Here is a 101,092-nt window from a genome sequence, read left to right as displayed (position 1 = left end):
ACTAATTTATGTTAATTTGTTATTAATGAAATTGAATATACTGGTCAAGATTATATTGAACTAGAGATGATAAAAAAGAGGGGAAAGGATCCTATGTGCAAAAATGTTTGTGGCAGCCCTTTTTGTAGTGGCAAGAAACTGGAAACTGAGTGGATGCCCATCAGAATGGCTGAATGTGATATGGTGTATGAATGTTAGGGAATATTATTGTTCTGTAAGAAATGACCAGCAGGATGATTTCAGAAAGGTCTGGAGAGACTTACATGAACTGATGGTAAGTGAAATGAGCAAAACCAGGAGATCATTGTGCACGGCAACAATAAGATTATACAATAATCAATTCTAATGGACTTAGCTCTTTCCAGCAATAAGGCGATTTAGACCAGTTCCAATGATCTTGTGATGATGAGAGCCATCTACACCCAGAGAGGATTGTGGGAACTGAGTGTGGTTAACATATCATTTTAACTGTTTTGTTGTTTGCTTAAATTTTATAAATATTTTATATTTAAATAAATTATTTATTTAAAAGCTTGTTTGCTTTCTCATTTTATTTCCTTTTTTTGATCTGATTCTTCTTGCGCAGCAAGATAATTGTATAAACACATATGCCTATATTGGATTTACATGTATTTTTACCATGTTTAACATATATTAGATTACTTGCCATCTAGGAGAGGGGTAGGGGGAACGGGAAAAATTGAAACACAAGGTTTTGCAAGAATCAATAGTGAAAAATTATCCTTGCATATGTTTTGAAAATAAAAAGCTATTTAAAAAAAAAAGATTATATTGAGCACTCAGGAGGGCTAAATGATATTGGGAAAATGTCAAATAGTAATAGGGAGGAATACACTGGATCTGGTGTGAAAGTAATACCATTAGAGGAATGCCCACCAGATTTCTTGGGGTGTTATTCTCTCCAGCCTCAAATCCCAAAGAGTTCATCCTCACAGAAAAGCAGCCAGGGAGGGGTGGGGCATTGAGTTCCTCTTTTGTTGCTTTTTCTATGCACTCTAAGTTCCGGCTCATTAATAATTAAAAGGAGCATAAGGGAGACAGAACAGAAGCCTTACTCTAAGAGAACAGGCCTAGTAGTGTGAGAGTGGATTGGGAAAGTAAACACAGAGTCTATGTGTGCTGAATATATAATAAATTCAAAATGTTACTTTCAAAGCTGACCTCCTCATCTGTGTTTTTCTCTGAATTTCTTCATGTTCCCTTCTGTGCATTTTTAAAGATGCTTCAGTTATTCTCATTTCTTTTCTCATGTGGGAGGGTCATTACTATTGCTAGGTTCTTCTTCATTACCAAATTCCTTCCTCAATAAACGGGGAAAACATACTACAATAATATTCCTTAACATTTTAAGGTTTATAAAACCCTTTCAAATATTCTCTCATTTAATCCTCACATCACAACCCTGGGAAGTAGGTGCTATTATTGTGCCTATGTTACAAATGAGAAAATTGAGTCAGGCAGAGACTAAGAGTCTTGCTTAGGGCCAAAGCTCCCAAGTGTCAAAAGCAGGATGCAAAATCAGATTTTCCTAACTCCAGGTCAATTCTAGTACTCTATCCACTAAGGTTAATCAAGGAAAGCCAATCCATGCATTTGACATGTATGAAACTTTATATCTCCTTCTATATCACTTAGTAGGAGGTGAATAACATGCTTCATCTTGTTTCTTTGGAGTTCTAGTTGATTATTGCATTGATAATCATTCCAATCTTTAAAAGCTGTTTTTCTTTACACTGTTGCTCTCCTCATATAAATAGTTCTGGTTCTCTTCACTTCAATCTGTATCAGTTCATAGTATCCATAATTCTCTGAAATTTACTCCATTGGTTTCCAGCTCTTCACTACAACAAAAAGACTACTTTAATATTTTTGTCCATATGGATGTTTTCCTCCTTGTTTTTGATCTTTTGGGGGTATAGACATAGTCATGGGATCACTGTGTCAAAAAAAATTTAGTGTATTTGGACTCTATTTCCAAATTACTTTCCAGGATTGCTAGAACATTTTATCATTCTACTAAAATTAGTATATTTGTCTTTCACTAGTTTCTCCAACAATTGTCATCTTCCCTTTGTTATCCTCTCTGCCAATCTGATAGGTTTCAATACTGTTTCAATTTGAATTCTTTAATTATGATTTTCTTATTGCTCTTGATCATTTGGATTTATACTTCTGAGAACTGCCTATTTCTATCCTGCTATTCTTATATATATGGTCCAGTGAGTAGAATAGTGGGTCTGGAATCAAGAAGATCTAAGTTTAAACTCAGGCTGAAACACTCAAAAACTGTGTGACCTTGGGTAAAACACATACCCTTTGCCTCAGTTTCCTCAACTGTAAAATAGGCATAATAATAGTACCCACCTTACAGCATTGTTGTGAGGATCAACTGAGATAACATTTATAAAGACTTAGACTAGTATCTGGCACAAAGTGAGCACTATATAAATACTATCATCATCCATCATCTGACAATTTTGCTGCAAAATTTTTTTTCCCCTCATTAACTTTTCCCTTCTAATTTTAGGTATATAGATTTTGTTTGTGCAAAACCTTTAAAATCTTATATATTCATTCTCTAAGTTTTTTCTGCCCATGAACACTCTTTTCCTGGGATCTGACTTCCAATCAAGATGGTTGCCTAAATTTGGGGGTACTTTAGCAAAATCCTAAAGTTTGCACCAGATCAAACAATGGTCACAAAATCCAATGGGAAATTATAATAAGTGACTTCTATTTCATAACTGCATGAGATGCTAGCCAGGAGTTCAAGGACAATAAAAAGGAAGGCATACCAGCAAAACCAGCTTCACTTCAGAGTAGCCTCCTAGTTCAACCAGAAATCCAGAGACACGTTTATGCTACAAAAGTACATGTCCAGAGGCAGAAAGTGAAGGGCAACTCCTAAGAAAGCATCAAGTGTTCTGAAAGTTCCAGGGTGGGAACCTTGGAAGCCTCAGTCTAGTAGCAACAGCGGAATAGATTCATCATAGAAGGCAATGTTTAGTGCAATGGGGTGGTACTCAGGACAGGACATCGCAGGTCCTAGGGTCCCTTGGATCCTTAATACTCTGTCCTGAATGATGAGCAGAACGCTCTCAGAAAAACCTGGAAAGTCCTCATGAGTTTAAGCACAGTGAAATGTACTATGTGCAAAGCACATAGCAATGTTGTATAATAGCAATGTTGTATAATAGCAATGAAAAATTTAGGATGAAAAATCTTGTCCATATCAAGAGAAGAAGCTGATTGTGTCCAAATACAGATTGAAGCATCCTCATTCTCTCCCCTTCTCTCCCTCCCTCCCTCTTTCCCTCCCCTTTCCCCTCTCCCCTCCCCTTTCTCTCCTCCTTCTTCCTCCCCATCTCCCTCCTCCTCCTACTTCTCCTTTTCCCTCTCTCCCTTTCCCTTTTCCTCTCCTCTCTCCTTCTCCCTCTCCCTCTTTCCCTCTCCCTCTCTCCCTCTTCCCCCTCCTCTCTCTTTCTCTCTTTCTTTCTAATTTTTTTGAGTTTTTTTGGGTAGGAGATATGTTTTCTTTCACAACATGACTTTTATGGAAATGTTTTGCAAAACTTCATGTTTTTTAATGGGGAAATAAGGGTTGGAGATAAGGGAGAGAATCTAGAATTTAAAGTTTTCAAAACAAATGTAAAAACTGTTTTAAATGTAATGAGCAAAAACAAATTTTATATATATATATACATATATACACACACATACACACACTATATAGAGACTCCTGAAGACCCAGTCTTCTAAATACTAACATGCAGGTAAAGGAGAAGGAGCACTTGGCTATAGCACAGAGCCCCAGTGCAGTATCCAAAGTTGGAGAGATGAGCAAATCAAAAACACCAAATAGTCTCAAAACTAGTAAATTTTTGAGATCAAGGATATCAAAAATTAGCAAATTTAGAGGTCACAAGCAAGGAACATGCAAATCTTAGGAGCAGAGACTCAAATGCAAAAGTAGATTTCCATAAGTTATATAGTACCTAAAAACAACAATAGAATTTGTAGGAATGGCCAACATTTACATAAGGCTTTAAGTTTTGAAAAAAAAAATTTACAGACAATATCTCCTTTGATTCTCACAGCAGCACTATAATATGGATGCTATCATTGTCTCCAAGTTACAGAGGAGAAATTTAAGACTGAAGGAGATTAAGTAACTTGCTCAGAATCACACAAGTGTCTGAAGCAAGATTTGAACTCAGGTCTTTATGATTTCATGTCCAGCAGTCTATCTGGCACAGTATCTATTGATCTAGACGGACATATGAATATCATGAAGAATGAAGCAAGAGATTTTTAAAAAATGAAATCAAAATACTGGAAGAAAGAATTAGAATATGTAGCTTTAAAGAGAAAGAAATAATCTTTATTCAAGAAATGGGATCCCTGAAAACTAGATTAGACCAAACAAAAATCAATGACTCCATGAGATAATAGAGAATATTGACATAAAGTTAAAATATTGAAAATTAAAAATTGCAAATTATTTGAACAGCAAAAACAACTGACCTGGAAAACAAATCAAGGAGAAATAATGTATAAATCACTGGCTTCCTAAAAATCATATTTTTAAAAACAAGATAGCATATTTTAAAAAAACATAAATTAAAATTTCCCAAATCTTAGAACTAGAGTACAAAATAAAGGTAGAAATAACCTACTAATCAACTCCTAAAAGAAATTCCAAAAATAAAAGTGAGGAATTTCACAAGCAAAATCTAGAGTTCCAACATCAAGAAAAAAAAGTGCTGCAAATGAATGGAAAAAAAAGTATTCTAGTATCAAGGAACTACATAGTCAGGATCACACAGAGGAAGACAGCTTCTACTATGAACAAGAGAAAATCTTGAAATAAAATATTACAAAATGCAAAGGACTTAGATTTACAATCAAGAATAGTATATCCCATAAGCAGAGTATAACTCTTGAGGATGAAAAAACTTTTGAAGGGATCTTACTGTCTTCAAGAAAAATAAGAAAAAAGAAAAACCAAGGCCGTTGGAGCAAATGAATTCTGTAATGAAAGTTTAAAGAAGAGGAAGGGTAAAAATAAACACTAGGAGGAGGAAGATGGAGGTAAGATGATTTGGTACCATATAAATGTTTCATTAGTACATTAAGTTATATTCCCCATAAGTGCCAGATTGTCTTTTTTTATTGTATTTGATGCCAATCTGATCAACAAAATGCTAGCTTTGGACTGTCTCCATTTTCTAACCCTTCAAGATTCTGAGGTAATTTACTTTTAGTAGGGATAGAGATGAGAAAGAAAAACTATTAAATCAGCCTAGATTTCTCAAGGTAAAATATTAATCATTCAAGTGCCAATTATTGAAATTAAAATTATTCAAAAGGTAAAGCCAGAAATCAAATAAGCATTACCTCAGATTAATTTAGCTAAATTTAATGTTGTTTTTCTCCTACCTTTAGTACAATGTAACCTCCTGAATGGCAGACTATTTCATATATATATTTCTTTGTAATGCCTGTATTATATGTGGTGTTTTTGGACATAGTTGCATAACAATCGTTTGTTTACTTGAATTTATTGAGAAACTACTATGTGCCCCATCATTATGTGCTGCATACTCTTGAATATATAAAAGAAAACAATTTTTATCTTTAAGGAACTTATAGATCATTTGAGAGAAGTTTTGAAGCTGAAGACCACTTAGAGAATAAGATATGAATTGAATTGTGCTATTTTTAAAAAGTTTAAAACAAAATTTCAAAAAAGAGAAATTTGGGGAGTAGTTGAGGTGGGGTTCATGGAAGAGGAAGAATTTGATGGGTAAGATTTGGATAAAGGAAGAGAAGAAGGGGACAATACTTTGTTTAGAGAAAAGTGAGTGATTACCTGAATATAGTCAAGATGACTATGTTGTATGCAAAGCACCTTACACTGAGGAGTCAGATAATAGTGGGACATAAAGATGAATAACTCTAGTTGAACTAAATTATAAATTCTTTTCCAGTTGTTAGACATTTTTAAAGTTTTGACTTCCAAATTCCTTTATCCCTCCCTCCTATAGAAACAATTTAAAATCACACAGAAGAATTAGTTTGATATAATTAGTAGTGAGTGAGGGGGGAAAGAGGAGAGGAGAGTTATTGTGGATTTTTGACAAAGGAATGATATGATTATAGGAACTATTTGGGAAGATGAGTCTTACAGAACTCCATAGAAGATGCATTGGAGGGGGAGAAAACGGAAATTAGCAAGAAAAAGACTTCATCATCAGTGGAAAACTAAAAGTCTAATTTCAGTTCCATCTTCCAATTCAGGCCTTTCACATTTTCTATTCAAATGTATGGATTTTGCCAGAGTTAATAGTTACACAATAGTTGTGTGTAACACTCTGCTTTTCCTTTACCATCACTCAAGAGTCTACTCAGAATTCATTTCTTCCCAAAGTCTCCTGATACTTCTAGTTTTCAGTAATATCTTCCATCTCTGTTTTTTTATTATACTTCATATCCCATTAGCATTTCCTTACATTTTCTCCCCTAGCAGTTTTAAGTGTGAGAATCTTCCCCAGATGAACTCTAAACTCCCAAGATGGACACCCTTATATTACCTTCTCTCAAAACTATACACACAGTAGGCACTTAATTGTCTGAACTTACCTGAAATAGAGATGGTAAGCTTATTGTCTTTGACGCTGACACACAAGATAAGGGAATCTCCTGTAGAATCGTGAACAACCTGGTATTTCAAATGCCCCCATTCATCACCTCGTTTCTGTTGTATTATTTCATATTATAATCCAAGAACCTTGTTAATTTATAATATCAGGTTTAGTAGTGAAAACCTCTTATTTAAGGGGTTTCATATAGATTCTAAGGGCAAGCTGTGAAGTTGAAAAGAATGCCGAAGAAACATATCATTGAAACTACTATATGCCTTGGAAATTTTGACCAATTGATGAAAATGTATCTCCCATAGGAAATCTGGTAATATTGGAGTCTAATTTTCCTTTTTTAAATGTCAAACATGTAGAATTCTTTTATGCATATTTCCACATTTATCATGCTGCACAAAAATAATCAACAGTCCTTTCTCTGAGTGCAGATGACTCTCCATCACAAGACCATTGGAATTGATCTGAATCATCTCATTGTTGAAATTGATCAGAATTGATCGTCCCATAATCTTGTTGCTGTGTACAATGTTCTCCTGGTTCTACTCACTTCACTTAGCATCAGTGCATCTAAATCTTTGCAGGCCTTTCTATAATCAACTTGTTTATCTTTTTTTGTAGAATAATAATATTCCATTACCTTCATATACCACAACTCATTCAGCCATTCGCCAAATGATGCGCATCCACTCAGTTACCAGTTCCTAGCTACCACAAATATTCTTGCATATGTGAATCCCTTTCCTTCAAGATTTCTTTAGGTTATAGACCCACTAGAGACACTGCTGGATCAAAGGGTATGCACAGTTTGATAGCCCTTTGGGTATAGTTCCAAATTGCTCTCCAGTATAGTTTGCATCAATTCAAATGGAGTCTAACTTTTCAGACTCATTTTCACTATCAAAATTATATTTGTGATAGTGCAGCAGCTAATATTTCTGAGTCCTAAAGTTGAATCTGAATTATATTGCTAATTGTCTTTTTAAAAAAAACTTTATTCAAGTCATTTCACCTCTATGACCCTATTTCTTCATCTGTAAAATGAAATTGTTGGACTAGATTGCATTTAAGATTCTTGCCAGATCTATGATTCTAAATTGCAGATGACACTAAGATTTTGTTCCCTTTCATAAGTGTTTAGCTTCTCAGTAAATTAATATAAACTACAGAAGATTTTATTTATAACATTTGTCCTCCCAAAGTATCTCTCTAAAAGCCTCATATAATTTTTCATTCTCCAAAGATCTTACCAGAAGAATCATCAGATGATTTAAAGTAAATTTTTTCAAATTAAATGATAATTTTCATCTTAAATTAATAGCCCTGTTAATAGCTACATTTCAGCTATTAATCATTAATTAATCAATCATTCTTTTACATTAGAAACTTCAGTAATGGCTCAAAAACATTATATACATATATATATGTATATATATATATATTAAAAGAATTACTTTATAGATTTGTAAGTGATATACAATAAAGGCATTATGAAAGGATGTTTTGACTACCAAAAACAGTAGTGAAAATTGGGTATGAACAGGGTTATACATTTTCAATTATTCAATTCAATATACAATTTCAATTTTCAAATAGTTCAATAGCAAAAGTAAAGCAGAAGCAATTGAAAAACATTCCACATTTTTAAAGCATCACTTTCTGATTTCCTTTCCTGAGAGGATTAAGTGTTGGCATGTTTTCTCAAAGGGTAGAAAACCAAAGGACAAACTATTGTAACAGCAAAATATCTGCTGTTAAATCAAAATATTTGATGTGGTTTGATGTAAGCCATAATAGATTTTATCAACCCAGTCTCAAAATTCATGTAGAGAAAATTTTTTGCTAATTCATGGATATAAACTGACCAAGATTTTACCTTAAAAACTCTCAGACTATGCAAACATTATGTATGGCTAGTCACTTACAGGTTTATTATCTCAACAAATATGAAGATATAATCCCTTAATATTTTGCAAGATAAATACCATTATTTTATACCATTCATTTAAAAAATATTTTTATTGAACTAAATACAAAATAAGAAAAAACAGAGGAGAAAAAGAAAGGAAAATTAAAAAACAAAACAAAACATTGTCATGTATCCAGTAGAACATCAAGGAAGATTCAAAATATATAATAATAAATTTCCATTTCAAGAAAGCATATATGATAGAAGAGATTATTATTCATGAGTATGCATATTTTCTTGGCTTCTTTGTAGGTTATTCTTTTGTTCTCTGTTGCATACTTTACACCATTTGTTTTTGCTCAAAGATGTACAGTTCCATATTCTAGAGTCTATATAGAGTCATTAAGTCCTGATCATGTTTCCATTTATAGATTAGTATCTTAATGTGGTTAACAACAATTACAGGACCTTGATTTATAAAAAAAAAACTTTTTCTTATGACATTTATCTATCAAATATTGCTCATTTTTTATAAACATATGATTTGCCTTGAATTGCCCAAAGATCACACTGGTTAAAAATTTGAAGTTGTTGACTTCATTTGTCCAAGATCTGGTCTTGTAAAACAATTGGATAGTTCTTTTTGGGGAAAAAAATTTTCAGGATAGGAATAAAATTCTTTAGAAATTCTTTCATTATCTGAAATGAATGTAATCAGAGCTACATAATTGTTATAGGCAAGGGTTCTAATTTTATTTATTTTTTAATTTTTTAAAGCTTTTGAACTTACATAGTACCAAATGAAATAGCCTCTGCCATATTTGGAGAAGATTTTTATAATAAAAAATTAATAAATAAAAATTTCAACATTCAATCTTCAAATTTGTTCAATTTATCTGGAATTCATTCTGTCCTCTTCTCTTTTTTCTGTTTAGTAGCAATCCCTCTTCTTTTCATCTTATTCCCAAAAATTAAGGGATGAGGTGGGGGAAGTCTTTGTAATTAATACACATAATTAAGTGAAATAAATTCCCAAGTTGCTCATATCTAAAAATGTATATCATTCTGAATCCTGAATTCATCACCACTGTCATGAAGTGGATAGAAATACTTCATCATCAGTATACTGGAATAGTAATTGGTCATTTCACTGATCAAAATTTTTGTTACTGTATGAATTGTTCTCCTGCCAACCCCACCCATCCTACATTTTATAAAGAAAAGAAAAACGAAATCACAGGGAAAAAGTGATTAATCTAGGTCACATGGCTATTTAGCAACAGAACTGGAAATTAGAATCAGTGCTATTGAATTAGGTCTTCAGTGCTCTCAGTACCTATTTCTGATAGCAAGAAAAGGGTAGATCAATTCAGTCATGGCATGTGGCTAAAAAAGTGTCCTCAGTTCTTGGGAGAACTCAACTCCTCTCAGAAACCAGAATAAACCTCAATATTTTGTCCTAGAAGCAATAGTCACTGAGGGTTTGGGGGAAGAAGAAGGATGTGGTCATTCTTGTATCTTAGTAAGATTATTTTTACAATTACATAGAAGATGGATTGGAAAGAGAAAATAAGCAAAAACAATAGAGGCTGTTATTATAGTTCAGAAGAGAAGTAATTAGGGCCTAATCTAGTGGTAGCCATAAGAATGGAATAGAGAACTATTGTGGGACATATATAAAATGAATAAGACATGGCAAACTAGGTATGAAGGAGGTGATGGAGAAGGAATAGTCAAGGATAATTTCATGGTTCCAAATTTGTATATAAGGAGAATAGCAAAGCAGGGGAAAAATAAATTCCATTCTGAGACTCTGCTGGGACATTCACAGACAGATGTCTACTATTTAATCGATAATGCATAATTGATATTTTAGAGAAACCATGTATATGTTTGAAGTCTTCTGTGTAGAGATAATTGAATCTATAAAAGCTCATAAAATAGCTTAGGGAGTATAGATAAAGGATGGATCCTTGAGGGACACTCATACTAAAGAAGTGGAAGATAGAGGATGAATCAAAAAAGAAGAGTGAAAAGGAACCATCATCATATAGGTGGAGGAAAACCATGACAGCTTATATCATGAAAATCAAGAGAAAAGTGTAGTCAGAAAGAAGAGGTGGGTAAAAAATCAAAAATTGTAGAAAGATCAATGGGTTTTTATAGCTGAGAATAAAATCACTTTATTTAGCATTAAAGAGAGCATTAAAAACACTTAGAGGAACTGCAAAAGGCTAGTACAGTTGGAAGTCTGATTATAAGCAGTTGAGAGGAAAGTGGATGATTGGGGGCGGGCTAACAGAACAAGGTGAAGTTTAAGGATGAGCAAAAACCTCTGTGGGCAGCAAAGGAGAAACCAAAGTTTTTGGAGGAGATGAAATGACATGGGAGCAATGGTAGAAAGTAGGATGGACTTTGACAAGAATGGTCATCTTTTCAGAAACTTGGGCAAACTAAGAAGTCATAGTTAAATTTATTGAGAGATTCTGAAGTATAGAACAATAAGATGGTAGAGCACATAGTGGATGAACCCAGTTTTGTCTTGTGAAGGAGAAAAAGACATCTGCTGAGAAAGTTGGAATAAAAGAGACATAGCGTGTCCAAGAAGACAGATGAAAGCTTGGAATGTTACTGAGAAAAAATGTGATAGAGAAAAATAGGACTCCCTTGTAACACAGAGAGTCCAGGTAAGACTAGATCATAAGAATTTGGAGTAGATCCAATTGAAATGACTCCATTAACTCCCCCAACAAATCAGCAATATTTCCCAGCATCGAAGATTGGGTATAGGCAAGGATAGGTTAAGGGAGATCAAAGATGGAGGACAGTATAGTTGATCAATCAAGACTGTCCAAAGAAGGTCATGGTAAGAGAAAATAAAAGGTTAAGAAAGAACAAAATAAAATGAAAAATAGATGACCAGAAGGAGGATTTCTAAATTCTAGATTATTTATACCACAACCTTTCTCAGCCTCAGTTTGCTAATCTGTCAAATGATGATCAGATTAGACTAGATCAAGAATCATACATCTGGACCTCAAAAGGAGCTCAGAAGCCATCTAGTCCAAACCATTCATTTTAGAGATGAGGAAATTGAAACTTTGGGAGGGGAAAGGGAGAAGCTAAGGCGAAGTAGTCAAAGTCACACAGAAAGTATTAATAGGAGCACAATTGGCTCTAGTCCTATGACTCCAAAACTAAAATAATCTGATAATATCTAAGATTTCTTCCCATTCTAAATATTATAATTTTTCTAATACACTTTGTCATTTCTTTCTATATTAGGTGAAACCCAGAATACATCAAAACAAACTTTATGTAGTTTCTTACATTTATTTATATAATAAATATAGTCTCACTTAAATCTAATTCATGCACAAGTCAAAACATCATCCTATATTGTCACTGGTCCTCTTCAAAAACAAAGAACAAACAACAATATATCTGTGTCTACATGAAAATGTTGATTCAACTATATTGATTCCAACAACTAGTTTGATTTTTCAATGAATTGATTGGTCCAATTTAACAAACATTTATCAAGCATTCATGTACTAGGACTTGGAGACACAAAAACAAGAATGAAATAATTTTTGACCTGAAGGAATTTCCTTTCCAAACATATCCCTCCCTTGTAACAAAGACAAAAAACAAGCTAGGAAAAACTGAACTGCACATCAAAGAGTCTGTTGGTATATTCAATGTTCCATACCCAGGATCCCAAAGAAGAGAGAGAGGAGATTTTTTCCCTCTTTTCTTTGGAGTCAGCCTTGATGAATAAGAGTTCAGTTTCACACTGGGTATTGTCTTTTCTTCTTATATTGTTAGAATCATCTTACATGGATTTCTAATGATGTCTGGCCCTCTCTAAAAATACCAGTCTTTTATTAAATTCACCACCACTGAAGAGGAAATTAAAACAATTATTAGGACTTATTTTGCCCAATTATATGTCAACAAATCTGACAATCTAAATGAAAGGGATGAATACTAACAAAAATATAAATTGCCTAGATTAAGAAGAGAGGAAATAGAATACTCAATATTTCAATTTTAGAAAAAGAAACTGAGCAAACCATTAATCAACTCCCTAAGGAAAATCCCCAGGATCAAATGGATTCACAAACAAATTCTACCAAAGATTAATCCCAATACTATATATGTAAACTCTTTGAAAAACTAAATTAAGAAGGTGTCATACCAAATTCTTTTTACAACACAAATATGATGCTGATACCTAAACTGGGAAGAGAAGAAATAGAAAAATAAAACTATAGATCAATTTTTCCAATGAATATTGATGCACAAATTTTAAATAAAATATTGTCAAGTATATCACAAGGATCATACACTATCACCAGGTAAGATTTACCAGATATTCAGGACTGATTCAAAATTATAAAAATTATTAGCATAATTGATCACATCAGTAGCAAAAGCAACAGAAATCAAATGGCTATCTCAACAGATAAAAAAAAAATCTGATGAAATCTAACACCTATCTTTCCTATTTAAAACACTAGGGAGCATAGGTAATTAATGGAAATTCTTTTAAAATAAGTAATGTTTATCTAAAATCATCAGCAAGCATTTTCTGTAATAAGGAAGCAAGCTAAATGCTTTCCCAATATAATCATAGGTGAAGCAAAGATAATGGGTATTATCACCATTGTTATTCAATACTTTGCTAGAAATGATAGCAATAGCAATGAGAAGAAAAAGAAATTGAAGTTATTAGAATATGCAATGAGAAAATAAAAGAAAATGATAAATGTTGAAGGGGATTTGGGAAAACTGGAACACTCCACTGTTGTTGGAGTTGTAAAGTGACCTAACTATTCTAGGCAGTAATTTGGAACCATACCCAAAGGGCTATAAAACTGCAAATACCATTTGATTTATTAATATCACTACTAGGTTTGTATCTCAAAGAGATTTAAAAAGGAGAAAGAGGGATAAGAACATATCTGTACAAAAATATGTATAGCAGCTCTTTTTGTGGTGTCTAAGAATTGGAGATTGAAGGGAGGCCTATCAATTGAGGAATGGCTGAAAAAGTTGTGGCATGTTATTGTAATAGCATATCATTGTGCTATAAGAAATTACAAAGAGGATGATTTCAGAAAAACTTGAAAAGACTTATATGAACTGTTAGAAAGTGAAGTGGGCAGACCCAGAACACTGTATATAATAAAAGCAATAATGTACAGTGAAGAACTATAAATAACTTGGCTATTTTCACAAATACAATGATCCATGACAATCCCTAAGAACTCAGAATGAAAAACTCTATCCACCTCTAGAGAAAAAACTGATGTTGTCTGAATTCAGACTGAAACATATAATTTCCCACTTTTTTTTCTTTTTCTTTCCTTTTTGGTTCAAGTCTTCTTGCAGGAAATGTTTAATATGGAATTTTTTCACATGATTATATACATATAAACTATATCAAATTGTTTATTATCTCAGGGAGGGAGGGAAGGGAAAGAAAAAGGGATAGAATTTAAAACTCAAAACTTTAAAACAATGTTAAAATTGTTTTTACATGTAATAGGGAGAAATAAATATTTTTAAAAGAATGCAAATGTAAAGCTTGTCAAAGACAAATTTATGTAGGAAATATAAACCATAATGTATACATTAAAAAATTACAAAGGTTTCCAATAAAAATAAAAATACCAATATTAAGTATAGTGCCTTTACATATCGTTTGTGTTTGTGTTTACCAGATTTAAGTTAAAGATATCCCAATTTATCTGGCTTACTACTGTCAGAACCCCACCCACCCACTCATGACAAGATCACCCCTCTCTTTTTTGCTTTTCTTCTCTTTTGCCATGTTTTCCAGAGGTAAAACCCAGCAATCGAACTGTGCCCTGAGCTTGGCAGAACAACCACCCTTTGCGACTCACTCTTTGGATGATCTCAATCACAACAAAAGCCCAGAATTGTTTCACACCAGCACCAGCTGATCCCTCAGCTTGGGCAAGCACCTGGAGTACCCATGTTCTGGTCAAGAAGTCCTGTTCTGGTCAAGAAGTCCTGCTATGAATCAAACTTGTCGTATTGTTGCTGTTGCCCCTCATTGTAAGGGTTACAGCTCACTGCGTAGCCATGGATCTAAACATTGAGATTTTTTCACATTTTTTCTGTGGGGAAAGGGGAGAGTACATGTGTTTAGTTTCCCTCCTCCAACAGAATAAAGAAAGCTTTTTGTTTATAGTCACTGTTATGTTTTTTTCCTTTCTTTTTCAATTTTTCAATTTTCAATTTTAGAGTTAACTGTGTTTGATAAGCTGTGTGATCTCTGCTATGGATCTCTGTTCATTTATTATCAGGGTTAATATCATTTAATTTCAAAAAAATTATTTGTTGTCCCCTAACAAGTTGTAAAATGAATGTATTTCCTAAAGAAAGTATAAGATCATAGATTTAGAGCTGAAAGGGACCACAGTGGTCATAGAATCTAAGTCCTCCATTTTGCAGATGAGAAAATGGAGGTCCAGAAATGCTAAATGATTTTCTCAGTCACACAGTAAATACCTATAGGTAACATTCAAATTCAGATGTTCCTAACTCCAATTCCAGCCCTCTACTAGCCCTCCATCACTAAGCTTCAAAGATTTCTTCAAATGCCTAGGACAAAGAGCATCTCTGATGATGAAGTCATCAAATAGATTAGACTTTCAACAAGACAGAAAAGGAACTTAAGTTTTGGAGCTCTTGGATCCTAATGCTAAGATCAGCCAGCATAGAAGCTTATCCTGGTTTATTATTTCAAATTTACTTTTCTCTAGTGATTTTCTACCAAACAAGTTGATCTTTCATTAAAGCAAATAAAGGGCCCTAATACTGCTGGGGATTTAAGAGTGGACAAAATTTCCCACACGATAACAACTATCACAAAATTAACATGCCCATTGCTAACAGGCCAAGTAATTATTTGAGGTGTTGAAAGAGAACATTTTTTTGTTGTAAACAATTTCATGTCTATCTCTGTCACAGGAACTGTTGAATTCACTAATCTAAAAACTGAATTCAAGTCCCTTCCTTTCATCACCAGTCAGCTCTGAGGAGTTGTGTTGAATGCACTATATCCAATTCCTCATTCAAAATAAATGTGGCTGCTTTGAGAAAATAGTCTGGTTTATTTAACATTCCAGCTACGTGCTAGGCAACAGAAAAATTTTGTTCCTAAATTTTATTGATTGGGCAATTTAAAAAAATTATCTGATTTATTTTAAATTTTAATTAATTTTGTATCAATTAAAGAATAACTTTAAAAAATAAATTACAAAAATTAAAAATTACATTTTAAATAAGTTTGTTGGGGGAAGTGTCAAATAATTTATTGCAAATTGACCTAACATTATAAAACTAGAATTGCCATATGACCAGAAGGTGGTGCTATTATCATAGGAGTGTTACAGTATTATGGGAACTGGCGTCTCAGTTTATGGAAAAATCTGCTCTCCATTCATCTTATTGGTAATTAATTGATAAACTAGATATAATAATCAAAATCCTAAAGGTTATTTCAATCTGATAATATTATAATAAATAATTTTGTCCTATTTAATGTTCAGATGAGTAATTTTTTATGTTATGCTGAAATCAGAAAATATAAACAAATTAGATAATGCACATATGAAAAAAGTGACAAAGAAATAAAATAATTTATACACATTTTGTATCACATCTGTATATTTATAGGCATTTGGAAAATTAACCAATTCTTTCAAAGACACAGGGGACATCTTTATCAAATCTGCTGTTACATGAATTTGATACAAATGATCATCCACTTCAATTACTTGAATAGAAGGGGGGAAATTTATATACTTGATATCAATGTATCACATAAAGTAAAATATTAAGAATGAAAATATCTGGACTCCATATAGAAGAGAATGAAACAATAATAATTTTTTTTTTAATTTTAAACATCCAAGTTGAAGATTCCACATTTCATTTCACTTTTGTAAATTTGTGGTTTTAAAGTCCTTTTTAGGTAGTTAAAAATCAAAGTTGTACTAATTAACATATAACAAAGCTAATTGAGATTTATTGGATTATTAAGGAGATGTCACACAATAATAAAGTCACACTATGTTTACATTGGAAACTATCTGGGATGTCATCTGATTTAATCACATTCTACAACTTTGGGACTATGACCCAGAGAGAACTGTTTTACCAAGAGCAAATTAGAAGAACAAGAGTTGGATCACCCTCCCCCAGCCTGCTGCCTTCTTTTAATTAATTTAGCAAATATTATTTCATAAAATACATCAGTTTATTTTTTTAAACTTTGAGAAAAATAGCCACTCATAAGGAGAACATGGCCTCTCAGACCCTAAGTAAGTGGGGTAAAATAAATATTAACAGACATGAAGAAATAAATTCTAGGAGAATATACTCCATTACTAGCACTAGAATTTTCTTGGGATTAACATCTATATAAATGTGAAGGTAGAAGACCTAGATCCAGCTTCTATCTCAGGAAGTTAATAGATTTCTGACCGTGGGCCACTTAAGTCTCTCTAGTTCTGTTTTCTCATCTGTAAAATGAGGGGATTAAATTGTTTTAGTTTTGTACAACTCTGAAGTAGTCAGCTTTTTTTTTCCTGGCAAAGACACTGCAGCAGCTTGCCATTTTCTTCTCCTGCTCATTTTGCAGATGAGGAAACTGAGGCAAATAGAGTTAGGTGACTTGCCCTGGGTCACACAGCAAGTATCTGAGGTCAGATTCAAATTCAGGAGCTGAGGCTTTTTGATTCCACCCTCAGTGTTCTATCTCTGTTCTATCACCTAATTTAGCTGCCAGAGATTGGACTAAGGGTCTTTAAGGCACATACACACAGAGGAACATCAGTAGGACCCTGATTCATGGAAGGCTCTGAAAATAACAATCAAAGAAATGGAAGGAAGGAGACACTGGTAAAGGTGATCAGGACCTCTGCTAATGTCTACAAAGTGCTAAATGATAGTAGACTGTAAACTGCACCCAAAGTACCATAGAAAACCAAAATGGCACTTCCTTCTTGAGATAAAAAGATAAACATATTATGTGTAGGAAACTCTCTCTACACGTTAGCAGGCTGAAGCTTCCCAGAAGAAAAAAAAAAAAAAAAACTTAGGATTTTAGAAATTATTTGAATGATACAGGAAAGAAACAGAGGTCATTCCAGAAAGGTAAGACTTGGAAGAAAAGGTAATCATCAGACAGATACACCAAATAATCATGCCTAGGACACAAGAAAAGTGCAGGGGAAAAGGAAATGATTTAGTCTAAAACACTCCTGAATAAAAATCTAAGAATAAGGATGGACACATATATTCCTGTTTTATGATTTTCTAAATATTTCCACATATATCTTGGTTCTGCTCCAAACTGCGACAGAGTCAAAGAGAAATTCCAAAGAGAATTCTGCATCCTCAAAGCAACAGCCAGCAGGGCACCCGATCTGAGGCCTGGAATAAGATCTTCCAACCCTACTAGAGGCACAAAGAACAGGATGTTGAGAGAACTCTGCTAACATTAGTCCAATAAAGAAATAATTATCATCTGGAATAAAGCATGAGGAAAAGATGTAGCAATATAGACTATTAATTCATCTCACAAACATTACACATCTACTCCATACTGAGCAATGAAAATTGAAGAGTGTAATTTCCAGGAGCAAAATAATATAATTAATATATCATGCTACTTAAGTGCATTGAGTGGTAAATTCTGAAATAAGGTCTGAGAAGCTTTAAGATAGTTCCTTATCCTCGAAGAGCTGATTGCTTTTTATATTGCCAGTCTTGATGTCAGATCAAGATGAGCATCTTCCATCAAAAACATTTCATACCATCTAATCCTCGAGTCTTAGGAGCACAGGAGTGCTATACAGTGATGAATACAGATTTTTCCCTTTCACCCATTTCCAAAATTCCCTTCTTTCCTTTATACTTTCATCCCTTTTTTGTGTTTTTCTCTTGATGTGTGGGATGACTTTAAAGAAATACTATATGATACTGGCAAAGGAATAACCTACATCTGTATCATTTCTAAAAATAAAGACATAAAGGGATATAAGTATACTGAAAAAAGAAATGTGTAAAAAGCAAACAGCAAAATGAAGTTTTCATGAATCAGTTATCAGCCATTACCTTATGCATCAAACTGACATTTAAAATGTATTCAGATGATGAACTACAATACAGTTTTTAGCAATAAATGCAGTGATCCAAGACAATTCCAAAAGACTTGTGATAAAAAAAGCCATTCATAACCAGAGAAAGATCTATGGAGACTAAATGTGATCAAAGTATACTATTTTCAGTTTTTTAAATTTGTTTGTTTGCCTTTTCCTTCTCATAGTTTTTCTCTTTTGTGCTGATTCTTCTTTCAGTGATATAAAATGTTTAATATAATTGTACACCTATAATCTATAATAGATTTCTTGCTGTCCTGGGGAGGAGGGAGAAAAAATGGAATTCAAAATTCCACAAAAATGAATGAAAATTATTTTTACATGTAATTGAGGAAAAAAAAATACTGTAAAATAAAAAAAAAAAAATCAAATCAAATCAAATCTATCCAAACCCATAGCAAACACCATTCCCCATACTCATCTTTAATAAGGTTTAAGGCATCAAACAGATATTGCAATATTGGTCCCATTCTACAAATGAGGAAATTACATCAGGGATGTTAAAAAAAAAAAAAAAAAAAACTTGCCAGGATCACACATAATGTAAATGTCAAGAGAAGGCTTTGATTTTTAAAAATTTTCTTTACATATTCTGAAAAACACCAAAAAAAGAATATTTTCATATTACCAGCAGAACACAAAAATAGGGTTGTGAGAATATTAATTTCCATTTTGTACCTTTTAAAAGTGTAATAAGCTCCACTTTACTTTCAAAACTGTCCTGCTTTCTTGTCTTATTACTTTGAACATCCAAGTTGCCTTTTTTTTTTTAGTACCACTATTGCTAATCTCTCTTTTTCCCCAATTAAAAACCTAAAGAAAATTAAAAATCCAAACTTATAACAGGCATAGTAAAGTAAAACAAATCCATTCAGTAGCCATGTCCAAAAAATGTCTCTCTCATCTGTCTAGAGGTAAGGAACATGCTTCAGCATAGGTACTTGGGAATTGTGGGTAGTCATTGTTTAAGCATCTTTAAAAAGGTTTTTTGTTTTGTTTTGCTTTGAGCTTATTTTGCTGTCTGTGTACAAATTGTTCTTCTTCTGGTTCTACTTATTTTATTCTGCATCAATTCATACTACCTAGGATTCTCTTAGACTATTTCTTTTGCTACAATATTCCTTCCACTCATCTACAATTTGTGCAGCCATTCCCCAAATAATGGAACACCTTTGAAATCCTAGTTTTTAGCCTTTATTCCTATCTTTCTCTTTAATTTCTTCAGGATCAGGAAGTGTTTTGCTAATTTCCTGACCTGTGTTGTGCTCCCTCAAACTCCTCCTCCCTCAGTTTCCTATTGATTTTGGTGCATTTCGTCACCTATTTTCATGTTATATGTAGATGAAAAGCTTGAAAAGGAGGGCTTTGAATCCAGATATTGATGAATGTTAACTATTATGCCACACTGACTGTTAAGTATAAAGTTCCTTCACTGTGTTTATCATATTGTAAAATAGATGCTATTAACTTTTTTCATATTAGATTTTACTTTGCTTAAGCATCAGCGAGTCTAGCTTGCACCAGTTCATATTACCTTTTATTCAATTTCCCTCTCCATCAATGGAGTGTTTGTAAGTTAATGAGCCAACACTCAACAAGGATATATATATATATATATATATAGATGGATAGTCTATGTTACCTCAAATAGGTTTTTTCTTTTTTGCTAAATGACTCATAGGACTTAAATGCTTAATTTGATCTTTACCTATATTAGGTGTTATAATCAGCTATGCTAACCAGCCCATATTATTCAAAATATACTGTGTGATGAAACATAATGATAAATTTTATTCAGGAAACTAATTCTACATGTTAACAAGATAATCAGCAGGCTAATTTTTTTCAAAATCATTAACTTTCTTTACATTGGGAGAGGGCCCAACAATCCTAGCTTAAGCTGAAGTTTATCTTTATCACGCAAAATACTTTATCAAAGGTCTCAATACTACTTCAATTTGAAATTAAGTCAATGAATTGAACATAACTTTTATTTCTTTATCATTTTCATTCTGATTATAGAAGAGCTAAGGAAACCAAAATGAACAACAAAGAACAGAAAGTCAACCTGACCAATTTATTAGATAGTCATTAGTGTTCAACGAGTCTGGGAGGAAAAACAAACGAACCCTTAATTAAATAGGTCAGAGAAGATACTAGGAAAGAAGGAAGAACAATAGATAAACATATCTTCCCAATTAAAAAAAAAAAGCATGCAACATAATGAAAAAATGCAGCAACTATTAAGTTATCCAAACTAATTTATTGACAATTCAAAATGTGACATATTTACAAGAAACAGCACAAGTTCTAAAATAATTTAACAATTTTCATAGATTTATAAAAGTATTGATAAATATTAGGAGACCCTGACAATTATCAACCACAAGAACATTTTCCTATGCTAATGAACTACCATAGTAGTTCTATAAAAAGTCCCAAAATGGAGCTAAACTTCTGCCTCCACCAAATATGTCAAATTGCCAATACCGAAATACTAAAATGAACATGCAAGGTAAAAGTTGTACCAAAGAAAGTTAAATTCAGGTTTAGAATGAAAACTGTTCTTCACAGGTATGCTTTCAGAAATTTTAAAAATAATTACTATTTTTAATACATTAAACAATTTTAACTCGCTTTAAAGCAGTTTAATTCTGTAATTAACTCTCATAGGTTTTTGCCAAGAGAGATATAGTACGGTACATAAAGATGGCCTGAGTGCTAGGAAGACCCTGGGTTCAAATCTCACTTCTCACACATTCTGACAGGTGACCAAAAGCAGTCCCACTTAACATTTCAAGGCCCAAAAGGCTATAAATTGGAGAACAGTTATTGATCTGCATTGGTAGAGAGACTGGGAACTCTCTATACCAATGAAATCACAGGTCTGAACCAAAATCCAAAATTTCAAAAAATCTGACAAAAAAAATGAAAACAGTTTACAAGTACAACTTTAATAAGTGTTAGCTTATGAATAAAAATAAAAACCCTCAACAATGGTATCCTTTATCCATTTTGTTTTTTAAATTGTTATACTTAATTCTGGCATTATGCAGATTATGTGACCCTTAGATATCACTATTTTAGTAGAAAATTTCAGTATCTCATAGATAAGAAGTCAGTTTGGAAAATGAAAAGAGATCCACATGACATGTTATCTATTAATTTGCAGAAAACAAGCTACTGCAAAATGGCAAATTTTAATCACAAAAATAGCAGCACATAAAATTCAAGATTGTTTGGTTAAAGCAAATGTTTTCAAAACTGAATCACAAAATGGTACATGCTCAATTTAGTTCTACTATTAAATATCTGAAATTTAAAGATTCCTCAGAATTATTGTTCATATTTATGACATTGTATAATATAATGTATATCCAGAATTCAGTTTTAGAAATGTACATATTGCACAGCTAGGAGATGTAACATCAGTATTCTGACATCCCTAGCATAAGACATTATCTTAAATAGTTTAATACAAATTATACTACTCAAATACAATCTCATCCCAAAGTTTTAAACCAGTTAAGGTAGGGTCATGAACACATTGATCTCAACATGTTTAGAAATAAAATGAGAACACAGGCACTTTAATATAGATCATCAGTGACAAAAGTTACAAGCCACAACTGAATGACTAAGAGAGGTCATCAATTGTGTCTTTACATATAAAATAAACTTGAGATCTTTCACTGATCCAAATATAGAAACAATAAGTATTCACAAAATGTTGATAAGAAAAATCAAATCTCTCAAAAAACTCATACCAAACAATGTAATTTTCAACATTGAACAAAGCAAGGCCTGATATAATACAATATAAAATGTATTTAGTTCAAATGTCTAGGATATAGTAGTTTGAGTTCCCATTTTTTCCCTTAACCCAATCCAACCAAAACCCTTATAAAGATGGTCCAATAATACCTGATGTGCAAAAGTTACCACTCACCTTAAGAACCAGTGCATTTTTTAAAAAGAAGGGGGAAAAAAGGCCTAATTTTCAAAATTATCAACATTCTAAAGAAAATTTTGCAGCACCACAGACATAAGATGCACATGATATCTCAGTCTGGTAACTTCAATAGATAATGCTGATTAATTAAAAGGTATGGGTATTGAAATACTTAAAAAGAGGCCTTCACATCCACCTTTTTAAAAGAAGACTCAATATAATAAGATCAATATAACTCCTCTACCCATCAAAACAATGAATGTTTTTAATTTGGTACATATGAAATTGCCAAATTTTCTAAGAGTGATTTAAACAAATGTTTAATCACTCAGTAGACAACATAAAATATTTTTATTTCTTAGTAGGTGCTTACATCAGTATTTATTGAACTGAATTTAGATCCTTGGTACTGAAACACAGTCTTAATATTTTAAGAGCTTGGTTCTAGTCTGGCATTCTCTAGATTATCTGGGATTACCAGTTTATAAGAAAAACAAGTCAGAGGCAGCACATTTTATGTAAATCTTTCCCAAATCTATTTTACCCTCTCCCTTTCTTTCTCATCTTTGGCTAGAAGCCCCTATAAAAGGAAATCAAGCATTTAATTAGCGGATCCTTCTCTCTAAATGTTTCCCTTCTTACACATCACTAACTGGAAGGCTTGCATCATCCAGATCCACTAGGTCATTCTCTCTTTCCTGAGGGCCATTGTGATGCTGAGGTTTCGGCATGGCTTGGACAGTCACTTTGGAAGCTGGTTCTCTTGGAGTGAGAGTCTGGACCTTGAAGTTCCCTGGCTTGGCCTTGGCAAAAGATTCGTAAAATCCTCGCTTCTCCATGGTAAAGCTTGAGCCCAGAGAGTTGTGGCGAGAGGCTGTGGAATGTGAGGTGGCTGCTGTTGCACTGGCAGAACGGAGAGCATAGCTGGATTCTGAAGAACAGTTGGAATGCTCCTACAAAGAACAGTATCAGGCAAATACATCTGTCAATAACAAAGGCAGTAACTAAGTGTGAGACTGAAGAACAAAACACACACAGGCACACGGACACATAAAGCGAAGCATGAGCCATGACAGCACAAATAAACAGGTGCTGTTCCAAAGCAATGCATTTTTAGGGGTGAGTAGATAGCAGTGAGAGCCAACAACCATTTCAGCTAAGAAACCAGTTACATATCAATATGTAGACATTGATATCTCACTAAAACTGGTCTTGGCAGCTTCAGAAGCTTTAAGGACTTTGCCAATTTAAGCTGTTCTCATTAGTTAAGTGTTCCATTAATAAGTGAAAATTGTATTTTAATGGAAGCCTAACAGTGATCTCATCTAAATAAAATACTATATTCTAATTTGATGATGGGAAATATCCTCCACAAAAATGGAAATATATTCTTTGCAGTTCAATCTAAAAATGCAGATCAGAGAAATAAATTCCGTTTCTTTAGATTTGTTTGTTGTTGTTGTTGTTTTAATAAAGTAATATTACCTGACAATCTGATTCACTGGGTTTTTTCTTCACATAGTATTAAAATTATTAATTATGAATATATATACATACATATTAGTGATAAAAGAAGTATGTAAGTAAAATACTTATTAAAACAAATTTCATACATTTCTTACTGAACTTCATTGATAGATATACTTAAATTTGCCATTCAGTTAGCTGTTACTACATAACATACATACTATGTTCATTTACAATACTTGTGACTTTGAAAACAAAAGGCCAATAAAAATGACTCAAATATTAGCTTCCACATGATGATACCATTCAATCTGTATTTTTAAATAGCATGCGGATTATTATAATATTCAGTTTCTCAAGTATACGTGCATATATGAATTTGCACAAATTTGGTCATTAGGTCAGAAGTCAATTAGATATAAAAAGTAATGTAAATATTTGAACTCTCATGGGAAATCAAAATAATTTTATTAATTACTCTTTAAACTTTATCGTAGTTTATGTATCTATCAAGATGTATATTTTGTATATCTTGACTAATGTATGGATTTCTTTGGTCAGTTGTCTAAATTTTTTAGAACATATATGAAACCTGATGACTGGTTAGTGTTGACAAAAGCAGTTATGGTAACTGCAAGAGGTAGTTTAGTTTAACTCAACTTTCTATGATAAGTAGTGAGTAGTGTGTAAGTCCTAGCCCTCTGTTAAGAAGGCAAATTTATATGAGAGCCCACATACGTGCTGCATTCACCAGTTCTTGATGTATACCTCGGTATACAAGGATTCGACAGCCTTCTGGCCTGCCGCATCTGGAACACAGTGCAAAGCTAAGATTAGAGTTAACCTATACTTAGGAGAGGGAGGAAAAGAGAAAAAGTGTTGCTGAGAAATAGGAATAGCTAGAATGCCCAATTTGCCCCCACCACAAAGCACAAACACCCTTCTCCAATTTTTTCTTGCCCCAACACCCATTGCTTTTGCAGAAAGACTCATACTTCAATGTTGCAAAGTTCACATGGGACATTAGGCAGTAAAAAAATTTACTACTTAACATATGATCTCACTTTTGCAAATAAAAAAAATCTACATATCTAACGACTTAAATGTTGAAGAACAAACAAAAACTGGTTTCTAAGTACTGATTTGTTTGTAAAAAAAAAAAAAAAAGTACTACCACCTGGAAAATATAAAACTCATGCTTAATCCACATTTGAGTAGTAATCATAGCATGATAAATCTACACGACACTATAAAAATTCTCTATAATGGGGTATAATATTTCAAGAAGAGTTGAGAAACTCTTTTCACAGCAGAGTTCAGACTTTCTAATCACTAAACAAGTTATATTCCTTATCTATACAGGTTAAACAAATATTTGAGAATTACTGCAAACAGAAAATTAGGATTTGAGTTTTTTGTTTACTTTTTTTTTTAAGTGTTTTTGATGAGGGGGAAAACCCATATTGTATCTTCCAGTACTTATGCAATATTTGAAGCTCTAGACCTAATTTGTCTCTTCGCATGAATAATTCTATTTTGAAAATATATTTTTAAAAATACTTTTTTAATCACTGTAAAGGCTGCCTACCTATATTCTTTAGGCAAAAAACTTTATATCCTATGATATCCCTATGATACTGTTAAGTAAACATAGTCATGTTACATAGCACAAAAATAATTTAAAATTATTTCTATAAAGAAAAAATTCTACTGTTGTACATATAAATTAAGATAACCATCCCTCTTTGTTTTATGGGTCCAGATATTGACTGAATACTGATCAAAATGCAATTTAAGTATGTGTTCTATCCAAAAAAACTCTATTGCATAGACAATTTTCAATTATCTTCAAGGACTTAAGGACATATTAGGGCTATACATGTAGTCCCAAAAAGTTGTAATAGGTCCCCAGCAACAAAACTTTATTCACACAATTATATTGAAGACTCACAAATTTGAAGGTATTTGGATTAAGATTCAACATACAAGATAAAGACCTCACGACAGATATAAATTGGTCCTCAGGATAGTAAAAATTCCCTAGTAGTAATTGGCTAAATAAGTTATAAGTTTTCAAAAATCTGCAAATATGATTTTAGGCTAAGAATTAGTTGGTTGTACTAAAATTATAGCTATTAAAATGTTTATCCCTAAAACGTCCTAAGATCAATAGACCTGGAAAAACTTGTTTTCCTGATTGTGCATTTAGGACAATACAATGCACACAAAAAGGTACAAATACATAACACTAACAGAAAGCATTAAATTAGAAATGCATTATTTTTGCAAGTCTAGTTGGTATGACAGTTATCATGCAATATACTTTACTACAAGAAGACAAGAAGAATTAAGAGGAAGGAAAGGGTATACAACTTCATAAAATGGAAATAAAACTCTGGAAAGCAATAAAAGCTCAGAAACATACAGAAGTTGCAGATCTTCCAGGTCCCCGTTGTGCTACTATGGCACCAGAAATTGCTTTAATCCAATTATGCATCTCCTCTGGGCTGTCTGCCTGAAAGAGGAGAAAAAAAAATATTTTATCAAGTTTTTCTCAAGAGAATCTTCTATCTTAATAAACTATCAGCTAATTTACCTTGTGCCCTTATCAAATGTAATGATTAAAGAATATTAGAGCAATGGATTTGGAGCTCAGGAACAAATTTGATTCTATTTATTAGTTAAATAATGCTGAACAAGCCATTCTCATCTTTGGACCTCAATTTCTTCATTTGTAAAATAAGGAAGTTGTATTAGTTGTACCATTTCTAAATTCCCTTCTGGCTTTCTATATTAAAGTCCAGATTTTGAGGAGTGAGTCATCACACAGACATAAGGGCACATTTTCAGATAACTTCATTTTATGAATTTAATACACAATATTGAGTAATCTACTATTATGGATTTTAATCTATGTATGACTACCCATTTTGTATTACTTTTATCCATATTCTCTAAAACTACAGGAAATTCAACCAATGTGCTGAGTTGGGTCTTTCTCGCATTATCTGTATACTGTGTAGAAACTAATGGAACTCAGGGTTTTTTTGTTTTTTTTTTTTTAAACTCACTCTAGATATGGGATTGATAAATTTTATTTCTAGTCATTAATTTCTCCAATGGCAATCTTTTAAAAAATAAAATAATAGTTCATTTTTTCCACAATTAAATGTTACAATTTTGTTTTAAAAAATTTTTTGAGTTTCAAATTCTATCCCACCTTCCTTCTCTTTCCTTTTCATTCTCTAAGGTGGCAAGCATTATGATATAGGGCATATAGTGTGTAATTATGTAAAACATTTCCATATTAGTTATGTTGTATAAGAAGACTTGAACAAAATTAATGAAAGAAAGAAGAAAAAAGAGAAGGAATAAAGTAGAAAGAGGGAAAGAGGAAGGGAGGGAAGAAAGGAGGGAAAGAGGAAGGGAAAGAAGGAGGGAAGTAGGGAGGGAAAGAAGGAGGAAAGGAAGGAGGAAGGGACGGAGGAGAGAAAGGAAGAAGAGAAGGGAAAGGAGGGAGGGGGAATGGAGGAAAAGTAGGAAGGGAGGGAGAGGAGAGAGGAAGGGGAAGAAAGTGGGATGGGAGGGAAGGAGGAGAGGGAAGGAGGGAGAAAGAGAAGGGAAGGAAAAAAGGGAGAAGGGAGGGAGGGAGGGAAGAAAGCTAAGAATAGCTAAGTCATTCACAGTTCATCATATACTATTGCTGTTACTGTGTACAACATTCTCCTGGTTCTGCTCATTTCATTTTTCACCTTTTTATTCACTGACAATCTTACACTACTTCTCCTACATAATTTTTCTTTTATGATGTTTTCTGGCTGCTTCTGGAGACCTTCTCACTCCCATAATACCAGAACAAGACCTGCCTGTGGCTGCCAGAAGATGGGATCAGACATTCTACCTTCTGTTTCTAAGCCACTTCTAGAGACTCTCCAGGTCATAAGCTAGCTTTGGTTCCTATTGATGCCTGAGAGGGAGACTGGCCAGGAAATATTACCTCTTGCCTTCTGATAAGATTATCAAACTTCCCAGAACATACATATCTCTTCCTGCTCATCCTGTTGAGGATAAGCTTTTGGAAGCCTCACAGAATACAGAAACATTCCCTACCTTTCCAGTGGATCTCTCCCCATCAGATTAGAATTATTTTCAATGGTTGGCAAATTCTTACTCTCTTATCCTCCCAAAAAGTTTATCTAATGTTGAAATTAATTTTTCATTAAATGTCTAGTAAAATTTCCACATTTTATGTCATGAGTATTGTTTTGTTTTCCTGTCTGGGTGTTCATTTGCGGTTTCTCCTAAAAATTAATTTTTCCTGAAAGAATGCTTTGATTCATCAAAAAAATTTTGCTAAGTTGTTTTGCTCTTGTCATTTTCATTAAATGAAATTAACAATTATTTCCATGATTTGTTTTTGGATGCACTCATTTTAAAGGATGAAATCAGTCTCCAAATAAGTTTTATTTGTTTCTTCAGTTTCCCTTCATGAAATATATATTATATAGTACATAAAATGTGCTTAATATTTATAACTTGGGACATTGTTTTAATATCAGGTAAATTTTTGTAAAGATGCAATAAACAATAAGCAATAGGTATCTAGTAATCACCAGAGAAATAACAGATACTATCTTTTCTAAAATTCTTCTCAGATTCCTTAACTTCTTATTTTTTGGTTAGATTTATATGTCTAAAAAGGTTTATAAAACTGATGTTCTTCAATATTATAATTTTACTATCTATTACTCCCTGTAATTCATTTAACTTTTAATTATTTGGGTACTATTATCTAAGTACTTATATGCAAGTACTTTAGAATTACTATTACCTTCATCAATGATATTTTTAGTAAAATATAATTTCTCTTTATCACTTTGACTTGCTTTTTTTCTGTTGCCTTGTCTAAGATCATGATTGCTAAAGCATAACAGATTTTGGTCTGGTCCCATGTTTTAACTGTCGTTTTTTTCAAGTGTTTTTTTTCCTCTGAATACAATATATTACTGGATTCTGCTTTCTAAACCAATTTTATGGAAGAGTCCATACTATCCACACTCATGGTTATAATCATAAATTCTATATTTCTCTTCATCCTATTATCATACTTTCCTTTGCTTTTCCACCCACTCTTTAAAATTCAGATAATGAAAACAACATGGCAGAAATAATGTATTTCTGTTCCTGCTTTCTCTCCCTCAGTTTTCTCTATCACTCCTCTTTTTTCTTACTCAACCAGAACCCAATCACAGGTATTCTTTTCTTTTAAATCCTTTATTGAAACTTCTCTCTGTATTAAGTATTTGCTTTGCTTAGAACTAAAGTCTCCCTTAATCTGCTCTACCACCTCCCCTCCCCCACTTCTCTGTAGAAATATCTTTTTTCATGCAATTCTGGATGTATTCTTTGCTCATGTAATCATTAAGAGTGAATTCAAGTGCTGTCTTCTTCTTTTATTCTTTTCTCCTAGTCTGTACAGACTTCTACTTGCACAATTATATAACTCCTCCCTTTCATATGCCCCCTCAAGTATAACCCTTTAAAGTTTATTAAAACATAACAAAATACTCCCAAGGCCCTTCTGTCTAATTAGACTTCTATAAGCCTTACTGACAACAGTTCTAAGGAAACACATTTAGTAGCATCTCCTCTCCACATTAGAATGTCATCAGTTCAATTTTGTTTAGGACCTTATAATGGTCACTTGTTTTAATCTTACTGCGTTTCTCTTCACTACCATGTTTGTAGTTCGAAGTTTCCATTAATCCTGATCTTTATTTCATTAGGAATGTTTAGAAGTCCTCTATTTCATTAAAAATCCATTTTTTCTCCTATAAGATTCTACTGCTTAAATAAAGTTTTATCTTATTCCCAACTATTAATTCTCTTCCAATTATTTCTTCCATAACTCTCCTTCTAATTTACTAATTCTTTTCCCTAGCACTTACTTCATTTATAAAAATAATTTTTAATTAAAAAAAATCTCCTGTTTTGTTTTTTTTAGGAATTCTAGTTGAGCTTGTGCAGAATTTGTGCTTTAATTTGAGGTTTCACTTAAAAATATTTTGAAGAATACTTCTCTTCTTCTGGATTTGTGTGTTCCTGAACAGAAAAATTTGTATTGTCCTAAACAGAACACCAAAATAGCTCTTTATAGCTTTTTATTTTGTTTTCTCATTCTTCTAGCCTACTTCTTAATTTCAGATTCTGGGTAATGGGCCAACCTCTATGCATTTGTGGAGTGAATGATGGGGTCATATTCAATCTTCTTTTTTGTCTTCTTGGATCCTATTGCTTTCTCAGGTAACTGAGTATTATGTAATCAAGGATATCTGGGATAATTACAGCAGAGGACTTGCAAGTTTTCAATATTCCCAAAAGGGTGATAATCCAGGACAAAGTCTGAGCACTGTCTTCCTCTTCTGAGCTCTACAAGTTCCTACCTTGGATATCGGTCTGAGCAACACAATTATGGGGCTTTCCTCTAGTTAAAGAGTTCCAGCAGAGTACTTCTGGGCCCAACCACCATCAAATAGTTGGAAATCTCTATAGATCTGGGTTTCCTGTCTTGACTATTCTGCTGCAGTCATCTTTTGAAGGAACTCCTAATATAAAAAAATCTCAAGAACATTTAGTCAGGTTCCATCATCAAGACCATATAAGATTTATCAGGTATCATTTTAATCTGAGAATCAATAATATCTGTTTTAACAACTTTTAAGGATGTACAATGCTGACAAATGAGAAATATCTTGTTAGAGGAGTCTTTAAGACAGAATTTTCACCTAGGAAATTAAAGTTCTTGGTATACTTAAGCAACCATAAAAACAGAAAGCTATCTGAAATTCTTTTGTGGTTTGCTGGATTATCACATATGAAAACTTGTCCATTCCTCCTTATGATGGACCTTCAACTAATATGATCATGATGTTTATAGATTTATATTCTCCTCATAAAAATTCTACAGAAAGTGGGGAGAAAGGGTAAACAGATGAATAATTATGGTTGTTTGTTCAGTCACATTTTGGGGTAAGAATAAGATTCAATTTTTTTTTTTCCTATGCCTTTAAGCTCTTCCTCTTTCATATATCTCTAAAATAAATTCTTCATTATTTTCAAAATTATATTGTCTTCAGTCCAAAGGTCTTCTGTAGACCTGGTCTAAACCAACTGTTTTTTCCTTTCTGTTTTCTTTAATACCATTTCCATTTTCTCATGAAGCACATCAGGGTCTGTAATATTAAGAGTTCAAAATGTGGTAGCAGCACTGTCTTTAATGGTAGTTACATAATTCTTTATAGATCTTTGTCTCCCCCCCTCCAATTTATTGTATTCTTTACTATTTCATCTTTAAAGGCCCTTGAAATAACTTTCTTAATTGGGATCTGGACAACCTCTTCCAATGCTTCTCATTATTTTATGACTTGAAAGATCAGATACAATGACTGACTGACTTGTAGTTTTCATGGATGCAGGAAAGCCCCAGATGAGGAATGCCCTCTACCAATATAGGAAGGTTTCTTCTCCTAAAGATACTGTATTAGAAACTTGCCAATACCACCAAAAGTGCTCATCATTATGTCGCAGTGAACATTCAGTGACTTTCCTGGCCTCAATTTTTGTGCTACAAGTACAACCTGAATTTTCTCTTTTCTCTGATGAAATCAACAGCTATTAAGAGGCAGCAAAGGAATTACAAAATTGAAATTCTAACAGCATTTTTTCCATTGTAATGTAAATTAATTTATTAATAATAGAAATATTATTTTCTACTTCTTAAAGATTCATGTCAACAACAACCTTCCATACAAAATTTTTTCTTGTATTTGTAAAGTAAAACTTTTTAACCCTACAATGACAGATGCTAATTAACTAAATTAAATTAATAACTAAAGGCATTATTAATGTCTTATGTTTTCTCACAGAATCTCAAAATAACTGTCTTACCTGCACATAGAAGGTTCTAGACGTGGTTACAATTTCAAAGAGATTGTCCCTCATCATTATGTCACTGTGAAAACAAAATATCCAAATGTATTTACAGTTGATTCTTCATGATCATCTTTCATCAAGTTTCATTAAGTAAACAGAAATCAAGATTTTTAAAAAATAAAATTTTCAAAAGAATAAAACAAATACCAAACATCAAAGTATTAGATAAAAGTAAACCAACTCAAACCAGCAACTATTATTTCAACTTTACTTCAGTTTTTGTCTTGGGCAAAGGGGAAAGGGAATAAGTTAAGGATAAGGATAATGACAAATAAGCTATTTCTATTTTATCATCAGCAGATATCAGTAGAGATGACCAAACAAGCTATATTTGCAGCACCTATGAATACTAAAAAATAACCTAAAATATCAAATTACCAACTCAAGTTGTCTAATCATAAACTATTCTTATTAAAATTATGTTTTCTAAAAGTTTAATTACGTTCAAAATAGATTTCTATTACTTTGTTTTGTTATGAGAAATCTAATTCTTTGAATGTGATTTTTAAAATAGATAAGAAGTAAATGTCTCTATTATAAACAACTAAATGATGTAACTGCTAAAAAATTTTTTTTACCTAGGCAGTTTGCAGTTGGCTATCACAATCAAAAGACATATTACCTATTCCACTATGAACATTTGAACAGGATTTAAATTAGTATCACTCACCTCTGTTTACATTCTTGGACTTTATGAACCTCCTTAAGTGGTATTATCCGGAGAGGTTCCTTTTCCTGGAAATAAGAAAACCACGTAAACCAACATATAACTTCTTTTAAAATCATGTTCAGAGTTACCTATTTTCCTCTGGAATCTATATTAAAACTCAATAATCTTATTAGCCATCCAAAATATGATAACTACAAATCTAATAGAAAACTTCATGTTAAGAAGGGAAAACTGGCACATAACTCTTCTTGTCTTATACTCCCTTTAATGAAAGCCTGGATTACTTTTAATCTATTAAATTAAATAATTAGGCTTTTCCCCTCTATAATACTAAAAGACTTGAGAATGAAACAATGCAATTATAAACCATGATTCCAGAGGACTTTAGATGAAGCATGTTATCTACCTTCTGACAGAAAGATAAGACCCAGAATGATACATATATATTTTAGATAGTCAATAAAGGAATTTGCATTACTTTACTATTAGAAGGGTTTTTGTTTTCTTTTTTTTTAAATGTTGCTTAAGGGGGGGAAAGAAGAGAGAAGTAGGAGGGAAAGGAAAATAAATACTTATAAATTTTAAGAAATTAAAACAACTTGATTCTTTTAAACTTTTGAGTATTGCAAACTTAACATAATAACTCCCATTAAAAAGACTTATAACACATACAAATATGTATAAACAAGTAGAATCAGAGTCAAAAAGAGATCTCAAATATATAAGTAAAAGGAAACTGACTGGTCATGTAGTAAAGGGAACAATAACCAAAGGACAGCCCCATATTCTTCACTTGTGTCCTCATGAATCAAATCATTTAAGTTGTCAAAAGATAGTTTTAGTTTTGGTTTACATGTCTGAAAGTAAACATAATAGAAACATCTCCTGAAAAAATAGCAAAGAACTTAAAACACTAAGGGACAGCTTTGACACCCTAAAATATTTCTCATCTATTTTTTCTAAACAGATTTATGAGCTGGGAAAAAAAAGAAGAGGGTAAAAATAAGGAAACATAAACTTGTGTTTGATGTTGGCTTCTAGTAATGACTATTTTTTTCCTCTCCTGTAAACCTATTATCTTTCTTTTCTCTTCTTTTCTTTTCTTTGGAAGGATCAGAGAGGAAGGGAAGGCAAAGCAATCAGGGTGAAGTGATCTGCCCACGGTCACAATAGTTAAGTATCAAGTGTCTGAAGCCAAATTCGAACACTCAGGTCCTCCTGTTCCAGGGTTGGGGTTCTAATCTAGGTTTATCTTTCAAATTTGGCTCTTCAATTATGTTTTGGTTTGGATGATTTTATTGGTATAGAGAACTCACACTGTAAAAATCCCCCTCATCAAAGGAAATTTGCAAAGGCCTCTGCAACTTACTGTTAGAGCCATATGGGAGGTCCTGGGGGTATAAGTGGAAAGATCTGAAGTCGGCCTCTCCTGGCTCCATCTATTATGCCACAGTATCTTGCACTTTTTGCTTACAGATACATTAATATAAATAACATTAGCAAAATAGATACAAATAGCTTGCAAAAGTGGCATCTATCAAAGATGTGAATCCATTATTCAGAAGGCCAAGGACGTAAAAGAAATAAGAAGTGTGGCCATTGCAAACAAGGAGAAGGAGAAGGAGCAACTAGATTTGTCGCACAGGGAAATCCTGGGAGAGGAAATTCCGTCTCCCATGGCAAGTTGGCACCATCTTGGCAACTTCTCTAGAGCAGTGATGTTAAACTCAAATACCAAAGGAAAGCTACAAGCCCATACTCACCATCACATATTAACATTATCTATGTTACAATATATTGTTATTTATTTTGTTATACATTTTAATCTGGTAGAGTTTGGGGGAGGGGCAGATTTCAGGCAAATTTGACACCTCTACTCTAGAGCATGAGATGTTAGAACTTGCTTAAATTCACACAGCTAGCATGTGTTAAAAACAGCTTTTGGATCTGACTTTTCTGACTTCAAGGCCCATTCTCTTCCATTATGCCAAATTGTCTCTCTCTCTTTCTAATTAAGTTTTTTTTTTTTTAAAGCCATTTTTATGTCACAGACCTCTCTGCACTTTGATGACGCCTATAGACCCCTTCTCAAAATTATGTTTTTAAGTGAAGAAAAAGTATTACAATTAAAAAAAAAAACTCCAGACTCTGTGAAATCTATCTACAGATCACTGTTCTCCCCCTCCCAAGTCAGGAACGTCTGTTATACATATTTACTTTTTATATCAAAATTTGTAAAGGAAAAACATACCAGTTCAGATTTGAAGTAACCTATTGTATTTTCATCCAATTGAAAGTATCTTCGCTTCCAGTTCTTCATCTAACGGAGATGAAAATAAACAGTAAGACTTTTGTTTCCAAGAATGTCAAATGTTGATGGTTACTTAATTATTCTGACATGCACACAAAAGTTAGAAATATCAAAGACTGAAAAACTTCTCTATTCTCACTAAGATACAAATGATATCTTTCATGTTACTTCAGCCTGAGGTTTTAATAAAACTTAGAAAAGTAAAAGATGCTGGCTTGCAGTTCTTGTGATACAAATGGTTTGCAGAATTAACTGAACTGGAAATTAAATGGGCTTTCCAATGCAGATTCCCCTCCACCTCCTCTTTCCCTACCATATACTATGGAAACAAATGCAGGAAATTAAACTACTATGTCTTCAGCCTTTCCATCTGAAGTAAAAAACTATCTACTTAGGTTACAAGAAGGCAATGACCCATTTCCTATTTTTCTTTGAAAATCTTTCTATATCTAGCACAGTATATTATTATATACAATGGATTTTCCAGGTATATTCATTCCTGGTCTGGCTACAGATAAAGAAAAGAAGCACCAGGCCATTAGCTCTCCTTATTCCCTCCACATTAGTGCCTACAACACTCGGAGGCCAAACCACAAAATCAATAATTCATCAACTGTTAACAAATTCTTAACTAGCCAGAGCTTCTCTATCTCGAGAATCCCAAACTCCCCAGATACTATTATATAAACCCTGTTCTCCATCACTGATCACCCTTTTTATCTGTCTCCACTCGATTCCCCCAATGTCCACTCTAGGGCTACCAACTATTTCTAAGGTGCCCTCTGAAATGCCTTTATCAGCAACCCGTTGGCTTTAAACTAATCTTTTCCTTTTTCCTTTCATCTTTTAGATCTCCCTGAGTCCAGACTTGCATTCCAGCCCTGGTTGCATCTTTGCTCCTTTCTCCTGTTGGAATACTCCCTGCTCCTGCTGGCCATCTCCAGGGTCTCCCTCTACTGCAGAGGGGCCCATCTTCCTAATCACACAGGCTCACAAACCAGGGGCCATCTGGGACGCCTCCTTCTCTTTCCCCTCATATCCAATCTGTTCCTGTGTTACACCCACTTTGCCACAGAAAGATCTCTCATCTATGCCTCCTTCTGTCTGACACCGTCCCCATCCTGGTCCAGGCCTTCATTAGCTCGCATCTGGACCAACACAATAGCTTTTGGCCAGTCTCCCCCTATTTCGGTACCTCCTCCACCCAGCTATAAAAGTATATTTCTGTGGTCAGGTCTAACTATGCTCCATAAATTCTAGCGACTCCCTATCACTGCCAAGAGCAAATATAAAATCCTGTTTGGCCTCCAAAACCCTCCAAAATCAGCCTTTCCCAGTCCCTGCCTCTCCATTTCCTTTTTCTTATGTCCCCTACACACTCTCCAATCCAGAGACCTGGCCTCCTTGCTGTCCCTCACACACAACACTTCCTCTCTGGCCAGTTTCATTGACTGTTTGTTTCCCCAGGCCTAGGATTCCTTTGAGCTCTGACTTCTACAGGAAGGGTCTCACAATCCTTCTTGATGCCAGCTCCTTCTTCCCTGTTGTCTCCTCCACTCAGTTATCAACTAGAGAGCAGGGACTGTCTTTTGCCTTTCTTTATATCTCTAACTAACACTTACCAGAGTGCCTAACACTTGATGAATGTTTAGTGACTAATAAAAGCTACCATTTACAAATTGCTTTAAGAATGTTCAATTGCAGGGGCAGCTAAGTAGAGCAATGAATAGAGGATCAGCCCTGAAGTCAGGAGGACCTGAGTTCCAATCTGGTCTCAGACACTTAACATTTCCTAGCTATGTGAGCCTGGGCAAGTCACTTAACCACAATTGCCTCAGCAAACAAACAAACAAAGAATGGTCAATGACTTTAAGAATAGTCAAGCCTTTCTATTTTCTTGCTTAATTCTTCCACAATCTAGTAAAGTCTGTGCTATTATTAATTCAATTTTATAAATGAGAAAACTGAAGCCAATAGATTAAAAGACTTGCTCATAGCTTCACAGCTAGAAGTGCCAGAGGCAGGATTTGAACTCTTGCTGAGAGTAAGTCAAACATTATGTTTAATGTACCACATAAGTGCCTAAGTGTTAGATAAATCTGAGTTGGATCCAGGCTTTTCATTCCCATGTAAGAGATAATTTAAATGGAAATGACTAAGAAACTTTTAAAATAAAACTATTCTAAACTTTTCTCACCTGTACCCTTTCATATTTATTATTGACAAAAACAACTTTAATTATCTTCTGAAAGAATATAAAGAATACCATAGGGATCTTTTTGAACCCCACTTCAAGTACACATACACACACACACACACACACACACACACACACGATATATTAATATATTACTTAAACTTTGCCATTAAGCACTTTTTATTAGATTCAAAAAGTAAAAATGAGCAGGGACAATCAAGATTCCCTAAAGAATTATAAAATTTCCCTTTAAACGTTCCACTTAAAATCAGAAAGATTTCTGAAAGAAAATTCTGCTCTCTTTAGTTCTGAACTAAAAGTTGAGATCTTCTTGTCTGTGGCCCCAGCTTCCTTTTCCCCAACCCCCTGCAGCCACAGCACTGACCCAAAGAAAATACTCCCCTTCCTCGTGCCCTCCCAACAACCAAAAAGACCACAACACCTACAAAGCTTCCTACTTCCTCTCAACACTTCTATTTGAGTTCTTGCATCTTGGAGCAAAAAGGCAAATGTGACAAAATTCTACTCAACTTTAAAAAAATAACTTGGATGAGAATGTAAGCTACATCAGAAGATCTAGTGGCATAAAGAATATTTATTTTTCATGACCATCATTACTTAGAACAAGTTATTTAATTGTGTTTACTTACCACTGCCCCCTGTTTAACACAATAACCAGCTTTGATAACTGCATTATCTGGAAGTGGTTTAGGAGTAAAGTAAGGAAGATGGCTTTGTGACCGTTTCAGATTATTCCTGTCAATATTGTCACCAGATTCATTTACTTCTTCTTTCTAAAATGAAATAAAAAATGAAGAAGAGTTTTTTAAGGTCTTTTTAGCTATCCTGACTGATGATGATGATCAAAAAATGATCCTCACTTTTTAGCTATCTCACAGGTGAGATGATTCTCACCTAATAGAAAGGTTTTCAAATAGTGATCCTCACTATTAAAACAAAGGTGTTTTAATATATATTTTCAATACAATAAAACATTTCTTAAATCCACCTCAATTTTACTTAGATGAATATCAGATTTTAGATTAAGATTTTCCTAGTTAATCCATAACACAGACCAACAAATATTATTTCCTAAAAATCCCTAAAACTTAACATGAAAGTCTTAAGCCATTCTCAAAGGTTCCTATATTTCTCAATCCAAAGCTCATCATCATCTAAATAAACTTTACTTGATTGAATATTTTGTTATCTCTTTATCCATTTTCTTTCTTATCTCCTTGATGGAAACAAAACAAAAAATTGAAATTAAATAAAAGCAAACAAAACTTATTCACTTTATGCATTCATTTAGAGCCAGGCATCATTTAAAATGGTAAAGGGGAAATAAATTCAGACTTCTTAAAATTTCTTACCTGGGACTCTAAAAACTACAATTTATATACATCAAAATCATTAATTCTATTCAAAATTAAAACATTCAAGAACATGAAGTATTTGAAGTTCCTAACACAAGTATAGACTAAAACCTTTCCCTCTCACTTTAAAGCTTGACAAAGTACAAAGCTGTTAGAACAAAGTTTAATCTAACTGCATCTTTAAATCTGTAAAATCATATTAGCTCATTATTTCTATAAAAAAGATCATGTAACTTGGGGCTGGGTTCAACCAACCCCTAGAGAAGATTAGGCAGAGCAGAAATTCTCTTTTTCAGTCACTTTCTCTCATCTGCCAAAAGACTTGAAAAATCTAGTATGTAACAAAACTTGAGTTATTATGGGTTTCCAAAGTTTCAGGCCTCTGAAGAATAAATGATACTTTTCATCTCTTTTTTTATGATATATCATTAAAGAATATTAAAATATCAAGACTGGCCAGGTCAAAAAGCCCTTATTAAATCTTTGGTTTCTCTAAAGCTAATAATTCCATATGAGCTCTAAAGCTATCATATACTATGAAGCAATACAAGGATTTAAGTTACTAGATGTAATTTTTTTTTCCCCCTGAGGCAATTGGGGTTAAGTGTTATGCCCAGGGTCACACAACTAAGAAGTGTTATGTGTCTGAGCTCAGATCCTCCTGATTTCAGGCTAGTAACACCTAAGTAATAAAAGTTCATCAAGTATGCCTATCAATAAAATAGACAACAAATATCCACATATTAGAATCACTAAATACTTAGACTGCACATCAAAATAAAATAATTTTCTAACCATTCCAAAATATACAGTTCCTATTATTCTTTTGAAGCCCGTTATAACCTCACTTCATAAGAGATGCCATTTCTTGTCTAGGAATAATTAAGTCTGTCAGAAACAAAGTTCAGGGCTTTCATATCATAGACTTTCTTCATTTAAACCTACTGAAAGCACTCCTCAGAAAAACAAGTGAACTGGGGGCTTAAACACCAAAGATAGTAAAGAAGGGAAAGGGACCTGTATGTGCCAAAATGTTTGTGGCAGCCCTGTTTGTAGTGGCTAGAAGCTGGAAACTGAGTGGATGCCCATTAATTGGAGAATAGCTAAATAAATTGTGGTATATGAATATTATGGAATATTATTGTTCTGTAAGAAATGACCAGCAGGATGAATACAGAGAGGCTTGGAGAGACTTACATGAGTTTATGCTAACTGAAATGAGCAGAACCAGGAAATCATTATATACTTCAACAACAATACTGTATGAGGATGTATTCTGATGGAAGTGGATATCTTCGACAAAGAGAAGATCTAACTCAGTTTCAACTGATCAAGGATGGACAGAAGCAGCTACACCCAAAGAAAGAACACTGGGAAATGAATGTAAATTGCTTGCATTTTTGTTTTTCTTCCCGGATTATTTTTATCTTCTGAATCCAACTTCCCATGCAACAAGAGAACTATTCGTTCTGCACACATATACTATCTAGGATATATTGTACCATATTTAACATGTATAGGACTGCTTGCCATCTGGGGGAGGGGGTGGAGAGAGGGATGGGAAAAGTCGGAATAGAACTGAGTGGAAGGGATAATGTTGTAAAAAATTACACAGGCATGGGTTCTGCCAATAAAAAGTTATAATTATTTTTTTAAAAAAGGGAAAAAATAAATACAATAAAAAATAAATAAAAAAGAAAACAAAAAAAGAAAAACAAGTGAAAAAACAAAATTATCAGTATAATTTGCAATGCACATAAATCTTTTAATAAGATGAGGAAGAACTGGCTAATTTTATATTGGCACTATAAAATTAATTTAGAAATTAGTTACAGAGAAGGAAAAATATTATTAACTTTACATTATTTACCTGAGTTGGTGTTATAATAGGGACACCTCCCACAATTTCTGTCCTGTAAGACACTTGCTTTTTTCCACCTGGAGTTTCAACTTGGCGAATTAAGCTATCAGAATGAGACTGTGGATCTGATTGCTTTGGTACCTAAATTAAAAAAAAAAAAAAAAAAAGTAATTATGAAAATATCTCCTACCTAGAATTTTTAATTAATAATACATGTTCCCTCAGTCAAATCCTATAATGAAACAGAAGCAATTTTGAGATCTCAAAGTATGCCAGTAGAACACAAGCTAAACTGCATATTCCAACAAGTGACTAAATGCCTATTCTTGGAAGATGAGATGTTCAGCAGTAATGGCTGGTCAACAAGTGATGATTTTTTTGCCATCCTGAACAATTTATAACAGCTATCTGAAAAGGCACAAACTTTTTTTTAATCTTGTCACATTAATAAATAAATAAAATCATAAATTCTTAAAGACATCTAGGTGATGTAGTGGGTAGTGTTCTTGATCGAGAATCAAAAAGAAGTGAGTTTGAATAGTCTCAGATACAAGATTGAATAAGCAATTTAACCCACCTGCTTCACTTTTTTCATCTGAAAAATGAAGGATGACTGAAAATAGCATATATTGTAAAGTGTTTTGGAAACCTTAAAGTGTCACATAAATGCGAACAATCACTTAATTATTGATATGATAAAAATATACAAAGAAGAATATTCAATATTATAGAATATTTTAGAGTAATCTACACAATAAGCTTTTGGATTTGGGGGTGGGTGAGTGATGAGGATGGAATAATATATTTACATACCTTTTTAATTTTTCAAACAAATGAAAAATGTATCCTAAAAAATTCTTATTAAGAATTGGGATAAGGCAGAAAAATATTTTATAATGAATATGAAATTCATTCTTAGAATTTAGCGATTAAAATCACAACAAATTTTCTGAGGTGTTGAACATTTTTATTCTGCATTTAGTATTTTGTATGGCTATGGTCTCAAAATAAGCTGGTTTAGTAATGGAACCCTCAAGTAAACATAATTGCTATATATGCCACAATAGTATGTGTGATTCGGAAGGGACTTTCAGAGTTCATTTCAGTTCAAGTACAAATGAAACACTGAAGCCAAACTCCTACAGCTGAATATGGAGCAGAGGCAGTACTTTAATTTAGGTCTCCTGAAATGTATCAGTCAAGCTTCATGAAGGTGGGTATCTTATGAAATGTCCATCATCGACCCAGTACCACTCAAAACATTTCAGCAATATACATATACTATATTTTTATGTATATTACTTGGTGCTTTTCTTGATGCTTAAGGAAATTCCAAGATAAGGATGATATAACCCTAGCCCTTACAGAATTTAAAATATACAAATATACTAGAAAACAATATTAAAGAGTGATAAAGTATTAAGAGATCATTTCTGTCTGTGACTTCTGATTTCCCGCAAACCTCCTCCCTCCCCCGCAAATCCATTCTTTATATTAAGCTAAAAAGTTTTGTGGAATCTACCTCCATAATTGCTATATGTGTTACACTGAAAAGTTTAAATAGTCAGTAGAGTTTATTCCTTAAAATTGCCACTGAAAGAGCTACCGAGCATTTTCCTCTGTTCTTTGTGATTAGAAAACATATGAAACATTATAGAATGGATAAAATTTTTTTTTAAAGAAATGGAACTTCATTTTATATGTATTACATAAATAGTATATGTAGGTTGTCCCAAAAGGCTTAGGGAAATTTTAACCTTTAATAACCAAAGGATTATATATATTATAAACTTACCCTAAAAAAAAATTATAATTTTAGTTATTTCTTTAACGTTCATTTAATTTTGTGAATTTTAAATAACATTTGTAAAAAATAAAAAATAAAAAAGAGTACTGTCATTATATATTAAGTGTGACAGTTTCTAGATGATACTATCTCAAACTGGCCACCTCAGTCACCAGATCCATCTCCACTAGACTTTTTCTTGTAAGGTCACATCAAAACTCTTTTAGGTATCAAAACCTCATTCTTTGGACAATTCTAAGGTTAGGATTACACATGTAATTCTTTTAGTCACTGGGCAATATTTGATGAAAGCTTTTACAAATCTTTAAAATCAAACAGTGATATATAATACAAAACGATGGGTATATCAAATAAAAAAATCAATGTTTTAAACCTTTAAATAATTAATCTTTCAAAAAATTTTGTAAATTTGTAGCATCTACACAGCTTAACTTACTTAAGCTTAAAACCAAACTAACACTTTTGAGACACCATAGTGTTGCTGCTTTTTTGACTCATGGTATAGGATCAAAGAAGGTTTGATGGAAAAGAGATCATCCCATCTGGATATGGATAGACTGGTACAATTTCAACAAGCAGAAGTGACAAAGGCACAGGAAGAAAAGCACAAGTCACAATGGTTTGAGTTAGGGCTTAGATTGGTACCCAGAATGTTTTGATGGGCTTTAAAACAAGTATTATTACAAGTATTTAAATAAGGGTTGGCAAAATTAAACAGATCTGTTGATAGAACCCTTTTAAAGACCAACTTGCCAAGCATAGCAGTTGATTTACATAAAATCAACTCAGTATTTTCTAATGACTAGTGTTAAGATAAAATTTTATTAAAAGCTTCATGTAAATTTTACAATTAGGTAAAGGAAACATTGAAACCTGAATAAATAAACCCACTGCTTAATTCCTAAGAAGAGAAAAAAAAAAGACTAGCAGAAATTCTGTCCATTCAGTTGTCATAGTACACAGTACAATAATTTTAATTATAAAAATTAAATGCACCAATGGAAATTTTCAATACAAAGACTACTGAGTCCAAAGAACAATCTACAGCCATTTTAAAGAGGCTGAACCTTTCAGAGCTTTTGAAAATCAATAGTCTGATGCTATATATCATTTTATTTTCATTGATATGTCAGAACAATTTCTATTGGACACCTTCATGGTCTTTGATTGTTTAGAATGAAGAGTAACATCTCCTGAGAACTGAAAATAAAATTACTAGTAATCTATCCCAGAAAGAACTATATATTGAACTCTAGTAGATAAATATATTTATTAAGAGGCATAATGCATGACCTATGTTGACAGTAGAGAAGTACCTTAGATTTGACTATCTGATTTGAAAAGGAGCTTTCCCACTACAGAAAATATTTAACATATTTAAATATTCTGATATTTTGTGAACTTCATGCTGGTTTCCTATTTTCCCTTTATCCATAGCAAAGCTACGGTTTTTTATTATAAAAATCTTATATTTAGTAAAGCATAATTCCCATGGCAACAAACTTATACCCAATTTATTATAAAAAGAAACTAATCTTGATCATTTTGTATTTTCTAACCAATAAGAGGAATATATCGATGAAAGAACTTTTAACTATGCTTGAGTCTTTATCAGAAAATATCCCCAAATAGTTTTACATCATTCATTAAAATAGACATAACAGAAATTAACATCTGTTTAATGAGAATAAGAAAACAACCTTATTGAGAACTACCTAGTTTCAAAAAAATGTACATTAATTCTATTTCCTTTAAAAATTGTTAAGCAAATCTGTGATTGTGTGGAAAATTGAATATTTTCTACAAAAATGCTACCTTGAGACATGGTAAAGAGCAGAAAAAAGGAATCCTAATACATAGGCACCCTGTGTATCGAAAATTCACCCTAATCAATGATGTTTCTGATTAAAGTTATTACCATAATATAGAATGTAATAAACTCAACTATAAAACTCTGCCATAATAGTTATATTTACAACACTGTCCCAATGGAACTAACCCCTCTGATACACTCTTATGAGCTTCATGTTTTCTTGGAACCAATTAGCACTGTTGAGGCAGCTAGTTGGTGCAATAGATAGAGTGCTGGGCTTGGAGTCAGGAATACTTGACCTCACACTTGCTTACTAGCTCTGTGATCCTCAGCAAATCACTTAACCCTGCTTGCCTCAGTTTCCTCATCAACCTAAAATGAGCTGGAGAAGGAAATGGCAAACCACTCCATTAGCTGTGCCAAAAAAAACCCTCAACAGAGGTCAAGACATGTGTGAAATAAATGAACTGCAACAAAAGGCACTGTTGGTCAGAGAAAGATTTTCGAATCATAGACTGAGAACATGAAACGATCTTCCTGAGAAAAAAAGTTTGGCAGACCTAATGTCTTTTGAATGTTATCAGAAAAATGTGTTTACAAATAGTTTATGTACATGATGTGGCCTAAATATCAAGAACCAGAATCACTAAAATGTTTATTCTTCAGGTCAAGCATGCCTCTGGGAGAGCTGTAGGCTCGAGCCCTCGGGGAGACACAGGCAGAACACCCCCAAAGGAGCTCAGAGACCCTGCAGGCCGATTAGCTGCAACAGTAACTCAAGCTTGAACACAACTTCCAAATTTGCCAAGTCTTTCCTTATAGGATGCCATCACTATCACAAAAACCCTTCAACAACATGTAAGGAACTACAAATTTCACCCACAATTTACAGATGACAGAACTAGGTTCCAAGAGGCTGCTGTGTGGAAAATTATACATTGTAGTGTCAGTGGCAAGATCTGAACTCATACCTTCTTTACTTTATTTCCAACACTAGGCACCCCCACCATCCTGCTTCTCTGTTCTGTTCCCATTTCTCTATGGCAAAATTAAAATACCCAGCATTTAATGAGGGGTTTTTGGTTTTTGTTTTTGCCAGGGTAGGAAATTATGACAAAGATAACATCTTAAAAAGTTTCACTGTTGGACTTTTAAAAAATAGATTAAAATCTATAGTAAAAAATGCTTTTGATTGGTGTGATTTGCATTTTGGAAATGGCCCACTTAAAAGATTATCACTGATATAAGGAGTTAGCATTAAAAAAAAAAAAGTCAGTTTACTTTAAAATTTGATCTTTCATATTCTTGTGGTTTATATGCATTCAAGTTAGGTCATTTATTTTCTCACATATTTTATAAAGAGGAAGGAAATTTAAAAAAAAAAAAAAAAAGGTAACCACCCACCAGCATTCACACAGGCCTACATAAAGTATCTAAGAAAAGATACCAGGCGACTATGTAGGTGGACAGACCATCAGGATGGCAAGACACTGTAATTAAAATATGGTTAAACAATCAACTACTCTTTTTCCCTTTCCTTAAACACACACTTCCAAAACAGATGTAATTTTAAGTTTTGAAAAAAAGTTCAACATTTACACTATACAATATTCAGCAGATCACTAAAAAATAAAATGTTACATTGCTAAAAAGTATTTGGAATTTTCCCAGAGAAAAACAAATCCCAAAGTCTTTTAAAGTGTACATATTTTTTTAACCGACATTAGCTACAACAATGGACTTTTCCTTTTTTAAAAAAACTATATTCTCGGGACAGCTAGATAATGCAGTGGATAGAGTGCTAGCCTTGCAGTCAAGAGGACCTTAGGACAATTCTGGCCTCAGTACTTAATATCCTAGCTCTGTGATTCTGGTCGAATCAGATTTGGTCAACCCAAATGCCTCACCAGAAAAAAACAAAAAGGAAAAAAAATTCTCATAAGCAAAGTCTTATTTTGTAGATTTCACAGTTTAATACATTTACAACCCCAAATTATATTCTTTTTTTTCTCTCTTCATACAATATATCTATGTAAAAGATGAACCAAAGAGTTAAAAGGTTTATTATGTGCCTTTTCTTAAAAATAAGAAAACAAAGTTAACAAAATACAGCTGATTAAAAACATATGCAATTCCTCAATTTATATTTTTACTATACTAATAAAATTAGTTTAATTGTTCTAGGTTAATTTTACATTATGAAGTTATTTTATGTCAAACTGTTAAATAACTTTACCTAAAATATTCCTGATATAGCCATTTTATTCCATCTAGAACAACTTTTTTATTGAGCAAGTTTCCTAAATTTTATATTTTGCCATTATTCAGTCAATTTTCAGTCATGTCTGATTCTTTTTGATGACATTTGGGGGTTTCTTGGCAAAAATACTGGAGTGATATGTCATTTACCTCCCCAGTTCATTTTACAGATAAGAAAACTGAGGCAAATAGTGTTAAATAAGTTGCTCAGGGTCACACAGCTAGTAAGTATCTGAGTTTTCCTAACTCCAGGCCCAAAGCTCAATCAACTGTCTCACCTACCTGTTGTCAACCTTTTTATTAATCTTTTCTAAATGAAAATAATCAAAAATATCAGTATCAATTACTAATAAATACCTCTTAAGAGCTAAACATTCTGAATAGGAGAATGATTAATCTGCAAGCTGACAGTAATATCTAGTTAGTCATGTTTTAAAATATTACTATTCCCACTAAAAACTGACTTAGAAAATATCAGACATCTAGGAGTTCAGATAAAAAGGTATCTAAAATCATCTATTACTTTTAAAAATCTAAAGTATGACTAAGTAATCATTGCTTTAACATGGCAAATTGTATAAATGAAGCTCCACACCAACAGTGACTAGAAGTTAATTTCCTAAATAAAAAAAGAACAAATAGTTGCTAAAAGAGTATCTGCCTCTGTGTGGTCAGTTAAACTCTTAGAAGAATATGAACTTCATGGAGCAGTCCATGAAGCTGCTTCCCTGAAACTACAGAGAAAAAAGCCCTAAAAATAACTTGTGCTTCATGTCGAGATCAGATGCCATGTGTGGGTGTTTGCTGTCATGTGGTAACAAGCTGTTCTAGTGCAAGACAAAAAATGCAATTTAACCTCTGAGAAAAGCTTGAGTTATATTAACTCATTGTTGGGATAAATTGATGGTTTTCATATAAATATGTAATTATTTACTTTTCAGACACTAATCAGAGAATACAAGGGGTTTATAAAATGTACTTCAATAGTCAACTATTTTCAAAAACAGTTTGGAAAATAAAACATTGCTTCAATGGAAATTAGTAAATAACTGTGCCATAGAAAGATAATTTCAAAAGATATGTAAAATTCTTCTGGACATCAAGATATTTAAGAAAAATAAGAATACTTACTGTTATTTTTATAGCTTTGTTCAAAACATTTACCCATTCAACTAGGTCCTGCTGATCATTGGCTTGTAAAAAATATTTCCTCATTCCAGCATTCATTACTATTAAGACAAAAAGAAAAATTAAATTGAATTACAACCAAATCAGCTATTTTTAAGTCTGTGTTAATAAAACAACTATAGAAATGATTTAACTGAACACCTTTTGCAGCCTCGGATACTACCTGAAGGATCATGAAAAAGTCATGAGTTACTGTCAGGTTTCTTTCCTCATCTATGAAATGAAGGGGTTGGTCTAAGTGGTCCCCAAGGGCCCCTCCAGCTCTATATCCATGATGCTTGGAATTTCAAGCAAACTGTCAAAGTATTTAGGTCTTTTTACTAATAGGGTTTGACATGAAGTAGCCAGAATAGCTGGGTACAGATTTAGAGCTGGAAAGGCCTTTACAAATCATCTCAATTTGAGGCAGCTAGTTGGTGTAGTGGATAGAGCATCAGCTCTGAAGTTAGGAGGACTTGAGTTCAAATCTGGCCTCAAGCACCTAACAATGCTTAGCTGTGTGACCCTGGGCAAGTCACTTAACCCCAATTGCCTCAGGAAAAAAAAATTTAGATCATCTCAACCACTCCTTTTATTTTATAGCAGAGGAAACTCTTGAGACCTACAGAGGTAAAGAGACTTCCTGAAGTGACATCAGGAACAAGTGGCAGGGCTGTAGTTTCAAACTCAATCATCTGACCTCAATTATGGTACTCAGAATCCTCCCTCCAAAAAGTCTGGTATGAATTCAATTAATGGTAGAAGCAACTGCTGCCTATAATGATGCCCTGTTTTAGGACAAACCAGCACAAAAAAACTTTAAGGGATTCTTCTCATTATATAAGATTTTTCCAATTAAAAAAAAAAAAGCAATGCTATTTTCAATAGTAATTATTTTTAATTGCTTGCTTGTAAATCATTTACTTTATGACAGAAATTTGGGGTAAGAATTAGAAACTGTAAACTATCTTGCAAAAAATAAATCATCATGATTTTATTTATACAAACTTTTTCAGAAACCTAAGTGCTGCACAAACCAAAATACTGCTACAGAGTTATCTGCAAATAACCAAAGTCCAATCACTGAAAGAAAACATGTATTTCCTTGGCAAACATTTTTTCTTTCTTAGAATAAGCTAAGGCATGGACAGAACCTGCTGAGTCTGAGAGACCCCAAGGGCAGATCCTACATTGGAGCAGCTAAAAAACTTGGATCTTCTAGTGTTCTGCAGGATCTACTGTCCCACGGACAGCAAACTCACATCTTTCCCTCTCCTAATGCCCAGTGAAACTGAAAGCCCAGATGTCTAAGTAGAAAACTTCCCTCTCTACTCCATGGCCACCACTCTTCAATTCAATGCTAGCCTTCTCATGCCCTACTCCAGCTCTGTTGACCTCCTCTCATCAACTTTACAACAGGTTATTTAACACTTCTTTGAATTGAGCCAAAAGCCTTAAAAATGAAGCCATAGGAGAAATCTAACTCTAAGTTTGAAAAAAATTATCGAAGAACTGGTCTCTTAAAGGTCAGATTTTAAGATTTCTTGCGAGGCAACAATAAGGCTGTTAAAATTCATGACAAAACACAAAGATATAATACTAATCTACCTTGATACATTACACTTAATGTACTTGAAAAAAAATGTTTTTCTAAGTCCTGAATCAAGTGATCCTTAAGATCTTTCCTCATGCTAGAAAACAAAGCTTCTCATTATTCATGTACATATTGAATATTTATTATGTGCAAGACTTGAGTATCACTCATTGTTAGTTTGCTTTAGGACTAGTTTCAGGAAAAAACAAACAAACAACAACAACAACAAAAAAAAAACAATGTGATGGAAGAATGTGAGTTCCATGTTGACAAAAACTGCCTCTTAATTTCTTTTTGTCTTTGGAACTCAATACTTTGGAAGTGTCTTGCACATATAAGCCTTTAAATGTATTAATCTGCTGACCTGAAATGAATTAAGTACCTAAGACTTACAACTAGAGAGTAAATTGTATAAAATGTAATGAATATTAAAAATTTTAGTATACTAGCAAGTCAACAATACAATAAACGTTTATTGAATGAAGGGGGAAAAAAGGTATTTATTCTGCATTCCAAGTATGTGCTGCATACACCAACAGAAAAAGAAGACAGTACCTACTTTGAAGGAACTCATCCTTTCTTTAATTGGGAGAGATAACAGATCCTAGAAGTTTTTGATGTAGAGAAGAAAGACCTCTAAGTCAAGCCCAAGAAGACTGTGAGGGCATCAGGCTATCTAAACAAAAGGGGGAGAACCTGGAAGGGACCAGACCTTCACCACTAGAAATGGGCCTAAAGTCAGAATGGAATGGGGACTGTGAATCTAGTAAGGAGAGGAGAGGTTAGCATCCAGTCAAGAGGAAAAAGAGAAAAGGATAACTGCCAGGAAATTTCGAAGTGGAGATCAGGCATCTTTGGGTGGTAGGGAGAAAAAGGGTGGCAGCCCCACTTGGTGACAACTCTGATACACATTTATGGCTAAAAAACTGTGAAATGCTGGAAAGATCAAGAGCAGAAGAGAGTAGGAGGGAGGGGGAATAAAGAGAAGAAAGGGAAGAGTCAAGAGTTATCCTGGTCATAAAACTGGGGGAATGGAAAGATGCTATTAACTCTTGATATAAAGAAAAAATGACAAGTACTAATAATACAGATCTAGAGGAAAATGTGGTTAGTTCTATTGCAGATACACTGAATTGGATATTCTAAAGGAATTTCTCAGGAGACTTATTAGGGTTAGACATATGGCTGCAGAATTCAATTCTGTAGAAAATGTAACGCTAGACAATGTCAACAATCAAAAGCCACAGAAAAGTCAAGTAATGTGACTAAGAAAAGACTATCTACATTCAGCTGGAGAGACTAATAAATTCAAAGAATGCAGGTCCTTGGGAACTGAAGAGCTGGAAGGTCTTATGTTAGGGACTGAAAAGTGAGTGGGCAGGAAGGCAGGAAAGGCAGCAAGAGATGATGTTTGTTCTAACAGTACATAGGAAAGAGAAGGTAATAGTCTGAAAAGTGGCAGAGTTCATTTCTTTCCTTTTTTATTTTTTAAAGATGCAGATGGGGGGAATCTTGTGGGGGTAAGGAAAGAAGAAAGAAAGAAAAGGAAGGCAAGAAGGTGAGGAAAGGCAAGGGGAGAGGAAGGAAGGAAAAGAGAGGGGGAGGGAGGGAGGGAGAAAGAAAGAGAAAGAGAAAAGGAAAGAAAAAGAGAAGTAAGAAAAGAGAAGGAAGGAAGGGAAGGAAGGAAGGGAAGGAAAGAAGGAAAGAAAGAAGGAAGGGAGGAAAGAAGGAAGGGAGGAGGGAGGAAGGGAGGAAGAAAGGAAGGGAGGAAGGGAGGAAGGGAGGAAGGGAGGAAGGGAGAAGGGAGGAAGGGAAGAGAGGAAGGAAGGGAGGAAGGAAGGGAAGAGAGGAAGGAAGGGAGGAAGGAAGGGAAGAGAAGAAGGAAGGAAGGAAGAGAGAGGGAGGAAGGAAGGAAGAAGAAGGAAGGAAAGAAGGAAGGAAGGAAGGAAGGAAGGAAGGAAGGAAGGAAGGAAAGAAGGAAGGAAGAAGAAGGAAGGAAAGAAGAAAGGAAGGAAAAAGAGACTGGAAATAAGCATAATACACTTCAGGGGGGAAAAAAGGCATGTGAGCAAAGGTAGCAGTAGAACAGTCAGTTCTTTCTCAGATACTAGAGGAGGAAATTCAGAGGGGAGAATTAACAGTATGAAGCAGAAGGGATCAGAAAAACTCAGGACGGAATGTCTGCTTCCTACTGAAATGAGAAGAAAGCTCATTTGCTGAGATGTAGGAAGAGACAGGTAGTTAAGAGGGACAAAAGGAGAAGGTTTGGAACAGTCACTGTGGGGAATATGAAAGAAAGCCAATAAGGCGATGAGTAAAGGAACAGCTGTAACAGAAACACAAAATCTCAGAGTTGGAAGAAACCTTAGCAATTATCTAGTTCAACCTGACACTTGAAAAAGAAACCCTAGTACAACATAACAAGTATTTATTAAATCTTTGCTTATAGAGTCAAAAGGTCACTTCCCATTCCACTTTTGGATTCTTTTTCTTCGATCATTTGCTTAAATTTGCTTTATCACTTCTTTACATGGCCAAACGGAGTAAGCAGTGAGGATGCAGTGAAATTAGACAACAGGTACTTCTAAAATGTAGGCAAAACTTACTCTAGCTCTTATATATAAAGATGTTTACTAGATGCTCTGTCAGATTTGAGCCAGGCTCTGCTTAAGGCACCTAAGTCCAAGTTATACATAGAGAGAATCAAAATAAAGAAATACCCCAAAGGCAATGATGCATTAGAGAAGTTTATATAGAAACAGAAAAATAAAGATTACAACAATAAAAAGGGGGGAAGAGGGAAGAATCCATAAAGCACACATCACAATGCCCACTTTAATAATCATGTTTTTATTAATTGTGTGAATATCCCTGGGCTGATATGAATATGAGAGGATAAAAACTGTTCTCTTTCTCAACCAGGCAAAATCATTTCCATGTAGCCTACTGTTACTAGAAACCTCAGGTGAGCCTCCATGAGGAAGAGGGCCTCATGAAGTCCCACAAAGCAGCTCCTAGGCTTCTTGTATCCTTGAATGCTAGTCTGACTGAATCCTTCTACAATAACAATAAAAGAATCAGAGAAGATTGTTTCCCTACACCAGGGGTCCTCAGGTCTGAGACACCCAGACAGAACTTCATCTTTCCTTTATAAGGTGACTCTTCAACTTTGAGTCAGGGAAAATAAGAAGCAACAAGTGCAAAAGAAAGCTTTTGGAGGAAAAGAACGTAGGTGACGAGGGAGCAGGTGACCCAAGAATGAGTTCTGGGGATATACAAAGACAAGAGATACAAAATGTGTCTTACATGTGAATACTATGTGCAATAGGTTAGTATGAATTCAAGAGCTTCAGACATTCTTGAGAATTGTCACCACATTAGCCTGCTCAGCATCCCAGCCCTGATTAGTCTCTCAGACCCTGGATATTAAGTTCCCGATACTATGCCCATCACCAAGATAATGTCAAAGGTTTGCAAAACATTCTGCAAATCCTTGACTGGAACAATTAACTGAACGTAGCATCAACAGAATGGGAGACTAAGAATTACAGCCACATATCCAGACTTACACACTATTAAGAATAAATTTAGTAGGCAAGCTTTTAGTGTTATTTTACTCTTATTATGCACATACAAAAAGTCTAAAAAACAACTTGTGATAATTTATTAAATATTTGTTGAATGAGTGAACACTTTCACTAATACCAACTTTCACTAAATCTATATTATTACCACGAAGTTGCTTTGACAGATATCCCTAGTTATTGCTTTATCTAGTTAACTATCTTGACTAATTAGGTAAAATTATCCAGTAAAGAAGACTCAAGAAGAATATAGTAAACAAAACTACTTTCTATCCATTAATAGTTTACTTCTATGTTCTTCCTATAAACAGTATATTATAGAATGTTATATACCGTAATGTCAATTATGAGAAATTTTTAAGTCAATTCCTATGGTTAGCCTAATTTGTTCTCATAATCAAGAAGTAAATCCATAACCAAAATTCAACTATCAAGACTTTTTAAAAACAGTATAAGAGAACTGAGTAAAATCATTTTATCTTATGCAACAGAAACCATACATCTACTTGCTAGCAAGTTACATTAAAACAGAAATAAGGAGTGAAACCAAATAGAAATAAGGTGGCCACCTTCTTTCATAATTCCTTAAATTTCCAGTTTTATAAATGCCAAAGAATTTTATGGATTTATAAATCCATCCTTAGTGTCCATTCTGTGCAGTTTGGTCAACAAGCATTTATTAAGCCCACTATGTGTCAGATACTGGACTAAGCACTAGAGAAAGAAAAAAAAAAAAGACAAAAACAGTCCTTGCCCTCAAGGAGACAATGTGCAAACAACCATGTACATACATGATCTAGACAAGGTAGAGAAACGGCAAATGCATTTGGGGAGATCAGAAAAAGTTACTTGCAGGACATGAGACTTAAGGTAACACTTGAAAAAAAGTCAGGGAAGCCAAAAGGCAGAGGTAAGATAGAAGAGAAAAAGTGATAAAGGAAATATTGAAAAAAGCTGTAGGAACTTGGCTAAGAGGGAGAAGAATAGAAAGAATAAACAAAATTGTATAAAGAACAATTCCCCGAATTAATAACTGATGTGATTATGCCAGCCTAGCCTAAAAGGAGATGTAAAAATATGGTACTTACTTACCAAAACAGAATTCTGCCTTTGGCCTGAGCTTAGTTGCATCGCTAACCTAACAAGAAAAATAGAAATGTCACACCATATCTTTTTGTATTAGCTATATTACACCTTAAACACTATAAACTCACAAATTATTTCCCTATACAACTCTTATTTTTACAGCATTGAAAGGTTTACAAATAATTTAAATCATTCAATCTTGACAAAGGCACCACAAATCAATCTAAAACTCAACTTTGAGAGTAGCAAAAAATAATGATTTAAACACAATTAAAGCAACATTTATTAAGGAATTAATTTATGTATGAAGAAGGGCTGTGTTTGATGCTATATTGCATTTCTAAGAGATTTTTTTAATGACATCAATGCTTTGTTAAGAGACTTGTTTGTTTCTCCAGTGAAATTTGAATGGGAGGATTAAGGCAAATTTTATGTTAATCATAAATATTTCCTATTTGGAAGAAAGTTTGAAAATTAGTCTATCAAACACTTCTTAAAACCTATATTTCTGACCCTTCATAAGAATTCAAAGCAACTGTAAATTTTTCATCTTCAAACTACTCCTTAGAGTCTTCAGAAACTATTCCTTAGAGCCTTCTTGGCTCAGCCAATTGGTCAACTATATAAAACATGTCCAGATCCCGCCAAGTATATAGTAATGCTTTCTCTCCTTCTTCATGCTAGGCTATGTTTACCCATTTGTAAATATATCTTGTTGGTCAACAAAATATAGGCTCACTAAAGGCAAAAATGATTTTGTTTTTGTATGTCCCCAGCACCAAGTACACACTAAATACTTAACAAATGGCTAGAATGAACCGAATAGATAAAGATTTGCAAAAAAGAAACCTCAAGGTCAAAATTTAAAAGAAGTTTAGGTTTATCTTAGGGTAATATTACTATGAGGAAATATGAACGAGGAAATAACTAGGTTTGACTCTGACACTGTGAGACCATTGATTACGTCACTAATCTCAGTGTCCCTATATGAAAAATAGGCATAATATTTATAACTTGTCAGTTCACCATTTTGGGAAAAAAAACTGTAAAATCTTAAAATACTACTTTTTATGATTTAAAAAAAAAAAAAAGCGATGTCCAACAACTGGGAAATGGCTAAACAAATCACAGTACATCTGAATAAAGTACTGAATTTGAAGAAATAATAAAAATGAATTTAAAGACTGTCACAAACACAATCAATAAAATAAACTCCCACACTGATAACATCTAAAAAGTATGTCTCAATCTATATCTCTTGATAAGAACAACAACAGAATGTTTTAATATTAAGTCCCCTAGAATAGTGGCTGTTCACTGCTTTAATCAGTTACATCTTTCAATGTTATTTGTCCCTACAATTTGTTCATTTTGCATTAGTTCACACAAGTCTTCCTGAGTTCCTCTCAAACTATCTCCTTTATCACGTCTTACAGCACAATAATAACTTATCACATTCTTATCCTGTAACTTGGTCAGCCATTCCTCAATTGATTGTTTAGTTTTTAGTTATTTGCCACTACTAAAAGAGCTATAAACATTTTTGTAAATATGGGTCCATTTTTTTCTTTCTTTGAGCTCTTTGGGGAATAGACCTGCTACTGGTATTGTGGAATCAAAAGGTTTGCATCTTTTTTTTCTGAGCATAGTTCCAAACTGTTCTGCACAATAGCCAAGCCATTTCACAGATCCACCAATACTATATTACTGTACCTATTTCCCCAAAGCCCCTTCAGCATTTGGCATTTTCCTTTTTTTGCCAAATTGGTCAATATGATCAGATCAAATAGAACTTAAGCGGTTTTAATTGGTATTGAATTATTAGTGATTTGGATCATTTTTTAAAATAGCTATTATTGGCTAAAATTTTTTCCACTGAAAACTGCTGTCCATATTATTTGCCTATTTGGGAAATGGCTCTTATTCTTATAAATTTGAATAAGTTCTCTATATATCTTGGAAGTGAAATTTTTATCATAGAACTCTCTTGCAAAGAATTTTCCCCAATTAACTGCTTCTTTTCTACTTTTGAATATATTAATTTTGTGCAAAAACTTATTAATTTCACATAATACAATTTTTTCATTTTTATCTCCCATTATCTCCTTTGTTTGTTTGGTAATTAATTCTTATACTATCCAGAGATCTGAGAGGCTATTATTCCTTGCTTCTCTTAACTTATGTCACCATTTATGTCCAAGTCATGCACCCAGATAGAACCTACCTTGATATTCAGTATGATATACTGATCTATATTTAATTTCTGCCAGACTATTTTCAAGTTTTCCCAGTTTTTGTCAAATAATGAACCTTACCCCCCAGGTAAAATACCTATGGGGTCTTTGGGTCTATCAAATTTCAAGCTATTTGTGCTCCCTTGCTTCTCTATATACAATACATCTAATTTGTTCCAATGGTCAATGTATTTGTTTCTTAATCAGTACACCAAAGCATTTAATGATTACTGTTTTGTTGTAGCATCAAAGAACTGACAATGCTGGACCCCAATAAAGGGGTGAAAATTTCCCCTTTTCATTTCTTCTTTCCCGCATCATTTCCCTTAAAATTCTTGAACTTGTCTTCTTCCAAATCAATTTTCTTACTATTTTTTCTAATTCTACAAAATAATTCTTGTATAGTCTAGAGTAGCACTGAATGAAAAAAATTATTTTTAAATTTAAATAATTAAAATTATTTTAAGGCCATAATTATGGCCTTTTCTATGACAATAGTTCAGTCTTTTGTAAAGTGTTTTATAGTTATATTCATTCAGTTTTTCTGTGTGTCTTGTTAGATAGTATTTTATGCCTTCTGTAGTGACTATAAAGAAATTTCTCTCTTTCTGATGAATTCTGTTGATGATAAACAAAAAGTAAAAATTACTGTGGGTTTATTTTATAGGCTACAACTTTGCTGAAGTTATTGTTTCTAGGATTTTCCAAATAAACCATTGATAAGCAGTTTTATTTCTTTGCCTTTATTCCCTCAATTTCTCTTTCTCATCTTATGACTAATATTTCTAGCACTATGATCATTGTTTTATTCCTAATTTTACTGGAAAGATCCCTACTGTACCCTCACTGCAGTTAATGCTGGCTCTTGGTTTTAGACGCTAGAGTGGCTGGCTTCAAGATATATGGAAAAACCTAGATTCAGTTCATCCAGTTCAACTAACCCTAAGTTGTTTTAATTGTACCATTCTATATCCTACACAAATATTTCTGGGGATAAAGTGTATAAATAAAATCTTTCAAACAAGTAGGAAAGGAATGATGCAGAGATTCACACCACACATTTTATCTGAACAAAGGAAAATATAAAAATATTATCTTTAAGAAGTCTCACCTTCCAGGAAGGTCACTGAGAAAAGAAAAGGGAAATATAATGGGAAAAGGTCATGAAAAGAGTGTCAGATTCTAGAACAAACTAGAAAAAGGGAGAAGGAAGAATGGAATGTTTTGTAGAAAATCGAATACCAAAAAGAAAGGTCATTCAAACAGGTTAAATGATCAAAGGTCTAAGAAAGATGAACAGTCTCCTGAATTATATTTTTGTCTGAGCAAAGGAAAGAAGGAGAAAAAGAGAAAAAACATAATAAAAATAGAATTAAGTCATCTAGACTTGGACTAGGTAACAGAAAAGATTATTCTGAGAAAAGAGACTATAATCAGATTGTTGTAAGCAAAATGATTAGAACAGATTAATTTTTTTAAAGTAACACTAGAATTTGATAGAAAAAAAGTAAAAATGAACAATTACAAACCCAAATGTTAATGAACTCAATTTATCCATAATAGAGAACAAAGTATCAAGAAAGATTAAAAAAGAATAAATTAAAAAAGGAGAATCCAACAATATTCTGTATACAACACTCAGACCCAAGGAAGTAAGACGAGGGGAAAGGATAAAATTTATTATTCTTCAGCCAAATGGAAAAACCATCAAAAATAATCACAAAAACAATCACAATACACAAAAAAGACACAGTGGATAGAGTGTCAGGCCTGGAGTCAGGAAGATATGAGTTCAAATCTAACCCCAGATACTTACTAGTTGTGTGACCCAGGGCAAGTCACTTTTGTCTCATTTTTCTTATCTATAAAATGAGGTAGAGAAGAAAATGGCAAACTACTAATTTTTTCAAGAAAAGCCAAATGGAGTCACAAAAAGTTGGACATAACTGAAATGAATGAATAACAATAAAAAACAGGTATCACCATGAGTGAAATAGGAAAACAATATCAAAAATGAATGACTCTCAGTATTAAAATATATGCCCAGAATGGCATTGCATCCAAGTACATACAAGTACATATGGGAAAACTTAACTGAAAAGTTCAAAGACCTGCATAATAAGTCAGAACACTACAGGTTATCCAGTCATCTGTCCCGTTGTCATTGCCATCCCATTTTTCCCTTCCTGGACTAACACTCTCATCAACAAATTAACAATCCCAAAATAAGAATAAAAGATGAAATTCTGAAAAGTAGAGAAAAAAATAAAACTGACAAAAATAACTACTGGAAAAACAATATCAAATGAAGGATTTTTATTTAAGAGTTTAAAAATTAATAAATCATTAGTAAATAAGAATTTTTTAAAGAGAAAATTTAAAACCAAATGGCAAAATAAAAAAGATGAGAAGTTTACAATGAATAAAGAAGAAACAGAATAGTAACAGAAACTACTATTTTTAAATATATGCCAGCAAAAACTAAGAATGTGAAAATTGAATATTATATGAAATATCAAAAATCAATAACAGATAAAAACAAATGGCAAATAGCCCAACCTCAAAAAAAGAAACTGAACAAGTCAGACATGAACTAACTTACATATTACATAAGTCAATAAGGGAATCTTATCAAAAATTAGAGATTAATTAATAGAGAAATAGAATACAGCAAACTCCTTTAATGAGACAAGTACAGCTCTGACACTCAAACCAATTAGGAATAAAGCAGAGAAAGAAAATGATAAATTAATATTCTAATCAGTAAAAACTATAAGCCACGAGAAGCAGTAGAATAAAACATCCACAGCAAAGCAAAGTCTTCCCAAACAGAATTGAGGATGAAAATGGAAAGATAACAATAGAAGAAAAATGGGCAAAATTTGTAAAAACAAAACAAAACAAACAAAAAAAAAAAAAAACCCTGTTATAACAAACTGTTTTTAGTGGCTGTGAAATTATTATACTTAGCTTCTAACATGACCATCCCCAAAGTGCTTAAAGGGAAAGAAAATGTCACTAAAAAGAACAAAAATGTAGAAAATATAAAATTTCACTGTTTAGTCTGCTAATTATGAAAAAGTATTTTATTCACAAACACGAAAAAATGCTGTCTTGGAAGTCTGTTTAAAACAAGGTGGCTCCCATTCAAAAACCAAAATCATTTAAAATTCCTTTAAACTGTAACAGAAATAACTCTACTTAATGATCACCAGATCATGAATGTCAGATGAAGTACAAAACAAAGAACATGAATGCTTGCCTAAGGGTATCACCATTAAAAAGTAAAGAATACCACTACACACAAGCTGTCAAGAAAAAGCAAGGAAAGCCCCCAACATATTAGGTGAACCTTCTCCAATCACTTCCCAGTGGTAAACTTATGGGAGGACACAATTTACACAGGATTTAGGCATAGATATATTAAAGTTTGTTTGCAGAGAGCTTTTTAGATCGATGAAATCAAATATTTATTTGAATATTTGTGGAGATTACTATAATAAAATTTAAAATTGTTTATTATACTCTAGTTAGATTGATATCCAAGATGCAAGAATGGATAAATAATAAGAAAACAATTAGCATCAATAATTATGTTAAAAATATACAAAAAGATGAACAAAGTCTAAAAAGATGCAGTAGTCATTTTATGTTAAAAACCCCTATAAAGCACAGAAAAAATATTCTTTATTATGACCAAAAGTATTTATTTTAAAACACTAACATCACTTGAAATTAATTAGGAAACACTAAAAGCTTTACCAGTACAAGTAATGTGGATATTTCAGTTGACATGTAAAAAATGCTAAATATAAAAATAAGGAAAAAAAAAAACCAAGGAAATAGTCATTATGATGTAAAATTATCCCTAACTGCGGACAATTATCATGTTTTATTTAGAAAACTCAAGGAAAAAAAAATTAAGACAGAGCAGCAGTTTTGTCAGAACATATTAGAAATCCATAAAATTGTCTGTGTTTTTGCTATTACTAACAAAAGCTAATAGGAAAAGAATAAGAGAGAAATTTCATTTAAAGTAACTACAAAAAGTATAAAATATTTCTAATTTATTGCTTGTATGGAATAAATGAGAGAAAAAGCAAGGATGACACCAAGATTGACAACCTGTATGACTAGAAAAATAATGTGATCTTCAACTCTTTTTTTTTTTTTTAAATGATCTTCAACTCTAATAGAAAGTCTAGAAAAGGATAGTATTCATACTATGGACATGCAATGTTCACTGATGGGATATCCAGTTTGAAATGTTGAAATGAAAGTTATGATTATGATGAAGAGGAATTAGAGCTGAGGAGAGAGACAAGAGTCAGATGCATATGTCTGGGAGTCATCTGTTTAGAGATAACTGAATCCATGAAAGCTGATAAAATTAACAAGTGAGATATTAGAAAAGGCTTGGGCCCAAGCCCTGGGTTATATGGCCAACGTTGTGATAGGCATGGCATGGAGAAGACATTAACAAAGGACATGGAGAAGCCAAGAAAACAGAAAAGAAATCATCCAGGAGATGAAAAGGGTCAAAAAAGACAAATGCTGAGAAGAAGTCCCATTAGATCTGGCGATTAACAAACTATTACAGATTATGGCAAAAGTAATTCCTGTTGAATAATCATAGAGGCAAGAAGTCAGTCTTCAGACTTAGTTTAGAAATCTAAAGGAAAAGGAGGATGATGGCTTATATTGTAGGAACCAAAGTGGAGAACAGCTAAAAACAATTACTGGTACATAAATGCAATGAAATATTTTTGCACCAAAATAAATGATGAAAAGTATTGTCTCAGAAAAACCTTATAATAAGGTTTAATGTAAAATCGTATATTAATTGATGCAAAGTGAATGAACAGAACTAGAAGAATGATTTCTACAAATACTATAATAATGCCAAATAAAACTATTCTGAAAGAATTAAGAACTTTAATTGGTGTAATGATCAATCATGACCGCAGGAGAATGATGTTGAAGCTTACCTCTTAGCAGAAATGTGATGGGACAATGGTATAGAATGAAACCTATGCTATCAGATACAGGCAATGTGTGTACAATTGGTTTGTTTGACTAATTTTATTTGTTGCAAGGAATAGCTTTTATTAAGGGATGGACTTACACACAATGGATGGGTAGATAGTGATGGAAGAAAAACAAAATATCAATCAAACATTTTTAAAAACAGAACTGAATAGAAGGAAGTTCTATAGGACTTGGAATAGGACAGAGCCAAACAATCATTTTATAACTATATTAAATTGAATATATACTTAAAAAACAGTACTTAAAAATTCAGTTTCATATTCAATCCTGTCACTCTTTGTATATTCAAATGTTCAAATCTGCTGATATTTAAGTTGATAGTAAATCTAAAATTTAAAAAGCTACCTGGTGAATTTCAAAGGACCACAGATAACATATATCTCTTTTGCAATGTGTTAAGCTGCTAGTTTGTTTTTCTCCTTTTCCTCTTTTCTATTTATCTGTCTAATCTTCAATTCTTGAGGTAACTCTCTATTAAGGAAGTATGTGTGTGTGTATACACATATGTTTGTATGCATATATATACACACATATATAAATGCATAAATAAAAACTCTCATTTAAAAATATATTAAGATTAGGGAACCTTGAACTCAATCTCAGTTCCTCAAACATAGGAAATAAATAGGATTACTTTCACGTTGGCAATAACAAATCAAGTTTTGAAAAATTAAAATGGTAATGTAAAAATGAAAATGAACAAGCAGAAAAGAAAAAATGTAAAGGAGTAATAAAGTAGCCAAAACTGTCTTTTATAATCTAAAAAGGGTTTGTGTTTTTATCAAAGTAAAATATATAAACTTAATTTCAAAAAGTCACAGCCACTTAATAACAGGAGTAATTTTAGAATTGAGAACCATAAAAAAAACTTAAGCCTCAAAGAAGTTTTTTTAATTAAAAATGACAAAAGGAAACAACTAAGTTCTTCTTTCTCTTTAATGTTTCTCTATGAAATTCACAGAAATGACAAATTTTTATGTCCCACCCAATATAAAAATAATTTCATTTTGCCCCATATATTTCTAATTATATGAACATTAAGTACCTCCCAATAATAAGCAGTCTGCTTTCAATAGGATCTCAATCCTTTTAATAAGCCTTAGAACTTAATTATTATTGTCAAAATTGTTAAAACAAAACAAAATGGTTGCTTCTATTTATTGAACTACATATGTATAAAAACAATTACCTTTGAAATGTAGGTGAGTTTAATAGCTCCAACAGGTGGGGATCCAGAAGGAAGATTCTAGGGGATAAAAAAGAATTATGATTAGAATAAAATTTAACAGATATTAAATTTTGCATGCTACTCTCTCCCACATTTGCACCCTTAAAAGTAATAAGGAAGTTAAGATTGAGCACTTCTATATAACAATAGATAGTACTTCAATGTTTTCATATCACACCCTAAAAACCATCACAATTCTAATAAAAAGGACATTATTGATAAAGATTTTTTATCTTTCAAATTGGTCCTTTCTTAAATAACTCAGTTGAAATATTTCTTCCACAGAACCAATTTATCAAATTGTATAGTTACAAGTCATAAACATACAAGTCAAAATGTTGCTGGCAAAAAATGGAAAGTCTGTTAATATTGTTTTGTTAGAACAAATGTAAATTTAGGTTTTGAAAACCTATTTTGGTTTTTGTTTGAATGATGTAGTATCATTTTAAAAAACTGATCAGAATCAAGTTTTAGTCAATGAATTCATGTAATAAAGATAAGATAAAGAGTTCTGTGGTTTAATTCATTTCAACTCAACTTAAAAAAAAAAAACTACATGTATTAGATGCAATGAAGAATTCAACAATGTGTAATCACCTCAATGAATTTACATCTAAGCAGGGAAATAAGAAAAATATCAAAATAATCATATAAATCAATATAACATTCCAAAAGAAAACTTTAAAAGGCCTATGGATGATAAGGAAAAAAATTAAAAAATCATATTCTTGAAGAAGAGGGATGAGAATATGGAAAGGATTCATAAAGAATATTGCATCTGAGTAGGAAAAGGCATTCTAAGCACAGGAATAAACATGATGGCTTGGAAAATCTAAGGGTTTTTAATTTGAAAAATAATCACAAGTCCAACAAGGAAGAACTATAGAAATCTCCAATTTTCCAAAGCAAGAAAGTGAAGAAAGGTTGTAACTGACTGACCTCTTCATACTTGACTTGTTTCTTACTCTTTTTCCATTAATGTTTTCAAATTTCAAACTTTAAACTTCACATGACCATAAATTTCTTTTTGATAAGCAGGAATTTATGTAACTCTTATACTTTTAATACAGTTTCTTGAACAATGATCTAATTAACTCTGGCTCAAGTGTTTAATTACTGCTTTAATTTCATTCCATCACCAACCCTGACTTGATCAGTTTTCTAACCTGAGAACTGACTGAGCTTGACATTAAAGATCAAAAGTCCTACTATACTGCATTTGTTTCTATTCATTCTGCAAATATTTACTAAAAGGCTATTATGTTCAAAGTAGGAAAAAAAAACTCACTTTTAACTGATAATCAAGAATTAATAAACATGGGAAGGGAAGGAAATTACATCATCAGAATTAAATTTTACAAATCTCAATCTGACATTATTAAATGTGAATTAAAAAAAAAAGTTTCCTGATCCCATAATGCTTACTCTCTAGTATGGAAGATAAAACATATTATAGTATAGAGCAGAACATATTAAGGGCTAAAATGATGTACAAAGTGCTCTATATTACAAAAAAGGGATTGCTTCTGAAGGATGATAATAACAGTGACATTTGAACTAGAGGTTCATTAATGAGGTGACATTTGAACCAGACCTAGACAGGAAGAACAGGCAGAAGAACATCTTGAGGAATATTTTAATAACAGTTTCTCAGTATGACAGTCACAAAAGGATCAATGAAGGAAAAGTAGAACGAGTCTGAAAAGATAAGTTGCTGCTTATCTGTTCCTTATTTCACAGACCACAAGGATTCAGTGGAAGAGTTCCAAGGAGTAACATGATTGATCCATGATACAGAAAAAAATTAATAATTTGGCAAAAGAGAGGAAGATAAATCCGAAAGAAGCCAACAACAGGCATACTAGTTAAGAAAATAATGATATGGGGGGGAGAGGGGGAAAGAAGAAGAAAATAATGATTTGACTCCCACAAATGAAAAGAAAAATGGTGACACCAATAACAAGATGGGACCCTGTGTGAGGTGAAATCTGGTGTGAGACATGTTCCTTTTGCAACATCCACATGGAAAAATCCAGCAGACACTTAAAAACATGGGGATGGAATGAGTGAGGGGAGAGAAGACAGATAATCACAGATACAGGGCTGAAAAGGACCTTAAAAATCATCTAGTCCAGTTTTTTTCAAATTGTTTACAACTGAGATCTTTTCTCTTCTGAAAAATTTTCATGTGACTTCGGGTATTAAGGTATATAAGATAGGTATACAAATCAAACATTTACTAATATTAAATTTTAATTTCACGACTCTCATATTTAGTTTTATGACCTCATATGGGATCACAAACTGCAGGTTAGGAGCTGGGATCTAGTTTACCCCACTAATTTTGCAAGAAGGAAAAACAAAAGTCTACAGAAGTGAATTATCCAGGGTCAATTTAAAAATGAGTTCAAATTATGAAATGCAAAATAGATAATTCTGATTATATTAAATTAAAAAGGTTTTGCAAAAACAAAGCCAATGCAGCCAAAATTTGAATGAAAGCAGAAAAATGGGGGAAAAAAACTTTTATACCAGTGTTTCTTATAAAAACCTCATTTTAAAAACTTAGTCAAAGGTATAAGAATAGAAGTCATTACTCAATTGATAAATGGTGAAAGCATATGAGCAGACGATTTTCAGATGAAGAAATTAAAGCCATTTCTAGTCATATGGAAAAAATGCTCTAAATCACTGAGTAGGGAAATGAAAGTTAAGATGACTTTGAGGTATTACATCATACTTCTCAGATTGGCTAAGATGACAAAAAAAGATAATGATAAATACTGGAGGGGATATGGGGAAAACTGGGACACTAATAATGCATTGTTGGTGGAGTTGTGAAATGATCCAACCATTCTGGAGAGCAATATGGAGCTAAGCTCAAAGGGCTGTCAAACTGTGCATACCCTTTAATCCAGTAGTGTCTCAACTGGGTCTGTATCCCAAAGAGATCATAAGAAAGGGAAAAAGACTCACATGTGCAAAAATGTTCATAGCAGCTTTTTGTGGTGGCAAGAAACTGAAAAATGAGTAAATGCCCATCATTTGGGGAATGGCTGAATGAATTATGGCATATGAAGATAATGGAATATCATAAGAAATGAAGAACAGGCTGATTTCAGACAGGCCTGGAAAGACTTACATGAACTGATACTGAGTGAAGTTAAGTAAAAGCAAGAGAACAACTGTACATCTTGTTGCTACAAGATTATGTGATGGTCAACTGTGATAAACTTGGTTCTTTTCAACAATGAGATTATTCAAGACAATTCCAATATGCTTGTGATGGAAAGAACTATCCACATGCAGAAAAAGAAATATGGAGACTGAATATGGATCAAAGCACAATATTTTCACCTTATTTGGGGGATGTTTTGCCTTTTTCTCAGATTTTTTTTTCTTTCACCTTTTGATCTAATTTTTTTAATACAGCATGACAATTATGGAAATATGTTTAGAACTGCACATGTTTAATTTGTATTGGATTGCTTACTGTCTACAGAAGGCAGTCGAGAGGAGAATAGGAAAAAATTTTGGAACAGTTTTGCAAAGGTCAATGCTGAAAATTAACTCTGCATGTATTTGGTAAAATAAAAAACTTTCAAAAATGGGGGAGGGGAAGAAGAAAAAATAATGAGAAAAAGAATCTTAAAAAGCAAAAGTAAAATTGTGATCTGTCAAGATGGTTATAGCTAAGAAAATATCACACAGAGGAGAAATGGTATTAAGATCTTAGAACTCAAGCTAAAATAAAAATCTGAGGCTCTTCCCAAAGATTGACCAAGATGCCCCGAAGAGGAAGTAGCTATTTGTTCTCTAAAGAACGGTAAAAGTAGAAGGTTTTATCAGGTGAGAGATTATCTTGGAAGGGTTAAGGAAGAAAATGACTCAAGGAAAAATGCTGAGGCAGTTTATCTGTTTATGTAATAGCAACAATAGAGGTCTGTTGTCTTCTTGGAGAAAACATCCAAGACCAAGAGAGAACCTTCCAAGCACTGTCAAAATGGTTATCAACAGATATTATGATATCAGTGGAGATCCTACAAGGACTGATGATCCACGTGAAAGTGAGGGAAGCTTCCAAGAGGAATCTTGGAAGTATTGCTCAAGAAAACAATACCTCAAGCACGAGGCCACAAAGCTTAAAGGTATCAAATTGAGAGTTTGTTTCCATATGGCCAAAAATAAGGAATTCAGGAGAGACAAGCAGAACTGGGAAATGAATGAATGATTAAGAAGAAAGTGTCTGAGGTTGGTGAAAGAAGTATGGTCATGGTCAAAGGATATGAACAGACAATTCTCAAATGACGAAATTGAAACTATTTATAGACATATGAAAATATGCTCCAAATCATTATTAATCAGAGAAATGCAAATTAAGACAACTCTGAGATACCACTACACACCTGTCAGATTGGCTAGAGTGACAGGGAAAGATAATGCGGAATGTTGGAGGGGATGTGGGAAAACAGGGATACTGATACGTTGTTGGTGGAATTATGAACACATCCAGCCATTCTGGAGAGCAATTTGGAACTATGCTCAAAAAGTTATCAAACTGTGCATACCCTTTGATCCAGCAGTGTTTCTACTGGGCTTATACCCCAAAGAGATACTAAAGAAGGGAAAGGGACCTGTATGTGCCAAAATGTTTGTGGCAATCCGTTTGTAGTGGCTAGAAGCCGGAAAATGAATGGATGCCCATCAATTGGAGAATGGTTGAGCAAATTGTGGTATATGAACGTTATGGAATATTATTGTTCTGTAAGGAATGACTAGAAGGATGAATACAGAGAGGACTGGCAAGACTTACATGAACTGATGCTGAGTGAAATGAGCAGAACCAGGAGATCATTATATACCTCAACAACGATACTATTTGAGGATGTATTTTGATGCAAGTGGATCTCTTCGATAAAGAGAAGATCTAACTCAGTTTCAATTGATCAAGGATGGACAGAAGCAGCTACACCCAAAGAAAGAACACTGGGAAATGAATATAAACTGCTTGCATTTTTGTTTTTCTTTCCGGGTTATTTATACCTTTTGAATCCAATTCTCTCTGTGCAACAAGAGAACTGTTCGGCTCTGCACACATGTATTGCATCTAGGATATACGGTGACATATTTAACATGTAAAAGACTGCTTGCCATCTTAGGGAGGAGGTGGAGGGAGAAAGGGGAAAAACTGGAACAGAAATGAGTGCAAGGGATAATGCTGTAAAAAATTACCCTGGCATGGGTTCTGTCAATAAAAAGTTATTAAAAAAAAAAAAAAAAAGAAAGAAAGAAAAGTATGGTCAATGAAGAAAAGTTGGTTGTGTTTTTGTTTTATAACCTGTATTGGGGAAAATATGATAGCAACTGTCAACAAGTGAAAGCTGAGATGCCCATTTCATAAGTCCACAAATCCATATATTTAAAATTGCTAAGGAGAATCTTTTGAAGTAATTTAGTTCAACTCCCTCATTTTATAGAGAGAAAACTTGGGATTAAAAGTGATCATGGATTTCAGGTAGCCCACTAATTTTCTAAATTTTCTATTCTGGATTACTTGCTATCTAGAGGAGGAAGATTAGGGAAAAGGAAGGAGAAAAAATTGCCAGGGCAAATTTTGAAAACTCTCTTTGCATGTATTTTGAAAATAAAAAGCTACCATCAAAAACTTAAAAATAAACAACCTCTCCCGGATCTATTTTCCACATCAATTGTTTTTCCATTAAGATATTTCAGGTTTTTTTTTTTTAATTCTTTGGGTTTTGTTTTATTATATCTTGATTTCTCATAAAGTCATTAGCTTCCATTTCCTCAAGTCTAATTTTTAAGGAAATATTTTCCTCAGTGAGTTTTTATACTTCCTTTCTCATTTGGCCAATTTTGCTTTTGAAGGCATTCTTTTCCTCATTAATTTTCTATATTTCCTTTTGCATCCCAGTTTTTCCTCTTCCTCTTACTTGTCTGGAAAATCCCTTTTGAGATTTTCAAATCTCCCCTTTGAAAGACCATCTTTCCATGGTCTGAGATCAATTCTTTTTTTTCTTGGAGGCTTTGGATGTTGGATTTTTGACTCTGTTATCTTCTTTTGAGAGTGTGTTTTGATCTTCCTTGTCACTATATTAACTTTCTATGGTCAATATCTTTTTCTGTTGTTTGCTAACTCTTTGTTAAGTAGGGCTTTTATTCCAGGGTGGAAGGTACACTGTCCTAAATCTTGAGGGGTTTGTGCAGATGTTTATCAGAGATCCTTTTAGGAATCTGTAAATTTTCAGTTCTTCCAAGATAGCATGATTCAAGAAGTGTGTTTGCTAATCTCCTGACCTATTCTCTGGGCTATGAGTGATCATCAGCACCCTTTTCTGCCCTGGAACTGCGAGGAGGATCCCCAATCCTCTCTGGCTATATGTGCTAGTGCTCACCCTGGGACTGTGAGCCAGCTCTGCAGCCCAGATCATCTGTAAGCTGAGACTTCTGGAAGCTAGTGCCACTGCCACCAATGCTTAATTCAGTGGCTCCCAAGGTGCACTCCTGGTTTGCTGGGGCTCCCCTCACATCCTAGTGCAACTAATCTTTCCTGACTTCCTTCCAAGTTGTCTTTGGTGTCTGTAGCCTGCACCATGATTGTGCTCTGGGCCCATATTGGTGCAAAAGATCTTTATTGCTGACCAGTCTTTGACAGGAAAATTGTTCCACTCCATCTTTTTGTGGGTTCTAATGCTCTAAAATTTGTTTAGAGTCATTGGAAGAGTTTGGACGATTCCTTGCCTTTACTTAGTCATCTCAGCTCTGCTTCCCACAAATAAAATGATATTAAGAAAGCATTTAGCAGTCCTTAAAGAATTCAAGTACCTGGCCAAAGTATTCCATCCCTGGGCACTGAAAGAATTGGTGGAAGGGTGAGTAGAATTGTCCAATAACTGATTATTAACCAGAAAGTTAATGAACATCTTTAAAAGAAATGGTGAATATAAACAACCACTTTATGGTGTTTGACATTATGAAGGGCAAATCATGTCAGACTAACCTTATTTATGACCAGACAGCAGTTATGACCAAGATCTGGGAGTTATAATCAATCACAACCTCAATGAGACCCACAAGTATGATATTTAACCTAGAAAGTTAAAGCCATCTTAAAGCTATATTTAAAGAGACACTGAAGGTGCTAAGCCTACACCTGGACTGCCAGACTACAGCTGGAGTCTTGTGTTCACTTCTACGTGTCACATCATAGGAAGAACAGGGATAAGCTGGAGAGAATCCAGGAGGGCAACCAAAATAGTGAAGAACCTTGAATCCAAACCATAAAAAGTTTGGTTAAAACTGTTCAACTATTTAAAGGGCTGCTACATATAAGAATTTGATTTGCTTTATCTTGTTTCAAAGAACAGAATTAAATGGATGAAATTTTAAAGGAAGAAAATTTCAGTTTGATGTAAAGGAAAACTGCCAAAATTTAAGCTACAAATTTCCTTGAGAGGTAGTGGGATCCTTTTCTGAGGAGATTTTCAAGTTTGGAGAACAGCTTGGGATGGTCAGTGAACAGAGATTAGAAAACATGAATTTGTAGTCAACATATATAAATTTAACACAGCTTTGTGGCTTTCTATTGACACAACTTTGTGACTTTTTGTCAACATATAAGCACACAAAATGGCAAATGTGAATCCTTCAGAGTTGAGGATTAGACAAGTGGGATCAACATCTAAAGAGTCTTCTGATAGCTGTCAATACAGAAATTATTGAGTTTGGTCTCTTGGAAATTTTGTGTTGCTACAATCATAGGTATTTTAAGATGCTTAGCACAGCAGAAACAGCTGTAAACTAAGTGGAATCCTATAGCATTATATACTTTAGATATGTCATTTGACTTAAAATCTTAAGTGTTTTAATTAGAAAGAAGTCTTAAAGATAATCTAATCTACCCCCTACACACACACACACACACACACACACACACACAACCTGTAGCTAAGGAAAACATATAATGTAAAGGCTAGCTTTCTAGAGGTCCTTCAGAAGGGCCTTGGTCTCAGCAGGATAGACACCATGAGAATGGACAAGAATAGAGTGAGTGCAAAGTCTTTATTGTCTCTTACACAATCTGTGTCTGTCATAATCTGACCCAGTCTCCTCCAGCAGTCTGACAGTCTGACTTTTCTCAAAGCCCTTGAGCTTCTTTTGTAAGCTGGCATGGTGAGTCTAAAGCAGTGTCTCCCCTTAAAATATCATATAATAGTTGTAACTGATAGGTAGTTAAGCCTAACACTGGATGCATCCACTGGATGTCTCCTATCAATTTCTGAAAGTCATTTAAGGTGTTCAACTTCTCTGTCCTTAAGGAAAGTTTTTGTACTGTGAGCACCTTAGGGTATACTTCATATCCTAAATATTGAAAAGGAGCATGTCTTTGAATTTTTTCTGGAGCTATATACAATTTTTAGTTCCTTAGTGTTTCTATGGTCTTTTGTCGACATGCTTCTAACATTTGTTCCTCAGGTGCACACCCCAATATATATCATCCAAGTAATGTAATAACATTACTTTTGTTTACTGGAGTAAGAGCAGCAGCAACATACAGTTGACCCATAGTAGGGCTGTTTTTCATTCCCTGTGGCAAAACTATCCATTCATATCTTTTATGAGGCTCAGCTAAGTTAATACTGGGCACTGAAAAGACAAATCTTTTCATATCCTCCTTATCCAGAGGGATAGAGTAGAAACAATCCTTAATGTCTATAATCCAAAGAGGCCATTCTCTAGGCAATTGAGTAGGAGAGGTGGAAGACCAGGCTGAAGAGTTCCCATAGTTTATATCTGTTCACTTACTTTTCTTAACTCGATCAACATCCTCCACTTTCCAGATTTCTTTTTTACAACAAAACTGAATCCCAGCAATTTACCAAGAGTCACAAATGGAGTAAAGAGCAAAGGCAGAGTCTGAACAGATTTTCTGGCTCTGAATCCAGTGTTCTAACCATTGCATTATATTCTCTCAAAATTTCATTTTACCCATTTATAAAACGGGGATAGTAATATTTAAAGATCAAATGGAAAAACTATGAAGGGCTTTGAAAAATGTACTGTTTACAGAATGTCAGCTGTTATTATTTCTCAAAATTATATTTATTCATCAGTGAGACTATTTGTTTTTAATTTCTTGTCTATTTTTATCTTAGTTTTCATTCCTACTTATAGTAACATTTAAATGAGCTACTTTTAAAATGAATACTCTAAATATCTTCCAAATATAAATTAAATTATCATTTTTATTTTATTATGTAATTTATTTATGTCTGAAGGTTAAAAATTTTTATCTTGTTCCTCTCACCCACCCCTACTCTGTCTTTCATTCCTGGAATACTTACTAAAATATTAAAATATTTGAGATCAAACCACAAGCAAAATGATCTTTCCAAATGTTTGGTTACTTTTTAATACCAAAATGTTTAGCTTTTAAACCTCTCAGAACCTATTATTCTAATATACTGAAGCTTCTGGTTGTGAGAAAGAAATGAAAAACCACAAAATGCCATGAAGCTTCATAGATTAAATAGTCAAATTGTTTAGAGGAAATGTTAGCTACTAGAAGATAAAGGAAATGCACCAAAAAATATATATATATAGGTTTTAGGACTACTATAGTTACTGCTAAGTTCAAATGCACAGATTTCTGTTTAAAATTGACAACAAGGAAAAAAAGAATGAGCAGGAATACCAAAATAAGATTTTATATATATATATATTAGTAAGTTCCTACTACAATTCATCAAAATTAGTTTTTAAATCCCTTCATTTTCACATTTAGCTAAAAATACAAATCCTTCTAAATGTCATTAAATGGTGATGAAGTCATAAATCTTAGCAAAATTCTGAAATGGATTATTAAATAAATGAAAGCAATGTTCACTATGGATTTCTTAAGAAAAAATTATGCTAAATTAATTTATACTGACACATTAAAGGAATTATATATATTGCCATTAGCAGTATATAACTGTTTTCAGCAAGCTACCTAACAAAGCTTCTCATGATACATGGACAATAAGCAAAAATGTTGCTTAGACAGAAATACAGCTCTTAGCTAATTGAAAAGCTATGCCCAAAGAATGTCAATTTTTATACCAATTTCAACCTAAAAGGAAAATCTCTAATGTTATATTTATAGGGACTCTATGCTTAATGTGTCCCTTTCGGTATTTTTATCAATGACTTGGATGAAGAAAGAAGGTATATTTACTAAACTCTCAAACAACAAAATACTGAAGAGGGTAAGCTTACTGAAAGCAGGGAACTATTGTGTTTTTTTCACATCCTCAACCTTGCACATGATAAGTATTTTAAAAACATTAACTAAAGCATATGAACTGAACTAATTAAAGAGTAGACCTATAAACTGAAACAAAATTTAACATGGACAAAATTATATATCTGGATTCAAGAAGTCAAGAACACAAACAAGCCTGGGGTGCCTGACTTAACAGGAGATCACATTAAAAAAATATAGATTTTAGCTAACTGCAATAGGAGCCAAGAGAGGACATAGCTGCCTGCAAATCACAGGCTATACAAACTGTATAGAAATAAAAAGTTCAGAATAAGGAAACTACAGCTGACTGTACTTCTATATCAATCCAAAGCCATATGGCATATTACACATTAAGTTCTAGAAACCAAATGTTAATAGGGACATTAGGAACAAAAAGAGTATCAGCCACAGTCAGACTTGAGGATCATGCTGTAAGAAGCTGAAGTAATTGGGGTTATTTAGTCCATAAAACAAAAGCCTTAGTTTTCAAATATTTGAAAAGTCCATACACTGAAAAAAACTATCCTTACTCTTTGTAGTGTCTCAGCACAGAACAAAGAATGACAATAGGAAGTTAAGTAGTAAGAGTAATAATAATCAAAATCATCTGTAAACTGGAACATGCTGACTCCTGAGGCAATTAAACTTCTTATTTCTGGAAGGGTCCTAATGAGGCCAGATGACTGTCAAGGAAGATATTTAAAGGATTACCATATTGGGTTTATAGATCAGACAATCTTTAGGAATCTGTGAAAAGATCTCCTTTAGTGTGTCTATTTATTGACACCTTTTCTGAAGGAATAATAGTAGAAGAAAAATAAAAGTACAAATAGAAGAAAAGGCACTTTTTAAAAAGACACTCTAAAGACCTGAGTTGTATCACTTTACTAGTCTATCACTACCCAGAAAGGTAACATTCAACACACCTCTAAATTTCCACATCACTGAAGTAATAAATAAGGAGGTTGAAGTAGTATTTCTTCCAACTTTAAAATTCCATAACTGCTAGTGTTTAACTTGCAAATTAATATTACAAAATTTACCAGAATGATTTGAATGTTAGTAAAATTTAAGTTTTAAATGATTCTATGTGCTTCAAATTTGGACCTGGAGAGTTGAAAAAATATACCTTCTTTCTTCCTTTATTGGAAAAGTGGGAGTAAGAGGTATGGAATATTGCATACACTGTTGAACAGGATTAATGTGCTGATTTTTCTTGCTAAATTTACACTCACACGCGCGCACACACACACACACACACACACACACCCTTTACTTTTAAAATCTTTGTCAAAAGGAATATGAGAAATGAATATTTGAAAAAAAAAGTAAAAGGCACAAATAGAAATATTTTTAATATCAAGGGAACTATTATAATTAATATATAAATCTCGTGAGAACATAAAAAAGCAAGCACTTAAGTATTATGATATAAATAATTGGCTTGTGCATAGATCGCAACAGATTTTTAAGGCCACTGTAAATTTTAGACCATGCTTAAAAAAGAAATCTAAAAGACAAAGTCTTAAATAATTATCCTTGCATTTAAACATCCTGATTCAGAAACAAAATATCAATGCAAAGAGAAGGCCAATGAAAGCAAAAAACTTGCTCAGTAGAGCAAGGTGGACAAAGCATTTGCTAACAGGATTAGGAAGATATGAATTAGAATCCTACCTCAGACACTTACTAGTTATATGACAAATCTAAACCTCAATTTCCTCACCTTTAACATTAAGATAATAAGAGCACTTACCTCACAGAAGTTTTGTGAAAATCAAATGAAATATATTAAAGTGCTTTGCAAACCTTAAGGTGCCACATAAAAGTTAGCTATTATTTGTCATAGCTATGGTATCTGGGAAGACATTAATACTTCAGAGACCTATTATTTCAGCAGAGAAAGTGCCCCGTGCACTGTTACAGATCACAACCCTTTTAATAACTTATAGGTGTATATTTCATGAATTTCTATATCCAAAAATTTCATGATTCATGAGCCACATTAGTAAAAAAATTCTCTGAACTGCCCCAAGCCAGGCCTAAGATGACAAATACAGTTTGTTCCAAGACCCAAAACAAATGTGTCTGCAGTGTGGGATGAACCACCAGAGCCTGGGGCCCCTTAGCACAGTCTTCCAGAATCCAGGGTCACAATCATGTCACAACGATGCATTACTATACGGTTATGTGGCAGTAGGAAGAATTAACGGATATAACATTAGTCTAAGGGTTTTGATGTTTACCTTCCAAATTGCTTTAAAAGACTTTTTTTTTTTTTAACTTTACAAACCTGTGGATTATCCATGTACCAGACCAGACTATCTTCTCTGGTATCCAGGATGAAGTACCTCCGCAGAAATTTCCCACTATTCTCATTTTCTTCAATGTCTAGAAAACCACAAATTCGATTCTGACGATCCACATAAGGCATTTCTGAGCTTGAACATTACACTGGGGGGAAAAAAAAGTAAGTTTCTTTTAAGAAAAGTCAGAAATAAAACTATTTAAGTTTTTCCTCAATGGATTCAGAAACATGTCACAAAAACTATAAGTTCAATCTACATGAAGATATCAGAACACTAACATTTGAGGTATGACAATACCTTCAATTCTGTGAACTGCATTTTCTGTGAATGACTTGATTGTTCAAACCCTCCTCACCCATGAGAAGGGAGGAAAAATTAATTTTTCCCAAAACTGGAAATTAAATGATTTAGAAACTTCTTTTCAGAGGCAACCAACACATACAAGAAGTCATCCATGCAGAATGTTGTTATAATAACCCATATTTACATTACAGACAGAATTATCTATACATATGAGAGAGACAATGTAGCAGCTAAGATAGAAGGTAGGCTGTGGGGTCACAAAAATCTGAATTCAAGTGCCTTTTTTTGACATATCCTCAATAGATGGCATATAGTAGGCATTTAAATGTTTATTGACTATGTGACCTTGTGGGCTACAATTAGTCTTAGTGCCCTGTGGCCAATCCATAAGACTATCTATTGAAAAATAGTTTTGAACCACCACACTTGAATTGACTGGGATTTAAGAGTTTATCTCTGCCACTAAATATTTTTATGAACTTGAACAAGACCCAATTTTTCTTGTGCTAAACTTCTTCCTCTATATCTCAGGTCCATTTTCTACACTGAATCCTATGATGCTATGATTAATGTAATATCCTAAATATTATTGTGCTTAAGTAATGTTTATGTAATTAAGACATATAAGAATGTTAGAGGAGAGAAAAGACATTAAATGAAGACATAGAACCTAGACTCTATGACTGAACTATACTTAAGCTTCCAGTTCCTCAGGTAACTCACTAAGAATGTGTTGCTGAACAGGAACCAATCTGCATTGGCTAAGGAAGTTTTTTATGAAATTACAAATTTTTTCCCCAAATTTTTTTAAGTATTTGAAAATTCTACATGAATATATAAAAACAAAGGCAGCATTTAATCTTCTATTCAAAATCAGACCTAACCCAAAAATGTAGTCAACAAATTTGCCACAACCAGATGAGATGTAAAAAGATGATTCCAAGATTATCAGGGAAGCAATTTTTTTTAGCCCTGATCCAATTAACCTGTCTATCTAATTATTTTGACTTTCAATAAAAGTCACTAAGTCTAGAAGAAATAGTTTTCCAACATCATGAAACCACCTGCAGAGATGTGCTTGCCAATTGGAAATTGAGAAGAAAGTCTTTTTTGAAGTGAATTAAAAAATATTTTGTGGATCAAAGTGAGTGAAAACTATATTTGACATCACAAAATGCTTTGAATGGCCCTCAAGAATTATTCTATTAGAATGCAAGCTCTATATAGTTAAAAAAAATTTTTTCTCTATCTTCTAGAACAAATTATAGATGCTTTAAAATTAATACTTTATGAGATGAAGTCTGTGGCAATTCTATGGGGAGATTGCAAAGTTGTGAGGAACTATAACAGATTACTGATGACCAGTTCTGAAGGCAAGGAAGAAATCTTTATGCTAGGCAAAATTAAAACAATTTAAAAACCCAAACTTGTGAGCAGTATTTGTCCTAACACCATTTGTCTTGGCCCCTTCCAAATGGAATCCTATGGAGTCTGGTATTCCATAACCATGCTGTAAAACACTCAAGGAATTTTTGGGATAACTTACCTACTGGGAAAAGTTTCTATTCTAAAATTTAACTATCAAACATTTATTATAAAATTAAATTACACACAACCTCTATGCACTAGCACAAGACAATAGTACAACAATACTACAACTATTACAAAAGTTTCACAGTAGAACACCACAGTCACACTGACTGGGCCAAGTCAAGCCAATCAGCATTTATTAAGCAAGTACTACGCCAGACACAATGTAAAATACTATGAAAATACAAAGAAAAACAAAAGACAATCCCTTTTCCCAAAGAAACATCATATAAACTATGTACAAACAGGTTAGACAAAAATAAAAGTAGATACACAGGATAAACTGGGGGGGATACCTCAGAGGAGAGGTACTAAGGTTGAAAAGGTCTGGCAAAGTATTCTCGTAGAAAAAGGACTTGAAAGGAGTCAAGGAAGCCTGGAGATGAGAGATGGAAACAGAGATGAGGAAAGAGAATTCCACACACAGGTGATAGGCACAGAAAAGGCAAAACTGGGGTATGTAGGGCTCTGCACAAGCAACAGCCAGGATGCCGCTGTGAGTGGAGCCCAGAATCCAAAGAGAGGAGGCCAGTGTCAGAAGACTGAAAAGGGAGGAAGGGGCCAGGGAAGAAGAGGGGTTATACAGGATATAACAAGAGAATGAATGAGACAGAAAGAAAAGTGTCAAGGACAATATCCTGGAGAGTAATAAGAAAGAGAGGAAGAGGGGAGGAGAAAGCAGGGAGGACAATTGCAATATTGGACATGTTAAATACAGGACATCTATGTGGTACATAGATACTTGGGTGACACAACGTGTGGAGAGGAAAGGGCTGAGTCTTGGGGGCCCTCTTTTATTAGGGAGCAGGACCTGGTGGAGTCCAACAGGTAAGAGGAAAGAGGAGGATCTAATCTGTTGAAGGAGAATGGGGATGGAGTCGGGTCTCAGAAGCCTGATGAGTGTCCAAGGCTACAGCAAAGCCAAGAAAGATAAGGATTGAGAAAAAGCCAACAGATGTGGCGAGTAAGCGCTAAGTGGAGAGAGCAGTTTCAGTTGGCTGAAGAGGTACAAAGTAAAGAGAGTGAGAAGAGGAGGAACTGGTTGTAAAAAACCTCCCTAAGGAATTTTATCACAGAAGGAAGAGAAATCTGGGGATAGACTGAACAAGCAAAGGTTTTTGAGAATGGAGGCGACATTGGCACGTTTGTAGACAGTAGGGAAGCAGCCAGTAGAGAGATGCCAGCACTAATTCATATTGTCTTCTCTCAAATGGATTCTCAAGGCGGCAAAATTATCATTTCTTCACTTTTTGATTCTACTGGACACTCAGAGCAGCTATTGTCTCCAGACCATCTATAACAGTCTCTTCCTCCTCCCTCTTAGTGGAGGACCTTGCCTTACACTTCCCTGAAAAACAATCAGGCCCTCTACCCCAAGCAATCTCTCTCCTCCTCAACTGCACCCTTAAATCAATGTCAGCACGGTAATCCAATTCCTCTCTTCTACTTAGATAAAGGGGTATTCTATCTTCTTGTCAATACCACCCACTCTCCTCCAGGGAATGCCACTTCAATCATCATTTCTCTCTTTACATAATCACCATTTTCTCATCCCCTGGCTCCTTTACAGGCTACTTATAAATATAATCAATTCTCCCTCAAACTTGAAGTCTTCACTTGATGCTATCATCCCATCAACCGCTATCTTTTCCTTCACAGTCAAATAGAAAGAGCTGAATATACTCAGTACTTACACTTTTTCATCTCCTACTTATTCCCCAATCCCATAATCTGGATTCTGCCACACCACTCCAGTGAAACTACTCTTTCCAAGGCCTTTCTCTTTTCTTAACCCTGCTTTGTCACAGTTCTCTTGCTACCCTACCCAAAAGCTTCATCTTTTGTAATCTTCACTTGCAGAGTCACAAGATCTTGGATAGTGAACTGAAACAGATGTCAAAGGGCCTCTGATCAACTCTCCTAATTTTGAAGCTGTTCATCATCCATGTTCCACATCCTCAGGGCACTGTCCTGGGCCCTCTCCTCTTTTTCTCTAAACTTTCTCTCCTAGAGATGTCATCAGTTCCTCTTAACATAGATGGCTCCCAAATCTTCATAACCAACATTCAGCTTCCTCCTGGGCTGTCATTCCATATGTCCCACTGGCTATCCTATAGCTATCTCAAACTCAACATGGCTAAAACTAAACTTATCCCCATAGAGCTATTCCCTTCCTACCACCTTCCCTACTTCTGCCCTTCTATCCCTACTATCACCCTTCTTCCAGTCAACCAGGTTCAAAATCAACTTTTCCTTTTCAGTCACCATCACCATGTTACCAGGCTTTATCAATTCTTCCTCTGCAACAACTGTGGTGAAGCAGGAGTGTGACAAATGAATTAGATGAAGACAGCAAAGGTTTATGGAGTGTGAATGGAGAAAAAAAAAGTAGATACAGAAGATGTTATGAAGTTAATACTAACAAGAGTCCATTATTAGTCCAGACAACTAATGTTTAATGTTTTAGTGCGGCAAAAACATATTATCAAAGTTACATATCTTTTCTACAAAAAAAATTAATTCATTGAAAAAAGTCTTATTTTAAAAAGTAAAGCTCTTCCATGGAGGATTATGCTGTTATTTTTTACTCTCATCAGAATTGCTACCTTTTAAAAATGATAAAGTTTGGAGAAGATGTGGGAAGACTGGGACACTAATGCATCAAGAAGTGAAGTTGTGAACTGAGGCAGTCATCTTGGAGGGCAATTTGGAACTGTGCTTAAAGGACAATCAAACTGTGTATATCCTTTAATCTACCAATATCACTACTAGGTCTATATCCTAAAGAGATTTTTTAAAGGGGAAGAGGTTTAAAAAAACAAAAAACCTCTTTGTACCAAAATACAAACTTTTTTTTGGTTTTTTTTGTGGTAGCAAAGAATTGAAAATGGAGGGTATGCCTGTCAACTGGAGAATGAATGATAAGTTGTAGTACATAATTATTACTATGTTATAAGAAATGAAGAGCAGGCTGATGTCGGAGAAAAAAAGTAGAAAATCTTATAGGAACCAACACAAAGAAGTTAGCAGGACCAGAAGAACACTGCTCTCCTATAATTGCAATATTCTACAAAGATTAAGTATGAATGACTTAACTATTCTTAGCAACACAATGATCTAAAATAATTGCAAAGGACTCATGAAAAATGCTATCCACTTCCAGAGAAAGAATTGGAGTCTGAATACGGATCAAAGGATACTACTTTTCTTTTTTTCATGTTTTTTTCTTTTGTTCTGTTTCTTCTTTCACAACATTACTAATATGGAAATGTGTTTTACATAACTGTACATAAGCAACTTATATAAAAATGCTTACCATCTTAGGGAAGAGAGAGGTGAGGAAGAGATGGACAAAGTTTGGAACTGAATGAAAAAATGAATGTTTAAAGTTGTCTTTACATGTAATTAGAAAAAATATATATATATTTTAAAAACACTGCCTTTCTTGAAAGATTTTATTTATCACTTCAAAAATGCTAACAGAGTAGAAATTAGATAACCAAGGTTTTTTTGGTTTGTTTGTTTGTTTGTTTTAAGAATTATTTGTAAAGTAAGAAAAAAATACAGCTTAAATGAATTGTTCATTTGCGAAAAGTGAATGAACTTTAGGTTCTATTTGACTGCTAAAAAACCTTTCTTGGCATACTCCCTAGTTGTTAACTGTAAGTCAACTATAATCGCTGGATGCGATCCTAATATGTAAAATCTCATTTCATCTTTTATAACTTATTCTAAGTCCCAACCATTACCTAAGAAAATATTAAAACGAAATCAGTATTTTTCCAGTGTTTAAAATCAGATGATCAATTTTCAAATAAACTTATCAGGAGGGTCATTGAAGTACTTTTTTTAAATACAAAGGAAAAAAGAAAAGGCCAAAAAGAAATCGCATTCAACCATAACATCTCTGATGGTTACTCTGAACTTATTCACTATCTTAAAAGAAAAACTGAATAAAAAAGAGAATCATACTTTCATGCAGAATCCTCTATTTTCGACTCTATGTCCATCAAAATGTTAATTTTATTTGGTGTTTCAGTTAGAATTTTTTTTTAAGTTCTTAAAGAAAAAAGAAAAATAAACTAACTAGGTCTTGCAAATTAGACCTCAAAAATAAAAAGTAAATAATCTCTACATTCTTTTTCAACTCTAACGTTCTATGATTCAATGCCTACTAAAATATTTTGCCTGTCTACCTCTTCACTAACTGAAAAAATAATACAAATATTAAGTACATAAAATCTGTATTTGCTATTTCTCTAACCTATTTTTATTAAAAGTCACAAATAGCCATTTATGTAAGCCTTGAAAACAGTAGATCAACAAATATTTGCTAAACACATGAATTTTGAATAAATACAAAACTATAAGTTAAGAATAAATTTTGGCCCCATCTCCCCATTTGTTTTTTAAATCCAGGTAGTAAAAATTATAGTCTGTATTCTCAACTTCTGGCCAAATAGTGTTCATGAACTTAAGCAGACCACTTAACTCCTACATATCTATTCCAGCTAAAACCTGAAATCTGCACCAGACAAAATAATGAAATCATTATTTACAAAATAAAAAAATAATTAAAAATTTAAATAGCAAAATAAATAAAACAATAATAAAAATATATCACTAAATCATTTTTTAAAATATGCAACTATAGTGACTTCTATCCCCAAACTACAGCATATCTGACAGAAACAAGTGAGCAATAAGAAAGGAGTATACCAGACCAAGCAAACAAGCTCAGCCTCCCAATGAGATCAACAGCTGGTAGGAGGTCTGTGGACTGAGTAGGGGTCTCTCTGCCTAGAAGCAGCAAAGCCCCTGACTCTGCCGATCCCAGGTTGGGGACCTCAGATGCTCTGAGAGGGAAAGTAGCCACAGTAGGGAGCATGGCTGCAGCAGCACTTAAAGGAGTTCCCAAGATCCCAACTCCTCTGTCTTGAGATACCACAGAGATCTTTCAGAACTCTGAAACTCAAAAGATTCAATCTCAGGAGGTAGAGGTCAGTGCAGGAGCCCAAGGGATCCAGGACAAAATAGGGCCAACTACTCCGTCCAAAAGTTGTGACATGAAAAACTGGTCAAAGAAGGAGAATATGTAAATCACTGGACTTTCTGAAAACCATGTTGTTGTTGTTGTTGTTGTTAAATAGACACTGTATTTCAAGAAATTATAAACAAAAAATGCCTTGATCTCTAAGAACTAAGTGATGAAAGAATCCAGGATCACATCCCTTAAAAAAAAAAAAAAATCTCAAAAGGAAAAAAAAGTCCCAAACCTCTGACTGGTCATATCCAATCTGTATTACAGAGACGACTTTCTTAAGCTCTCTGGCATAGTAAGCTCCCCTCTCTCTTCTGACTGCCGCAGCCTCAGTTCATTACACACCACACTACTGCACAACCTTTTCACTGATCCCCTCCTCCCTCAAGTCTCCCCATACTCCAGTCCATCCAGCTATCAAACTGATCTTCCTTAATCATTCCGTACACTGAAGCCCAACTTCAGTGGCTCCCTATTAGTTTCAAGATCAAATATAAAAACTTGCTTTCTCTAAAGTTCTTTACAAGATGGCCCCCTCCTCCCTCTCTACGTTTTCCTATCTGTCTCCTGCCAATCCTCTGCAATCCAGGCGCACTGGCCCTCTGCTGCTTCCCACACGGGGCACACCTCCTCCTGCCAGCGATTTTCACTTACCATCAGTCTATCCCGCATTGATCTGGCCTATCCGAGCTGTCTGCATGCTGTCTATCCCCTTCTACTAGGGGCTCCATGAGAATAGGGACTGATTCTTGCCTTTCTTTGTATCCTTTTGAGCTTAACCCATGCTTCCTACAAAGTAGGTACTTAACAAATATTTGTTGACTGACTGACCAGGAATGTCTCAATCAAAAAATTTCAGTTACTCAACAAGCATTTAGTAAGTACCTTCACAGTACACTGCTAATCACTTGAGCTGCCATGTCAAAAATAATAATAATAATAATACAAAAGCCTCTAAAAAGAAGCAGTTCTAATATCAAGAAATCTGTCAGGATCAACCAGTCAATAAGCATTTATTAAGCACCTACTAAGGGCCAGAAGTGGTGCAAAGGACTGGGGATAGAAAGAAAGGCAGAAGATAATCCCTGCCCTAATGAGGGCTCACAATCTAATGAATAATAGGATCTGGAAGCTTCTACTGTAAGAGAACCTCTTGAAAATACAGTATTCCAAATGAGATAGTTTATAACCAATAATTTACCCTGAAAAGTTAAATATAATCCTATGGGGGAAGAGGGGGAACTCAGCTTTTAATGAAACAGAGGACTTACAAACATTTCTGATAAAAAGACCATCATAGGGTAGAAATACTAACACAGAAGCAGACAAGTCAAGAGAAAATTAAAAAGGTACATTTATTTTTGAGCAATTAGAAGGAGCTATATGATGGTTTGGTGCTTATATATGAATAGAAGAAGAAGGAAAAAGTGTCACTACAGAATCTGAATGTCTTCAAAGAAAGGGAAGTGAAATGCCTTAAAAAATTAAAGGAAAAAAAAATGGGTTCCTGGGGGTGAACTTCATTCTGAGGACTTTAAGAAAGGAAGGAGAAAGAAGGTTACAAAGAATGCAGTCTTATAAAAAGATGGAAGAATGGGATGGGACATCTTAGTCTCTTAAATGTGAAGGCCCTGGGAAGTAGTGATCAAATGAAGCTCATTCTTAACTGATACAGACAAAGGAAGATTTAACACAGACACACTCAATTTATCATCAAACTGGGTAAGAAAGTGAATAATGATAAACTTCTTGATCTTGAAGAAGAAATTAAAAAGAGGGATAAAAGAAAAGCAAAAAATTAAATCAGAGAGGTGCCCAACAATTGGGAAATATGTCCATGAATTAGAATGACAACTGTCAAGCAAGACAGACAGACACACACACACAATAAAAATCTTTAGTATAAATTATCAGAGTGAAATAAGTAAAACAATTTCTATAAGGACAATACTATAAAGAAAAACAAATCTGAAAAAAATGCAAAGACCAATCACATCTCCAGGGGGACCTACCAACTGACAGAAAAGACAGAAACAAGATGCTAAGATATAGTTGGAAGATATAACTGTGAGGATTCATTTTGCTTGACTATATTGAGTTGTTAATAAAGGTTTATCAGTTTTTAAAACTTTCTGTGTTTAATGGACACAGAAAGAGAGAAAACACATTTATATGGGCAGACATGATACTAATAGGCCTGGAAATACAAATTAAAAGCAAGATCTTGGTCTTAAGAAGCTTATATTCTAACATTTGATAATTTTAATGTAAACTTCATACAAAGACCAAGAGGCTAAAACAGCGTTGGTGCTCAGTTTCCCAACTCCAAATCCAACAATCTTGTCATTGAAACATGAGGTTTTCCTTGATTTTCAACTTAAGCACAATTCTTATCTCATATAACCTTTAACTAGAATTCAACATTTTTCAATTTTTTCATCAACTATGGTGGTCCAGCTCTATCTACATTCAACAATCAAAATTTTACTGCAATGTAAAAAAATAATTAGTCCCTTTTTTTTTCATAAAAAGTTCCCAACCTCCAAAGAGTTTGTATTACAAAAATACAGCTACTTTACTACAGAATGTCAAGATTCACGTCCCTCTATTCAGTTTTAAAGTCCATTCAAATCAAGCAAGAGAAAGCAGATTCCAAAAAGGATAAAGAAAAAAGCAAATTACCCTAAATCCCCTCCCTACAAACAATTAAACAAATAAGAAAATTACTATTATTCAGTTTAGTGATTATAAAGGTCACGAGCAAAACAAACATGTCTTTTATATGTTCTGCATAACACAAGAATATGGGAGCACATTAAAATTAATTTTACTCTCTAACAATAGTTTTTTTGTCAAAGGCATTATCAATTTCCAATCCTAAGGAATCAAAATCTTTGGCCCTCCTAAGTAATTTACTCATTCTTTTTCTTTTCTCTACATAAAATCACAAAGTCTTAATGATTTTCACTTTATCCTTCTCCAATTCTTCCTGCCTCTAAAACTGCCTACCAGCCTAGTCACCATCTGGATTACTGCAATGATGGGTGTTCCTGCTGCTGCTCTCCCCTACACCCTGTTTAGCTTTCTAAACAAAGCTTTCCACTTTAGGCTTAAGAAATGTTAGAGGTAGAAGGAACCATAGAGACCTGGTCCAACCAAGCTCCAAGGAGGAAACTGAAGCCTGAAGAGAGAAAGAAATTGTTTAAGCGATGTAACAAAGCAAATTGAGGGCAGTTGTCTTTCTTCTGTCCAAGACAATACAGCAGATATGTACATAGAATCAAGTCCAAATCCTCATCAGTGGCATTTATGTCACAAAGTAATCTCCCCTCCCCCCAAATATCTAAGCAATTGAGTTTCCTTTTACCCAAACAATACAGAGTCAGTAAAGCCAATCCCTGTAGAATCCCATATTAAAAGATATAATATGATAGAATAGGGAAAGCAAAAGACTGTAATTGGGATGCTTGGGGATGAGACTGCCATGTGCCAGCTGTAAATTACCCAAATCATTTTAGTTCTCTGGGTCTGCTGGCCCATGTGAGAAATGAGGCCTAGATGATCTAGAAGATTCCTGATTCCTCCCTCTCAAAAAGGAAATGCCTTTCTCTCCTCCCAGGTAACCTGATATGTGTTTGGAGTATGAGTACATATATGTATATATGTGTGTCACACATGTTGTCTCCTCTGTTTGAATATAAGTTCCTTAAAGACAGAAACCGTTTAGATTTTGTCTTAGCACTTAGTACAATGAAAACTAAAGAGCTTTTTATTGTTTACTTAAAATAGTTCAAATGGCTTTATCATTCACTACCATTCTACAGGCGAAAAAACAATGTCAGACTAGAATCTGGCCTACTTCTGCAAGTCCCTCCACTTGGAATGTTGTCCCATTCTCCTTACTTCCATTTCTGCCCAAGAAATTAAACTCATCCTTTAATGACCAGCTCAAACCACCTCTCTCTTATGAATGTCACTTTGGATCTTTACTCTCTACTTCCTCTATATTCCTCCTTGTAATACAATTATGTATTCATCATATCTTCCCCAATAAGTTCATTGAGGGCAAAAAGTTTATCTTATATTTCTATCCATCAAAACAACAAGCACAACAGTGCCTTACAGGTGTCTAAATATTTAACTCAAATCAAAAATTTGATTTGGTTACTAAAATTGTTTTAGTTCCAAGATCAACTCTTACATTCCCAAGTCAAAAAGTCATCTTGTTTTTCTATAAATAAACTTGTTGGCCAATCTAGCAACTTGCTTAAGTGTTCTATGGAAATAATTATAAACATTTTTTTATCGGAAGAAAAAAAATCTCATGAAATTCAACATTTTTCTTTTCAAAGAAAAACAATCAAGAGTAATTTAGAGTCTTGATTTTATAATAAAGATGAATCATCTCTTCTACTTTTCACAGCCAAACTACTGTCTTCTATACTATCTCCACCCTCACCTTACATTCACTTATCAATACCTTGCAATGTTCACACCATAAACCTATGGAATTTAATATTTTGGGGTTTGTTTTGCCATTTTCCATTTTTCTCAGTCTCTCATGGCTCCTATGAATTTAAACATAATCTCTATGCAGAGGATTCTCAAATCTGCTCATCTCTCCAACTTATCCCCATAGGCATTTCAAACTCAATATATCTAAAACTAAACTCATCTTCACTGGCATCTTACTGCCTTTAGGATAAAATACAAATCTCCAAGTTAACAATGAAAGACCTTCACAATCTGGCTTAATCTTTTAAGACATACTTTCTCCCCTACTGTTATAGGCTAAAATGATGAACTTGAAACAAGGGCTAAGTCAATGGAACTGATAAGACAATAGTTATCTAGTTTAGCATGGTTCAGTATGATTGATTTAATCTTACAACAAATAATGGTTTCCTAGTGATATAATGATTGATTTATACTCAGTGTGGAGCATATAAGCAAGGACTGAGAGCCACAGAAGAGAAGCTTTCAATTATGGAATATTATTGTTCTGTAAGAAATGACCAACAGGATGATTTCAGAACGGCCTGGATAGACTTACATGAACTGACGCTGAGTGAAATGAGCAGGGCCAGGAGATCATTATATACTTCAACAACAATACTATATGATGATCAATTCTGATGGATGTGGCCATCTTCAACAATGAGATGAACCAAATCAATTCCAATAGAGTAGTAATGAACTGAACCAGCTACACCCAGTGAAAGAACTCTGGGAAATGACTATGAACCACTACATAGAATGCCCAATCCCTCTAATTTTGTCCACATGCATTTTTGATTTCCTTCACAGGCTAATTGTACACTATTTCAAAATCCAATTCTTTTTGTACAGCAAAATAACTGTTTGGACATGTATACTAATATTGTATTTAATTTATACTTTAACATGTTTAACATATATTGGTCAACTTGCCATCTGGGGGAGAGGGTGGGGGGAAGGAAGAGAAAAATTGGAACAAAAGGTTTGGCAATTGTCAATGCTGTAAAATTACCCATGCATATAACTTGTAAATAAAAAGCAACAATTTAATAAAAAAAAAAAAAAAGAAGAAGAAGAAGAGAAGCTTTCAAAGGGCAGAGAAGACAGGCAGGAGCTCAAGCTCTCAAAACCAAGGACAGACATTCATTTAATCCTCAGTCAGGCCACTGGTGGCAAGCTCTCCTCCTGCACTTCCCCACTGAGACTAAGGCCGGTCTGAAAGGCTCTCCAGAAAGCTGTCCAGCCCCAGTAAGGAGATAATAAAGAATCTGGACTATAAGAAAGCTAACCAGACCCCAGGAAAAGAGACAAGACTTTGAAAGAGATAATAAAGGATTTGGACTTTAACACCTAGCTGTTCTTGTGGTAATTACTGACTGAAAAGAAGGCTGCTCCAGAGATCCCCGGAAAAGTGAATCAGAGAGCACTACTCCTACCACTTTCCATTTCACCCAAACTGGATTACATGCTCTTTCACACATGTTCTTTTGCTACACCATGCTAGATCATCGAGTAAATTTAGGGAATACCCATTCTGTATTCAGCTAAGGAATAGAGAGATGGAAGAAGACATAGACCTCAAAGAGAACCTAGTAAGTGATCATAACAAGCCTCTCTAATTTTGATAACTGAATACCCCGAATGAAAGTCACAATTACAATCACCAAAAAATGGAAAGGGATTGGCTTCAGAAGGTTAGTGAGTTTTCCCCTTAAAGCAAACACAATATTTCCAAAACAGAACAGATTTTCTTTCACTCCCTAACTCCCCTATTTCTGTCAAGGGCAACAGTTCATAATCACTCAAATTTACAACCTGGAATGAATTTCAAACCACTTGCCATGCACTGCCAACTTCTGGCTATCCTACCTCCACATCTCTTCGCCACTCCTGTCTCCTGCCCCATTTTATTTAAGTCTATATCATCTCTGATAGACATTATTTCTCCCCTCTTCACACAGCTACCAAAGTGATATTCCTGAAATGAAGCCATGACAACTTTTTCCTGCTCAAGAAGTTCCATGCTTGTGTCTCTATGGACCTATATCCCAAAGAGATCATAAAAGAGGGAAAAGGACCCACATGGGCAAAAAATCTTTTTAACAGCTCATTTTGTAGTGACAAGAAACTGGAAACTGAGTGGATGCCCATCAGTTGGGGAATGGCTAAATAAGTTAAGGTATGTGAATGTAATGGAATATTATTGTTCTATAAGAAATGATCAGCAAGATGATTTCTGAAAGGTCTGGAGAGTTTACATGAACTGATGCCAAGTTAAACGAACAGAACCAGGAGATCATTATACAAGGCAACAAGAACATTACACGATGATCAATTCTGATGGACGTGGCTCTTACTGTTGAGATCATTCAAGGCAATTCCAACAGACCTGTCATGGAAAGAGCCATCCTCATCCAGAGAACAAACTATGGAAACTGAACATGGATCACAGCACAGTATTTTCACCTTTTTGTTGTTTGCTTGTTGGATTTTTTCTTTTTTTTCCCCTTTTGATCTGATTTTTCTTGTGCAACATGACAAATATGGAAATATGTTCAGAACAATTGCACATGTTTAACTTATATTGGATTGCTTGCTGTCTATGAGAGAGGATGGGAAGGAGAGTAGAAAAAAAATTTGGAACACAATATTTTGCAAAGGCAAATATATTATCTTTGCATGTATTTAGAAAAATAAAAACCTATTAAAAAGAAAAAAGTAGTTCCATATTTGGCCCACTGCTCCTGGGATCAAATGCCTTTCTGGACTTAGTACATGCTACTTCTCCTTACTCTGGGCACTTTTCATCTCTTACATTCATGCTTTGCATAAACTGCTCCCCATGATTGGAAGTTAAGCCTTTAAGGCTCAATTTGATTTCTAAGTTCCAAAAGACACCTTTCCAGACAGTCTCTTGCCTTAAATTATCTTGATATTTACTTTGTATGGACTTTGTCCCTCTTTATATTCTACCTGGGCAATTGGCACATCCATATAAATTGCTTTAAAGGCAGGGATTATTTTGTTTTGTCTTTGTATTCCCCATCTCCTAAGCCCAGTCCCTCACATATAGTAGATAATTTAATATCTACTATTAGATATTAACTGTTGAATGATGACAATTCTTCAAAGGTTTATTATCTAAGTATACACTGTTCTAAGTAGCTTCTAAGGATCCTTCCATCTTAATTTCTGTAAAGGATGTAAAGAGGAAAATAAGATGTGAAAGTTAATGTGAAAGAAAGGCTCTGAAGAAACTGAATCAGCTGGGAGCAATGAAAAGCAGAGAAAAGGGAGAACCCCAACTTGTTGTACCCTTCTCAGAAAGGAAAAAAGGAGATGACTTTTGAGTTACACAGCCTACAGCACAGCCCAATATATCAGGTCTATGGCCTAGGACAATTTACTTCTTCACTCTGGAGTAGTATACATGGGAAAAGAAAAGGAAATTTGTAAACCCATTCTTCCATTTTGACAATCAGAACTATGCTCTGGACATCGTGGATTCATAAATCATGTCTGGGGACTTGAAATGGAAATGTACCTATATCATTAGACTTATTTCTATTTATAATAAACACAGAAAATGCTGAATCAAAGAGCTGAAAGAAACTTCAAAAATGGCATCTAATCCCAGTCTATGTAAAAATATTTTCTAAAAGTGGGGGAAAATAATGCATCAAGGCAGCCCCATTCCATTTTTGTAAAGTATTCAACTTTTTCCTTACAAGATAAAGGGAAAATATGCCTTTCTAAATGACTTCTATCCATTTTTCTTAATTCTAGCCATGAAGACCCAAAAAACCACAAATCAGCCTTTTTCTATATGACAATCTTTCAACTTGGCTAAACAAGGACAAATTCTTTTAATCAGTAATACACTTTAACATGGGTTTGAGTCCCCTCATCAAACTAGTTACTCTCCTTTAGATTTATTCCATTTACCAATAAACTTTCTAAATGGGTCCCCTGAATTGAATGTGTTGGTAATAATGAAAGTTTTTAGATTCAGTGTTAGTTCAGTTCAAAACTTTGAACATTTATGGGTAAAGAGTTTCTAACAGAAAACAATAAAGCAGACACATTCTGACGGCCGAATTTTGCAGAAGCTATTGTGGCTTAAAATACAATTGTTCTTCCACTGAAAAGGCCAATTATAAAATCCTTTAGAAGACAGTTCATATCAAACTGCATCCCCAAACAGAGTATGCAACACAGTGAACTCTTAAATAGTAACATCCATTTAAAATATAGGAGGAAAAAACCAGGAATGAATGGCTCCCAGAGTGCAAAAGCACTGGAACCTTATATGGTGAAGTCACAAGGCAAATAATAAATTACATTATAAAAAGGAAAAAAAAAACTGTTTTATACATTTTAATTATATAAAGAGCTGGTTCTTTATCCAATCTTTGCCACTTTGCTCTGAATAATCAGTTACTGTTTGGTCACATCTGATTCTTTAGTGAGCCCATTTGGGATTTTCTTGCCAAACATATTGAAGAAGTTTACCATTTCCTTCTTTAGCTCATTTTCAGATGAGCTGAAGCAAATAGGATTAAGTGACATGCCCAGGGTCACATGGCTAGTCAGTATCTAAAGCCACATCTGAACTAGGTCTTCTTGACTTGTCTCTAAAATCAGGGCTCTAACCATTGTACCTAGCTGAATAATTTGAATAATAATTGAATAATGTAATCAATAACAAATGAGGTATATATAAACATGTATTTATAAAAGAGAAGTCTACATACAAACACTTCAACTCTAAATTAAAATACAGTGTTGCCCAAAGTTTCACATATCAAAGTAAGTCACTGGGTATTAAATAGTACACACAAGCATGGCTGTAAGGTTTGGAAGCCACTCACTGTCACTTAGCTCTTGGGCCATCCGGCCATCCAACCAGATCATGGACAGTCAGTCCTTAATAAACAAAATCTTACCAGAGGAAGCAAAACCTAAACTAGCTAAGAAGAGATCCCTTTTCTGAAGAAGCAGACTTAAATAAATCTATTCAGTTAAAAATCTACTCAGTCAAGAAGTTTAATCACTATTTTGCTTTTTTTTAAGCTCTTATTGAGAAGTAATCATAAGCTAATAAAAGACCATTAAGACCTAAATTACAGGACGTAGATTCAAATCTTGGTTTTCAAAAGGCCTGTGACCTTGAGCAAGGAAAATCTTAAGCACTTTGGGACTCAGTTTTCTTAGACTTTAAAACAATAGGGTTGGCTAAAATAATCTCCAAGATCCTCTCCCATCTCAACATCTATGAGATCCCATGATTCTAAATGCCATTCAAGTTACCAAACAAGTATTATAATAGGGTTGGCTAAAATAATCTCCAAGATCCTCTTCCATCTCAACATCTATGAGATCCCATGATTCTAAATACCAAACAAGTATTATCTGGAGTTCTTTCATCCAAATTTGATTTAACTAAATAATGAAATCTGAAAACAAAAAACAAAAAAAAAAAATGAAAAAAACAGATGAAGACTGACAGAAATAGTTTGCCCATCCAAAGCTTTTAAGTGAGAACCTCATCTATACAGAATACAGTTCAGAGACAGGAAATAATCAAAAAAGGATTCTAAGCAGCAAAAAAAATGAATGTCACAAAACCCTTACATTTAAGTCCATGTGTTTTAACTCTTAGATGACACCTCGGAGAGTTAGTTATTTGTAGCTTTGAAAACAACTAGCGCTTGGCAGTCAGTATGTAGTAGACAAGGCAATCAGAGAGTCCTAAATCCCACAACTGAGAGACACTAGTTGTGTGTGACCATATGCAAGACACACAAACTCCCTGAGCTCTGGTTTCTTGTAAAATGGAAATGAAAATAGGCTTAAATCTACTATTCCGATTCACAGGATTGTTGTGAGGAAGCTCTTTTGCAAACCACAAAGCATAATATAAATGTAAGTTATTGTTATTGGTTTTCAGTTTCTCCATCTACCACAGATTAAAAAGTAGCCAGAAAGAGAAATATACATACTATTTATGAGGAATCGAGAGAATTGGAAGAGAAAAGGAGACTACTCTAAAAATGTAACTCCCAAAATGACAGTATTCTAGGGCCATTAAGACTAGAAGCAAAAGGTTCTCTTAGACCCTAATAAGCATTAAGCACATAGTGGAGTCTAATTGTGATCCATTATAATGGCCTTGAAACATCAAAAGAAAAAGTCAATAGATTTAAAAGGGGAACAAAAAGTATAACATTTGAAGATGTCCATCCCTAACAATTAAAGTTAAAAGGTTTTCTGCTCTGCTATCAAGAAAGTTCAACTATTAAAAATAACCAATACATTCAAGGTTTTGAAGTATTTTAAATGGTAACTTTACATTTACTTAAAACTATTCCAATTTACCAAAACTGTTTGATTCACATTCAACAAAAATTCCAATCCAAAGAAAGCTTATACTATCTCCCAATTTGTGGATCAAAGATTGTGAGGTGCAGAATTATTGCATGAGACAGCTCACTAAATAACTATAAATATATATACATATACATAAATATATAAATAAATTATAACAATTAAGCAAATATTCCTTCTGGACTGAATTTCCACAGATACAAAATATTGATTACTTTTAAGCAAGCAAATGTACTGTTGTGATGAATTAAATATTAATTTTACTTTAAAAGAGTCAATGAATTTACAATAGCTTTTTTTTTTTAAAGTAATATGTATTTTCTCAAAACAGACTAATAATATAACTATCATATGGGGAGTCATCAATTTTTTTTTAAAGATTAAAAGCAGACCTTATATTTGGTAAAGAAGCTTTTTAAATCAAAGCAACCTTGAACTAAACAAAAGATTTCCTAAAGTGCCTGTTTGCAAAAGAATAATATACTTATATATTTCCTTCAGAAGTTAAACGCCCATACATTCTATATCACACAGCAACTTTAAGAGAGGAAAGAATACTTTAGGTTAAGGCAGTTTTAAAAAAAAGTTTCCTTCCTCTCATTAGAGTAAGAGATTCCTGTTGGTTCTAACTAACCCCAACCGGAAGGCCTTATTTTTCAAAGAAAATATCCCATTCATATTTTTATGTTTCTAAAAATAATTTAGTAGCACATACATGTCAAGCTTCTAAGTCTACTAACTCCCTGAAAAACAATTTCCACAATCCTAAACACTAATTTCATATTCAATTTCATGTACTTTTAAAGATTATGTAATTACAACTAGAAGAAAGAAAAAACATAACATATACATCTAAATACAAATAAGATGGAACAATTACTTATTTTAGGTAGGAAGTAGAGCTCAGTAAAAATAACCAGGGAAAATCCAAAATATAATTTAATATTAGGCTTACCAACAATTACATCTTCGAATGTATGAATTTATTTCCTTGGAAAAATTGCATTAAGATTGAAAATCCCAAATGCGGCAGTTGGTACTACACAATAGGGTACCACAGTGACTAACATTTGAATAATTGCTATATTCTAAACACTACTTTTCTTCCCCATTTTCAAATGAGAGTTGAGACAACAACAAGTATAGGGATTTATTTCATTCCAAACAATGCATTTCAATGTCAAAATCTTTCACATTAAGCTAATAATTAAACCAAATACATTATCATAATTTGTAACGCCATTCAGTATCACAAAGTATCACAACGTCAAAACAACTGTGCAATTCTCAGTATGTGACTACTTGTCAATTATATTATATAGTACTTTTAAAGAGACAGAGAAAGAGCTGCTCTTAAACTGGAGAATATTTATGATTGTTAATAGCATTTTTTAATGTTTTAGGTTTTTTCCCTAAGAATTTTCAGTGGTCTATGACTGATTTACAATTTACAATGTTCAAAAGTAGAACTTGATGCATAGTTATCTTTACAAAAAACTATAACATCCTTAAGCACTTCTAAAAAAGTCCTTCCGGATTATGAGCTCATGGGAGTTTCCTAACAATTGTATTGCTATCCTGTTTTACTGTCTTTCTTATTCTGGTTGATAAACTATTGCATACAGGAAAAAAAGCCAGCTCATATACAACTAACCTGCTTTAATTTTACATACCCTCTCCAATGTTCATATCCCAATGGCACTGAAAATGGACTAATCTATTACTTTTTTCCTAAAGTAGCAATGAAAATACTAATTAACAGAAGTGAGCAAAATTAATATAAGTTTAAATAATTTGGAATTTCCAATAGCTTAATTTTGCAAAATGTATTTTATGTGTATGTGTATACACATTCATTTCAATATATTAAAACACAACTTGGTGGGACATATACAGCCTACCATATAACTGGCTAATAGAAATATTAGGGGGAGGTGAGGAGAAGAAAGGGAGGAGAGAGATACAGAATTATAAATGAAGTAAATAAACATTTATAATGCAAAATTTTGCCATATTTTAAAATTGAAATTTATTAGTTTCATTCTCTGTACTTGTATTCCCAGCATATAACACAGTGCTTGGCATATGGTACTTAGGTGTTTAATAAACGCTAGCTAATTAACAGTATTCCACAACTGTACTACACTAGAAATAATTAAGCAAATTAGGAAGTAAAGAAGAGTTCTAACTATATTTGGAGAAACCATCTCTGTTGAATGCAATTCATTCTTACTATCAATGCATGAGCTTTGATCAAAAATGGAAAAAAATATTTAAAGTTCAATATTCTTTAAAATGTCCTTTTGCAAAGACACTTAATTTAGGATGGTATTAAAAATGAAAAGATAACATTTTGCAAATTAATTTATTTTTATCCAATCATGTCATGTTTATTTATTTAAAGTTTGTGAAGAAAAATATGTACAACAGAAAAAATATGCAAGGATGTGTATCTAAATGTAAAGCAAGAAAGGATCTTGGGGAAGTCAAGTAGTCAACACTTCCCTCACATTTATAGAAATGATAACTGAAGATCATTAGGCTGAATGATTAGACAAACATTACATCTAGGTTTTTTAAGTGTCACAAGTAAGATTAAGTCCAGGTTAGGTTTTCTGACCTCAAACCTACCACTCTTTCTACTGAATCAAACAAAAAGCGTCTGACTGACTAGTTTTAAGGTTTGAGACAATTGTACAAATGACACAATGTCACACATTCCAAATACTGGATACCTATAAAAGCTTTTATGACCAAAAAAAAAAAAAATCCCCATTCATAAAGCTTATTCTATTAAACTACTACAGAAAGACACCTTGTTAATCTGAATAAAGATAAATGTAGAGGGAAGAAACATGAGATGTATAAACAAGCACAGTAAACTTCCAAGAGAGCAAAAATAAGTAAGGGAGAAAAAAAGATCAAAAAAGGCTAACAATTTTCCTTCCTTAAATCTTCTTTTTCCACTATGTGCTCAAAAATTAATTGCTCATTATTCAATCAATCAACAACTAATATTACCTACATATATATAATGCATGGTACGGATATTTGGTCTTGCAACAAAGAAAAATAATAACAATACGAATAAGGTCACTTTCACTGTCTTTATGCCTTTTCTGTCTTGGTTAGCCCAGGCTGACCAAGAGATAGCTTTAAAAATCCACAAACAACTCACTGAAAATGATTCTTGCTCATCTCAGCTAGGTGGAAAAAAGCCTTGAATTTGAGTCATTCTATTTTTATCACCTGAGGAGAGCCCGGTCTTGGGCAAATCACATAACTTTTCTGGATCTCAATTTCTTCATCTGTAAAATGGATAGGAACTAAATTGGGATTATCTATAAAATGGAAATGGCATGGCCCTCAAATAAGAGATTACCTATAAGTTTGATGCCCTAAAATTTAAAAAAAAAAAATGTTGTTTTTTTTTTAATTAGTTGCATTTTTACCTATGCACTCAAAGATAGATTCTGCTCCACCACAACACAGTTTCTGGTAGAATTCATATAGCTAGGCAATCTTATATGAATGAAGTAAGAGGATAAAAAATTCATTTAAGCTTCAAGTAGAATTCATATATCTATTGAACCCTCTGTCAATGAGGTAGGGAGGGAAAATAAGAAGCAGTTTCAGATCAGCATTCATACCCCCTCAGAACTCTTGTCAATAAAGAGAAGTTGGAAGCTTAACACAACTTCTAGCAGAATTCACATACCTAGAATTTGAAATGCTCTAATAAAAACAAGGGAAAAAAAAAACCCTAAGCTTTCAACACAATTCATATACCTAGGAATTCTGTCAATGAAGTAGGGGGGTAAAAAAGCATAATACAGCTTAAAGTAGAATTCTTACACCTAGGGAATCCTCAGTCAATGTGCTAGGAAGGGAAGAGGGAAGCATAACAGCTTCCATCACTGTTCATACACCTAGGAACTCAGTAAATGAAGTGGGAGGGGGAACTTAACACAATATCTAATCAGCATTCATAAGGCTATGAGGGGAAAAGGGGAAGGGGAAGCAGCTTCTATCAGCAATCATACACCTCTGTTAATGACGTTGGGGAGGGGGGGAGCTTAACAACTTCCAGCAAAAGTCCTACACCTATGAAAGGGGGCAAAGGAGCAGGCAAGCAGCAATCATACATCTAGGAATCCTCAGATAACAAAGCGGGAGTGAGGAGGGACTTAATACAGCTTCCATATATCTAGGTAACCCTGTCAATGAAGGAAAAAAAAAAGCTTAATATAGCTTCCAGCAAATTCATACACCTAAAGAACTCTCTATCAATGAAATAGGTTGGGGTTGGGGAAGGCTTAACACAAGTTTCCAGCAGAAATGTATACACCTGGAGAACCCTCTGTCAATGAAATGGGGGGGGGGGGGGGGGAAGCTTAACATAAAGTTTCCAGCAAATTCACACATCTAAAGAACCCTCTATCAATGAAATAGGTTGGGGTTGGGGAAAGCTTAACACAAGTTTCCAGCAGAAATGTATACACCTGGAGAATCCTCTGTCAATGAAGTAGGGGAAAAAAAACCCATAACTTATGTTATATTGTTATATGTATGTTATTAAAAAACATAACTTATGTTAAGCTTAACATAAAGCTTCCAGCAAATTTATAATATCTAAAGGACCTTCTGTCAATGAAGTAAAGGGGAGGGGGTAGGTTAAGGCTTCCAGCAGAAATTTACACACCTGGAGAACCCTCTGTCAATGAAGTAGGAAAAAAAGGCTTTAACATAAAGCTTCCAGCGAATTCACACACCAAGAGAATCCTCTGTCAATGAAGTAAAGGGGAAAAAAGGCTTAACACAAGCTTCCAGCAGAAATTAACACACCTGGAGAACTCTGTCAATGAAGTAGAAAATACCCCAGGCATACAATACTTGGCAGTATTTCCCTGATGGAAGAACAAAACCCATTACTGGCCAACTTTCCTGCCCGTATCAGTTCTACCCTGAAAAAAATCACTTTCCCTCCCTGGCTTCCCTGCCCGGGCTTCGGTCTGGGAGAAGGCAGCTAAGGAAGGTGATGTCAGAATAATAAGCGTAGTAGTAATAAGGGCGGCCGCCGGTGGGTCGGGAGCTTGCCGGCCCTGGGCCGGACCCGCACCCGTCTAGTCCTAGACAGCACCGGCTGCAACCTTTCCGCCGGGGCAGGCGGCTTCACCTGGCTCTCCCATTCGGTCTCTCCGCGGGGGGTCCTAGAAACTTAGGCGCCCCAAATCGAGCCCGGGGAGCACAGCGGCCGAGCCACAGCCGCAAGTTCACGGACCCCAGCCTGCGCCCCCTCCCACAGTCCTCAAAGACGACCTCCACTGCAAAGTTTGAGATTTGTTTTTAGAAGAAAAGGAGTTTTTCCCCGAGTGCGGAGAGGGATGGAGGGAGATGGGATGGAGGGATGGAGGGAGGATCCGGGGGACCGGCCGGGAGCGCGCCGGGAGCGAGCCGGGAGACTGCGGCTCCGCCCGGGGTGGCCCCGCCCGCGACCTTCCCCCCACTCCCCCGGGCCCCGGCGCGTCCCGGGAAGGGCCCGCCCCTCGCCTCAGTAAGGGGGGGAAGGGGAGGGCAGCCCGGCTGTCGCCCCCTGCCCCCACTTCGGAACTTACCAGGGGTCCCGGGCCGGCTCTCCAACAGGGGGGCGAGAGGGACTATCCCCAGCGCTTCGGCTCGGCTCTGCGGCTCTCCTCTCACCGGCGTCCCGCGGGCTCTCTTCTTTTAGCCTCCGGCCCCTCTCGCCCCAGCCCCGCCCCTCCGTAAGGATCCCCCTCGCTGTCTCCTCCTCCGAAAACTTTATTAGATCCCTCCGCACGCACGGGAGCATCCGTTCCGCTCCGAGTCCCCCCGCCCCTCCCCGCCAGAGTCCCACAGGCACAGAGCAGGAGCGGCGTCGGCGGCGGACCGAACCCGAAAAACTGCGCAGGCGCGCCGGCTCCCTTCTTCACCTCCCTACTTCAGACAGTAGCTGAGATTCCAAAGCCGGTTCCTCCCTCCAACCCTCTTTCTCCCGTCCCAAAAAGACTACGTGTCCCGGCATGCCACGCGGCGCCGAGGCCACAGATTCCCTCTGGCGTGGCCTGTTGGGTTCAGTAGTTCTCTGCTCTGAAAAGGGTGAGGGAATATGTTGCCTGTTCGGCCGTCTGAGTCCGCTCGGGAGTGGGTGTTACCCCTCCCACTCATCAGGAAGAAGAGCCTCGCGGAACCCTGCCTGGCCTGCCGGGATTTGTAGTTTTGCTAGAAAAGAGAAGGCTAGAGATTCCTGGCTGAAACACGGAGTTCAACCATCTGTCTGTCATCAAGATTGGAGCTTTGCGTGCTACCCTGTAGCTGGGAGAAGAAAACCATGGTTGGAGCAGATTTGAGTGACCCTTGGAAATAAACTCCTTTATACTTTAATTCTTCCCGAAAGTCTCTATCTCCACATAGTCCACTGAAAATGGATATTTCCTAAAATTGAATTCAATTCCATTTCCATCCCTTCCCTCCACTCCAAGTCAGGTACACAAACCTTCCGAGAAATGTTAATGATGCCTGATATAAAAGAGAGTAATAAAGGCCCTGAAGAAAAGCTCATGAGATTTGGAGCTGGAAAAGACGTTAGGAAATTACAGCTCTAAAAAAGGGAATTGACTTTCCCCCAAGAAGTTTTTTCCCCAATTCTCTTAATGTTAGTGACTTCCCTCGGAGATTACTTCCAATATGAGTACATAATTATTTGGCATGTTGTCAAGTTTATTAGATTGTAAGCTCCTTGAGGGCAGAACTTTTTTTTTTTTCTTTTTGCCTTTCTCTGAATTCCAGCCCCTTATGGCACAATGCCTAGCATATGGTTTACATTTAATATAAAGACTTGTTGCCAACTTGACTTAAGACAGGTAGTAGGCAGCCGGGTCATGTGACATGAAATCCAACATTTCCCCCCTACATTGTGGATATTATGATCCAAACTAATTTAGAACTGTTAATCAAAATAAAAGTACCTCGCTATCCTTTAGAGACACGCACCAAGAAAAATAAGAGTCGACATTTTTAGCTTGGTGTTGAACAAATTCATTTTGTCAATAATGTAAATCTGCTAATGTGATCTTAGACTATATTAATAAAAAATACAATGTCCAGAACAAGGCAAGTAAGAGTTCCACTATATTCTGTGGTAGATCATATCTGGAAATACTGTGTTCAGGTAAGAGTATTATATTTTTAAGAAGGATATTAACAAGCTCAAATATATATAAAAGAGAGTAAAATTATTCCATGAGTCTTGGAAGAAGTCAAAAGTCAACAACAAACATGTATTAATTATTGATTTTGAGCCAGATATGTGCTTGAGATAAAAAGAAAGGCTTTGAAAAAAAGTCCCTGTCCTCAAGAAATCTGCCCTTTAATGGAAAAGACAAGGTGGTAGTAATTAGATATATGCTTTAACTATAACTAGATATATAGAAGATAGATACCTAGGAGACAGAAGGCATTCGGAGAAGTGAATGCTCCAAGAACTGAGAAAGGCCTTTTGCAAAAGGCAAGATTTGAACTCAGACTTGAGGGAAACCAAGAAACTTAGGTGGAAATGAGGGGAACAGAACACCAGGACAAAGTCAGGAAGGAAGATGAAGTGTTGTATTCAAAGAAGGGATGGATTATAATGTGGGAGCATGGAGATTGGGAGACATTGAGTGTAAAGAAGAGATGATTGGGAAGGATTCTGTCAAATAGGTGACTATAAATGTACATACTCCCTCACTGACTACTGGCCTGGAAACAGCTGGATCTAAACTCCCTTTTAAAGAACTTTCCAGCAGGGGTCTAGCATAATTTGAATTACCTGGCCCAAGTAAGGAGAGAGTGAGAATGTTCCACTAAATGTCCAGTTGTGGTGGGAGGTGCTTTTACCACTAGGCACTATAGAGAAATGAGAAAAAGCATGAACTCACCATAAACTGGAGAAAAAAACAGATTGATTCTAATAGTGAAAGAAGAATGTCTTCCAAATTGACAAGAGGCCTTTGTAGTAAGAGGGCAAAAAAAAAAAAAAAAAAAAAAAAAAAAAAAAACAGGGAAGCCAGGAGGTAAAGAAGAGGAGGAAGAACATTTCGGACATCGAGACTAGCCAGAGAAAATATCCATAACTGAGTGGAATATCTTGTTTGTGAAACAAAAAGGAGGTCAATATCGAGAAATCAGGGAGTATGTGTTGGATAATAGGAGTAAGAAAACTAGA

The 101,092-nt window shown here is 34.1% G+C and overlaps 1 protein-coding gene across 4 annotated transcripts; it reads right to left on the bottom strand.

Moving 5' to 3' along the window:
* Nucleotides 1-21,031: 21,031 nt before the first annotated feature.
* On the bottom strand, nt 21,032-98,711 carry PLEKHA1 (pleckstrin homology domain containing A1). Of its 4 annotated transcripts, none has more exons than XM_051981591.1 (13): nt 98,484-98,711; nt 75,035-75,195; nt 62,397-62,453; nt 53,931-53,976; nt 47,625-47,722; nt 40,624-40,755; nt 38,028-38,171; nt 35,121-35,189; nt 32,870-32,934; nt 32,155-32,218; nt 26,633-26,722; nt 24,976-25,016; nt 23,396-23,693 (listed from the first exon to the last, which is right to left on the bottom strand). In XM_051981591.1, the coding sequence occupies exons 2-13, from the start codon at nt 75,173-75,175 to the stop codon at nt 23,483-23,485; spliced, it is 1,158 nt and encodes a 385-aa protein (XP_051837551.1). In that variant the 5' UTR covers nt 75,176-75,195; nt 98,484-98,711; the 3' UTR covers nt 23,396-23,482. The 4 variants fall into 4 exon arrangements, with proteins under 4 accessions (XP_051837549.1, XP_051837553.1, XP_051837551.1 ...); XM_051981590.1 differs by having other exon boundaries at nt 24,946-25,016; nt 98,484-98,709; XM_051981589.1 differs by lacking the exon at nt 24,976-25,016 and having other exon boundaries at nt 21,032-23,693; nt 98,484-98,703.
* Nucleotides 98,712-101,092: the final 2,381 nt, after the last annotated feature.

This window comes from Antechinus flavipes, chromosome 2 (genome assembly GCF_016432865.1).
Source record: "Antechinus flavipes isolate AdamAnt ecotype Samford, QLD, Australia chromosome 2, AdamAnt_v2, whole genome shotgun sequence".
Classification (NCBI taxonomy): Eukaryota; Metazoa; Chordata; class Mammalia; order Dasyuromorphia; family Dasyuridae; genus Antechinus; species Antechinus flavipes.
Note: the sequence above shows the minus strand (reverse complement) of the source record. Positions and strands in the feature narration are given on the sequence as shown.

Coding starts and splice junctions, on each gene's coding strand:
- PLEKHA1 (XM_051981589.1), bottom strand. CDS start 75,175: ATGCCTTATGTGGATCGTCAGAATCGAATTTGTGGTTTTCTAGACATT. Junction 38,172..40,623: donor CTATTATAACACCAACTCAG/GTAAATAATGTA, acceptor ATTTCATTTTAG/AAAGAAGAAGTAAATGAATC. Junction 26,723..32,154: donor CTAGAACCTTCTATGTGCAG/GTAAGACAGTTA, acceptor CTCCTCTTTCAG/GCAGACAGCCCAGAGGAGAT.